Source organism: Acanthochromis polyacanthus, chromosome 8 (genome assembly GCF_021347895.1).
Source record: "Acanthochromis polyacanthus isolate Apoly-LR-REF ecotype Palm Island chromosome 8, KAUST_Apoly_ChrSc, whole genome shotgun sequence".
Taxonomy (NCBI): Eukaryota; Metazoa; Chordata; class Actinopteri; family Pomacentridae; genus Acanthochromis; species Acanthochromis polyacanthus.
Window position 1 is genome coordinate 8209510 of NC_067120.1, and position 121896 is coordinate 8331405.

Sequence of the window (121896 nt, forward strand, 5' to 3'; positions counted from 1 at the left end):
CTGTTTTAGTTTCTTAGAAATCCCTTGAAGATGTTAATGAAGCATTCTCTTTTTGATCTGCATAATGCAATTTAATGTGCAGGCTGTATTTATATTATAGATTGTTTCGTGTAAGAGGTGTATGCACTTAAAACTGATCTTTCTCTCACCGTGTTTTTCCACAATAATTTCAGGAAAATAACCCGAGATGCGCTGCAATTTTTTTTCTCTACAATACACGGACATCTGTTGTCCATGCAGCACCTTTTTAGAGCAAAAAAAAAAGCACAGATGAAATATTGTACTGATGTTGACCACACAAAGGACTCCCCTTTTTTAAAATCATGATGCCTCTGGCAAGGTTGTGTTTTTGACCAAGCAGTCATTTGAGTATGAGGTTCAGACACAGGTAGGGTTTTTAATGACACATCCTGTTTACCCTGCTTCTGTTGGGTGTGATCTGGCTCGCAGACTGTTTCCCCAGCTGTGGAGGCCAAATCAGGAATATTCCCTTTGGTCATCAAGAGGCCCAATTTAAAAGAAAAAGGGGGACTGGATTTAGTTGTAGCTTGATGAGGAGATGTTGGTGTTTTTGCAAATTTATATATATGCAAATGTGTATGCAGATTGAGTTTTTTTTTTCTGCGGTAATTGCATACAGTAGAAGATTTCTTCTTCGGGAATCACGTGCAGGATTCTCGGTTTAAAACGAAGCATCAGTGCTTTAAGCAGGAGAAATAACGCATAGGACAGAAGGAAGGAGACGGAGACAGTGAAAGCCTGTGCTTCAGAAGCAGCCACAGTCCCTTCCTGCTTAATCACCCCCTGTCCCTGCCCTCTCTGTTGTTCCTGATTGTCAGAGCAGCACTGCAGTATTTCTATCAGATGATCTCTCCCTCCTCGTCTGCGGCCCTTATGTTTATGAAAATGATACTCCACAGGAATGCCTCCTGCATGCCAAGATGTCACTGTCTTTCCTCATCGCTCGCATCTACGTGCGTGTACGAATGTATTTGTGTGCGGGGAGGGTGTCATAACTGACTGACTAGCTTTATTTATATTTATAATTGTGTGGGGGTATATTTGAGGTTGTGTACGTAGAGGTGATATGTGCGCGTGTGTTTTTGCACGTGAGACTTATATTCTCCACAGCTCGTGTGTTTTGTGTGAATTTGTTATTGCTATTTCTGTGTGAGCTGTGACTGAGATGTTGATTGTGTGAAAGTACATCTCCTACCCTCCTTATCCAAGCCCCCCCCCTCCTTTCTTCCCAAAAGGAATCATTCATGGAACCTAATGATTCTTGTCTTTCCTCCACATGGCATCAGCTCAGTTTATCATTACAAGAACACACACACACACACACTTGCTTTTTTTCTCCTCGTTCTCACACCCACACACTAGGAAAATTCATACATTGGCCCTACACCATATGCTTAGATATTAGTTAAGACTGCATCCAAGAGTACTGTTGTATTCATAATATTCATAATTTATTCTAAGGGAGCCTCTATACTCCCATCACCTTTTATTAGCTTGATAAATCACCTCTGTTGTCAGTCAAGGCAGGGAGAATAATTGGATGTGGTTGTCGCCCTGTGTGATGGATTATCAGTCATTGGGGATTAAATTAACAGATAGTGCTCAGACATAATGGTTTTTGTTTTGCATTTTAAATTGCCTGGGAGCACGGTTTGACTCTATAGGTTGTTATAGTCGGTCCTATTGGACTTTTCTCCCCCTTTCTGCTATCTAAATGAGGAATATTTTCTTCTGGAGGAAGCAAAAGGTGATCTGAGAACTTGGTCAAGTGGTGCGGCAAATTTTCGCCTGATGCAAGCTGAGCGTGGAAGTCAAGTAACAAACACGTTAACTGTCTTGTTCTGTCTGAGACGTTCTCTTTTAAATCTGAATCTGATACAAATGCCACACAAAAAAGAAGTGGAAAGAGAAAGGACAGTGAAAGGAAAGAGGGTGAAGGAAGTCACTTGGTAGCAGTGAGATAGCTCCCTCGTATGTTTGCCCGAGCGTGAGCGATTTACCTCCTCGCCCCCTTCTCCTTCCTCCCACACCCCTCCCTCCCCTCCACATCCACATTATCATAATTGTGTCCAGAACATGAGGGGCCGGGGAAGTGATCATGTCATTTTATTTACACCCTGCTTGGCCCTTTTTACAAACGACATGCCACTGACTGCCAAGCGGACTGGGGCCCGACGACATCTTTTGATCAGGGCTGTCGGGGCCTATCAGTGGAGAATGGCAGGTAATGGATACCCAGTGACAAACCAAATCTCCGGGAGGACGGAGAGTGGGCCGCACCTGCCAGGTCTCCATTAGGCTGGCCTCTCAGTGGGGCTGCCTGCTGACTGTGCCCCCAGGGCCCAAATCAGACCAGCGCCAGCCGCATGGCTGCCTAGAGATTGGCTGTTAGCACTGGAAATGAGAGTTATTTCAGCTATGACATTTTTGTTTAGACTGGATGTGTGTGCAGGGGGCAGTGGAGGGGGGATGAAGGATTTAGTCACAGCGTGTGTGTGTGTGCGCCAGTTTGTGTCCGCTCACACAGTCTCGACTGTGTGAGCGCCCAAACCATTAAAGCCTATACCTACAGGTTCTTTCTGTGGCATTTGTCTTAGTTTACAATATTGTCCAAATGGCCTCAGACCTGTCCACAGGCCATCCACTATTTTCAGAGATTATTTGTTTTTCCCTAAGTTGAGCGGTTTCGTGAGTGAGGTGGTCAGGAAATGAGGGGAGCAGGGGCCTGGTGACACGACGGAAGAAGGGGGTGAGTCGGTGGGTGAGTTGACGTTTGGTGGGTGAACTCGTCGCCACAGGAGACACAGGCGTTTGTGTGTGTTGGCGTGTGGGAGGGGGGAAGGTTAGTGGTGCACGTACACACAAACACATGCGCACACCCACACTTATCATCTCCCTCCATGAGAGCAGTGGGCGCCAACATGCAAAGTGACAGGCCACTTATGTATTGCCATCATGTCGGCGATCCTCGCTCTCACCTCGTCCTCTTTATCCCGCTCTTCTCTTCATCTCATTTTATTCTTCCCTTTATTTTGTTCATTACTTTCTCCTTTTCTGTTTTTTATGATGTATTACGTTTGACATTTAGGACCTGTTTGGACTGAGATCTGCTTTTAAGATTACAGTTTGAACCAGCAGTATTGACTGCCTCCTACATATTAAGAAACTAATGAACTCACTTCAGTCCGGATGACACCGTGGGATGTCTATTCAACATATCAAAATGTCATCAACAGAATTCTGACATCCCTTTCTTGAAATTCGTCAAGATATGCTCTTTGCCTGCGTGTGTGCGAGTGTGTCAGTATGTATGTGTGTGTAATCAGAGAAGAGGCAGATGAAGAGGCGTCAGACATATTAACTGACAGATGGAGGTTGATCCAACTCATTTATTACCCCAGAGGAGAATGCCACAGTGAGATTGGGCTTCATTAATTTCAGATTTAGTTTTCATTTCAAGCTGTTGCGCCCTGAGATAAATAAAATGGTGCATTATGTTTTTGCCAAGATATTTCTTTTTTGTTTTCCTCCAATAGAAGGAGTGAAAAGAGGGGAGGCATAAGTTCCGTGTGGCTGGGGTAGTATATAAATACAGGCTCGCCTAGAGGAAAATAACACCTCAACGGTTGATGAGGTGAAATGGGATGACTGTAATTTCTCAGCTCAGCTTTAAAGGCTCCCACACAGATGGCTCATTTATCCCTGGGAGTCCTCGGGCACACATAGCAGGGAAACTTTTTCTCCAGTTATTCTAACATAGCGTGTTCACTCCCTGCAATTTAACTCATCTCTTTCCTCCTCTCTTTGTCTCCATTCTCCTTGCAGCCTATTCTCCCGAGGAGCTGACAGAGCGCACTGTGGAGGATGAGGAAGCTGAAGCAGACGACCTGCCCTCAGCCCCGCAGGATGACCTTCCCATGAAAGATGAGTTTGTGGAGCAAAGTGTAGGGACTGCCAAGGAGCAGGCATGTGACCAGGAATCAGCCGAGGCCACAGAGCTTTCGGGACAAGAGATGGACAGTGAGTCACACGTGAGTGAGACCAGTGATCGCCTCTCAGACTTCGAGAGTCCCTCCAGAAAAGTTGAGGGAAACTTGGTCACAGCATCTTTAAATGCTGGCACTAAGACACCTCCTATAGCCATGGACACTTTAGAGCAAATGAAGGCTATCTACTCTAGCTTTCTGACCAGCCCCTTGTGGTCACCACTGAATTTTAATTCCACACCACCGCCAACACAGTCTTCAGCTTCTACAGAGAAGCCAACTCGCAGCAACAGCACTAGTAGCAGCAGTAGCTGCAGCAGCGGTAGCTATGACTGGCACCAGTCTGCAGTGGCAAAGACTCTACAACAACATCCTCCTCAGAGCCGTCACCCTCCTCAGTCTGAGCCCAGCCTCTTTAGTACAGTCCAACTCCACAGGCAAAACCCAAAGCTGTTTGGCTCAATCTTCACTGGGGCCAGTAAATTCCGCTGTAAGGGCTGCAGCGCTGCTTATGACACTCTGGTGGAGCTGACTGTTCACATGAATGATACAGGCCACTACCGCGATGACAACCAGGACAAGACAGGCAGTGGCGCAAAGCGCTGGTCTAAACCGCGAAAGCGGTCCCTGTTGGAGATGGAGGGGAAGGAAGATGCCCAGAAGGTTTTAAAGTGCATGTATTGTGGCCACTCTTTTGAATCCCTTCAGGACCTCAGTGTTCACATGATCAAGACCAAACACTACCAGAAAGTGCCTCTGAAGGAGCCCATGGCCCCTGTGGCAGCCAAAATCTTGTCTTCTAAGAAAAGGGGACTTGTGGGGTTGGACCTCACTGCCACACCACGCTCTAGAGAAGGAACCCCCAAAATTAAGCACTCACAGCCAGACCTGAGCGAACCCTCACAGAAATCTTCCTCCAGCCCCTATACTACCCCTAATAACCGCTACGGACACCAGAATGGTGCGAGCTACGCCTGGCAGTTTGAATCCAACAAATTCCAGATCCTTAAGTGTATGGAGTGTGGGAGCTCCCATAATACACTGCAAGAGCTGAGGACCCACATGATGGTGACAGGACACTTCCTGAGGGTGACCAGCTCTGTAGGAAAGAGAATTAAAACACTTCCAGAGGCCACCTCCCCCAATCCCGGGAGAGTTACCACACCTACTGAACAGAGGGTCCAGTCTGTCCCGCTCGCACCCTCCACCTTCTCTCCCTCACCTCTTCAAACTACCACAACTCCTCCTGCCACCTCTCCTCCTCTCAAGGAGATCAAGAAAGAGGAGGTTGAAGAGGAGTGCACTAAGGAAGAGGCTGAACATGAGAAGCAAGTTGCAGTTACTGTTGGTAAGGAGGAGGATGCTGAGAGGGAGGAAAAATACGACATTTCAAAGTATAGCTATCTTACTGAAGAAGACCTGAAGGAGAGCCCTAAAGGGGGATTTGATATTCTCAAATCACTGGAAAACACTGTGACATCAGCCATCAATAAGGCACAGAGCGGGAATCCAAGCTGGGGGGGCTACCCCAGCATCCATGCAGCGTATCAGTTCCCCAGCGCCCTCAAGCTCCAACAGGGCAGCATGGAAAAGAACTCACAGATGAAGTTCTTGTTTAACGGCGGTGACGGATCGCTGTCCTCCCTCGCCAAGAACCAGCCCCTCATTTCCCCACCACTTAGTCAGTCCTCCCCCTTTCCCAGCAACAACTTCCAGGCAATGGAGGATCTCGTGAAAAAAGTGACTGAGAAAGTAGCAAAAGTAGAGCAAAGGGTTAAGCAGTTGTCTCCAAAGAGGGAGAACCAACTCTCCCCCTGCAGTAGCGATGCTGGAGAATCACACAAGGGAGGAGAGGCTGACTCACCTCGGGAATGGAGGGAAGTTACTCCAGCCAATAGCGACAGGGGAAGCCATAGCGACAGAGCATCCCCAGCTACAGAACCCAAGAGAGAATCAGCAGTCAAATCCCCACTTGCCTCTACGCTGAGATGCAGCACTGCTATTATCACTGGTCATACTCCTCCTGAGCAGCCCTTTGTCAACCCTCTAAGTGCTCTTCAGTCGGTAATGAACATTCATTTGGGGAAAGCAGCCAAGCCGTCTTTGCCAAACCAAGATCCCCTGAGCCTGCTCTCTAGGCTTAGCCAGAGCATGGCTGAGAAGGCCGCTGTGGCCACTCCGCCATCACAGACCAAAAAGACAGAAAGCGTAGTCAATAATAGTTTTTGCCAGCCCAGTGATGACCAGCCTATGGACCTCACAAAAGGGAAAAGTGACAGAGGAGGCTCTGTAGGCTCAGCCCCTCTCACGCCCTCATCCACAGCCTCCTCCATCTCCCCCATCTCTATTGTTACTCCTGCTAAACTAACTGTAGTCTCCCCCTACACGTCCACCAGCCCTCTACATGAAAACGCATTGTCTGATATATCAGACATGCTGAGAAACCTGACGCAGTCCCACCATGTCACAAAACCTCCAACACGGTCCCGGGTTACAGATAAAACTGAAGTTGTGGGCTCTACCCATGACGACGATGACGCATCCCTGCACGGTCACAAGCGCAAAGGCCGCCACTCCAACTGGAACCCACAGCACCTCCTTCTTCTGCAGGCTCAGTTTGCCTCGAGCCTCAGGCAGACGTCGGAGGGGAAGTATATCATTAATGACCTCAGCCCACAGGAAAGAATGCACGTATCACGTTTCACAGGTCTCTCCATGACCACCATCAGCCACTGGCTGGCTAACGTCAAGTATCAGCTGAGGAGAACGGGCAGGACCAAGTTCCTCAAGAATCTGGACTCTGGTCAGCCTATATTCTTCTGTAGCGACTGTGCCTCACAGATCCGAACCCCGGCAGCTTACGTATGCCACCTGGAAGCCCACCTGGGGTTCAGAGTCAGGGACCTAGCCAAGCTGTCCCCCAAACAGACTGTCAGGGACTCCCACTCTCTCACTGAGAAACTGGTGCCCCTGGAGTCCTTCCTTTCTCCACAATCACAAGATGACTGCAGTAGTAACGGGGCAGTGTACCGCTGCCAGCTCTGTGTCCGTAAGTTTGCCACTAAGCACGCCATCAAGCTTCACCTCAGCAAGAGCCATGGGAAGTCTCCAGAGGACCATCTGCTCTATGTGTGTGAACTAGAGAAACATTAATTTACTCGTAGCAGAAGACGTACTGGAAAAGATATGTAGAATGACTGTTAAACAAAAAAAAAAAAAAACAGAATATTTGAAATGTGTGGTAATGCACAAAGATGCCATGAACTACTATTAAAATGTCAGCACAAGGTGTTTACATCTATTCGGCCTATACACATTTCTGATTTCTCTGTATTTCAAAAGACATTTACTTCACATCAGAAAAAACTGTAGGTCAAAGATATTCAGCTCTCTCAGTTCATGTGAGACGACTGAGAACAGATTATTTCATGATCACGGTGAAACTTTTGACTAGAAGGTCAGCTATTAACTTGAAATGTATTAACTTTATTGTATTTATTTTGTATTTTTGTGAGTTTGGTTTTGATTTGCTGGTAGACTGCATGTTTTACTGTTACATTTGTACAGTCCTGTCCTGTTCTGTCCAGATTTTAAAAATGCCCTTTTAAACTGGTCATTTTTTAACACCTTAAAAACAGCCAAATACCTGGGAACGCTCCTGAAAAGAATCTGCCAAACAGCAGAAGTTCATTGCTTGTTTTTATAGTTTTCTCTGTACAGCCTATTGATTTTCTTGCTGATTGTAAAAGCTGCCTTGTTCTTTATCATTGAGTAAGGGGCACTTAAAATCCAGGTCTGTGTAAAAATGTACATAGTGTGTGTAAGCTTACAATTTGCTGTTTAAATTATGCATACTTGTTATATTTCCTAATTTAAGAGGACTATGACTATCCACTGGTGCAGAGCCTTTGAAGAAGATTAAAAGGACACTGTTTTGCACAATAGTTTTATAAATGTTATTTGATAAAAAAAAAAAAACAATACAGATATGTTAATGCCTTGTGCTTCTATGATTAAATTGAATTAACTGCTGCATAAAAAGCATTGTTTTCTTTCATATTTATGCATCAGATGTGTTTGTAGATCAAGGTGCATTTTGAATTTAAAAAGCAACATTTCAACAAAGCAGTTTTATTTATGAAGAGAGATAACAGACATTATTGTCCAAAATGTAATTTTTAAAATGATTTTCATCTGGATTGTTAGAATATTGCAGTATAGCAAAAAAAAGTCACTCCTCCCAACTGTTGTGCCACAATGTCATGACTAAGCATTTACAAATCAGCTGACAGATTGCTTCCAAGGCTGCATCTGCAGACACACTAAGCAGAACTTAAAAAAACCCTTAACATTTTCCTGTGCAGTTGTCTTCACAAGCACATTTTGTCAAGTATTGCGAGTGATTTCTGTGCCGTCGCGTTGTTGTGGGGCGGACTCGAGAGGTGCGAGTGGTGCCACTGCCTGCAAGGCGTCTGGCAGGTGGTGTGTGCTGCATGTAAACCACCAGATGTTTCTGAAACGAGCCACTGGAGGAGGAGGAGGCAGGCGGGCTACAACAGCAGGCAGAGTGGGCTGATTACCACGGGGGCTTGGATGCCATCAGGAGCCCTGGGCACAGACAGCAGATCTGGCACACACCTGGACTCCAAGACTGTCCCTTGGAAAAAATAAAGCGGATCCTATATACGCGCGCTGAGACAAGCTGACAGTGGTGCAGAATGCACAGACAGGTGCTATTCCCTCAAAGCAGGCTTTTGGATCTAACAATATTACTGGCAGGTGTTGATGCTATCAGAGTAGTCACAATTCAGGCTCAGTGCCATGTAATGAGAAAGTTTTTTTTTTTTTAAATGTTTGTCAGTATGCGTGTGAAGGCGCACCCACACACATGCAAACACACACTTTGTTCTCCGATTTTTCAACCATTTACCTTAGTCTTATTTGAAGATGCCTGGGGACATCGTGTTCTTTCTGTTTGATGTTCCCAGGCTTTGCTTGTCATGACTGACTGACTGAGTGACTTGGGGCCGGGGAAGTTATCTGGTTACTATGGTGACGGCCATTTGCCCAGCCTCTAACCCTGCTCGCTCACTCAACAGAGGACAGCTCGAGTGCAGCACACCCATTTACTCTCTTAAATCTCATCATCTCGCTTCAGTTCCTCCCACCCGGGAACAGATTAATTAACACACACACACTGTGTCCTGACCCCGTCTTCTCACACAAACTCATTACCGCCTCAGACTTGCTCCCGGCCCTCCGACGTTTAGGATACATTTGTGAAACGTTGTGGGAGAACCCAGTGATGACTCACATCTGACAAGCAGAATAAAGCCCTTAACAAAGGATGATAATTGAAAGATGGGATTCAGGCCGGTAGCCATTGATAATGCAAATGAAAAAGGCAGAGCGGCCTTATTGAATATCTTGTGAGTTTCCAGAGCTTACAGAGTCCTTGCAGATAGAAAATTATCTCTTGCACATGATCAATTATTTTTTCCAACACTGTATGTGTTGATAATGCTTTAGGCTTAGTGATGGACTTGGGGTGAGGATGGTTGGGGGCGTTAATGAGATAGTTGACACTTTGGGGGTTAATGAGGGGCTGGAGGGAGAAGGCTAAATGATTGGACTTCTGCTTGAATGAGCATTATAGCTGCTGCTGCTGGAGAGCAATGTAGAAGCTGCAGATCTGCTGTAGCCAATTATTTAGTATGAAAAACACAAACCTCCTCTCGATTGTATTTTTCTGTGATAATAAAGAGGAGATTAGATGTGTTATCCATTGTTCTTTTGTCTTGACTATCCTTGAGGGTTGGGTAGTTATAGACGCCGATGCGCCTCAATGCTCCTAAAACAAAGTCAGCAGTGAAGGGGGAAGAAAGGAGGCGGACAGGACAGGGATAGGATAGGAGGACAATGAGTCCCCCCACTCCACCACTCCACAGATCTCCCATCAGCTCTTGTCATCCCTCTAATGAATATCAGTTAAATTGCTCTGTGGATCTGAGGAGTTTGGATGTCAATGTGATTTGTGTGAGTGTGGCGGATGGAGGGGCCCAGACTAATGAAAGGCGAGCCTAGCCTGACAGAGTGATGAGCATCAAGCCCATCAGACCAATCACACAAGAGTGGCTGACAGCGCCAACAGACAGACAGCTGAGGAGGAGAGACTATGTATTTAGGAAAACAAAATGGCTGCCAAAATAGTAGTGTATGTCCTTAGAGCACAATGATATATATCACTCCTGTCTCCATGTATTTGCACAGTTGTGTAAATACGGCGCTGATACAGTCCACTAAGTTACGCACGACTACGTGTCTCTGAAAATCCATAAATTGTGATTTCAGCGAAGATTTATAGAAGACGGCCCTGTCCTGTGGTTTAATGCTTCGCGTTAATCAGGGAGAGTCTTATAATATCAACAGGTTAGGAGGATAAAAAAAATGAGTTAACTGCTATTAAAAAGGAGTGACAAATCAAATGTTTCTCTACGTGTCTCGGGCCTGACATATTTGACAAACAACTACGTTGTTAGGCAACAAATAAGCTCTACCAAAACCCTGGCCAACATGGAAAACAATATAAGAAGTGTGACCAACTGGCCTCGATAGCCAAAGGGGATATGATGTCTTCTGACAGCAGTGCAGGAGTCATGGGTGGAGCCAAGTTAGCTTCACCTTGGACCTCTGACCCATCACATGCCTATATGACAACCACTATAAAGAACCACTAACCTTTTGGTGTCGAAGAAATAAAAAAATGCCATAAAGTAAGCAAAGGTTCGTAAAGAAGCATGTTAGAGACATTGGAAAAACAGACTCCAGGAGAAAGAGATAAAAAAAGGTGAGTTTAAGGTGATTTGATTTCCGAATGTGCCTCCTCTAGTGGGTGCAGGTTTTCATGCTGCTGTGTTGCAGTGCTCTCTGCCGCTGCCTGAGATAGCTGTCAGAGGTATTTTGGTGTGATATCTGACAGATTTGCTAAAGACACTCGTCTCAGGGCAGTACTCTATATATCGTTAGTTTAATGCACAATGACATGACCAATTATAGCGAGCTCCATGCTCAAATAGCATGTCAAAACCTGTGTATCAATCCATTAGATCCTGTCTCCCATCACATTAAGTGGTACCTTTAGCTATCTGGTCAGGACGCAACGAAAAATGCTGACAGAATGGAAAATCTGCCAGTGCTGTTCACAGAACTGATGTCTTTTGGAGAAGAAGCCCCCCTCTCCCTCTCTTTTCTCTCTCTTTTTTCCTCTGCTTCTTTGTCTTTCCGTCTCTCTCCCTTTTCGCTGCTCTCTCTCTCGCTTGCTCATCCAAGCCACGGAGCGCAAAATGCATAAACAATACATCTAGATAATGGCCGGCATTGTTTACTTAGCTCTGAAAATGTATTTGTGCAAAACTCTAAAATGCATTTAGGGGGAAATCAGTCACTCCGTGTAAAGCTTTGTTGACATTGGGGTGCTCTCAAAAGCAGGGGAAGTGTCATAACAACATCATACATCACTGTATCAATTGGAATAAGAGGATATTGTGGATATAATGTGCATCGCTTGAAACACACCAGTGGATTCCACCAGTGGCCTCTCTGCCTCTCCCAGTATTCCTGCATCGACCTGCTTTGTTGGCCACGACGGCAGGCGGGAGGAGGTATGTGATTTAGTGCAGTTGGTCCTAACGACCTCTCTGTCCTTGTGACGAGGACACACAGCCTCAGGGCTCTGGCATGGAGGATGTGCCTTGGACCGCCTGGCACCTCGCCTGGCACCACGCGTGGCAACACGTCCACACTCTGCCACCCTTCTGATGGATTGGCCTGTCTCTGGTGCCACCTTCATGAAATCACTTTTTGATTTGTTGTCATGTTTTTCTCCTTTTTTTCCCCCGCTACTTGGGTTTTTCACGGGTAAGAACACCCTCTGGTCAGGTATTACAAGAGTGATTAAATTAACCTTCAATAAATCAGCATAATAGAGCATTACCTGCGAGTGTGCGTGCGTGCCTGCCCGCCTGATGATATGAAGGTGTGCGATCGAGAGGTCAACATCAAATGTCCATCCACAACTCCTATATGAAACACAAGTTGCCCCGTGGCTGAAACTGCTCTTTCCAATGTGCCATTTCACAGGAAACACATCAATAAGGCGCGATTACAAGGCTGACAAAATTAATCTCGACTGTCATTTCACAGAGCTCGGGTTTGAGAGTGCTCTGATCAAGTTACATTAGTGGGAAGCTACTGAATGATTTGGAGTGGAATCAAAATCCGTTTGACTTCCCTTCTGTTTCGCAAAGGCAAAGAACCATTTCTTATCAAACACAAATGACATTTATGAGTGCATTTTAACCTACGTTGCTGAATTTAATACATATAATGCTGCAACTATGAAGCTTTGTTGCATCAGCAGCTCATGTAGGAAGTAACTACTGAAGCAGAGAATCAAAACTATGACTTCTACAGTGTGAAGTTACAAATATCTGCAATGCAAAGCAGCCAATGGAAGAACAACTGGGATCTTTGAAATCTGTCAAAGTAACCACACTGTAAATATACTGCGTTACAGGGATAGGTCTGTTATTCAGAAAAATACCTGTCACATTCCAACTCTGCCTTTTGCTGTTATAATTTCTACTTTTCATAACACAATTAACATCTCAGGATTATTTATTAGCTAAATTTCATTCTCCTAATTCATAGATAAAAGTAACTAATTTTATTAAGGAGGTGATGCAACAGCTTTCAAGCCAATTCCACAGACTTTGTTTCGTGCTAAAACAGGAATTTTTAAGCCTCAGTACTCAGCTGCATGTTGCATCTAAGCCGCACAAAAATCTGTAACAGAAAGTCAGACAACATTTTCAACACAGAGCTTACTGTTTCTCATCATAAGACTCATCCCTGACAGTGAAAAAGCTAAACCTCAGACAACTCATTCTTTCCATCTGTGCTGTCTTCGGTGTCCTTCACATGCAAATCTTGACAGCTCTGTCCAGAGGAGGAAGGCAAACTCAGGACATCTGCTTCTCTGCTTCACGAAGACATGGCAGAGATTTTGACACAGGGTGTCAGGGTAATCTGACAAGACAAGCTTCATGTTTTATCGGAGCGTTCAAAAACTGTGCCGCCGTCGCTCTGGCTTGTGTCTTCCGTACATCATTCTGTCTTCTTCCTTGACTGTTACACGTTGCGTAGGTGGCATTGAAATGGAATGTCCTGTAAAACAGATGAAAGAGGGGAGAAAAGGGAAGAGTGGGAAAGAGAGGGAGAGAGAGAGAAAAGAGGAGTCAGACCCATGACCTCTTCGGCCGCGCGATGTGTCTGGAGCTGGCAGGGGACGCAATTGAGAGTGACACTCCTGGTTGGAGCTGCCAAACTGCCACTTCCTGTCCTCTTTATTCACACATAGCAGGAGTTTAAGCTGGACGTTTGAAGAGCATAGAACAGACATGTGTCTCCTTGTACAGCCATTGCTCTGACTGTCATTATTGTGGTTCACGACCACTCCGTCAAAACCGCGGCCCGACACCCATCTACCAAACAAGGATGGAAAAATAGGGAAAATGGTAGGAGGCAGTTTGCAGGGTCAAGATGTGAGATTCCATGGGTTTTTTCTTCTTTTAATTGACTGAAATATGAAACTTTATTTGTCATCATTGTTCCTTTTGTTCAAGTCTTTACGCCTCCTGTGCTGTATCATTGGATTTGGGAATCCTCAGTGGCTCGGCACGATCAAATTGCTGTAGAATTGGAGAAATTGGACTCATAATTTTGATGTTTTGTGTTGAATAGCCCTTTAACTTTGTTAGCATCAAGTTTGTCACTCTTCCTCTCCTGCTCTCTCCTTTAATGGCTTTGTTTTTCTCCTTTCTAGCATCACTAATAATGCTCGCGCCTGAGATGGGTCACTTTCACCAATACAAATAAGATTCAAAGTCATGTGTCCAGCTGCAGGTTTTCATTGAATTCTGTCCCCTTAGGTCAAGTTTGTTTTATTTCTCTGATATTCTTTCCTGCCTTTGTCTTACCACTGTATCCATCTCCTGTTTCTGCTCTTTTCTCTTTTTGCTTTTTCTCTCTGCACACACACACACACACTCTCTCTCTCTCGCATACACGCACACATTATCCTTGGGCTATTACCAGGATAAGTCAATTTGATCCATCCAAGGCAGTGGATGTCATTTTATTCATATATTTTCAAGCCTAGTGACTTTATTAAAGGCTACTGCTTCAATCTATCCTGAATGGATGAATGCACCCACTGATGAAACACAGGAAAAAATGAGGCCCACACAGCCTGAAATGACCACAGCCAATCAGCCTGTCATTTTCAAACATGTTCTCAAATTCTGTGTTTTATATGCAATCGAAAACAGCTTGGTGATTTTGAAGCTTTTGGCACAATGTTTTCTATTCATCTGTGAGTGAAGAGACAGAGAACTGCCTGCCCGCCTTCCAATGACAAGAGAATGGCTGTTGAGACTTTCGGCTTGGGGGAAAAAATGAGATGTTACAGTCAGTGGAGGCATAGAACGGAGAAAGTTGGAGACGAGACAAAAATGTGTCTATTCATGCCAACTGGTGTCCTGACCCTCCTCCAGGCTGCCATTGCCTTCTGTCAGGAGAGAGAATTAAAGGGCCATTCACCAGACGCGTAGGCTTCCACGTCTTTTCGTCCATGCCTCATAACTTCAGGCTTGCCGTACTTTAGCTCCTTTTAGGCCAGCTCTGATATCCTAGTAGGTGCTGAAAGAGGAACCCTCCCATTAAGGCCCGCTGAGGAAAAAGTCGGTCCTGTCTCTTTAAGGTGAATATGGAGATGCCAGAGTCCACACAGCCAACTAGTCTTCCAGAGTAGAGGGGAAGGTCATATAGAGTTCAGAGCGAGAACGCTGAGTGATAGCTGTAGAGGGACTCTGGTGTCTGCTGCTGCACCTCAAAGACTAGGGTTCAGTGGCTGTGAAGAGGCCAGGTCAGGTTGGGAACAGACCAAGACTGAGTTTAAGTCACAGTGTATTGAGTCTGCCATTAAGTGGATCAACATCTCATGGAAAGTTTCCTCTGTCTTTGCTGCGACATCAGCCTGAAAAAACTCACTTCTCACTCTTCTCAGCTGTGAAAATGTGACCAAAGGTGAAGTCCAAGCCACAAGAACCTACCAGTTTGAACCTAGTCAAGGCGATGATGTAGATTAAACTCACTAAAATTACTACAATACTATATTTTTACTTTGTTGTCTCAGGTCTTTCTGACCAGAACACTGTATTCAGCAACTCTGCTGCAGAGATTTGGAAAACATGAATTCAGACAAAATCACAAGGAGCCGAAACCCCCTACAGTTTTCCAAAAAAGCCCTCAGTGCAACAGAAATCTTTCTCTATAGCTCAAGGAAAACAAAGAAAAATATGTATTTGAAATCCCTGTACCTGTTGTAGTGAACCGCATCATGAAGCGAGTCTATTTTTATTTAAACTAACCATTTATGTTATGAAGGATTTTTTGTGAGAAATCTCATTTGCAACAAGGGTATCACTTAACACATGAATCATAGCCATATACATGCATTATCGCTAGATCTTCACAGAGGAGGTCAGAGGCATGAAGGGATTTCCATGAACGGATCATCAGAGTAACAGTGAGAAGAGTGAAACCATGTATAATCTCTGCCCAGTGCAGCCATGTGAAACTGATTGGATGCTAGCAGTGAGCTGGTGGTCAAACAGAAGATGTATAATGAGCATGGATGAGGAAGCTAACACCATTGGGCTAATGTGAGTGGAACGCAAAGGTCCGTTTCCTGATCAACTGTTTGGGTAACTTACTCTCTCTTGCTGCATTCACGCTTATATGTCTGTGGGGCTGTGACTGATTTCAATGTGACATATCTCAATCATTTTTTTCTCGTAAAAGCACTAATATTAGAGGAGTAGTTACATAAAATGGTACATAAGTCAAAGTAGAAGAAGTATAATCAGCAAAAACACTAAAAAAATTTAAATTTTAACAAAACAAAAACATTTGCTATGCACAGACATTTCCTCTTTCAGTGTATTATTATAATGTAATCTCCGGTTATTTCATTAGCTGATTGCTAATACTGATGCATGACTGTCTAAGCAACAATTAAGATCATTTCTAGGGGTATGCTTGGGTCTTTATTTGAAATGGTAGTGGAAGGAGACAGAAAATAAGAGAAACAGAGTAGAGGATCAACAGGCAGCATAATATCTCCAGACAGGAATTAAACCAGCAACTCTTTGGTCAGGTAATTTTGCCATCAGGTCATTCCTGTTGAAAAATTTAGTCCAGGGGCGCTCAGATAGCTCAACAGGTTGAGCAGGCAATCCATTAACAGGGGCTATAGTCCCCGCCGCAGTGGCCTGGGTTTGATTCCTGTTCACGGCCCTTTACTGCAGGTCTTCTCCCCATTGTTCTCCCTGCTTTCCTGTCTGCATCTCTACTTACCTATCAAAAAAAAACTTTAAATAGAAAAATCTAGTCCAGTGGTCCCCAACAGAGATTAGGCCCCAAGATAAACTGATGGATCAGAATATACTAAATATGAGAGGAAAGGAAGAAATAACAAAGTTCTGATGGACAGTTTTTTTTACACCTTTTTCTAGTCTTTCATCATTTTGTAAAACATTAAATAATTTTGAGAATAATCTTTGAAGATTTGATCTTTGGTGTAAATGTTACATGAAATGTGATGAGACCTGAACTAGATACTGGCCACAAACTCACAAGATCCAGTGCAGTACTTGAGTAAATATACATAATTTCAAGCACTGGTATGAGAGAAGCAGTAAACATGAGAGGAATAACAATTGGGTATGAGTTTCCGAATAGCTAAGATACACGAGCACTACGTGCACCAACTTGGGTGGAAAACTAAAACCTCAAACTTAGACCATTTTGTGACATCAGGGATTTTCTGGGAACTTTTTGTGAGAAAATGCCAGAATTTTCCATTACGATGACAGAAATAAATATTTAAAACTGTGATAGGATGCACTATTAGCAGATTAGAGCCAAAGTATTACAAGATAGTGAGTCGGGGAAACTATCCACAGAACACGAGCACCTGAACAAGAAGTTGGCGTCGAGGGAGATTTTTCCATCCACAAGGTGACCCAAATTACATCAAGCTTTGACAACATCCCATGGTCTCCTCCATGGTTTCAGTTTGACTTAACCACACCGAGCAATAAACCAGAAGCTCCCGCAGCTGTAGAGAAGAGAGATATGTGTGAGTGCATGTGTGTGACAGTTACAGAATCTAAATTCATCCCCTATTGCCTCCGAAAAAGCCTCCTGCATCCCTCCACCCTCCTCAACTATCAGAGCTGTATCGTTTTGCAAACCTCTGCGGTGATGTTGTCAGGCTTCTTTCTGTGAAGTGGCCCCAGCCATAAAACAACAGTGACGTGAGTGATTGATCCAGCAATGAGGATGGCAATACTCCTCTGCATCAATATGAAGGCAGCCTGCGGGACTGGAGCCCTTTCAGACAGCTCTCTGTTTCTCCTCAGAGGAAAAATCCATACACAATTGATGGCAGTTCAAAGAGAGGCTTTATTGTGGGATATCAAATAAAACATCAGAGAACACAGAGAACGAGAGGGAGAGAGAGAATGAAAGAGTGCATGTGAGTGAGTGAGAGAGTACGGGAGTGAAGGGGGGGGGGACAGAAAGAGCGATCTGCATTTTGCTTTATCTCCTTTTTGCACCTGAATGGTAATGAACTGGCTTAGATGAAAACCGAGAGACTTCATCGTTTCCAGAGGACTTTCAAACAGCATGTGGATGTCAACAGTATCTATGGCACAATTACACTATACGATCCTACACAAAAGTGGTATGCAGATACAGCGTCCAGGTGAATGTGCGCGAATGAAGACAACCTAGATAGGCCGCTAAAGGTGTTAAGTATTTATAGGGTTATTTCAGGGTAGAACAGAGAAGTCTAAGTAAGAGGGAGAGATATCAGTAGTTTCCTGTCTGTTCTCTGCAGCCTGGCCTCCAGCAAAACCCTGTTATGATTTCATCAGCACTGCTTCTAATCCACTTACTTAATGAAATACATAATTAACACAGCTTAATTGTGGTAGAGACAGCTTTGACTGAAATCATTTCCTGTGGCCACTGTTGCTGTAATTGAATGTGTTCTTCACACCCGATCGAGACCTTTGGATTGAAGCAGAAAAAGGGGTTTGTTGGTTTTCCTTTAATTAGTTCTTTTGTTTGGTGGAATAAGAGTCCTTTTAGTTTCATTTTGGCAGTCGCTGTCTGATTGTCTGTATATTTGCCGCACAGACGTACAGCAACGAGACTTTATAATAAGATTTTAGTGAATATTTAAGTTATCTGTAAAACTGCACCAGTTAATCAAAGCTGGAACAGTTTGTCCTCAATTGTCTAAAAAAACAGATTGGATTCTGATGAGAATTAACAAAATTATTCTGTTAATTCCTGCAGGTACGGCATGTTTTTATTATGCTAAACAGCCCAGACGAGATGCCAAAATTATGAGTCAAAACAAGGTAATATATTTAATCATAATTGGATTGACTTCATTCATAGGACACTGCCGCAATTTCTTTCCATTCTCAGCCTTCCTCTCTCGCTCTCGCCGTCTTCTCTCTCTCCCTGTTGCTCTTTGGTCGTGATTGATCGATGTGTCAGGTATGATGGGGCATCATGGTGTTCGAGCGGGTTTTGCAGCTCAGTCATGTGACCGCAGCAGATGGCACAACTGAGTATTAGAGTGGGTTCACCTGCTGTTTGCTCTCCTGCTTCCTGCTTTACTGCTATCAAATACCACCAAGGGAGAGCGAAGGAGTGAGGGAAGGAGTCGGGAGGGAGGGGGAAGCCAGAGAAGGAGTGCAGGTTTCAGTGAAAAGAAAGAGACGACAAATGGATAAGGAGAGATGAAAACAAGGAGATGAGATGAAGAGATCCTGAGTCAGGATGAGGGAGGTATGTGTGATTACGCACACAAAACTGAATGCTCTGTATTCATGCAGTTATGTTTTTCTTATAATTTCCCTTCTGTGTTGCCCTCCCTCTCCCTCTCTATCAGTCATAAGGCTCAAATCATGAGCTCATAATGATGGGATGTGGTCTAGGATCCATTTAACACCCGTTCCAGACCAGCGGATGAGTACAGATAGAGGGACTTAGGAGACACACAAAGTAACTATGACTGATTGCTGAGCCTGATGACTCCAAGGGACATCCTCTATGTAATTCTCTTAGTGTAGCATAATATCATTTATCCCACAAATAGACATATGACCCTGCAGTACCCGTGTCACTCAGAGTTCAAGACTCTGGGAGTGCACTCGAAGGACAGAACACACACTCGTAATTACACACAATCCGGTTAGCGCGCACACATAAACATACGTTGTGTATTTCACACGCATGATCTGCACTAATGTTGGTGAATAAACACAAGCACGCACGACAGCGATAAGGAAACATCATTCACACGTACACACATGCTCATTACATATGCATAACCAGCATACAGCGTCGAGGGCATTGCTGACTAATAGAAGCTCTCTATGTGGCCTGCAAACATAAGCGCGTTATCAGTGATGAATTCCACCACACCTACCCACCTTGACAGCAGTCCAACCGACAGCCTCCTCGGCTGCTATCTGCCCTCTACAGCCCCGCTCCTGGGCTGTTTGGGAATGAGTGGCAGGTGTGTGTAAATGCTGGTGCCGATATGTTACAGGCACCAATCTGCAGTCCCCAGGGATTCTACTGGGAGTTCAGCCCGAGTATCACACCGCGGAGAAAACAATTTCTGCTGCCAATACTCCCGCGCAGATGAGAAATGTTTTAATATTTGCTGCTGCTTTATGGCTGCCGCTGTGACAGTGATGGAGAAAATGTCAGCTTTTTCCACCCTTAAATGCCACTCTTTGTCTCAGTCTGTTTCTTTTCATTGATCTCTGCCTCTGCCTCGGAATCAATAAGGTCCACCAAACAGTCGCTTGTCTGAGAATGCATTGCCGTTTCCCCCCCTTCTCAATCCTTTCAGCAATACAGAATTCCGCACTTTACTTTCTTTGCCTAATTAGTTATCCGATACTAGCCCGGCTTGTATAAAAGCAACAAAAAGGAGAAATTGCATAGCAGTTCTACAGCTGATTTAGTTGTCAGTCACTGTATACCACCAGAAAATAGAGACAGTGAGGTTTAGGGGGAAATTTCACCTTACTTTCGTTGAGTTGTTGTGTGGTTTGTCTAACTGCAGTAACATTTAGACCAATAATAGCAGCACACACACACACACACGCACACACACAAAAAAGAAGACAACAATACTTTTCTTCTTGTTCTCCTCCAGCTCCTCCAGGGCTCAGCAGAGGTTTTGTCGATAGTAACTGACCCAAACTTGCACCCTCACGGGGTGAAGGGTAATTCAGTCAGCGTTGTCACTCAGCTGCAGTCCCTCTTCTTCCCCCCCTCTGGTGCTGCCGCAAAGAGGGAAGAACAAAAGAGAAGGAGCAGTAACAGTTTAAGGCTCCACCAAGATGGTGAATGTTCCCCATCGACCGGGGGCCCTTAGGAGTAAACGGTCACTGGGGCCGGTGTCAATCCCAATCAGATATCTATGATGCCAGTTAAATCGACTCAGGAAGTGATTTAAAGACACAGTTTTTTGGGGGTTTTTTTCCACTCGCACACATATTTCCATCAGATGACTGAAAGGTTACGATTAAAATGTGAGCAACAATAGGTCTATTTAGCTGAATCGTTGATTCTGGGGTCAGTCAGGGGACGTCACGGAGAGTGATGATATAATATAACGCATCACTTCCCTTACATGTCGACAGGGCAGACAATTAAAGGTTTGTTCTTACAAGAAATGTCTTCCATTCCTGAGGGCTGGAGGAGGAGGAAGAGGAGGGGACATGAAACTGATCCCTTCTGAGACTTACTGGACAATGTATTGTTTCTAGACACATATCCAAACATACACACACACACACATGTACAGTGATCATGCCTATAATGGCATGCATGCTCATTAAATGTAACAATAGATACACAGTAAATCTTGCAAATCATGCCACGTGAAGAAAGGAAACAGACGTACAATACCTGGAAGGAGCAAACTCCGTGCACGCTGCAGGCAATCACAGGTTAATGTTTAAAGCAAACACACTTACAGGGGTTTACAGCTCGCTTTAACAATTCGCATGTTTTCCCTGTGGTCCACTACAGTTCAATCAATATTTACAACATGAGCAGCTGTCTCCCAAATCCTGTTTCTGACCTTTTATGTTAGTCTGACTGTCAGCGTACAAGCAAACAAGTTATTCACCTGCTGTGAAAAGAAGAGCAAAGAGCTTTTAAAAACAATAAATGGCTGACTTGTTTGAGGGACCCCAAAAAGTTGCAGAGAGCGCTTAGATCTAATGACATTTGTTTTAACCCTTTAAAGGAAGTTATGGGAAAGACATTTAATCTGTTTCTCTGTCTTTAAACACAATGGCTCAACAGGAAGAAGGTTAGTTTAGTGCAAGGGTTGGAAACAGGCGAAAACCACAATTATCTCAGCTAATTCTCAACAAAGGAACATATTGTCTTTCTCAAGTTATCCAATTATACCTTCAGGACTTTACCTGTGGACACTATATTTCTGTTTTGCCGCACATATAACTACATTATTCTTGCAAATGAGTGTTTTTTTTCCCCAGAAAATAACTGCAGAGGACTTAAAGAATCTAACATACTATGAACATATTAGACTCTTTGCGCAGGATTGTATATTCATTTGTATTGTGTGTTGATGGTAATGTAGCTTTTCTAGCTAGAAAGCAGCAGCAGCAAAAGTTCTATACACAATTCAGAAAACTGTGTTTTATGTTTAAGAGTGCAAACTTTTGGACTCAACATACATTTAAAAAAAATGAAAATTTAAAAATGTTTTAAAAAAATAACAGTGAAATTTTTCCAAAAACATTAAAACAAAACACGACATACTCATAGATAATTTGTATTTCTTTTTACATATGTAGCAGACGAAACATAATACTAAAAGATTGTGTTTTGAGATATTATTGCACTGACATTCCTAACCCCCCCCCCCCCCCCCCCCAGACTACCTCAAAACCGTCTACTGTGAAATACGGACTATTCTAATGTGCAATATCACACTGACCATGCACTTTTATTCTTTTTAACTGTTTTAACTTATCCTTTTTTGTGATTTTTATTACATGTATCTTGCACTGATGGAGATGCTCTAAATCTCATTGTACTTGTGTATAGTGACAATAAAAGGCATTCTATTCTATTCTATTATATGCCAATTAAAACACATTTATTAAACATTCTTACAGTGGAATCTTTTGTAATTATATAACATATATCTCACCTCACAAACAAATAAATGTAAAATTCCAGAGCTAAATTGTTTTCTGTCAGTTGTCACTAATTGTATTAAATATTAAAAATATATTTGCAATATTAGAATTTAATGTGACAGATTTCATTAAATCATTCTGTTCATTAAATAAAAAGGAAATATCTTAAAAATGTGATGATACATTTGCAAAGATATTATAACAGACGGACGTTCGTGTCAAACAATGAAATTTTCTTTAAAGATAAAATTGTAGTCCTGCAGCTTCAGGTTTTATTCTTATTTGACATTAGAAATGTCATTTTTGGGGGGTTATTCTCATTTTTATGTCTTTCAAAAATATTGAAAAATTCCCTAAATTTACAAATATATTTTTTACAGTGTATCCAGACATTCTTAGTGATTCTCAAACTCACTAAGATGACCAAATTACAGAAGCAACTTGGAATTTTTGCTTAAAATAATACAACATCACCACAAATCCGTGGTTCACAGAACATTTCTGTAAGGAACAATCAAAAAGGCAACATTTATTTTCTGTGAACTGTGTAATACTGTATCATGCTACATCAACATGAGTAATTTAAAATGCAAATCAGATTCACGTGTTTGTGATCATTCAAAAATGACTGTCAACGTTTTCATGATTGAGATGATTAAGATATCACATTCTAATCCTAAACGTCACTGATGTTCCCTGTTGTGACTCAACAACATAAAGAAAGTGTAAATTTCCATGACACACACACGCAAACACCCACCCACAGAGACAAGTCCTTGAGAAGCATGAGTAAGAGAAGCTGATGTTGTGTGTACACGGAGGTCTTCAGAAGGCTTCAGCTAAGGTGCTGCAGCTTGTCAAAACAGCCCAGTGTCAGGTGACAAAGCATCACGACGCCTCAGACAGAAATGTCCCAGTAACGTCCCAGCCAATGAACCACGGGCCACAGCTTTGTCCCTCCTCCATCACAGCTGAGTCCAAACAGCAGCCTGCCGCTGTCACTGTTAATGTGTCTCCACATAAACACTTGCCTTAATCTCATCAGCGCTTCACTTTCATGTGACCCGTTATCATTATCACTTTGTTTCTGCTCGCTTTGGGTTCGGATTTTTGATGTGCTCTGGTCAACGTTAATGAGAGCAGCTGACACTACTTGGGTTCTAATTTTCGAGCTGACAAATCATCTTCTGATGGAAGTCCACATTTTCTCGCTGTATTGATATGAATAGTCAATTTAAAGGATAATTCCAGTTTAACACGGCTTATTTTGATTGTCATTTTATTGTGTCTGTCTTATTTTGGCTGGTCGGACTCTAATTTCTGTGAGTGATGATCTTTTACTCACAAGCCACACCATCATGTCCACACAACCTGACGTTTTATAGAATAGAGTGCAACAGCATAGAGCAGAAGTATTTTTTTGATCCTCATTGGGAAAATTCTGTCAAAATCAGCACTTTCACTTCAACTTAACCTTTCTCTCATTTAGGTTTACTTTCATAAAAATAACTAGGTATTGCACGGCCTTCTACTCATGTCAACAGCACATCTGTAAAGTCTGGTGACTGCATCTTGTGACACTGTCATGTTGGCAGAATTTGTCCAGACAGACACACAGACATATAAACACTTGCCAAAGTAGTCAAAATCATCTCTGTCTCCAGGAACACCTATTGTACATTTTGCCTTAATAATACACACACACAAGAATAATACCAGTTACACTAGCATCGACAATAATTAGAATGTTTATAAACCAGATAAAGATATTTCACGTGAGGTGCTAAACAAAAATAAATGTAGGACAGAGGTCCTTTGTTTTGGTCTCAGTGTAGCTCACCTATGCCTATTTTATATAGGAAAAGGCCCTGAGTCCTTTTACAGTTATACTCTCATATGAAAAGTCTTACTTGACTCTCTATAGTTCTTGGATCTATGTAGCAATTTCAACACTTCAATTCCTGAGCTTAATTATTCAGAGCAACGTGCAGAATAAACTAGTTTATGGACCATTTAATTCAATAACTGCACCAGAAATAGTCAAACTAAACAAATCCCACTTAAACTCCAAATTTGTGGGAAATGTGCATAAACAACAAACACAGTCACAAGTCAGTCTCACAGTAACCCAATTTCATAAAATAATAATAACAATAAATAAAACTGAAAGAATCCGATTAAGTCTTTACATTTTTTTGAAATGTCCCTTTACCTATGATGTACACACCATTGATTAGCCTCTTAGCCGGCAATTTAACCAAAAACAAAACCCAAGGCAAAAGCCTGCTTCGTTGCCTGGGATTCCACACAGCAAACTCGACAGTCCTTCAGCCAATAATAAGCAAAACAAAAACAATAAAAGTGATACCTTTGTCCAACGAACTGTCAATGTCCAGTGACTCCTACCTGTCCTTTAGCTTCAGTCCTTTAGCAGATGGATCGATGACACAGGGCAAATCCCAGCAAAGCTCCCCTCTTATTTTCCCACGTTGCCAGAGGAACTCTGAGCTTTTCCGGTCACTCAGAGCGCTATCTGGTATCCCTCTCGCTGTCTCCAGGTCTGAAACAATCCAGGATCGGCTACGTGGCTAGCTGCGTTAGCTAACTGAAGCCATAGTCCGATTGCAATACTAATAATTAGCTTAGCCACTCACTTAGCTAATGAATGAAGGGATAAGTAACAGAACCTAACTTGCAGTACAAATTATCTGTCGCTTACCCAGCGGCCTCATTGCATGTCCTTTCACAGACTATTTCACTGGCAATCTATAGTACAGACACATGCAAATAAACTCAGCAATATGAGCATAAAGCTCCAGCATTAGAGCTTGCTGTCAGAAAACGTGTGTCTCTCTGCAGTTCGCGGTCATTTTTTTTTTTTTTTTTTTTCCATGTACTTCACTTCCCCATTCACAGGTCAAAGTTCACAGGTCAAAGAACAAACAGGATACAATTGAACTTTTTAACCATGAAATAAAATATTCACAATTCACAATGAAATGTATGGACTTTAGCAGCCGTTTATTAAACTGTTTATTGTAGGCTATTTATTATTCATGAATTATTTATTCAAATGTACTTTGTATCCCTAATTTTATCAAACCTTTTGCCAGCACCATTGTACTATAATGTAAGGAATTTTTAACCTGGCTACACCATTGACACTTTTTCTGGCTGAATCTTGCATGGTTGTGGTGCCATTGTGTTTTGTAAATCTGTTCACAGACAAGCTGCCTATGTGATGGTATTTACAACAGTAGGTGTCTCCAGCACCACATTTTGCCATCATCCCACACTCAGACAGACTCAAAGGGTGAATACGTAAACAGTGACACTGTAAAAACTAGTACAAATTCAATAGTTTGATTTTACATTTCACTGTTTTTACATCTTTTGTGGGGCTCATTTGGTTGTTTTGTCATGTCTTCACTAGGTCCTTTTGAATTAACGTAAAGATTAATTGATTTAGTTTTCTCTGTTTGGAGATGTTGCACATCTTGGGATCTTTGTTCGGGATGTTTGTAGCTCATAAAATTAGCAACTCTACCAATCGCCAGAAGGAAATATAGTGTAATATTTTTTGGGTACGATGTGCTAAAAGTAAAAGATGATATAATTATGGCAAATGCGATGAAACTGAAAACCGGAGTTAAAATATAGGACTCAGAGTATAATGGTGTAAACGTAAAGTAATATAACTTTTAAAAGAGGTGTATCAGAAACATAACAATAATACTATGCATGATATCTGTCTCAGAATAATAGGGCATGATAACCTGATGTCTTCTGTAAAGTGTGATCTAATGGTGAAATATGATAACCTGACGTCTTGATCTGACCAACAGATTTAAAAAAAAGCATAAAGGTGTCAAAACTGCCACTCCTATCATACGCTCTATAGGCGTGGAAAAATGTCAAACTTTCACAGCATAAAGCTCAGTATATTCAGTTCTTCTTCTGGTGTTATCACTGCTTAGAACTATTCCTGTGTTTTTGTCAGCAGTGAATCCTGCTGACTCTGACTTCTCCTGGTGATTTTTTGAAGATCTCTAAAGAAGCTTATTGGACATTTGAACACAATCAAGTCATAGACGCTGGCCTTTGATTTGTGACTTCGAATACACTTCATCGGAAACAAGGCAGAGTCGCACATTTTCATGTTATTTAGTTCAATATTAATAGGTTCAAGGGCCTGTTTGTCTCTCTATGTAGCCCTGTGATAAACTGTTACCTGTCTATAGTGTTCCCTGCCTTCACCCTAAGTCAGCTGGGATAGACTCCAGCCCCTCGAGACCCTAATGAGGATTAAGTGGTGTATAGATAATAGGTGGATGGATAGATTAATAGGTTCAATTGTGCTATTTGTTGTTAAATGTAAATTCTGACCCTAACATGGGTCAAGAAACAAGACCAATCAAGCAATCTGATATATTTAAAGAAACCTCGCAGGTTACTAAAACACATTTGAATTATAATCTTTCCAACCAAACTGTCCACTGCAAACATTCATCTCAAAAATAAGGTCTAAGAAACATTCCTAAACTGTAGTCTTGTTTACAAGTTGTCTGATTTTTACATTTCTTGTCCTATCTGATTGTCACCTTTCTTGCATTGTTCCCATAGCTTTACAATTATTGCAGTGAATACAAATGTGCTTTAATTGTATTTGAATGTCCACCTAAACATTGCTGGCTTTTACAGCAATATTTTTCTTTTCATTTTCACAGCTATGACAAAAGAAAACAATAGCTAACTACAGTTGAGTCTGATTGAGCAAACAAATCACCTTTTTCTCCAAAAGATGATTTGTTTGACTCAATAGCATTTGAATGCTGGTATTGTACAACATGTTTCCCTCTGCCACATATCTCATAGTATTCTGCCTAATCCTCTTTTCCACAGTCGAGTCTGAGAAAGGCCTTTCACTCTGTGGCCTAAGGGACATGAATAATGTTGATACAGAGGCTGTTTCATAAACTCCTAACACAGTAATCACACTCTGACAGATGTAGGCCCACTACACACACACACACACACACACACACACACACACACACACACACACACAACACACAGGATTTAACCCCCTCTTTCTTTTTTCCCGGTGACTCACTGCTCATATCAGCATAATGACCGCAGACTGATCCAGCCCACAGGGTCTGAGAGTTGGAGCAAATGCAGGATTCTGAATAAACAATGAATGACGTGTGAGGAGGGGGTGCGAGTGGTCGTAAAACGAGTGTGCATTTCACAATATAAAGGGACACTCATAGTCTGTAGACACTGACCATGCGGCTCTGATGTGAAAAACAGGCCTGCTGTTGATTACCAGACGATTGTTCACCCGACACATGTCTTTTCAGTTCTTGTCGGACCTTCACACCCCTCCACCCCCCTAAAAAAAAACTTCATATTTTCTGTTATTTCTGTGTCGAATAATAAAGTGAATGACATTTGACCAAACGCAGAACAATAGCTCGCAATCTAACCTTTTGTCCCTTTGCTAAGTGGCAGCATCCTGGTATAGATTCTGCGACGATGAAGCATGAATAGTAATTGTTTACCTGCAGTTGGTACAATGTCAACAGACTAATCCATCACATGGACACTGTCAACTTATTTATAGACAAGGGGAATAAATCAGGCAAGTGGATGAAAGTTGAAAAGACAAACACAAGGACACAAATGGGAACCCCGTAGATAATCCTTTAAACATTTTTAATCAAGATGTCAGCAACAGGAAAGATGAATGAAGCATCCATCCATCTGTAATTAAACTTGTGCATCATCATAATGTAGATATAATGTGATAAACAGCCCAGCTGTGATATACTGATACTAATAGTGTGGTGAATCACTTGAACTTCATCATCACTTGGAGTTTGCTTTGTAATACTGAAGGTAAATGATTTGAGCTATATTGCTATTATGGGTTTACATTGTAAAACTTGGTGCTGAGTGATATGAACTACTGTATATCTTCACTGGGGCATGATTCAGTGTTGTGGGGTGAAATATTTTAATTATTACGGAAAGAACTTTCTGAGGAAGCAGACGGAAAAAGCTCCCATAAACAGGAATCCAAATTCATCTTGAGTTCTTTGGAAGGATGTGAGTGACGTTTTAAAAATGTCAGTGTTGAAATATCAGGTTTCTCTTTTTGTTTTTAATGAAGACAGTAATCGTCCTGTGCAATCTGACCAGCGACAGCCAACACTTCAGTGGAAGACATAAAAACCTTCCCAGGATTCAGAAGAAATGATAATCTTTTGGAAAATCTGTTTGCAATGCGTTGATCCCTCCTTCAACAGAATCCCTTTCACAGACGGCTCTCCATGATTTACTGCAAAAAACAAAAATCCCCTCATTTGTTTATACACAAGAGATAAGGAAGCACTGCCTGTACTTAAGAGGAAATTGAGCATGCATCAATATTTTCCACATGAGCCTCATTTTGAGATTTCAGAGAAATGTTCTGTGTCACTCTTTTTTTTTTTTGTTTCTCCCACACACTTTGGGATGCGCTGTCAGGAGGTGTTCTCTCTCCAATGTCTTTTTCATCAATTTCAGGGGGGAGAGGAGATGGCAGAACACCTTCAGACAGTCAGACATACAGTATGATGGCTGGAGAAGAAATGCAAAGAGACAGGAACAAAACAAAACAAGGAAGAGAAAAGACACACACACACACTCTTAATCTCTGCCAAGTGTTTCCTTCACTGCCAGATAGCGCAGATTTAAGCTGATGGGGCCCGATTCTATCTGCTCCAAAAAACTCCTGATACAATTCTAACTTTCAATGTCATTGGATTTGTCTGTGTGTTAGGAGAAGGGCGGGGTAAAGGGTGGTGGTGGTGGAGGAGGGGAGCTGAGATTACAGTGAATGTCACCCTACCTCCTCTCTCAATCATCCACTTTCAATCCATCGCCGTCCCGGGGTTTGTGAGACAGCTTGGCGATGATGCCAGTAAAATGGGATCAATAGCATAGGGAAAAACGGACCAGACAATCTCTTACCCCCTTGAACTTCTGTACCCGGTGATTGATTTGTCCCCTGCCACAGCAGAGGAGACATTAGAGACAAGAAACATGTGTGTGACCCGCACATATGTGTGCGCTCCGTGCACCTGTGTGTTGAAAGCATGATATTTTTTTGTATAAGTGTGGCGTCTGCTGGTGTGTATGTGTGTGTGTATGTGTGTGTGTGTGCCCGGTGATTGATGATCTGAAGCACACACACATCATCAGCAAGGCATTTGCGAGGTGTGTGAGTCAGGAGCTGTCATCCCCCTCAGTCTCCCCAAGCAGAGGCCTCGGCTGCTGATTTATAGTAAATCATTAAAATCTGCTTATTATTGCAGCAGCTCATCACCCTCCCTCCCATCTCCCTCCCCTCCCCTCCTCTCCTCTCCCTCCCTCGGTCCCCATAACCGCCCCCCCACCCCCCACCCTCATCCACCCACCCCCCCAAAAAACTTGCCACACCACTGCAGAGACACACGGAGATAAAGACTATATACACAGAGTGACGGTCAGCAGGTTCTGGCACATTAAATCCATTTCTGACGCGCGTTTGAAAATAAATATCCCAGATGTCTTGTTTCATAAACATCGGCTGAAGAAGCCAATGAAAGAATCTGGCTGTGTTCCTGTACAACAGCTGGAGCCGAGTGGACAGATCTATCCACATTTTTTAAAAAAAGAAAAAAGAAAAAAAAGGGAGGGGAAAAAAAGAAGAAACTTTCTTATGGGTGCTCTCATGCTCACATGTGCATAAACACACACACACACACACACACACACACACACCTGCACACCTCTACTGTCTTCTGTCTTTGAAACTGAAAATGTGATGTGACTTGAACAATGACAGGTGTGTTTGTCAAGGATGTGGCTGTCACTTCAAATCAATGGATGGGAGCATCTTCCCAGGGAGACTTTCCACTTCTTAGGGTTTGACTGGCTACACTGCGCTTCATCGCCACTTGGAGAACAGTAAGTTGTCAAAGTGGCATTCACGGGGAGGCCTGCTTAGGTGTCGTCAAATCAAAGAGAAAGAGATCCAAAACAGCTTTTATTTCATCAGTAAATTGCATATAGGTTCCAGCGTCCATTATATACTGACTCATGTAGTGAAAAAGAAAATCATTATCCGGGCGTCTATCCATCTGAAGATCGTTAGCATGAACGGAGCCGAGAATCACTGTTTTAGAGACGTACTATTCGAGCAAGTTGTGTAGGGCAGCGAATAAAATGATGATAATCATTTCCACTGAATACCTCAAGTGAGAATCACAGCTTGTCTATTGTCGCTTTGCGGTGCGTGGTTTGTCAAATGCGTTTCAATTACAGCCTTTAACTTGAGGCAGTATCACATCCCCATGAAGTGATTTTAATGGAGTTTGGTGCAATTGTTTGTTATGCGAGACAGGTCTTTTTCAGCAGAAAGTGAAGAGACGGAAAGGAGGAGAGAGGAGCCTTGAACCTCGAATGAACTTTGGGTGATAACGTGACGCGAGCCGCTGAGCAGGGGAGTATCCGGCACTGGTATTTAACCGAACATGTGTCTTGTATGATATGATATGAGGGAGGCTACTCTATTGCAAATATGTCCAAAAACTCAAAACATGGATGCCGGTTTCTGATTTGCCAGATATAGTATTCTGGTGCCTGATTGCTGTCTCCAACAGCCCCAATCGGTCTGTCCAGTCCCACTTTTCTCCTCCAACTCCCCCCTCCTTTCCCTCCCTGTCTTTTATTCCCCCTCCCTCCGCGGCACATACAGTATAACAGCCTCCTCTCCATTCTGTCTCTAAAGCTCCTGGATCCTCAGAGCACAGGTGCAGGACTGCAGGGCTACAGCCCACAGGCCCTGGATGCTGAAACAGGAGAGGCGAGCCGGCACACATGCAGAATTACAACGCCTCCATTTCTCACACTGACATAATCCCCATGTTTTATTTGTCCCCTTGTAATTCTTTTTATATCTTGGGCTTATGTTCTTTGGCATCCATTCAATCCCAGCCTCGGGACACAGGGCTCTACCAGGCCCATATGTGTGCCTTGCTCCACTTAACGCATATTAGTTCCTTTGTAACTGTGACTAAACTGGCACGTCTCAGCTGGGAGATGTGCCGGCTTTGACTGACAGCCCATGTCTGGATCCTGTACTTTGAGTCTCATGCAGACTTGTCAAACACGGGCTCTGTCAAAGCATCCCTCACTCTGCTGTCAAGCACAGAAACCATGAAGATCTGCAGGAAGGTTGGCGGCTCTGACCACGTCTCCGAATTACCTTACACTCTATGTATGTGTGTGTGAAGTACAGAATGAATATTATCTCACACTTCACTGTGTTACTCTCACCAGAACTAAGTCTCAGAAGCATGTTCCTGGCATGTTCCTTCTTTCCCTCAGTAGAAAAAAAAATCCTAGGGGAAAAACTAAGTGAAACATTTTTCATGCTTGCATTTTGGCAAGATTGCCTGAGAGAGAGAGGGAGAGGGGGAAAAAAAGCCAGACTTGTATACCACGATCAGATCAGTCACTAAAATTACATCGAGAAAGCTTTTCCAATAACAGCTTGATATTAGGACTTCAGCGTGGTGTTGATGTATGTTATCGGCGGAGAAAATCTGTTAAGTCTGTGCCATGTGATGCCAACAGTCTTAAATATTGTTTTCACAACTGTGCAAGCTAATTACCTTTAATTTTTCATCTGTGCTCCAAGGGTTGTAAGAGACTGTGATTAGTGATTCATTACTTCTCATTACCTGGCCTGTCAAACTGTTTCCTTTACTTATTCAAGCTGATTAGCTGTACATGGCCCGCCTCTCTCAATGAAGCTGAGAAAGAGACCTCAAACATGATCTGCAGATAAGCAACGGAAAATAGTGGTAATGATGGGAAGGATAATAATGAGGAGATGAGCAAGAAGTCGAGGTAAAAAAAAAAAGGAAGAAAAAGAGATGTTGGTGATCATTTTTATACAGGGGAAGAAGTAAAAGAAAATAATCATAATTAGAAAGACTGGTGGAAAATGTTTAGCCAAATTTAGCATGTCTCAAAAGTTAACTTTCACATCAACATGTCGCTTGACAATTAAAAAAGACAGGATTCTGATCTCGGGTCGTTAGATAAGCCCCACGTAGACAGTCTGAGAGATGGCATGTCTGCCTTTTCTCCAGAGAAGGGTTATTTATAGGTGTCAGAGAATGAGGATTGATTTACTGCAGGTAAACAGGATGTCATTCTCAGCAAAAGGTCAAGGTGAGCCAAAGCTTAGGTGGATAAAATACAAGAATTTGGCATCTCTGTATTTCACTTGTCTGTCAAGCGAAGTGAAATGCGTGATGGAGCTCGGTAGCATGCAAACTGCCTTTTTAGATAAAGTGATCAGCCCTTGAGTTCAAATGTAAAATAGTGCTGGTAACGATGACAAAAACGCGGCTGTGCACTCGAAAGATGAGCACAAAAAGCCCGAGTGTGACATTGACTATGGTAGCGAGACGTTAACTAAAACGTTCATCATCATTAAGAGTAATTTACAAACTTCCCCGGCATTAATTAAAGGGCCCTGCTTTAAGGGAACTGTGCTTAATTAGAGGGTTTGACAGGATGAGACTTAAGGGATGATCCATATCCACAGGGCTGCTGGTGGCTTGTGCGACTTACAGAATTTCCAGAAAGCTGTGTTTTTTGCTCAGAATCGTCACAAAACTCAGTGCCCTTGGTCAACTTAAAAGATGGTCTGGTCTGGCCTGATCTGGCCTGGCACGGCTCTGAAAAAGTATTGACAGGTATGACAGGACTCCGATTAGCCAGTCAGCTGGAGGCCCAGACCTTGTCACCTGTCAGGTAGAGAGATGAAGGGTGAATGAGCAGAGGAGGAGGAGGAGGAGGAAGAAGACGGTGGAAATTTAAGGCAAAACTAGAGGAAAAAAGCACCTGTGTTGGTGGCGTTCAGCGCCGACTGAAACGCAAGAGGTGGCTATAAAAACCACATGTATATCAGGTGTGAATCACCTGCAGAAGTGTTTGTGAAGCACTCCATTACAAAAAGCAGAGGGTTTGAGGATGACAAATGTGTACCCAAAGAATCTGTGATTGGATCAGGGATTAAGGGGCTGCCGTGTCTCTGATGGGAAACAGGCAGGAGATAGACAGACAGAGACTGGAAGAAAGAGGAGTGGATGGAAGGGAAAGAAGGGTGGAAGGAGGACAGTAAACAAATGTTAGACTGCCCAGGCAGGGAGACAGAGTGGCAGAGTGGGTGGGCTTTGACAGACACATCTCACACAGGCTGACAGCTCCGTCAATAGCCCCAGGATGGCCGCCCTGATTGACAGCTAGCAGGTGGCGCATGAATGGAGTTGTCAGGCCGACTGTCAGTCAAAGTCACATCGCTGTGGCTACAAGGCCCCGGCTGAACAGGCACACAGCTGCCCAAGGTGATCTCTGGGTGTACAGGCACAGTATTGGCACGAGAGGCTGAGGCAGCTCAGATCATGCTAAAATTACCATACGTGGCAGCGGCAGCATACAATAGCTGTGTTGATTGGGTCTTTGCTCCACTAGTGGGCATATCTGGTATATACACACATGGGTGGTTCCACTCAATGTAAAAAAAAAAAAAAAAGAAAAGAAAAATCATTTGAATGTACTATCAATGAATCTCTGCAGTTTTTCCATTTCCTTGGTTCCCCTTAATTGAGCATTGTTCCAGCACGAGGGCATGAAGCATAGGAGTTAATGGGCAATAATTATATGTGAGAGAGGCTTTCTCCCTGGAGTGGAATCCAGAACAAATGGAAGCTCCGATGTGCAACATTCTACTTCATTACATCTGCTGCGATTAAAGCCCGAACATCTGGCACCATATCCTGACAGATAGACAAGACTTCTGGACTGGAAGGGAAATCGAGCGATATTTACAAAAATGTAACACAGGGTATTTACTGGATGAAAGAACAAGTGCTTTGGGCAGGCACGGTACATTCTCCCTATCAGACAAGTGTTGGACTGATAGATGCATGTAAACACAAGTAAATCGTTTGGATACTTTTGACAAAATGAACGGCACTAAGTATCTCCGCTACACTTTCACATCACAATGGACTTTATTATTATAGGCAGCTTCTTTTTGCTACAGATAAATACGTACTGTGGCTCTTCAAGTAAACACTGGAATGTACATCAAGGTTGGTTGGTAACTCTTTTTTTTTCTTTTTTGAACAATCTCAATCATCCTAACCCCTTCGAGGTGATGGTAAAACAATAATCATAACTGTCTGTATGTGCTGTTGCCATGACAGCATCAAGTTCCACACAGCGATGTCATGCCGATCTGGTCTCTCCCCGGCGCACCGTTGTCTCCCGTGATACTCAGAGACAATCTGGAGGGCATCTGGGGCGTGTGCGAGCGTCGGAGGCGGCGGTCCGGGTAGAGGCTGTTGTCGAAGGGTTTGCGGTGGACACAGAGGACGTGGGTCTTCAGGTTGCCCTTCTGGGAGGCGCTGTAGGGGCAATACCTGCACTGGAACGGCTTGCGACCTGGAAAAAAACAGAAGAACATGGAGAAAGCAGGCTTAATAATGATACTGTTGTAGGAGGTAACTGAATCTCTACAACAGGGGTGTCAAACTCATTTTAGTTTAGGGGCCACATTCAGCCCAATTTGATCTCCAGTAGGCTGGACCAGTAAAAAATTAGCATATAAACCTATAGATAACCACAACTCCAAATTTTTTGTTTGTTTTAGTGGCAAAAAAAATCATATTGAAGGAATTACCTTGTTACAAAACATGTTGAACAACCTGAAATTTCTTAAGAAAAAGAAATTCAATTTCAACAGCATTACGCCTCAGTTTATCATTTACACATAATAACTTACAGACCACAGAGTGTCTACAAAGGAACAAAACATTCAGTCACAGGTATCTGGAACTGAACTATCTGATATGTTACTTTATGATCAAAATGACAATAAAATACAAAAAATACAAAAAACAACAAAAACAACACAAAATATTACAAAAATGAGACACAAAATGACAAAAAATGAGACAAACAACACAAAATAAAACAAAAAAGAGACAAAAACTTGACCAAAAAGTTACAAAGGGAGAAAAAAATGGACACAAATGAGACAAAAAATATATAATTGACACAAAAGAGAAAAAAATGACAAAAGCAAGAAACAAAATGACAAAAAACAGACAAATAACCCAAGCGAAACAAGAAGGAAACACAAAACGACAAAAATGAGAAAGAAAACAAACACATGAGACAAACGACACAAGTCAGACAAAAAGATAAAAAACAACAAAAACAAGACAACATATTACAAAAATGAGACACAAAACAACAAAAGAACAATGAGCAATCTAGTATTTTACTTTATGATCAAAACAACTTGTCATGATCTCAAAATTATTTAAAATTTACTGTTTTGAAACTTTAAAATTTGCAGTTAGTGTCTTCTCTGTAATTTTTACACTTTACAAAGTCCCGCGGGCCGGACTGGACCCTCTGATGGGCCAGTTTGGCCCACGGTCCGTATGTTTGACACCCCTGCTCTACAATGGGAAACAACAGCAGGGTGAATTTGTCTTTTAAATTTAACTCAATCTCAATGCCACTGGGTGATGTTTGAGATTGTAGCTCTCAAAGTTTGCCCCTGCTGACCACTGCATACTCAGCCAATCAAATTAACTGCTCTGGCTTTGGATAAAACCACACTGACTGCATAACACAGAACATGGTGGCAGTGATTTCTGTGAAAAGTGTATGTTTTTTATTTCTGGATATTAAATTTAATTCTTGGCAGTTCATTTTCAGGTAGACCAGATGTTGCCAGGTGGGATGTTAAATTTTGACACTGCACCTCTGAAATGTCAGAAAGAAGAAAAAAAACACTCAAACATTCAGACTTCACAAGTTTGAATGAGGTTCAAACAAGGTTCCCTGTTAGTTATTGTGTGCTAAAGGAAAAATGAAGCAAAGTACATTGATTTGGCATCTTAATCATCATTCGCACTTTAGCACACGACCAAAACACTATGACACTTCTGGGGCTGACAGGTTTTTATAAAAAGGCCGGCAAGTTCTTGCTCATTATAACACATTTCCTGCTCGCTACACAAATACACACGCACATACACACACACAGGGAGATAAATAAACACGCGCACAAGTGTTGAGTTGAGGAATGACAGGCGTCTGCAGCTGGGAGGCAAGGCATGCCAAAACTTCCTGTCTGTCCACCTCTTTAGTGCCCGCTACATAGTTCCACCACAAATAATGTGAACTTAGATGACACAGCACACCGTGTACCCCCAAGATACAAACAACAAAGCATACTGTTAATGGCTTCCAGAAGTTTATCTGACCTCAATAAAAATCTGTATGACACCAAAGCCTGAAGGTGTTGCTGAGATCAAAACAAAAACTCCGTCGGATGACTCATTTACTTTTCTACCTAGACAGCCATGTGTCCTTGTTCACTGCCATGCTATTTTTGAGATGTTACCTCATATAATGACTTTCTCTTTTCCCCTCTGTCTAACACTTCAATGTGTTTTTCTGTGATTCATGGTTACAGTAAACCATTATGTGCTGATGTCATTTGACATCACTTCCCAAAAACTGAGGGCTGTCTCAGCCTTTTCACCCCACCCTCGCCTCTTCCTCTCTATCATGCTCCTCATCAGAGCTGAGACAGCTGTACGCAGCTGAACACTCGCTTTCGCATCTACATAAAAAAGGTGTTTTTGGAGGGAAAAGTGGGAAAACTCACAGAAGGTGTGAGCAATAAAAGGTAATGCTCCATCTGTTGGTGTATAATAACCTGATGGCCGTAAAGGACACACGCACACACATTCACACACCAGTCAGAGAGAGGATAAGGCCTGACACATCTGAATATCATCAGGATGGCACAGAGGGGGTTTGTGTGTGTGTGTGTGTGAGAGAGAGAGAGAGACAGAGAGAGAGAGAAGCATATGAAACGAGGGAGTTGAAGCTGTCTGGAAGTAACAATAGTAAAAGAAAAGCTTTGTCAAAATCCAGGTACCGAGCAGCTTGTGGTGTGTGTGCTAAACTAAACCTGTCTCACTTCAACTTCCCCTTGCTTCGATCAACAAAACTAGAAAAACAGGAAATGAGGTGGATACCAAAAAAATTAGCAATGCTGATTCTGTGCCTTTATTAAATAGACCCACAGGAAATGTGGCGAAAGAGAGCATGGGAATGAAGCGCAGTGATGGTCGAGGCAGCTGGGAATTGAACCGGGGACTCGCTGTTCGGGAAATTTGCGCCATTTCTCATTTTTTACATTTCCTAAATTCAATCAAAGCTCTTTCTTTTATAGATCACTTTCATCCCACTTTCTCAAATTTCACACGTCCACTGTAACTCGATAAACTGTAGGGGTTTTCCTCCGTCTTGTTAAAATCTTGTAAATGCACTCAGACAATGAGAACAATTCCGTAGCCTATTACACTTGCATAAAGTCGGTTAATAATAAGCCAAAAGGTCTCACGTCTACATTAGTCGCTTGTTGCCCTGCTTGTCTCCCCCTCCTGCCTCTGCCTCTATCGCCTTTTCTTTCTGTCCCTTCCCGTCTTCCTGAGTCTGCTGTTCTTTCTTTCCTCCCACCAGAGGAGAGGGGAGGTCCAAGAGAGGGCAACCTCCAAATAAGTTCCATTAATCACAGACCAGAGTCTAATGTAACTAATATTTTACAATTAGAGGAGACAGCAGTGGGCTCGGAGCCATCCATCTCTTCACCGCATGATCCTCCATTCACAGGCTGCTCTCAAGCCACAGCTTCAGACCAGACGCTCACACACACATACATGTGCTCCTATACATGTAGACATGCACAAACGCAAGAAGAGACTCAACAGGAAATGAGAGGGGTGGGATTGTGTGGTGTTGAGAGAAGGAGTGAAGGTCTGCCAAGAGTTTAAAAAAAAAACAACAGAATGAATGATTATTGACTTTGACTTTGTATGATGCTGACATTGAAACCGAAGGATAATTCCAGTTTATTGCAGTTTTCGGAGTTCCTGGCCGTCATTTCCATCATTTACGATAGCATTGTACTCATCAAAGCGATTTCTTGAGAACTGCCAGCAATCACACACAGTCAGACAGGAAGAGAAACATGAGCAGTCAGACTTCAGACAGAGAGTAAACAACTGCGAGGTCAAAAGATGAACCAGGAAGTTGGTCAATAAATTGTGATGCACGTTTGCAATAGACAGTGTGTGACTAATGGGGGAAAAAATTTAACAAACTCTAACATGGAGGTTTGGTTAAAAGTTGATCACTTGACCATCTCCTCAAATTTATTTTTGAAGACTTTGTAAAACCATAACTTGTCACTTATACACTTTGATTTTTAGATGTTTAACAAAGAAGACACAGAACATGATAGTAAGTGAGCTGAAGGGATGCTGGTACTTGGGTATTCTTACCTGAAAAGAGCCACACTAGGTGTTCCTTGTTTCCAGTCTTTATGCTAAGCTAATTAGCCTGTAGTTTAATTTAAAGAGAGACAAGCAAGTAGAAAGGATTTTTCTATCGATTTCTTATTGAAGCAAAAGTTTGTTTGCGTTTAGTGGTTCTAGAAGTTCTATATTTTTTGGTACTGACACAAAAAGGTGTCCATAGCATCAAGTAATAACAACTATGCAAAGTTGGCATTAGCTGTACATTTAAAATTATAGTCTTTTTTTCCTCTTCATTTTCTTAAGTTAGAAAATAATTACATTAAATCTTGCAGCATTTGTGTATGGCTCATTTATTCATTTTAGAACGCAAAAACTTTGATCTCACACCACTATATAGATAATCTATTTTGTATTGTATCCACATCTGTACATCAATGTGTCCATATCACTCTGTTCACACTGTAACATACTGTATATACCAGACATTACTGCCTCTTTTGCATTTCTGGTTAGATGCAAAACTGCATTTCGTCTTTGTACTTGTACTCCGTGCAGTGACAACAAAGTTGAATCTGCTCTCCTATGTTTATGATCGAGGGAAAGAATTATATTTTTTACAAGAAACTCAATTGTGTCTTGGTGGTTATATGAAAGCTCAAATACTAGACATGGGACGAAAATCAAAACAAAAATGTCAGAGGATATCCTGCCTTGCCATTCCGTTTATTTGTGTGAGATGTACACATGTATATGTTTGCACCTGCATGCATGAATTCACATGCGTGTGTGTGTGTGTGTGTGTGTGTGTGTGTGTGTGTGTGTGTGTGTGTGTGTGCGGTGAGAGTGTGTGTCCCAGGCTGAGATAATGACCATGATGACAGTGGCGGGGCCGACGGGGGCCAGAGGAGCTGAATGGTGACGGATGACACAGGGCTGAGCTCTGATGGCACACAGACAGTGAGTGATGACTGCACATCCTTCCCAGTGCTCCACCCTTCATTATCTCTATGGGGAGAAGCGCGGCACAAAGGCAGGCCGCGCTGCCCTCTCGCTGCCCTCAAACGACATCTGCTCATAGAGACAGCCGCACTACCGCTCCTCTTTCACCTCGCTGTCGCTCCATCTATCTCCATCTATGGTGATCTTTCTCGCTCCTTTTCTCTCTCCTTTTTCTCTCGCTCCCTGTCACCCTTCTCCGCGGAGGGTACACAGAGGTCAGACAATGAGATAATGACTCACCCCTTTCAACCTTTCAAATCAGGGCCCTTTTCTCTCCCTCTCTCCTCCGTGTTCTTTCATTCTTCATCCTTTCTTTATCGATCTTCTCATATTCACTTGTTCTCATGCGTCTGAAGGGAGCCTGATCTGATGTCACTGAGGAGACAGCAGATCTTTTGGTTAACCTGGTTAACTCCTTTAAAGTTGCATCACACTCCAAACCTCAAGGCGTCCATTGTATAACATTATCAAAAATAGTTGTCCTAATTGCAGATATGAAATATGACTGCACACAACAGTACCTGATGGGGGGATATTTTTGAAGCACCTCAGCTGTTAGGGTGGTAAATGTTGCCATCTAGTGGTTCAGACTGCACAGTGCAGAGGTTGGAGAGTGTTTAAAACACAAGGGAGGGCTCAGCGAGACTAATGAGCATGCAGACAGGTTCAACCAGAGGTCACCATCTGGCCAATTACCACTGCTGGCACATTGGAGCCGACCTGAACTGTCATCACAAACACATCACTCCATGTCCAAACTGCCCAGCAATATGTCACCATGCCACTCGACGTGCCATACAGTATGGAGAGGATGGGGGCAACAGGAGACAGCCCCATGACAAAGCCACCTGGTCAGCACTGCAGACAGGACAGACTGCCGGGCCACCTGCTTAGTTTCGGTTTTAGAGGACACTCAATGGACTCTCAATGTCAGCTACCCATCTCAGCGTCCAGTTTGACTGACAGGTGTTTATTGTGTGTTTGACATCTACTTCCTAAGGGAGGGCAAAAAATATGAAGGATCAATCTGCAGCGAACAAAAAGGCAGGCAAGGATTCTTGAAATAACTCCATTGATCAGCTGCTAAAAAAACACAGGCAACCGCTGCAGAGTGATGCGCTGTAAATAAGGAAGAGAAATGGTGCTGATGTTGTCAATTAGAAAATCAAAACATGCCTCAAATACAGGTCGAAATTTGCCAGCTTACCTAAATCCTATCTATTTTTTTTTAAAAATTCAGTCGGCATTATGCACAATAAAAGCAAGAAAGAAACATGAACAGTGTGACGGCTATGACAGGAGGTGAAGGGGAGGGGTGCTTTTCGGCATATTATAATAACCATCTGTACAATCAAATAGAAAACTACATCTTGCTGTTAGAATCATAAAGAAAGGGAACAGATGTTAATCCCTAATGGAGTTGACAGGCACTTTCCTGTCTTTCACATGAACATATTGAGTTTCTGAATAAGAGGGGGATCAGAGGGAAGGTGTATCATGTTGCACTCATAATACATGCATATCAAAGACCCCAGCTGTTGGATTCCCTCTCCTGAGAGACAGCATTATTAAATCTGCACTCAGCAAGCATATCACACCAGCACAAGAGCTTAAGCCTCTCCATCAGTGGGCTCCATTGGCTTGGCGATTTGTAACCTATCACACAAGGAGATTATATCATCCTTTAAAGTGTAGGGGTAATCAGTGCCACACACCTGTGCCTTCTTTAGCCCCTTATTTGAGATCTGAGATAAAAAATCTGGCAAGGGAAAAAAAGAAAAACTCGAGTGCTATAAGTATAAGGGAAGTGTGTTGTTCATAATTGCCATGATTCAGTCACACACTCACAGCCAGTCTTCACACTTCCGCTGTCAGGTGATGAGGGATAAGAAAGTGCCAAAAACTTTTTTTGGATTCCTATAAAAGAATTCTCATCACTGACAAAGTCACGAGTTGGTACTAAATCTAAAGTTTGAACGCAAGTCAGCCACTTATCTTGTTATCTACTTACAGATGCTTTGTACCATCAGAATCTGAATATGTGAGGCCCAGCCGGCGTTTGTCCACTAGGTGGCAATGTATACCTTCAAATCTGGAGACAGTATTGGCTACATTTTGATAACTGACAGCTGCATTCAGTGTATATGATATATAGGCTTATGCTCACCTGATGCAACATCTTTCTCCATGTTCTCCCCACCGTTCAGACTGGCTTTGTGTGTGCCGGCAGGTGTGCTGCTCAGGTTCCCCTGGGACCTGAGGAAGGAAAGCAGGCCGCCCTGGTGCTGGAGTGGATCAGCCTGTCCAGGAGTCAAGCTCTCCAGAGAAGAGATGGGGGATTCGGCCACAGCCCGGCCCCACTGTCCTGGTTTGTCTTGTTTCTTCTCGCCAGAACCCTCAAAATCAGGCTTTTCCAGCTCCGTTGACTCGAGGATATTATTTTTCAGCATCTTCCAGTTGGCAGCATTGTCATTTTTGTCCTCCCCCCCTTCCTCGGATTTCTCAAATTCACCTTCACCATCGTGACCTGTGGAGCCTGCATTCTGTGCGTTCATCTCTTCTTTTGTTCCCTGCACCAAAAGGTCACACTGATATGCGGGTTTCACACTGAGTTCAGCGGTGGCATTAGAGTAACTCTGTAGCCGGCGGGCGAGGGAGGACGAGAGTCCATTACAAAAAACGCCAGACATCTGTACCAGTACAGCAGGAGACATGGCTGAATGAGACGGAACAGACTCTGGCCTGACAGACAAATCCAAAGGCTCATACTGGGATTTCCTGGTTTGACCAGATAAAGAGCCGTCTCCATCTGCATCTTTGTCAGCGAGGTCAGGCTGCTTGTTGATGAGCAAGGCATTTTCACTGTGGCTCTCCAAACCGAGGTACTGGCCTGCAGCTGGGCTCCAGTCTTCCCTGGATCTGGGTCTGAGTTTGGGGTTGGGGTTGGGGTTGGGGCTGGAGCTGCTGCTGCTGGGCTGCAGCGGAGAAGAAAGATCCCTGTTGTTCTGCCAGTGGGGGAAGTGGTAGCGATCCAGATGGAAGCCGAGGGAGGCTGTCTGTGCAGCGGTGTAGTCGCTGGAGAGTGGACACCTGTAGACTTTCTCACCTAGCACACACAATAACAGCAAAAACACAATACAAACCGAATCAAATTAGGAAACCACGTGTATATGAGGCATACTGAACATTTTGTTCTGAGAAAAGTATGAACCAACAACAGTTGTCTAAACATGAAAAATGTTGCAATCCCACACCAGGCTGAGTTGAATGATTTAAGTGCTGCCCTGCAGTAAATCAAGCTTGTAATCAGCTTTCAGCTCCAGTGATCCATCATTTTACAGTATGGACGCCACCACCATGTGCAATAAATACACCCAAAGATGTTAACACCAAACAAGATTCTTCCAGAAATAATAAACAGTGAAATTGTAAAGCAACCAGAACAAGGCAGATGTTGCAGACAAGAACCTCATTCCATCAAAACCAGTAAGTGGGTTTCCCAGTCAAAAATAACGAAGTCCAACATGTGAGCAGTTCTGATTAACCACACCATGTACTGTAGCTGAGTTTATTTGTGCTTCATACTTGAAAAATGGTATGTTGGGAACATAATTCATAAAGTACAAAGTGTATTATTGTGGAGACTGACAAAGGGTAATTTTTCTCCCTTTAGCCGATGAAAAATATCCATCTGGATACAAGATTTGATCCCGCACACCATAACTTTTAATTAAAGGTAATTTAAATGTCTTCTTCCCTCTGTTTACCTACAGTTTAATCCTTATAGCATATCACAGAACACCCTCCAGGGTTAAACACACTCCCTGTGACCATTTTGAGTTAGTGATTGTCTGAGACCTCAGCCTTGCACTGTCTTTAAACAGCCCAGCTGTCTCGCTGCCATTCCAATTACAGTAAAAGTCATCCGACGCCATTAAGCCACAAATATTGGCAGTTTATTGCCCAACACTCTCCTGGCATTTGAAGGTCAGGTCATACATTATACTGTGTCTTTTAGGGATGCGTCTGGGATAGGGAGATAAACCCACCACCATTAATTTAATTCTATGCATATTGATGCCTTATTGTTCTTCTTTAATGGACTAATATCTGAGTTACAACAGTGATTCATCCCCGCCAGAGAAATATCAATTTCATACACCTCAAGATCTGACCCTGAGGTAATTCTCGGAGGTAAATCTAAATCTAATGATCTGTAGTAGGTGCTTTACTTTGTTTCCAACTTTAATAGAAAAACCACCATTGTGAGCTGAATGGTAGTAAAAGGCGGGCTGTTTTTTACTATTACAATTTACAAAACCGTAAAATAACACCCACGTATTAATTAAATAGAGCTCTACCTAATGAAATTGAAAAGTCACAGCTGAAATGGAAAATTCATGCCCTTGAACTAAAGTGAGAACCCCCTGTTCTAGCTGTATATGTGTCTTTGCATGCGTGTGTGTGTGTGTGTGTGTGTATGTGTACAGTATGTTTGATTTAATATCTGCGTACATTACATGTGCGTGGTGACGTGCGTGGGTGTGCAAGAGCGGGAAAGAGACTTCAGCGTTGCCACACCCTTGTCTCCAGTAACAGACAAAAAAATCCAAACAGCTTAATGGAACTCTTTCAGACACACTATACATCTCAATTATTCTGTGGCTTAAATTACGATGACATTACCGGCCGGCTCCAAACGCAGAAAACACATATATCTGACCTCATCTTTCAGCGTGGACCTTCCTAAACCCATTTGCCAGCCTTACATGAGAGCGGTAAAAACAACACAAAGACTGAAGACTCTGCCTTTTTTCCCCTTCCTTTGGATGGGTGCCATCTTTGTGATTGCCTGGTTCATGCTAACTTAATCAGTTTAAGATTTACTTACAGTGCCGAGGCTCACATTATGTGAGGGGAGTAATTTTAGAGCTTAGATTTATCAACCAAAACTCCAATTACTGCATCATTACAAACCCCAGCCTCTCTCACCTAACACAGAGCATCTAATGAAGTGATGCGTATGAGTTATCCGCCCTTACTGGATGTGCAAGGCGGAGAAAAAAGGTAAATAAATAAATATGTGCCTCAAGTGAGCCGTGTATGGAAAAAGGCATGCAGCTGGGCTTGGACAAGTGATTCATTTCATATGGAAATAGGCTTTAAGATTTACAACCATATATCACCGTCAATGCAATCACAGACTCACATACTATATGCTTACATAGGCATTTGGCAGTTACATTGTAGATATCCAACTCTATATACAGTGGAGCTTTGGCTCTTTCTATATATGTAATCAAGCACCTGAAATGCAAAGCAGAAATACATAGTGGCTGGTTTGGTTTAAGATGAAACAGAGTGAGAGTGAGAGTCACACACAAGACTGGTGAGAAAAACAGGGGCACCAGATGTTCTTTGATGTTTATAATAGCATATATTATTAATATTAATTAGACCACATAGTCAATGACGCATTTGGGACGTTTCCAAGTCAATTAAGCCAAATGGCATTCAGGAGACGGTGGAACAATATTTCAAGGCAGGTGTTCAGAACTCCCTGGGTAAATCTTTTTATCTGCATGCTAGGAAAACAAGCATTTTGAGCTTAATTTGAGCCTCATATCTGCAATAATAATTAAAAAGAGGATTAAAAGACAGAAGTGAGAGGGAGATGGAAAAGCCAACAGGTAATCAGTTTAGACAAACCAGTCAGACTGACTGTGATCTCTGAATAAGAGCTGAATTTGTTAAGCCAGGACCGAGTTAGATAAGGACCTATTTAGTTAAAAGATGCTTTTACTGTCAGCAATCACAAAGAATAGACTGATGTAACTGGAACAGGCAAATGAAAAGTGATATTCTGTACAGCAGCCTGCTTTATCTGTGTTTCTGGGTAAACCGCTGCTCATGTTACCATTCACAGTTTTACAGACGCTTATCACTTCAGGCTCTCTCGGCTGTAAAGCTTACAGTAAAAGTAGCATAAAAGCAGGGAATAAGGGACAAAACACATGTGGGGACAGCATCATTACATGGTGTCTGCTCATTGACCTTGAGGTTAAGAGTATTGAATGGGACTAATTAATAACTGTCAGAGCATTTTATGTTTGTTAGGCATGTTTTTATTCAGATCTGGGATCTAACTGGCCCAATGTAGGTCAGAGGCCTGCAGCATGTACCCTTTATGAGTTTATCATTTTAAGAAGAGGCGTTATTCTTAATCTCAAATTATAATTAAACTCAAAGTGCATTTTCAAATCTGTCCTGATTAGATATTGAGAGAAGTAATTCATAGCACGCTTCCTATTGAAATCAAAGTGGGATTTCTAATTTAAGATGCTGGGTATTTGTAGTTAAAAATCTAAATCTAGCACTGTATCTGGATGTATCAAGCAAAGAATCTGTCTCTCACTCTGACAGCCATGACTGTACTATATTTGCTATCCATATTGAGAACATCAATAACTTCATGACCACCATAGGCTGACTATGAATAATGCAGCCAGTAATTCTGGACTAATCAATGTTCCTCAAGCTGAACATCTGGCAGTGGTAATTCTTCCTCAGCATCTCCGCTCTCCTGAATTAGAAAACACTCACTCTCTCCCCTCTCTCTTCCTCCATGTCCAACCATCGAGACAGACAGACTTGATCAGTTACAACCCCCCACCTCCGAAAAAACTTATCCCTGTTATTAAACCCTCATCAAGTGGTGCGTGTTCTCCATATGTGTAGGATTTACCTATCTGTCCCGCAGCAGACCTGTGCGTTGAGCCAGGGCCAGCAGCGTGTGATTGTGTTAATTAATCTGTCATTGTGAGCGCAGGGAGCAGCTGCAGAGGTCTCTGGGATATATTGTCAGAGCTAAACAATGCGGTGCTAAGCCCCCAGAGTGAGTCTACCATTACACAGGACTAAGAACAGAGAGGAGAGGAGGAGAGGGGAAGAGAGAGAGCCTGCCGGATCCATCATTGACTAAAGCAATGACGCCTGACCTTTACAATGAATTAGTTTCCATGCTTAATATTGACTGAAATTAGAGTCTGATACTGAATGTGCCATCCCAGAACTGTGCACACTCAAATCCTCAGCTAGCCAACTATCATAAATGTTTCTGGAAGTGACACCGTATGGTCTTGGAGATAGGGGAGAAAAGGGAAACTACAAACAACAGAGCTTGAATATGTTTCTTAAAGAGCAACCAGAGAGGGATTTGGCCAAAAACTGCCAGCATTTACATGTAAATATGCAGATACCAGTATGTGTGTACAATATGGAAACAAAACATCTAATGAGATTAGACCTGATCCATTTATCTCTGCTATACGGCCATCATTTAAGAGGATACTGGATCAAATCCCACAAGAGCGCATCCGACTTAGATGTACATAACAGTAGTACTCGAGCACCGAGGGAAAATAACCAAAGTCAGAAGCTTTGCAGAAGCCAAATAAAGTTTGGATTTATATTTTTCTTCTCTTCTCTTAACAACGCTGTTATAGCAGTAATTTAGGCTCATGATAACATGTTAGCAGGATGCCATGACAAGAAAGGCATTTACCCATAGAGCCGAATCATCCAAATCACCAGGTGGAACAGAAGACTATCAATAAAAATACCAGGTGGTAGATCAAATCATAAAAATCACTGGGTGGTATATATCAAATCATTAAAAACACCAGATGGCATGCATTAACATCTTGTGCCCCCGTAGGCAAGGGGTGGGGATGTGACGGATATAAAATAGAGGGTACTAATTATCCCTACAATTCAACATGATGCCATTATCTTTAAAAGGAAGACAAAGTCCTTGTGGATGATAATATCTGTGCTGGTGTTGCTGACCCTGCGCTTCATGTCCACCTACTCTAAGTGGGGAAAAAGATAATGGCACAGCTGTCACTTAGATATTGTAATTTCTGAAAAAGAAAACATATACAAAACGTCATGAGATGCTTTAATTTCACATATCCTGATTTTTAGTTCCTAGAATTAAAAAAATAAACTGAATGGTGACAGCAGGGTTTAATTTCTGTCATCAGGTTAACAGTTTGGAAAGTTATACTTTAGAAAAAGACTCCCACAGAGCTGCAAAAACATTATCCAGAATAGCACTCCTCGTTGAGTTGGAGTGCCCCCAAAACAATATTTTAAGATTCAGAAAATCAGCTTTTCTTCACTGAATTACCTGTAGCTGGTGAAGAAGATTGTGGTCGATGATCGAGGGCGCTGCCAGCGTGGGAGTTCCCCGTCTCTGTGATGATATCCGCTGGCCCGTGATGACTCATGCTGCCCGGGCTCCCAGGTTGGCTGATGGCCTTGGCGTCTGGGTCGACGAGACACAGTTTCCCATCATCTACAGGGAGGCAACGCTCAGGCAGGTAGGAGCACTGCTGCTCTTTAGGACTGAACATCTGCTGTTCAATAGGCAGCCCTGGTGTTACGATCTGCCAACCTGCATAGCTGCTGCTGTTGTTGAGAGCTTCTCGGTTAGAGATGACTTTCTGCAGATATTCCATGCTAGCGGAGCCCAGCGGAGGGTGGAGATGGTTTAAGCCCAACAAAGATGAGCTCTCTGCATCCGCCAGAGGGCTTGGACCAGAGGAAATCATCCTCCCTAACATCTCTCTGACCTTCATGTCGACGCCTGCTGTGGCCATCATCTGGTTATAATCTGGCTGCTCGGCTCTGTCAGCCGTGAGGAACCTGTTGTGAATGCGGGAGATGTACTGGGAGTAGAGGTTGCTGTGGTGGTCCTGTGTCAGGCTACTCAGGTCGACAGAGGAGTCACGCTCCGTGGGGTGGCTACTCTTAGCAGCTAGCTTATTGAGGTGGACCTTCATGTGGTTCTTGAGAAACCAGGGCTCCTTGAAGCGACGGCCACAGATTTGACAGCAGTGCTCAAAAGAGTCCTTGTGTTTCCTCATGTGGCCCTTCAGGAACCAGGCCTGGCTGAAAGTTTGGCCGCACACCTCGCAGGGGAATTCACCAGCGGGCTTCCCTTTGTCGCTAGCCCCCATCGCAGCCTTCTGTCCTGAGCCTGAATCTGCAGTTATGTGTGTCATTTCAACGTGGCCAATGAGCTCCTCCTCCTGTGAAGCGGCAAAGTCACACAAAGTACACTTGTAGGGTTTGTGCAGGATCCTGATGTGGCGCTCGAGCTCCTGTTGCTTCCTGAACTTTCCCTTACAGAATGAGCAGCGGAAGCCGGTGGTTTGAGGCTGGATGGGGTCATCGTGAATGGAGGTGGCCTTAGGAGAGGTGGATGCATGTGGCTGGCTCTCTGCTGCACCAGAGTTGCTTAAGAACGGCGGTTGTGTCGAGACGGTCTGCGGCAGGGCCTTCTGAAGCTGATTTATATTAGATGTTTGAGGTTGTTGTTGGCTAACATGACCAGCTCGCATCTGCCTGTCTCTTAGTATCGCCCTTTCCTCCAGCTCGTGAAGCAACCTGTTTTCCTCTCTGATCCTCCCGCGGCCTTTTCCCAGAATACCTTGCTTGTGTGTGCGCAGGTGTATCTTCAGGTTGCCCTTCTGTGCAGCCCTGTGGTCGCAGTACGGGCACTTGAAAGGCTTCTCACCGGTGTGAGTACGCATGTGAAGAGAAAGGATGCTGTTGAAGCGGAAACGTTTTCCACACAGCGGGCAGGGATACTTCCGGTTCTTGCGGTTGTCATCCTGGCCAGAATTTGCAGGGGAGACAATGCTTTGATTGGTGACTCTCAGGAACTGGGAAAGCTCCACTCTTCCGTTCATGCTGCTGAGAATCCTTGCATCCATGATTTGATTGGCCAGAAGCGCCATCTGGCTCCTAATTGGGTGGGTGGACGGGGTAATGAAGCTGTCCTTTCAGGAACTGGGTGACGTTACAGTATGGTGGTCACGAGCGTCTATCTGGGACAATCCGAACGTTAGCAGTGAAATGAAGTCTGAGTGTTTGCACTTATTCAGCTGAAACAGGATGTGGATTCATGCTGTTCAGATGAAATGCGTCTTTGCTGTTTCTCAGACCTACAGAGACAACAAAAGTAAACATTGAATGAGTTCAAATTTTGCCACAAAAAATATATTACTCAAAAACATTAATTTCCACAAAGAACAACATGAAGAGGAATACAGGACACATGTGAGTAAAACGTCAGTACAGTTATGTGCTGTCAATATAGTGTGTAAATCTGTACTTCTGCAACTGCTGTATGATGCCAAAGATGCACCACAAATAGGTCAGGAAATAGAGCAAAGTAGGTTCTGACTTTCTTCATCCTGTGTTAAGTATACCTGTGGTTTTAGATTATTGTTGGAGACAGTGAAAATGCTGATTATGTTTAACCACAAAGGCTTCCTCAACAAATATCTCATCTTTACTAAAGGGTAAGCTAAAGATCTTTGTCTCGATCTCATTTTTAGTGACACACAACACTGAGGCAGCACAAACATCAAAGACTGCCTGCTTCCCCTTGCTTTAAAGAAAAGATTAAAGTAAATAGTTAAGCCCTTTCAGCAGGTCTACTGCATATTTGAATAAAACTTTTAGCAAGATAATTATGTCACAGGAGTACTAAGGAAAATAAACAACTTAATGATGGATGCAAAAATTTCAAACTAAAGTTAAAGGAAAAATATCCAAATGGAAAACCCTCCCCTCCCCCAGCCCCTCCCGGCTCCTATTTTTATTCAACTGTAGCAGCAAAACAAAGCTTCAAATTCACATCGCACTACAATGGTAGAGGTCACATAGGCGAGCCCTGCGCAGCTCTAGTGCAGCACCAAAGGGCACAGAACAAAGCCCGCACTGTCCACACTGAATTAACACAGGCTTACATCATCCTGGACTGCAACCTCAGTCAGTCACGAAAATGATGTACACAAAACCACACAGATAAAGAGTTGGCAGGCCTGGAGCGATGGTTCGTGTGAGCGGCATGTCTCCTCTAAGCTAGATCAGAAATCAATGTAGCCATATGGTACTGACCTAATCGCATCTGACAGGAAAAGGTCTGAAAATTATATTATGATATGGTGGACCCATTTTATATTTCTTAACCTGGAGAGCAGGAGACGTTCCCTCCCACTTCCCACCCACTTTCAAGGATTACGGTCATTTGAACTATTACTGCATTTGCCTCTATTAATGTCATTACAGTACTGTAGCCTTGAATGTGTAACATTATACAGTGTATTCAACCTGAAGTCAGTCGATAATGATTGATCAACTTCAAATGGCTTTGCATCTGCAGCATATTATGAAACTACTTTGACTACTGTGGGCTTTTTTTAATAAGCAACGAACCTGTGCATTTTCTTATCTTGCAGTTGCATCAAACCAGCTGAAAGCACAAATGAAACAAAAATAACACAAGTGTAAATCAAACTCAACAATCAACTTATTCAGAATAAGCGGCGCCTTGCTGGCCTAATGGCACAAAACCAGCCAGAACTTGTTGCCGTGGCCTCTCTCTCTCTTCCCGCATTTCCTGTGGGTCTAAATTAACAAAAGCACCCCCTCAACACACACTACACACACAATACTGTCAGCTATCTCAAATCAAGACACTAGATTTAATGTAACTAAAGTCTTCCCAAATGAAACGTATGACAATGAGTCCGAGCCACCTGCTGCTGCTGCTGCTACAGTCTACAGCAACCTCAGTCAGTCGTGAAAATGTTGCACATAAAACCATGCAGATAAAGAGCTGCCTGCAGCCATGGCTGGCGTGAGCTGCGTGTCTGCGCCCAGCCGAGATCAATGTAAGGATATGGGCCTGACCTAATCATATCTGACAGGGAGAAGGTGAGCGAACGATATTAGCATACACTAGATCCACTTCATATTTGCTAAAGTGGTATCCCTCTGATTAACTAAGCCTAGCAAGGAGGCACAAAACCTTCGTGTGTTTGTGTGTGTGGACTAATTTTCGGAGGAAATGGTTGAGATTTGGAGGAGCGGGGCCATCAGGTGTTTTCTCTGTCAGAGTGGATTAGGCTCTTTTGGTGTAGATTGAGAGAGCTCTCGATTGCTATGAAGCATCCTGTCACAGTAGCACCTCTTTAGGTGTGGCCGCACATAGATGAACAAGGAGCAGGTGTGATTTAGCACAGGCAATAAAAGAGAAACAAAAACGTGATACATGCATACACATTTAAACCAGCTATGGGAGCTGTGCATTCAGGATGATTCTCGATCTGGCAATCTCAAACATTGTTTATTTTCATTACTGTCACGGAAAAGGATTCTATAAAGCATTTAACCTACAAGAGAGTGGAAATCTGATCTTTTTACTTTGTAGTATATTGTCAGCTAGGATGGATGGAGTGCATTGTAAATGCATAGAGAGGTGACTCCAGAATGAAACACATGAATGAAATTTATAGATCAGAGGTTCATATTTCATTTTTCTTTTTAACAGCAGTTAAAAACCATTAATAATTTATGTGGGTTGTTGAGCTCAAAACTACTTTGAATGCACCACAAACAGCTACATAAGTCTTCAACCGACAGCTACAGTAAGTCCTCAAATGCAATTTAAAATGAAAATTATCTATAAGGACGCAGAGATGAAAAATGTAGCAGGCATTGTAATAATATAAGGTATCTAATGATAATCTGATTGCTGACATAACTGATTACACAGTCTTGCATTTCTTTTTTCTTTTGCATTGCTATAATTGTCAGTATCCTATCAAACGACTTGACAAAACCATGAAATAATCCGGTGTACAGATGAAGAAATGATTAATGATGAGAGTGCTGTTTTTTCAGGGCCGATACTGATAATTAATCAAAGAGGCCGATATTTTAAATCAATCTGCATTTGCAGGAAAAATGACAACACTGGTGTCTAAAATTTTGAGTAACTTTACTCAAACGTCTGGATTTAAGTTTATTTATGTTAAATTAAAGGGGATTTTTAAAACATTTATCCTTCGTTATTAACAGACTACTGCAAGACGTATAACCGGTCAGGTAATGCTGTGGATGAGACGTTACTCTGCACCACAGAGAGGCAGATAGAAGCCAAAGTAACACAGTTTTAAATTAATTTATCTCATCAGGTATTAGTTAAAAAATACAGATACAGATAATTGGAAAAAATTATGAGTACTGGATCCCACATTCCACCAATCCGACGCCAAACTGATTATTAAACTAGTATATACTCTGATTTCTCTGTGTTTTTACTTGGATTTTGTACTCTGTTATTTTGTGTGAAAGTGTGCACACTGCACTATTGTTTAGGCTCATGAATCTGTGGTGTCTGCCGATGCAGGCTGAGCATATTTGTATGCATGACAGAATAATAAAGACTTCACACGTTCATCATTCATACAGTTACAGATGTGATAATAGTATATACTGATGAAAAACACATCTAATGACAGAGATTAATACAGACGCTCACACAACAAACAAAGATACTGTTTGATGTTAAACATACAGTGTGTGTTGACGTCTCGGATTCTTTGCAAAAGTGCTTCTGCCCACTTCAAAATCACACATAACAAGTGACGATGACTATCAAAATTCCTGGAATTCTCTGAATTCCCGGCTTGCAGAAGACAACTGTTTTATTCATTACTACAGAGCAGGCTTATGTGCAGACAGTAACAGCCCAGTGCCATACTTTATGCCCCCTGTATCTCTCCTCACCCACGCGCCCACCCGGCAAATCAGCCAGCCAACCATCCTGTGCACTGCCCTGTCAGAGGATGAAGAGCCTGTACAAGGAAGAGGGCAGTGGTAACACAGCTGCCCACCATGACCCGTACAAAAGATAGCACCCATATACTTTCTGACAGCCAGATTAATGAAACCCTATAGGAGCTCCTCTGTAGGCCCCCCAAAAGCCTGACGGAGACAGAATAGTCTAACCAGCACCATTCATTACTGCGGGAGTACAGAGCACAGAAAGAGCACACACAGCACTGACAAACTAGCTCCTTGTGAGTAATAGCTAAAGAACTCATAAAGGAATACATACACATTTGTTGTGGATGCAGTAAATCTATGCCACTCCTTTTTCCAACTATCAAAAATCTGGCCTGTGCCCTCTAAAAAAATAAATCTGGCATCCGTGTGGCACGGTGGTTATTCAGGAGTCAGCTATTTCACATGTTCAGTGAAAGAAGGCTTTCGATTAAATTTGTTTGTCTCAGTCAGTAATGCCGATTAGTGGCCTTGAGTGAAAGGGAAAATAAGTTCCTCTGGCGACATGCTAAAAGCTACAGGGTACGGTGAGTGCAAGTCAGACTGGAAACAGCAGGTTTGCTTAGAGGCAGCCAGCTGTGTTTGTTACCTGTATGAGCTGGAGAAAGAAGCTCGCTCATACATGTCAATATGCATAATTCCCTGTATGAGTATTTCAAATGGCAAACAGTACACAAATCCCATTTTTGAGTCAAGGCAAAGATGTGGAAATGGCATCTAGCATGGCACAGGTGCACTGTAGGAAACATGCAGCATCCTAATCACATTAGAGTGTGTTATAGATAAACTTTACATCCATAAGGAACAGAACAGAGTACAGCAAAATAAATTCTTCCTCGTTGTACACATGCAAAGACACCCACTCTTACATGCCGTCACACACACGCACACACACACTCAGGCACGTGCATATAGAATGTATTTTAAATCACTAGTGTGTAAACAGTTGCTCTTGTTTGCACAGACCACCTGTTCTTTCTGGACACAAACAAAGCTTTGGCGTACGACGGGGTGTGTTAACAGTGTGGGGTGCGTAGGGGATGCCTTGCACAAGAGAAGCCTATCCACATGGTGTAGGCTGCATCAGATGGTTGGGCCCTGCGTGACGGCAGTCAGCTCCAACATAACTCACACAGATCTCAAAGAATAGAGCTTCTTTCAGTCTGCAACATACTGACATGCTTTGCTTTCTTGACAAGTACAACTTTTCCCCCCGGTGAAAGCGACGCCGGATTGCCAGTGCAAACTCTAGATGGTTTAAGTTGAACAGCACTCCTGACTGGGAGAGGGATAATTTCGTTCGCATTTGTCTTTCACGTCAGCCAATATTTGCAAAAGTAAAAGAAAATGGCAGAGGAAAAAAAAAACTAGATGCGTCTACTTTCGGTTGCGAAAGCACTTGAAGGCACTAAAACAAAAGTCATTAAACGAGTCATCACAAAATCACAGCAGGAGTCTGGTAATGCCACTTACAGTATCTCATTAAGCTATGGCATCCACAGGAAAAAACTGACAAACAAAGAGCATAATCCAAGGCACATTAACTGGGCTGATAATTCAATGAACTCTCATTTGGCAGCCATCTTGCCCTTGTGATGGTCTTTTTTCAGCCGCAGCAGCAGAGCACAGACCCCTCATGAAGTTCCTCTCCCTCTCTATCAATCTATCTATCTCACACACATACTGTATATTCCTCCTCTCTCTCTCTCTCTCTCTCTCTCTCTCTCTCTCTCTCTCTCTCACTTTCACTCTCTCTCACGCTCTCTAAAACAACAAAACATCCACCATTAGACAACGGGGTACCAGCGTAATTAGAAAATGACTTCCTTTGCAATCCTAGCTAAGTAGTTTACACACTGTAATTACAGGGACAAAATCATCTTTTCATCATTTCACTGATTGAGCTCATCAACCCAGTGGGATCCCAGGACTGTGCTCAGGCAACATCTGGGCTAAGAGAATTAGCCCTTAGTTTAGCAGGCCTTACACAGTGGCAAGCAACGCAGCATGTACACCGGACATGGCCGTGGTGCACGTCTCTAGCTGAGACTGCTTTTTTTTTTCTTTTCTTTCTTTTTATGTCACATTGGGTGTTAGATAAGGAGCCTCATCAAACTGTCGTTAGAACGTTCAAAAATGTACTTAATTTAAAACAGTAGCAGCCAGATCAGGAGGTGAGCACAGATAATGTGGCTATCTCAATTCCCACACTTCCAAAAAAAAAAAAAATGCAATATCATAGCTTTCCTCTCCTTCAGCACACTCCTGTATTTGTGAAGTGAAGCATTGAAGATCGACCTTGGTACACAACAACGTGTCTTTTCATGGGGAGCTCTGTTTACTCTAATTCTCTGTGTGCCCTGAGCCTTGACTTTCTAACAAACACATGTGGTCCTGGAGTTGAAGGTGAAGTGCTTTGCGTTCGTCTCTGTCCTGTGGAAAGGGCTCTGCCTCTGTGTGTTGGCAACAGAGGCAAGTGTTTAATGTGGCAGCTGTTAGCCTCGTGGATTTTCACTAATCACTCTCTCCTGATTACTCTGATGAGTGTATGATGCTCTTAAATAATCAACCCGCAATGAAAAAAAAAAAAAAAGAAAAATAATTATCATCATCTCCCTAAGTAGTGCAGCTGCACCCGCCTGCAATAATTACAACTAGAACAGGGCGCCTTCTCTCGTCACTTACAACCACTTATTATTAGAGATAACGCTAATTGGTGCAGTGGTGGGCGACAATTCTTCATGGGGTTCATCATAAAAAGCCAAACCTTGAAAGTTATGGCACATTAGAGGTCTTAAAGCCAAGGTACGGTATTAAACAATGCATGCTGAGACACGTCGATAATCTGAGCCAGGGGAGTAGTAGACGTCCTATCAGTAGCCCCTTGGTTGCCTCGCCGCCTGGCCCTCGCTCCACCCTTCCCCCACTCCTGGTATCAGCCTGGCAGACACAATTAACATTTTCATAAAAACAATTCCCTGCCTCCAATAGTCCAATGTAATTTGTTTTCCATCTCTGTTCATTAATCATTGTTTAAATCGGTGAGCCATCCCCTCCACTCTGCCATCTGCACTCAGCTGTGTTACAGATATGACACCTTCCCCCTTAATGGGAGCTGACAGCCAAGAGAGGAGGCCTGTGGAAAATAGCTTCCTGCATGTGCACTTCCACCTCACATACTGCCAGCAGGTGAGAGAGGGGTTTTTAATGGCTTCTGATTAATCTCAAAGGCAAACAACATTACACTACAACATTATACAGCATTCAACACTGCGAAAAGCAGCGCACGCTCTCGCTTACGTGCAACACAGCAGTATAGAAAATGTGCAACAGTGGCGACAATAAGTAGACCAAAACTCATGCAGACATGCTTTATAACAATGGCAGTGCATTCCACATTTTGTCGAAGTTGTCGACTGTTTTTTTTCCCTCCTCTAGTTAAATTAGTGCAGTGTTCCTACAATATGCTATTGTTTTCCTGGAATTGGGAGCAAGGTTATTAATTATTCACTGTTGTGTTCTCATATGAGGGGGCTATGCTTTTCACTGTATTGCCTCATAGCTCAAATACTTAGGGCCATGGTACTCGGGCAAATTTCATGAGGCAACATCACAGAGATATTATTATCACAAGGCAGACACTTAGGAGATTAAAAGTTTCCTGAAGAGTTTGAGTGATTGGAAATGTTCTGATTTTCACCCCGATTTGATTTTAAAAAGTTCCAGGATTTCTGCACATTGGGAAACACAAATGAAATAACTTTCGCCTTGTTTTTTTTCCCCCTTTCAAGTGATTTTTAAGCCTCAGTCTAAATAGCTTAGGCATTTTTGGTGGGGGAGAAAATCCTACTCAGTGTGGTGGTAAGAGGGTGCCAAAAAGTTCATCTGGCCTGTTGATTTCAGCGTGGATTACAGATATTCAAATCATGTGCCTCATGTTCAAACAAGTGCTTCTATCAGGGGAGAAAGTTGCCAAGCAGAGCTTTGTCATGTAAGCTGCACGAATTTACTGCAGCATAATGAGAGAACGGCTGTGGCGCTACATTTAAAACAGTTTCATCCAGCCGCCCTCCCTCTCGCTAATTTCTTCTCAGTTAGGATGACAATAATTTCAGATGCCCCTCTGGTGTCATTTCAGAATAAACCAGGTGTCACCTGAACGTACACTGGCTCAGTCTTTTTACATCAGGAACTGTGTCACAGCTTATACATGGTCACGCGTGCCTCACACAAACGTCCCCAAAATCTTTTTATTTTTTTGGGAGGGTGTTCCTAACAAGGACAGCAGCAGCAGTAGTAAATGATGTGTATATTCAAAGCTGAATATTTCATGTTGATTGATCGTACTGACTGCCACCCACCTGCTCCTCCTCCTGTCCCACCGGAGCTGGCATGAGGAGAATTCAGTAATTGAGAAGAGCAGAGCATGGTCTCTCTTTGCTCACATATGACAGATGGGGCATCATCGCTTCAAAGGAGAGCATTTGGAAACAGGAGGATGGGAGGGGGCAGAGGGTGAGGATGGCTTTGAAAGTAGCTGTGCCACTCTGTACAGGTGACAGCTAAAGGAAAAAAAAAGGTTACAATATCTGAAGGAGGCTAGCTGCAACTTTAAAAAAACAACAACATACAAATAGTGTGTTTTTTTTTAAATAACTGGCCCTTGCTTTTAACACACATCAGGCAAACTGGACACCTTGCATCATTATTCCCAGTCACCTCCACACAACTTCATCAGCCCATATAATGCCATTTTTACATTATTATTTTGATTTTCTTGAATTGTAATTAATTTGATTTTTTTTAATGTGTGGAATCATATGATAATATAATACAGGGCGTAATTAATATATCATAATCACAAACCACATGCAGAATAAACACCCCAAGAAATGCACACATTTGCTGTTTTCCTCTTGGAAATCTCTCGACCCATTTTTACGCAAAAGTGCACTCCCTTCGTCACCTTTCAACCCACGCCATTACTTACTTCATGAACCAGATAAAAAAAAAAAGGAAAGACAACAGTGGCATCTCTGGGAAACGCGTGTCCATCAGAATTTCGACTCGTCACAAACTTTTCGCAAATAACTTGAGCAAAAATCTCCGAGAGCCGCAGTGATTTCTCTTACCTGGCCGGTGCGAGGAGGCGCGGAGGACGCGGTGTGACAGCTGGAGTTCAGTGGAGAGTGATGTTGAACTGGATGACTGACTGCTGACTGACGGACTGTACGCTTCACACGCTTTATCATAAACGCCCAGCACACACAGTAGGACCCAGATTTCCGCTTGAACTGCCGTTTCCTCCGCTCTGACAGGAGAAGAAGAAGAAAAAAAAAATCAAGAAACCCTTTAAGCGTCTTGTGGAGCCAGACGAAGCCAGCAGCGCGCTTTGCTCTGTAGTATTTCCAGTTGAAGAAAGAGGTAATGAAATCTTATAAAAAATTACTCGGGATACTTCGACATGTCCCGAAGCCGTATGTCTCCCTCATCTGGCCGCTGGTATGTAAGTGTAGCAGACTGGCACCGTGCGTAATGTGCACCGCCGTCTCCAAGAGGCAGACTTCATCAATCAGTTTCTTTTTTCTGACATGCATGCATTTGAATGCATAATGCGGTATAACGCTTATAACGTTTGTTGAAGGGATTCCCTGTGGGAGTGGCACTTTAATGTTTGAAAAGTTTTGTGAAAGCGTGAAGGATTGCATTTGTTAGATTTTTAAAGATGGTACAGGCTGATTCTTGGCGGTTGTGTGGAAGCTTATGGCTTTATGTGTCAGAATACAGGAGACGAATATATTATACTTCAGTGATTTAGCATTTTAGTTAGCCAGTGGCTCCATTAAGGAAGCTTAATTGGATGCTTGCACCATCTATCACACTACCATCCACCTGACCTTCACCGTGGATTATTATTACAAAAAAAAAGAAGCAATGAAGATAAGCATCATACCGCACATAAGTGAATGCCTTCCAAACATGTTCCTCTCAGAAGAAAATAAATAAATAAACAATTAGAGTGATGTAAATAAAGCAAAACCTCTATAAGAAAACACAGCAACAGGTCTGCAATGTGAATGTGCCGTTTGGCATCATTTGTATTTCAGGTTAAAGCACCTGTTTTTGTGAAAGGTGTCCACAGAGTCCATCTAAGTGTTAAGGATGCAACTAATATTTGTTTCATCATTTATTAATTTGTATAGGAATAATCAATTATTTCTTTAGATAGATAGATAGATAGATAGATAGATAGATAGATAGATAGATAGAAAATAACCAGAGCCCCAGAAAAAGTCCTTAAATTTGTTGCTCTGAAAGTTCAAACGATAAGACTTTACTAACGTAGAAGAAATAAAGGCAGAAATCCTGATATTTTCACAGCTGGAGCCTGATAATATTAAATATCTGACATAACTTCAAACTGTTAACAGTTAATTTTTACAATAGAGATTTTCTAACTGATTGACTGGTTCTGCTTTTATAGTGATTATTAATTGATAATCATGATTATTTAATGTGCTGTTTAATAAATGTTATCCAAATATCTAAGTGACTTTAAAAAAAAAAAGTATTAGCTAGCTTTTATATTTTTTACCAAAGTTAAAAAACAGATGGCAAAAATCAAGTGATATTTGAGTTGAATTCGAGGACAGAAACGACGCTTCAGAAATCACATCACGAAGCTGCTTCTGAACACCTGTTTCTTTCCCACCTGAGGTTCATTAGTGGAGAAAGTGAGGAACAGAGACCAGTTGCTCTTATCGGCCCTGGGTGTAAACGATGTAGCTACAAGACACTTGGATCTTTAATTTCATATGTTCAAATAGCAGCGAGGCAGACATACTGGCTGCTGTTTAATCCATTTCTTCTGTCATTCGGAGCTAAATGCAACTCTTCCTCTCAGCCTCTCGGGCCCGAGCACCTGTCCGGACAACAATACCTGCTCGAGTCCTTCATCACACAACCCCTTAAAATCCCTCTTAATCCCTGAAATGTAGATCTGGAGTGTGTGTGTGTGTGTTCCAGCTCATTACATAGTTTGTATGCTAGATTTCTTGGTAATGTACTTCTGCTATGTTCCAGCATATACCTTCACAGCTTAACCTACATAAGTCCATTGATCTGTGTCTCACCAACACAACGCTAGCATGTTAAGCGTTGCCTAATCTGTCTCATGCTACCTGGATTTTCATATTGGAGAAATAATCCTGATGAAAGGGCGGGGAGGGGGTAGAGTCACCTCAGGACCCGTTAGAAAGCTTCTTATCAGAGACCTGCACTCCCACCATTTAACTAAAACGGGAGTGATAGTTCTTTAACTCACATTGTAAGTCATAGCTCTAATTAAAGCTGCTTTTGGAGGCAGATGAAGTACAGCGGCGTGCATCAGCTGCCCTGCTAATATAATAATAATAATCAGTACAACAGAAACAATGCTGTTCAGTCCACCACGATGGTATTTTTATGTCCACTGAAGATATGATGGCTTTAAGTAAAGTCATTTGGAAATTATTCATTCTAAGCAGCTACAAACGTTCACAGATAACAACACAGTGTCAGGAAAAGTTGGATCTTCTACTGGAATGAAAGAATGTTTTTTTTGTTTGTTTGTTTACATGCAAACAAAATCATCAGAACAGTTACAACAATGCCAGTCCTATTTATTGCATGTATTAGTACAGCTATACCATGTGGAGTTGAGACCTGTCCACCAAGTGCACTCTGTCAGGAAAAGTAACATAAGTAGATAAACTTACTAGAGTATTTCCATATCTTTGTTGGTATCACCATGCACGACAATTAGCACGATCAATCTATGTAAATGCCACAAGTTTGTTTTATCCTATTTGGCAGAAATCTTTGCGTTTTCCTGTTATTTCTGAGCATCTGATGAACAAAAATGTTGATGATTCTTGATCGAGTGAAACTCCGAGGAACAAAACGGGTTAAATTGCATTTGAGACGGCAATTGGTTTGCTATTGTTGTTGTCGTTTCTTTTCATTTTGGTGCCTTTGCAGCTGGCTTTAACCTCTGCAGCAGGTGCCAAAAATTCTTTTATGCAATACAAACCCTGACTACGTTTACTTAATAGCTACAGGTGCATTTCAGATCAAGACTTTAGATCAAAAATGCTTACAGATTACAAAAATTTATATACGTTTTCAACCATTTACAAAGAACCGTTCTCTGCAAATTTTTTAAATATTTCCCCTCAATCGGTGGACACAAACCCAGCATCACACATATGGAGTTCTGCAGTGGTTTTACATTCTACGCTTTTCTACGCTCATTGACTGCAACTATGAAGTGCAGACTGTGATCTCTAAATAAGATTTTCGTTTGGTCTGTAGCAGTGAAGTTTTGGTGTTGCGCCAGAAACACCCAGGATTTGTCTGGCTTCTTTCTCTTCCATTAAGGCTGCGGTTTGACTGAGCTCTTACAAACCAGAGAAAGCGTTCTGTGCTCAATTGGCTTCCAACTTTGATGAAATGTTATTGCTCCCTTAGAAATTTTGGCTGCAATTTGGGCTGGTGCTTTACTTAGCTCTTCAAATTTTAATGCACAACAGGAAATTCACGAGGAGTAACAATAATTCATAAAAGCTCATATCAGCTCAGTCAGTGTCTGGTAATAGCCGTTTAAAGACCAAACTATTTACACTAAGTATCAGGAGCAGAAAGAAATGTTTTACTGCCACCCATTATTACGATGCAGCGTGTACCGCCGATTGGAGGAAAAATTTCAGTTTGTTTTCGAAGATACTGATAAAAAAACAATAAAACTTTGACATCTATCTCTTCGGGGGAACTTTAACATTATCTTTTCTTTCATGGAACATGGAAGGAATCAACAGTAGTAGTCAAAATCATTTATTTTCCTTTCAGCTTCCATCAGTATTCTTTTGCCGTCTTTACATAAAGCTTGTCACAAAGGGATTCGTACATTCATTAGGCAGGTCAAGAGAAGACAATGTAAGAGCTAGTGGCCACCTGATTGTGTTAAATTACAAATTTGTGAAAAAGAAATAAAACTAGGGAACTCGTTCAACGGGGCAACGCCTACAGTCCTGCCTAATCTGGCAAAAACACGGATCAGCTGAAAAGCAGTAGTCAGGTAACCTTACGACAGATAGCAAAAGTGTTCAAACAAGGCCAACAAAAAGATGAGCAACTGTGAAGTGCTTTTTGTACTGTAGGACTAAATAAGCAAAAGAGACATCGTTAAAGAGCGACTGGAGCATGTTAAAAAGCAGTGTTGCACTCAGGCTGTACTATTTCTCATATTTACTGACAGAAACCCTGTAAGAGTAGAAGTGCGAGTGGATGAAGGTGAAACTGAGTGGTTTGCTTTTTGCTCAGTTCATCAGTTGTAAAAAACAAACGAAGGCTTGAGAAAAGAAGTTAACGTGAAGGATATTCGCTCGGAAAGAGTCACTTCTGCTGCAGCCTGGCAGCTTTGAACTTCGATACTCTTTTGGGGAGCTGCTGGGGCGGAGAGACATCGGGAGCCACCTCCTCCTGTTTCCTCTCCAGGATGGTCGGCAGAGCTGGTGGAGAGATGGTGAGGTGGGGGACAGCTGAAGGCATCGGGTCCTTTTCTATCACTGTACCCGAAAAGGCCTGGAGAAGAGAGAAGAGATGGATGGAAGTAAAGAAGCTGATGTTGGGATTTGATCGCTTTTACATCAACTGGAACAAAAAAGACTTTCTGCTATTTTCACGCTCTCTTTTCTTGTTTTCATGCTGAATCACGTCCAGATTACATTTACATTTTTATATCCACTTAGACTAGGGGTGTCAAACATGCAGCCCGCGGGCCAAAACCGGCCCTCAAAGTGTAAAAAGTTACAGAGAAGACATTCATTGAAAACTGTAAATTAGTAAAACTATAAATCTAAAAGAACTTCTAGACCATGACAAGTTGTTTTGATCATACCTCATTGTTCTTTTGTCTTTTTTTGTCCGATTTTTGACGTTTGTCTCTTGTCGTTTTCTTTTTCATTTTGCATTTCCTTTTTGTCTCGCTTTTTTTTTTTCAATTTTTTTTCGCTTTGTTTCTTGCTTTTGTCATTTTTTGTCATCTGTCCATTTTTTGTCACTAACTTTTTTCCGCTAATCTTTGTCTCTTTTTATTTTGTTTCATGTCGTTTGTCTCATTTTTTTTGCCTTTTTGTTTCACGCTTTTGTCGTTTTGTTTCTCACTTGTGTCATTTTGCATCTCATTTTTGTAATATTTTGTCTTGTTTGTGACTTTTGTCGTTTTGATCATAATTTAAAATACTACATGATTCCGTTCCAGATATTTGTGACTAAATGTTGTGTTCCTTTGTCGACACTCTGATCTGGAAGTTGTAATGTGGAAATGATAAACTCAGGCAAAATATTGTTGAAACTGCATGTATTTTTCTTAAGATACCTCAGGTTGTTCATAATGTTTTCTAAAAAGACAATCCCTTACACGTGAGCATTTCCAACATTTTATACTTCTTTGCACTAAAACAAAGAGTCCGAGTTGTGATTATTTAAAGGTTCTTATGCTGTCTGCATTACTTGGATCAAAATGGGCTGAATGTGGCCCCTGAACTAAAATGAATTCAACACCCCTGGCTTAGAGTTCTTCACACTGAAACTACATTAGAGGTTGCGTACACCATTCCAGTTCAAAGCACGTTCTGTCAAATTGAGTAAATTTCTCTCCACAGTCTGCTAGCTTTCTGTTCTGTGTGCGTTCTGCAACAAAATCTGTCGTTTGTACACAATCCAGACTCTGAAAATGGGAACCAAAGCGGCTCGGGCTGATCCACACAGCACAGTTCCAGTGTGTCTTGTGCACGTTTGTTTTTGTGGCACATTTGGCACATGCTAAGTAAATATGCTAACTCGCTAAATATCAACAAATATCTTTCTCCACAATCCCAGACTCCACCGTTAAGAATTACAAACTAATTCTTCAGGCAACAAGTCAAAAAACAAAAAGCAAAAAAAAAAAAAATCATGTTGTCTTTTATACCTCGTATCTGCTGGGGAGCTGCAGCGGCACCGTTGTCGGACTGTCTTCCTCCGTGATGCCGTCGCTGGTGTCGCTGTGCTCGTCGTGGCTGAAGCTGCGTCCGATCATCCGGCGCTCTTCGAAGTCTGCCGCGCTGCTCTCGCTCGTATCGCTGCACACGCTGTTCTCTCGACTGCGTGACTTCAGGATGGACTTCCTGGGGATGGGCTCCCCGTTCTTCACGTCCACAAATAACCTTCACAAAAACAACAGTCCACTTTACCAACCAGAGAGGAAAATGGGAACAGACCTCAAGCCTGAATCTGTGCATTTAAAAGAATCATTTCACACCCAAATTGAGTTCACATAAAAATCATGACGTCAGACTGAATAAATTTGGTTTAATTTGTAGTTTTTACCTGTAAATGTCTGCTGGTGTTGTGATCTTGTGTAGCTCGTGATGACAGTGTCCGTTATTGTGTCCATTTTTCTTTTTCCTTTTTGAGTGTTCTTTCTGCTCTTTTCTTTCGCTGAACTTCAACATGGTGTTTTTTCCTGTGTTTATCCTCACCTAAAGCAGAAGAAAGGCCCAGTTAAAGGGTGACGAGGAAGCTGCCAAAACACAACCGCGCAGCACAATTAAAAAGAAAAGGACAAAAGCTCCAATATCTTTAGCATCCAATCGGTGAAATGTTCCGAGTTATTTATCGCTCTGACCTTCTTGGGTTCGACTGTGTGAGAGAAGAAGATGGTGGGCAAACAATTATCCTCCTCTTCTTCGTCGTCGTCTTCATCCTTTTTCCTGTCTGTGCTGAGCGGTGCTTTGCTGTCAGAAACGGAGCTCCAGCTCGGCTTCAAACTCAGGCCGTTTACTGGAGGTGCCGCCTCGGCCTCCTTCTCCTCCTCTGAGGAAGACGATGACGTGTCTTCACCGTTCATGTCTGCGTTATCAGATAATCTGAAGAGAAACATTTCCAGGAGACATCTTCATTTTGTCCTGAGGTTAGAAAATGGAACTTTATTGAGGCTAGCATGAGTTTGTCAGCGTACCTGTCCTGCTCGTCCTGCAGCTCCTCCAGTTTCTCCAGTTCATCCAAACGAGCCCACAGCTCCTCTTCAGTCATGACCCCTTTTCTACTGCCTCCATCTCCGCTCTCACCTTCATCCTCCTCATCCTCCTCTTTCAGATCCCACACCACGTCCAGCTTGGGCTTAGAATTTGGTTTGTGAGCTATTCTTTGCTTTCCTGTGAAATCACACAGCATAGAACAGAAACAGAAATCTGTCATGGCTACATTCAGTCTGATTTAGGTTCAGCAATAAGTTAAGCAAGGGCCATAAACCGTGATGTACGAGTGAAATGAGGTCAGACAAAAGGCTGACAAAGATACCTTTGGTGAGAGCAGCGTCGTCGTTTCCGACCTCCTCTCTGATGTCAACATAGTCTCCTTTATTCTAAAGAACAAGAGCACTTAACTCAATACATTTGTCCCCGTTTATGTGTTACACAACACCTCATGTGTGAAACAGTTTGAAGCAATGCAACATACGGCTGAGATGGTTTCCAAATCCTTCGCAAATCCGACTCTGGCTTCAAAGTTTTTCATCGTCTTGGACAGATCGTCTAATTCATTCTTCACATCTGTAGAAAACACATTAAAATGTGCATTCAGGGAGACGGGGAAAAAAAAACAAAAAAAACTGGCTGCAGGCAAATAAGAGATTTCAATAAAACATTTAACATAAGAATGACGACCAGCTGCTGAAGAGTTAAAATCCTAAACAAGTTGCGGAGGGGGAGAGAAAAAAAAGGGAAGATGAAAAATGATGACACAAACAGTTCATAATATCTTCTGCCCTGAATACTACTCCGGATCATTAAATCTTCACAACAATTAAGCCCTTTCACTAATAGCAGCAGAGGGCCCTTGTTTCCATGGCGATCGGGAGCCCCTCCAGTCAGTGCATCAACTGGAAGTGAGGAAAGGTCAAACACAGAAGGCCTGACAACTCAGCCGCTGTCTGACACATTTCAGCTAGCTCTGTTTGTATTACAGCACTTAGCTCTGTAATAGCAGGGTGGGCAGGGTCAGGAGACGGGGGAGGAGGGGGGCGGCGGATGGGCTGTGGCAGCACATTTCTGCTTCACTAAACATTCTAATAATGTTCACATCAGAGATCGTTACTTGGGCCCATTTGACTTGATATGAGATTTTTCAGACCTAGAATGAGCAGCGGGGTTAACACACAGCGAAGTACAGCAACACACAGGGAAGTACAGCAGCACACAACCCTCACCGGATCGAACAAACCTGCTGGATCTGACCGCACGACAGGAATGCGTTGTTGGTATGGATTGTTTCTACAGGATTTACAACCAGAGGCAGCGACAGTGGTGCCCTGTAATGTATGAATGCGAGTGCAGCACAGCAGCAGATATGCTTTGCAGCTTGCAACGCACTTTAACCACATGTGAAAAAACCCACATGCATGTGTCAAAAAGCTGCGGCACAAAAAGCATTACAGTGTCTGCTTATCATGATGAGAAATAAACGGTTTGTCCCAAACTCCTGCTGTGAGTCACTTTAAAGCAAGTTTTCTCACTTCAGTGCTCAGAGAAGCAAACCAGACGCGATACACCGACGCCCTCTGCTGGTCCAACAGCAGCATTGAGGCTCTGCATTAAAATCACTGACTGATGGGAGGCGATCAAAAACACTCACATTTCATCCTGTGATCCACGATCTTCTGAGCTTGCTTGGCAGAGCACTTGGCGAACCAGTTGTCACCCAGCAGCACCGTGATCTCGTTGGTGTGCACCAGCTTCCCAGGCATGAAGGCCAACGGGCCAAATGGAACCTGTTCATAGAGGATGGAGGAAAAGCAGGAGAGCAGAGCAGAAGAGAAACACGTCACATGAAGCAGGCGGTGGAATGTGGACATGAAAGTAGGACAAAAAGAAGAAATAAAACTGTCAGTGACGGGAGTGAAATATAAAAAACATATAAACACTACGGTTCAAAAGTTTGGGGTCACAAAGAAATGTCCTTATTTTTGATAGAAAAGCTGTTTTTTTTTATGAAGATAACATTAAATGAATCAGAAATGATCAGTAAATGACTATTCTAGCTGGAAATGGCTGATTTTTAATGGAATATCTCCATAGGGCTACAGAGGAACATTTCCAGCAACCATCACTCCTGTGTTCTAATGCTACATTGTGTAGCTAAAGGTGTTGATTAGAAAACTCTTGTGCGAAGTTTTGTGCAAGTTTTCATGGGAAACATGAAACTGCCTGGGTGACCCCAAATTTTTGAACGGTAGTGTAGATATATATATGTATATACAGAGTCAGCCGCAATAATATATATAGTAGAAGTACTTCTATACATATCGATACCGCCTTCAAAGTTTGATCAAATTACGATAACACTGTGTCCTGTTGTACAATGTTTCCCAGCAGATGGCATTACCCTCATGAATGCAGCATGAACAACTGACGTCTACAACATGCGTGTCTGGAAGGCAACGGCCATCACTTTGAACACCTCTTGTAACTGTAGAGGCCAAAGGTAACGCGTATCAATCTTGTGATGTCTGAATAAAATTGGTATTAAAATATTTACGCAAGATTTCCTTTTCCTGATGTGTGTAATATTATTGTGGCTGACTCTGTATATGTGTGTGTTTACAGACAGCTTCTAGGAACTTAACACTGTTTTGTTCTTGTGTATTTTAAACAATATGAGCGCTCACCATGATGTCATAGGACAGCTGATCAGGCAGAGTTTGGAGACGATCAGTAAGAGCTTCATAGTCGCCTGAAACCTTCCTCCTGCAAACAGATTCAGCAATTATTCAAATAAATGTTTACTTCCACTTGAAGCCACAGCACTCCTGTCCATTTTGGGGTATTTGACTTATCTGAGATAAATCAAAATGGGAACAATGAGAGGCTGTTTCCCTTTCACAGACTTGGTGTAACTCAAGTGGCCTCAAGGTGTCGCTGTTGTAAATTACATTTATTTACAGCTAAACACTGAACAGCATGAAGAGGAAATCAGCACAACAGAGCAGCTAAAAAATAAAATCTAAAAAATTATGATGACTTTTTCCATGATGAAAAAGAAAACAAAAATGCGTTGAGTTTACCTACAACTTCAGATATTCCTTCTTGCCTTTATCAAAAAACTAAACAAAACAAAAACTCACAACAATGCTTGATCAACATAACTCTACTAGCAAAGCTTAATGTCAGCTTCGTCCATCACACAAAACACTCCGGCCGGCTTCACTTCCACAGCAGCCAAAAGAGCTTCATACTGAGTAATAAATCTCTCACTGGACGGCCTCAGTTGGAAGAGTATCCTCCCCTTTACACACTCCTGCTGCACCCTAATGTTCCAAACAGACTATTTTAACGGCCACTTTAAAATCCAATTACTAAACGGCTACAGCAGCACAGAGAGCGATACTTTTATGTAAGGGCTGTCATGGATATAGTACTTTAATAAGATCTGTTTGGTATAAAAGCAGGAGAATGGCACAAACTATTTTTAATCACTGAAGACTTTCTGTCCCAGTTTTTAAAAATTACGGGTGTAAATAATAAAATTGATGCCATTTTATCCTGATCTTCTTCATGGTGGCTCACTGTCATATTTTGGGGATAAGACAAAGCAACTGTTTCAAAATCAAGTCAAACGTAGTCAAAAATCTGCTCTGAAAGGGGCTTATCTAACTTTTGAGGTGGCTGTTCTTGTAAATCCAGACTGAAATGACTTACAAAGTGAGTGCAGAGCTCAGACACAAAAGGGGAAATACTGGACTTCTGACCTTATAATGCCATAATTCACAAACCGGCAAAAACTCTTTCATGGACTTTTGCTGCTCCCTTTTAATTGGAAAAAAAATCCACACTGGTTTCTTGCATTAGGACTTTGCTCACACACACACACTGGCATTCTTTCAAACAGCTTTTGATAATGTTTTTTTGGCCTTTTATCCACATGCAAGAGCAGTTTTAGGCCACTGATTTTTCTGTAAAACTCCATTTGAAAGGCCGACTTACAGACAGCAGGCCTGAACAATTCTAATTAAAATCACATTTTAAACAACGCAGTTAAACAAATCCCAAAGGCTGCATGTTAGGATAGATGTTATCCTGCACATCTACTGCCGCATCAGTGGGTTTACAAGTTCATACCAACCTACCGGTGTGACAGTCACACTTTTGATGGTATCTTATGTAATAATGCTCCATCACATGAATAATTTAACTGAAGCTTGACTTTTAAACACTGGACTGCAAGTCAAATCGTAGCTGCAATGTCTGTCAGTGCGAACTATGCCGTTAATTAATAGCTATTAGATATTTTCCCCAAATTGTTTGGCCCTAGCAGACAGGGACACACTTAGACTTTTGGAAAAAAATAATGCAGATATCAATGTTCATTTCCTGACTGGGTTTTATCAGATTCATTGTGTGACTCTACAACTAAGCAACCAACCCTCTGGTTCCTGCTACAGCCCCAGTGTACATAAATGCTCACATGGCAGGTGTTTTCAGGTGACCATAAATGAGCATGAAGCATCTGTTGCCTGAAGACTTATTGTTTGGATCTACACACCCACAGAGGTGCTAACAGGTGTTCCACCAAATGAGACCACTGTGTGGATTAAAGCTGGGCGGAAACGATGTAAAGCGGCTGGATTAATGTGGAAAAAAAAGAAGAGAGATGCCAATGACAGTCTCTGTGCACAAACAGTGTTTATAGAAGCTCTAATCAGCAGGAAGTGAATCACCGGTATGGGTCTAACACGGCTGGAATTAAATACACACTCCTGACTGATTTGCTTAGCACTAAGATCCCAGTTTTTTGCTCATCAGTTAAGTTTTGTTGCCATTTAACTGACAAATAACTGCAGTCATTTCCACATAAGACAGAACAAAGCTGTAACTTTGGCTCTGTGTAGAAGTATTTCCTCCCCTCACATGACATCAGAGCTCATCTTCCACCTACCAGAGCGACTCCCAGCCGCGTAATCAATACGAAAAATACGAAAAATCCACACCCCGCCTCTGGCAGTCAATGACAACACACCTACGGTCTCAAAGTAAGTACAGCCCCACAGCAGTCATGGTCCACTCACAGCTGTTTCCACTTAATCTGCCTGATCAGAGATCTCCGTACACAAAGTGGCTACATGTCAATCCCTTTAAACGCAGCCGCATTTCCATCATCTGTGGCTTCGTCTCTCCGTTGAAGAAGAAAAAAGAGAAGCAAGGAACTGCTGTGAGGAGAAATGAATGAGATGTTTCCTCTGAATGGATCAGCTGTTGTGTTTGCAGCCTATTGTGGTTTTATTTGCAAAGAAAATCAGATGTACTTTCTAAAATGCAATAATAAAAAGGCACACTGTTGCTTTAACCAGTGTAGCAGAAGAAGTGATGTCCTCAAGCACAACAAAAGTCAGTGAGGAATATCTCTACATGTTTTTATTTAAGTAAATACTTTGAGAAGCATTTGCACATTCAATAAAAAGATGGGAATACGTACTACTACAGAATCAAATAAACACGCTCCGCTTAAAACAACCCCCGTCTTATATATAGTGCCTCTAAGTGCAAGAAATAATAATATATACTGGACGATACACCTACAAAATGACACATCTTCACTACAAATCAGGTCAAGGCCATACACCCAAAAAGGCAGATCTACATTATGCACAGGTGATGCAGGTGCAATATGCATGAAATACTTCAGGTAGTTTCTGACATATGCTCCAGAAACAGAATCAAAAAATATTTGAAGTGCCTCACAATGACCTTGAAAATCAGGTCAAGGTCATGCACCCCAAAAGGCACATCTATACTACATAGAGATGGCCTGGGTGCAATATGAATGAAAACCCTCAAGTACTTTCTGAGATATGCTCCGGAAACGAAATGTGGACGTACGTACGTACGGACAGACGGACGTGCCCACGCCAATATCCCCCTTCGTGCCTACGGCCGGCGGGGGATAAAAATGGTGAATCAAAAAATCTAAATTTGATTTTGATTCTCCACCTGAATCTGTTATTTGTACAAAAACTACGCTGACCTCGCCTCAATAAAGTCCAGTCAGCTGCAGCGTGAGATCAGTAACTGCTCTTTAGCAAACAGTTTCTCATCACACACGACCATGAAGGAAGGTTTCATATCAGCAGTAAATGGTTTGGAAGTGCCTGTAAGATGAGCAGAACAAGTTCTGGTGCAAGCAAAGATTACTAAGTGAGGGAGGATCATCTAAGAGAAGTGGGACGTTTGTCGCTGACTGACGTCTCCCTCCGTCTCCTGCTGTCTCTGTTAAAACTATCATCTTAATTTAATTCTGATACGTCACAGCAGGGAAAGCACAAGTGAAAACAAAACGAATAAATAAACGTAATCATGGCTGCATTATGTGTGGCTGCTTCCGTTTCCCCCTATTTCGCTCACTCTCGCTGTTTCCTGTGACATATTTTCAGGGCTGATAATGTTAAAAGCAGCACCTGTTTATTTTGGGGTTTTTTTTACCAACAATAAAACGGCAGAACAGCTTTCTGGAACGAGCCACAGCGCTGCATTCAGCCTGAGCAGATGATAATGAAGTGGAACAGAATATAGCTGTACTGTATTAGAAAAAACTGAGATTGTGATATTTTGTTTTTTGGTAATACTGCATGAAAAAAATACTAAAATTTTCACCAGATGACTTGAATAACTTTAAGTGGAAAGAATGAACCATTCTGGAATAATTGGGGTGATTTTGTAAGAAAGTTAATCTGTCTTTAAAATAAAAAAAAGCTGAAAAATGCTGGCAAAAGGCATCCAAAATGTGGTCAGATCTGACTTTTGGCTTTAAACTATCTTAAATCTAAATAACTTCTATCAGACAGACTTTCGTTTAGTCGTGGAAAACAAGAATTATGAAAGCTTTCTTTGTCTATTAAGCCACAAAAAAAGTTGCAACATGATGTATGTGAGTTAATTTTTCTTATTTTACACTTCACTTTAGGCAACGTGACTACTGCATCGACACACGGGTGCCTTTAGCCCATTCAACAGTTAAACAGAACAGCTGAATACCAGTGTGAGGCTGAGCAGAGCTGTTTAAGTTACTGAAAAATCTATTTATCTTACATGGATTCACCTTGATAAGCAAGACCAGAAGAAAAACTAAAAATCCTGACCCACTTTTATGACGCTTTCTGAGCAAAATAGGACAAAAGAAATCTGATGTCTCAGCCCAGTTAAGTTCATTATAAAACAGTAATACTGAACTTTTGAATAACTTCAAAAGACAATAGGGTCCATATATAAATGAGGGACTTTTGAAGTCCATGGGATATATCTTGCATACATTTTTAGTAAAAATAAAAAAAAGAATGTTTTTATGTTCATTATGATCATGTCTTTAAAAATTTCAGAATTTTTTATTATGAAAAGAATTGCTTTTTAATAAAAAAATGACTGGATATCAATAAGATGTCAACTAAATAACCGTCCAAATTTAATAACAACCACCTTCTAATTAGCTAAACAATAATAATATGAGCTGGTTCAAGAAATAGTTTGATTGTGTTCTTTTTATTAAGTTGAGATAATCATGACAGATGTTTCTTTTTTGGAAATATATCAAATTTTATATGGAAAACAGCAAACTGTATCTGTGTCTGAGAAATCACTTTCAACTAAGTTCCCCATTACAAAAACACCTCTCAATGAGTGTATTAATTCCAGATCACATGACCTGCTCCACATGATGTCATTTCCTCCTGAAGAAAAGACTGATAAGACTCCAAGACTTTCTGAGTTATTTAATATAAAGTAGTCAACATGTTTACTACAATATCTTTACAAATAACTTCCAGTTTTACTCAGTCGTGTATATAATATTTAGAAGACTCTTTCTCTAAAAATGTCATGTGGTGTTTAGTTAGAATAAAAGAAATGTTGATTTTAGGTCTGAAAACAGCAAAAATGTCAACTGCGTTAGAAAAAGTCCCACAATTATATATCGACCCTATACATGATTTCGCAATCCCTGCCTGTATCTCTGCATGAAGATTTCTGTAGAATTTTCTGCAAAAATGCAAACATTTTTTTAAGAGCACACACTGAGAGGACTTTTCATGCTTACCAGTGCTGCATCCGACTTTCACAGTCTTTCACCACCTGTTTTAGGACAAATAATTTCAAGATGAATGGAGCAGAAAGTCCACACAACTTTTACACTCTTGTGTCCAGAATATAAAATAACAAATGATCGATGGTGCTATCAGACGGACTCTAAATTCAGAAGTATCTTATTATCCAAATATGACAAGACAAACACACAAATAATAAACATTACTACACAGTTACAGGGAAATTCACATTTATACCCGACCGATTCAGGGAAGCAGAAGAGGATGGCAGCTGTGAAAACGACATCCAAATGGTCAGGACATCTGCACAAACATCCCTTTACTGCAGTTTCCTGCAGTTTGACTGAAGCCCAACCACAGAAATATGAAGCTCAAGTGTCATTGGATTATTAGACAGTTAAAGTCAAGTCGGTGTAATTCATAGAGAACATTTAAAGCACATGAGCCAAAATAGCTTCCAATGGAGGGAATAATACAAGATCAAATGTTAATATTAAGACCCTAAAATGTGATGTGATCTACTGTAGGAATAATCCCAGGGAAGAAGTGCTTACGTGTTAAACTCCTGATCAGAAATGGGGAATATTCATCTGTATGGGGTTGAAGATTGACAGATTACACCAGCTAGTTAATGTACTGCTTATAAAAGACATGCAAAGTCTGGTTTTAAAAGTGTGAAGTGGATTAATTCCTGCAAAAGTGGAAAAGAAACGAAACTAACTTTAACTCCCTCCACCTCCTCCTCCTGGTGCTGCGTTTAAATAACGTGCAAATACAGGAAGCTTCTAGAAAACTGAGCCAAAGCACCAAAATATCAGCTCGCAAATGTGATTGATGATACAATTCGGTGCTCATACGTCCTTATAAATATCATTCCATGCTTTAAAAAGCCCTTCAGCACACCCACTCGTGGCTCAGAGACACACCGCGTGGTCTGGAGCTCAGCTAACGTTCCTCACTAGCCTGCAAAGAAGAAGGGAAACTGTTTGGTGACAACTGCTAAAATTACCTTTTCGTGTTGCTCTCGGAGCCTGACTACTCCGCCTACATGCTCCACGTTCGTTTGACCTTTTTCAGCCATTTGCCGAGGGAAGAGCACAACGTGGAATAGGGTGGGTGTTTGTCAGTGACCCCAAAACAAAAAGCTTCAGGGGTTGTTGTGAGTCCTAAAGAAGTGTTTATGAAGGCAGCAGCCGCTTCCCCTCGGCGCCGTTCTGCTCGTATTCATCAATGGGGCAGTGATAGTTATCCACACTCTCGGAAGTAAAAGCATCTCACACTCTCATTTCAGGGTTTCTGCATGGTTTTCCAGAAATATCCGCCGCGGTTAATATCCAGAGATTAGCAGATATTTTCCTCGTCACTCTCGCTGCGCCGTCCACCTCGGTCTCGTCGTCAAGACAACGGTGATGGAAGCAGAACATCCGGTTAGGGTATTCAAAATAAAAGACGTCGTTTGCATAGTCAAGTACACACAACATGCCAGGAATTTGGTTTCGGCTGTTGGTGTCACCCTAGGAATATGGAAAGAGAATAAGAAGAAGAAGAAGAAGAAACTATAGAAAGCAGAACAGGACAAAAAATAGTAGTAATAATAATGAATATAACAGTATATACAGATATTTATAAGCTATTTTGTTATTATATTAGATTATTTCTAAAAACAGTAATTAAAAATAATATTAAGATTTTTAGTGAATAAAAGTGAACCACTGTGTAAATTTAATGCATTACAATTTAACCAACCAGTAACACTTTTGGCCCACTCTAAACTTCTTTAAGTCACATCTACTTAGTTTGGAAAAATTGTTTTGGACTGCCATTTGTTTAAAAAAAATGTTATTTCACAGATTTTCCACGTTTTTAAAATTAAAGATAATTAAGTATTCATTCATGTGTTTTATTCATTTTTATTTAACCTTTATTTAACCAGATAAAAGACCCATTGAGATTGAGACCTCTTTCACAAGAGAGGAAGCAGCAAAACGTCAAAGTAAACAAAAAACAGACAGATAACAATAACAACAAACATTAAAATATTAAATGCAAACAATTAGATACACAAAATACAGTTCACTGTAACACAAAGGTCCAAAATGATACATATGTCTACATCTAAAGTCTGTTAAATCTGTTAAAATCACAGAAAGTATTAATCTAGATGTTGACTGTTAAAGAATAAACTAACACACACAGATTAAAAACAGTAAATAATGTCCACATACAAAATATGTATTTTACAAATGGTAATATATTCTTTGAAGAGTGCAAAATAAAACTATTTTGACTGTATTTGAATAATCCAGAAATACAATTAGTTTTACAGATATTTGTCATTTCACAGGAAAAAAGTATTTAAATTAAGGATTAAGCATGGTAAAGTCAAACAAAATCACACAAACCGTATAGATTTATATGCTTACTGTAAACTCAAAAACAAACACAAAACAATTCAAAAGCTTTAAATAATGTCAGCATCACTATATTTCATAATTCCTTCTTTTGAAAAAACTATAGGTTGCTAAATTGAAAATAACCTGGCCAGTTATCACACAAAGGTAGTGAAGTGAAAGCGTGAATGTGGTGGAAACAACCACGTAAAATGCACATCAAAATTGTAATTTAAAAATGTGTCGCTTCAAAAAAAAGCTTATTTTTTGGAGTCCTTGTTTGTAATTTATTTTGAAGACTACAAGTTGTTTTCCGTTTTTAAACTGCTAAATGCCGCCAGCTTGACCATCTTGACGCAGCTGCTCCACTGTTTCTCCCGGTGTACTCTGGGTAAATGTGGATGTAAACAGTGGACATAATGAATAAAACCGATGCACCGTTTAGCACTTAACAACACAGCCACAAATACAACCATTCCTCAGACATTTGGCCGTTAGAAAAGCAGAAATGACCTTAATCCTGTCCACGTTGATCTGCGTGTTTCTGCAGGATTTTGCACATTTGGAGCTCATAATCAAACAAACATTCATATAAAAGAGCATTTATGTGTCAGAGGAGGTGAATTAGATCAAACCTCACAACTGCAGTGAACTAGTTTGGTTTTAAAAAGTCGTATAATAGATCCAGGTACCAGCCCCCTCGGTGTCGGATGCTCACTGGCTGCTTGTGCTGCTTTTATGGCGATCGGAAATATCAGCAGCAGCGACTCAACACAGACTCAGGAGAGTACAAGTAACACATGAACTGTAATTTAAAATGAAACGAAAAATTACATGGAAATTCAAAAGCGCATTATTTCATTATAGTGCAAAAATCTTTCTGACCAATTTGATAGGAATTGAGTGGCAAATATTGATTAAAATGTTTTGCAACTTTGCATAATGTCTGTGCACGTAGACTTTATCACTAAAAATGCTGTGCAAGTAAATGCACCATACCTCATCAGTTGGAGAAGCTATGAATATTCTACTAATAATAATAAGAAAAAAAATCAAAATAATAACAGCAACAACAACTACAACTACAACAACAATAATAATATAATAATATATGATAATAATAATAATAGAAAGATAAATAAATATCTCCTTATAATATCTTTGATTCATAGAATATCAAAATGGAAATTTATCCTCTAAGAGCATTTTTTGATGATACTAAATAAATTAATAATTTAAATTTAATTAAATGTAATTATATGAATGTCACATGATTGACATAGAATCGCGCTGATCAAAAAACTGTTCGTAAAGATGAAAAAAAATAAAAAAAACACTTCTTGTTATTAGTCAGCAGCCCAAAGAGAATCCGAGGCTTTGTGATTTCAGATTTAAAAGGTAAAAATCCTTTACACCAGAACAATGTTGGTTTTCGTCTGTGCTTCTGTCTGTTTTCATTGTTTTACCACAAAAAGCAGACAGTTCTGGATTAGTCGGGTGTCCTTGAATGCAGCATCTTCTTTTTCCCATCAGACACCGCGACTGGTCAGAGTCAGACAGCAGACAGGAATCATGAGAAGCTAATAAGCTTCTGACACTGTTACAAAAAGAAGCTCAGTGAATATTAATGAAGATCTAATAACACAACAGTAAGGTATGTAAATATTAATTATTGTGGTTATTTAACTGATTATGAGGTGATATTATTTAATACAAAAAAGAACACAAAAAGAACCAATGTTAAAAATGTTAGCTGCTGATGCTTTCTGATGCAACCAACTGTGATCTCAGTAGATAGTCACCTCTATATTTTTAAACTGTGTGACAAAATATTCTGTGTATTTAAATAAGTAGCTAACTCTACTATACCGAGAACTGCAGTTTCTGTCATGTGTAACACTTGACCTGTAGCTGTATGTAATTAATGGAAGAAATAAGGCAGAAAACAGTATTAAAGAAAATACTAAAAACCCAGCTCTTCACTGACTGCCTTTGCACTTGACAGAATGCAAAAGAATTAAAATAAAAATAAAATCCTATTACGTCTGCTCTGCCTGTAGGCACCAAGGTCCTATTATCACACTTGAACTTGTTTTATGACCCTCATCAAGGGTGGTTTTCTGTATATATTCTGTATATTTAACATATCCTGCCCTCTGTATGTTAAACTGCTTAGTGTGAGTGATTTTTTTTAACACGACTGTACTGAGAATTGCAATTTTTCAGCCATATGTAACGCTGAACCTGTGATCCACAGCATGTGCCATCGGATCGATGATGTTATGAAGCTGTGCTGTGAATTATCGGCCAACCAGCAAATCCAGACCACGGTGAAGGGCTCGGGGAAAGGAGCAGCAGCAGCCGGAGGACTGGCCTTCGCTGGAGGGCTGGTCGGGGGTCCTCTTGGTATTGCAGTAGGTGAGTAAGTGAAAAAAAAAGGCAACAAATTCACTTTAGACCGTTAAACCTGACACCACAGGTCAAGCATTAAACAAATCAGAGAACAGGGAGTCTAGGTGATTAATATCAATATTTACTGTTCCCAATACAAAGATTATCTCTGCCTCTCTTCAAATCCAGACTCAAAACTCATCTGTTCAAGATTATTTATTGTCTCTAACTGCCTCTTTCTTTATGTATGTTTTTTTTTATCTCTATATATGTTTTTAAAAATCTTTTTGTATGTTTTTTACCTGTTCTGTTGTATTTGTTTTTCCTGTAAAGTAACCTTGGCTGTCAAGAAAAGATTAGTGTTCTGGCTGTATTCTGGACTGATCACTGCTGTTGCTTCCTTTGTGTCGAACCCCTGTAGGTGGCGCTGTCGGAGGCCTGCTGGGCTGCTGGCTGACCAGCGGACAGTTCAAACCGCTGCCTCAGATCATCATGGAGCTGAGCCCTCAGCAGCAGCAGAAGCTGTACGACGACCTCATGGCCGTCCTGGGGAACATCCAGTGGACAGACGTGGCTCAGCTGACGGCTCTAGTGATGGGAAACGCCGCCCTGAAGCAGCAGCTCACGGCCGCTCTTCTCGGCTACATCACCAAGGAGCTGCAGGCGGAGGTGCACTATGTGGACTAATGGAAAACTACTGGACAGCATAGTCCATCCTGTATCGGGGTTTCTGCAGATGTGACCTTCTATCTACACACCTCAAGGACAGAACCATAGTTACCATGTCTTGCTGGTCTGAGGGACTGATGGTTTTGAGGAGATAGGGATGATAATGAACGCCTGATAGTCCTAAGCCCACCCCTCAGCTTTTCTTTTGTCCTCCTTAAAAGTTCGGTGCACTTTCTTAATTTTGTCACTTACCTCCTGCAGACCTACTTGACCTTTCTTGTAAGAAAGAACCCACTAATGGACAAACTCTAAGACAATCTTTATTGTTTCAGACATTAGCGCTCTGCTGGATCAAAGCATATTTAATTTCCAACACATGGATTAGAGCCTGTTTAAACACTGGACTCACCGGCCGACATGCTCAGGAGGACAGAGTCTATGAGAGGAAGGTGAACTGTTTTTTTTTGTTTTTTTTTAATGAAGCTGAAGATCATTAAATGTGCAACCACATTTTATAAAAACAGGTACACTGGTTAAAAGCAGATCAACACAATAATGGTGTCTATTAAAGCAGTAACTTATTAAGGGAAGTGCAATTATCAGTTGAAGGAATTATTTATTAATTATGATGATCAGTCTGGCTTTTAAAGTTGTTAATTGAAGACCTGGCTGAGTTCTGCAGCTTTACAGTGGCACAGTTTCCATCTTGTTCTGCTGCGGTCATATTTACATTCACAAGATTATGGTTGTTGTGTAACATCTTGTTTTGATATAAATTAACAGAATATTCAGTATTGTATTATGAATTTACCAGCGTCTGTACAGAAGATTGAACTCTTTCAATAAAAACAGAACAAATGTGGACTTCACTGATTGAGTTTACATTGTATGCTTTGTTGTTTTTGTTTTGGAATGAATGCATGTGAGATTGGTCTGGTAGCAAATTTAGGGGGTACTAGCATAACCCAGAATTCTAGCTTCAGGTTTACATACTATCTATGTTACCTTTATGTACGTATGGTCCTGAACAATCAAGAATTGTGCCTTTAGATATCTCTATTAATACTATCCAAAATGTATTTTGCAGTTTCTTTTGCGTATCATGTTAAACTGGGATTTTAAAGGCACTTGCAATAACACAATAGCAAATCTCTTCGCTGGAAGAGCCACACACTAGTTCTCCTCCTTCCTCTCAGTTTCATGACAAACACATTCAGCTCTGTCCAGCTTTGGGACAGCTGCTTCACCTCAACACTCCATCTAAAAACTGGAAAACTCTTCAACATCTGACATGTATCTCTTTGTCTAAGTCCACTATATCCAGTCAGAGGCTGCAGTGGCAGCTGCTCCAATCATCCAGAGTCAATCATGTTACCTTGCTGCTGCTGAATTCACATCAGCTCCAGAGACGTTCTACCTTCGTCTGTGGAGGAAACAGTCAGAGCAGAGCAGAAACATGACAACTTTTCTCCACAGAGCAGTAAAGTCTGATCTGACCTTTAATGTTCACACTTTGCTGTGATTCTTCCTCATGTTCACATGAATCACATCAACTACATCCTTTAGAAAACTGCTTTCTGTTCACAACAGCCTCTGAAACACGATGACTGTGGAGAGTGTGAAGAGAAAAGACCGAAATGAGAAATGAATGTGACCGCAGATGTAGAAACATGTCAGTCTGAACTTCTGATAGAAATGTTTCATTGACAGGTAGAAAGTGAGTCAGACAGGTCCTTCAGGCTCAGCAGGAGTCAGAGAGACAGTCAGTCTGTTGAAGGAAAAACCTGCCGGCAACCAGGTGATGTTCACACAGTCTGTTACCATGGTAATTGGACTTTCCTTTATCTCAGAGCAACAAACTCAGAGTTTTCACTATAAACCTGCTTTCTGGATCAGAGTCCTGCTGTAGATCCTGTGTTTGCAGAAAGTCATGAAAGCATGGTTCTATTCTTTCACCTTTGATTTGAACATTTTTACATTTCATTTCTGCTGAATGTCTGTCCTCAGTTCTACTGCTGACACCAAAGAAGAATTAAACAAGGAGTCTGCTCATATTTAACATCTCTCATGGTTGGATCTGTTGGGGTGCGGCCAGTAGGGTTTGACCTATTGAGCAGTGGCTGGCAGGTTCGGCCTATTGGAGTTGTTATAGAGCTAATGTATAACATCTATTGTAGTACAGCTAATGTATTAGATCTAATGTGTTACAGCTAATGTTACATATATTGAACTGCAGCTAATGTATAGCAGTGTTCCAGCGTAAGTGTTCCAGCCATTGCTCGACAGCCATTGCTCTGTCAACACCTTGGATCAGATAGCTTTAGCCGGATCCTCTCCCTACACACCTGGTTTCAGTCTACATGCATAGCATTCAACATGGTTTTTGTTGAGAACTTCAACCTGTTCTGGGACTGTCCCTCACATTTTAAAAGCAAAGGGATTCACCCCAACAAGCATAATAACCAAATGCAGAGGAGGAAGGTGGACATACTGTGTCCAGGAGACCAGGTGGAAAGGTAGTAAAGCTAGAAGTTTAGGAGCAGGGTTCAAGTTGTTCTATCATGGTGTAGATAGGAAGAGAAATGGAGTAGGAGTTATCTTGAAGGAGGAGTTTGTTAGGAATGTCCTGGAGGTAAAAAGAGTGTAAGATCGAGTGATGAGCCTGAAGCTAGAAATCAAAGGTGTGATGTTCAATGTTGTTAGTGGGTATGCTCCACAGGTAGGATGTGAGCTGGAGGAGAAGGACAAATTCTGGTTGGACCTTGATGAAGTGATGCAGAGCATCCCTAGAAGTGAGAGAGTTGTCATTGGTGCAGACTTCAATGGACATGTTGGTGCAGGAAACAGAGATGATGAGGGGGTCATGGGCAGGTTTGGTATCCAGGAGAGGAACGCAGAAGGACAGATGGTGGTTGACTTTGCAAAAAGGATGGAAATGGCTGTAGTGAATACTTTCTTCCAGAAGAGGCAGGAACATAGGGTGACCTATAAGAGTGGAAGTAGGAGCACACAGGTAGACTACATCTTGTGTAGATGGTGTAATCTGAAGGAGATCAGTGACTGCAAAGTAGTGGTAGATGAGAGTGTAGCCAGACAGCATAGGATGGTGGTGTGTAGGATGACCCTGGTGGTGAAGAAGATGACAAGGGCAAAGGCAGAGCAGAGGGCCAAATGGTGGAAGCTGAAAAAGGAAGAGTGTTGTATGACTTTCAGGAAAGAGTTGAGACAGGCTTTGGGTGGTCAGGAGGTGCTTCCAGATGACTGGACAATTATAGCAAATGTGATCAGGGAGACAAGTTGGAGAGTACTTGGTGTGTCATCTGGAAGAAAAGGAGATAAGGAGACTTGGTGGTGGAATGAGGAGGTCCAGGAGTGGATCCAGAGAAAGAGGTTAGCTAAGAAGAAGTGGGACACTGAGAGGACTGAAGAGAGTAGACAGGAGTACAGGGAGATGCAGCGTAAGGTGAAAGTAGAGGTGGCAAAGGCCAAACAAGGGGCTTACGATGACTTGTATTCTAGGTTGGACAGTAAGGAGGGAGAGACTGACCTGTATAGGTTGGCAAGGCAGAGAGACAGAGATGGGAAGGACGTGCAGCAGGTTAGGGTGATAAAAGATAAGGATGGCAGTGTGTTGACAGGTGCCAATAGTGTGATGGGAAGATGGAAAGAGTACTTTGAAGAGTTGATGAACGGGGAAAATGAGAGAGAACGGAGAGTAGAAGAGGTGACTGTTGTGGACCAGGAAGTAGCAAAGATTAGCAAGGATGAAGTGAGGAGGGCATTGAAGAGGATGAAGAGTGGAAAGGCACTTGGTCCTGATGATATACCTGTGGAGGTATAGAAGTGTCTTGGAGAGGTAGCAGTAGAGTTTTTGACTGGGTTGTTCAACAGGATCTTAGATAGTGAGAAGATGCCCGAGGAATGGAGGAGAAGTGTGCTGGTGCCCATCTTTAAGAACAAGGGAGATGTGCAGAGTTGTGGCAACTACAGAGGAATAAAGCTGATGAGCCACACGATGAAGCTATGGGAAAGAGTAGTTGAAGCTAGACTAAGGGCTGAGGTGAACATCTGTGAGCAGCAGTATGGTTTCATGCCAAGAAAGAGTACAACAGATGCAATATTTGCTTTGAGGATGTTGATAGAGAAGTACAGAGAACTGCTGTTGTTCTAAAAATGTCCTGAAAAAGTTCTGCGAACACAATTCAAGTATTCCTTTCAGCTGTTCAGCATTTTTTGTAGTGGTTTTAACCTCTGCTTGCTGGGACAGCCCACGTGATATTTGCAATAAATATAATTTCTTTAGGGTATTTAAAATATAAAACTCACATGTGAATTACTGTAATTACAGTCCAAACAAGAATACCAGACATACCAAACACACACCCACAGAAATATCCTACTTGCCATAATAACCATAAATGTCATGACTGAATACACCATTAACTGGAAAAATGTGCAATGTTAATGTTTCACAAAGACACGGTTTCACTATTATGCACAGACATGAATTTGCACATTTTGACTGGTCGAAAAAGAAACTGCTTTTGGCACAACACATGTTGCAGATATAAACCTCTACACTAGACTGATCAGAAGTGGACTGGATTACACCAGAGAGGTCTAAAAGTCATTGAAACACATGCTGTGATCTCTGATACCTTTGCTATATTTAGATCTAAAAGAGCAAATAAATTCAGTTCAACATTCATTGAGATTTTACTGCTTTTTTTTTTTGCTTTATTTTGTATGTAGACGACACTAGATGTAGTGATAACAAGACGACATGGTCATCAGTATCCCCCGCCACATGTGATGTCTATGAGTCTATATCCAAAATAGTGATCAAGGGCCATAACTCTGTTAAATATTATCACACGGGTCTCATTTTCGAACTTGATCAAGGTGTCCATGGTGTGAAGCTACACACTAAATTTCATAATCCCAGCTGTAATAGTTTCTGAGAAAAGCTGTCCCCTTCATATGAGTCTATATCCAAAATAGTGATCAAGGGCCATAACTCTGTTAAATATTGTCGCACAGGTGTCACTTTCGAACTTGATCAAGGTGTCCATGGTATGAAGCTACACACTAAATTTCATAATCCTAGCTGTAATAGTTTCCAAGAAAAGCTGTCCCCTTCATCTTGGACAGACGGACGGAGGCCAAACCTATATCCCCCTTTTCCACTTTGTGGAGGCGGGAGATAATAAAACAAAACACGATGTATATATTGGTCAAATTAGTCCAGGCCAAAGAGGCAAAATAGTCTTTAAAACCAGTCGATGTTGTGAAATCTTTACTTGTGAAAATGCAATAACAACAATAACAAGAAGTTATAAAATACAGCTTTAAAATATGGACTGTTGACTACTTTTGTTGCATGCAGAATACATTAGGACAGGTCCAGGTCCAAAACTCTGATATACATAGGCCAGAAAAGAGGTCAAAACCTTTTTAAAAACACATTTTATGATTTGTGAAAGATTTATTCTGTCAATAACAAACAACAGGAGACGTTTTGAGAGTTTAGGTGCAAAAGTTTACACATTGGTAATGTAATTTGGAGTTAAACCATTTAGGGGATTATCCAAAAATAATAAGAGCTTTAAACTTCCTTGCGTGGCAGCAGAGCAAATAAAGACATTTATTATTTTGTTACACTGGAATAAAACAGGGAAGGGTAAAGAGTGTAAAAACCCAAAACAATCCAGAGAAAATCCATTTTCATTTTTGTAAATCTTCCCTTAAGTGCCCTCATTTCATAAAAGACTGCAGTCAGGATATGCACTCCTTTCTTAACACCTGTAGATTCCCATGTCAAACCACTGAAAACACACCTTCAAAGCAGGTGGAGTCAAAACAGTGGCATGTGACTTAGTGCAGCTTTTAAAGACGTGTGCTGATAAGAAAGCAAATACAAGAGCCTGCTGTGGAGACAGGATATTCAGCTGGGCACAAATCCAATGTGACTTTTGGATGGACTGATTGTCGTCATGGCGCTCAATGGGACACTGAATGCACATCAGGTAGGCAAACTCAGCTTAGTTCTAGAAATTCATTAATTCAATTGAAAAAGCTTATTTGGATGAAAACTTTTAGGTGGGAAATAGCAGCCATGCATTTCTGAAAATATGTTTACATTCTGTTTTTCAGATTGATGTTCTCTCTAATGTGTACATAGCGTTTCTTTCTCCAAGGTAATGATCTTCCTGATACTTTTCTTTATTAGGTCAGATATGATTATTTTATACACATGCTCACAAGTTCTGACTAAGGCTAACACATATATAGCTGATAATATTTTGTTGTTTATTCAAATCTCATATATTTCTGATTTCCTGCAGCTTAATCGGGAGCTTTTCTGTCGTGGCGGTTTCCATATTTAGATGGAGGCGTCTACAAGAGCAGGTGAGTGAAGTTGTGTGTATTAGTGAATAGTTTTTGATGTTGGTTAACGCTTAATTCCATATGTAAGTGTTCGTTAACAGGATGGTTTAGCGGCACGAAACGTTGCATAACACTGTTTGACTTTTGTTTTCTGTTGCATAGCTCACTTTACAACAAAGGAACATTCCTCATGTTTATCTGTGCTTGCAGGTACATGTCCTCGTGCAGCTGGCGTTGGCGGACTTCCTGGCTGCTCTGATCCTGATGGGCACCAGCGTCATGAATAAAGTCACTAATGACAGGAGCGTAGAAATTTGTGAATACAGCTTGCCTCTGTCTCTGGTAAGGAAAAGTTACCATTGTGAGTTCTTGCTCCTGTCAGTAAATCACTAATAGCATTTTGAGTGGACCAAAGTTTAACCTCAAGTGGATCAAGGAGAAGAACAGAGGCTGTGATAAAAGCCTGCACTTAGGTTTTGGTACTTTCCAGTTGACATATTCTCAGTTTTCAGATATGAAAATCAGATTACTGTGTAATCACATAAAAGCAGGATATTCTGTCGTGTGCATGCCGATCCATTTTAGCAGTAAAATGAGTCAAAATGATATGTTCCCTATATGACATTTATAGAACGATAAGTATAAAGGGCAGAGTGGATGTTGATTTTACAGAAAACAAACAAAACAGAGAAGAATGTAATGTGGGAACAAAAATAGTGTTACCCAATTTCTTTCGCTGCTGTTTGAGAATTTCTTTCAAAATGCAGATATGGAAAATATTTAGCCTTTCAAAAGCTCAGGAGTTAAGACTGGAGGATCATTTATAAGTTTACCGTGTATCATATATACATGGCAGCAGATATTCACATTCAGCCTAATCACCTAAATGCTACAGATATAGGGAGGTTTTGCTGATTCATTCAGTTGTGATGATATAGTCAACTCAAGACATGATAAGTTCTACTAATTCTGTGAAAGTTGGAATGCATAGAAACAGTGATGATACTGTCAGTGATAAACTGTAAGAATGTGCTTGTAGTTTATCTACAAAAGGCGTAATCCAAATAATAAAAAATGTCCTCATAAAAACCCAATAAAAACTGTCCCCATAAAGATAAAGAGCAAATGTCTGGAAATGATCTGAACACCTCACTTGGTCACTCGCCCTAAATTAATCTTTTTAAAATGAAACCATTTTTAGAACTAATGAACAAGTCCAGGACTTTGTCGTTGTAGAGCCAGTCTTTTTGCTTTTGCAGCATTTGATGATCTTTAACTGACTCCTATGACATTTAATATAAGTTTGCAAATAACAGCACCTCGAAAAAAATATTTTTTATGTACTCAGTCCATCTTAATGCTGCATATTGTCACATTTTGCATCATTCTGTGTGACTGTGTGTCTTGTTCCAGACATTTTATTTCGTATCCTTCCTGCTGGCGGTCGTTTACGCCTGGAAGTCGAAGAATGCAATTCAAGGATGGAGAGAATGTGGCGCAGATGATGAGGTTGTACAGGTGAGAAGAAGCTGCATTTGCACATCAGAATTTGTCTAGAAACTGTCTAGATTCAGTGACATTAAGACTGTCCTTATCTGTCTTTGTTTACAGAATCGTTGCAGACGAACAATAGCAGCTTTCCCTGTATATGTTTTTGTGTGGTGAGTCTGTCATCTTATTTTTAAGCGTTGTACCTTTAATTAATCCACAGAATTCAGGATGTCGTCCCTGTTGGGCACAGTTTAAGTTTGCCTCTCTGTCTGCCCATTATTACAGGTTGATCCCAATTGCAATGTACTTAGTATATATGTTCACTGATTTCATAACAACTGCCACGGTGATTCCACCCAGTGATAGATCACTGACCGCCTCAGACAAAGACGACAGCACGTACTGCACCAGGTGAGCACAGAACCCCTGTCAAAGTCTTTTCTATCAAAGAAGTTGCAGCCTTAAAACAGCTCTGTTCCCTTGTGATTCTGACCTTTTTGATTCTTCTTTTGCACAGCTGTATTCTCTTCTTGCACGTCTGGAAGGATTCCTGCTCAGGTCCTGTGAGTATCAAAATCTATTGTGATACTCTTTCATACACTTGCTTTGATCTCGTCTTCTGTCATGAGTGTTCATTAACCACACCTGACGAACGTCAGCGGGGTTACTGCATTCGGTGCGGTATCTGGCTGGCTGGGTAAGTACTGTATGTATGTATGTATGTATGTATGTATGTGGCTATGTCCGTTCCGATATCTCTGCAAGTGCTGAAGTCAGGATAATCAAACTTGGCACTGAAGATCAGTCTAAGGTCCCCTGCTCAGTTGTGGAGTTACAGGTTAGCAGATCAAGTAGGAAGGGAGATACTTACGATGATCAAAATTGATACATATTGCATCATTTGCATAGGGAGGACAGGGTTTTCGCGAGTAGAGGCCGTGGTTCTGCCCTCTACTGAGGGCTCGTGTAGTTGTAATTTGCAATGCTTCTTTTTCCCCAGATTCATGTTTTTGTTTTGTTTTTTTCAGTTACTGCAGTGATTTAGTATCATCTATGCATTTCATTGTATTTTAATGCTTTTAAAAGAAATGCAAGACAACTTACAATGAACAGGCAATGCGCTTTTGTGCTAACACAATACTTTTTTTGTTCTCAGGAGAGAATCCATGATGATTTCATCAAAGCTTTTCTTTTCATCGCGGTGATACCTGTGATGGTACTTTGCGCTGTGAGTTATAAACAATCACATTACTCTTTGAGGAAGTTAGACAATTTCCATTTACAATTCGGTAGCAATGCAGCTGTAATTTCACATTGCTCTATGAAGACATTGATTGCATATTTTCACGTGTGTAGGCAGACTGTAATATTTTATTTTTGTTTCAGGTCATTTACTATAAGGTTGGTAAATGGTATAAAAGAAAGACGACTGCGCAGCTGGAGCTTTATGCCCCGGAAGGAGATGGGCTTTCAACACGGAGATTTAATATTATGTTTTCTACAGCGAGGAACATGGTGATGGTCATCATATTCTGTTGGGCACCAGGTACACACACACACACACACACACACACACACACACACACACACACACACACACACACACACATGTCTGGTTCTTAAATCCCCGTGGGGACTTACCATTGACTCCCATTCATATCTAACCCCTAACCCTTACCCTAACCCTAACCCAGACCAAAACAATTTTTAACCCTAAAGAAACGTTTTTGCACTTTTATTTTTTTCAGTAACAACAACATTGCCAAGAAAACACTGTTTAAACTTGTGGGGACCGAAATGAGGTCCCCACAAGTGACATTGTTTTCGGTTTTCCTAGCCAGCACCTGACCACACGCACACGCACACGCACACGCACACGCACACGCACACGCACACGCACACGCACACGCACACGCACACGCACATTTAAAGCTAATTTATTCACCAGACTTACATCAACATGAGACTGATGTGTTGTGTTTCTTCCTCTTATAGTTCTTGTCCTCATTGTGATGACCTGGACAAGCATTGAACAGCACAGCTATTTTGGCCTTTACATACTACAGGTAGGTTTCACAAGAGCATTGGAGGAGAAAATGAAAATTTAATCTGATGCCTGTGTTGATCACGATTGCTTTTTTAGGCTATCTGCGTGTCCATACAAGGATTTCTGAACAGTATGGTTTACGCCTGGAGACGGCCAAACTTCACAGATGCTGTTCTCGGGGAGACCAGACGCCTGTTGCAACATAATCAACCCTACTTTGAAGAGTCACTAAGGCCCTCCTTGACTAGTGACTCGGAGCACACAGCAGGATGTTGTTGCTTCAGAACATACTGGCCTCAGGAAGACTGATCCAATGCTTGCACACTTTAAAACTTAATGACATTTAAGATTGAAACACAAAATGCCTTCATTTGTGGATTGAAAATGAAAAGAAAGAAAAAAATTAAGAAACACAACAAAGACTATCTGAACAAACAACTGAGTGTTTAGATTGCAGCTGCTGATTTGTCATGTATTAAACAAAGTCATATTAGCATATTGTAGCATATATATGGTGTCAAAAGTCCTCTGGATCAACTGTAGAATTTTGTTTTATTTCTACATTTGCTGTTAGAGTACTGTTTTAGGAAAGATTTAAATTATGTTATGCATGTAAGACTTTTGGATGTCTGTGTGTCTATATTTTATCACAGTTTTTTTGCTTGTTTTATTTAAAGTAGTGTGCTTTAAAACCACTCATTTTATTAGTGTTTTGATATTTCACCATCCTTCAGAACTCAAAATTTGTCAAACCTGCTGGGCTTGAGTTCTTTGCAGTCACTTTTATGTCATCTCAGAGGTACATTTCCCCAACAATATAGAGTTCAGTCTCTGAAGTCTACAGGTGTTCAAGCACTGAGGAATGCTGAGTTGGTGTATGCAACAAAGAGAACAGAATGTCTCTTAGGTAATGCTTGTGTCCTACCACAACTGTTAAAGTGAAATCAAAGTCATCAAAAAATCGATTCTGTTTGAACGACTGAGGTCACATACAAGGCATATCTGATATAAGTCGTGAGGAAAAGGTTTACATACACTTGTAAAAACCTGGGCATATCAGGGCAGTCTTGTATCCACTGATTCCTACAGCTTTTAATTTTCTATGATGTAATGACTGAAACCTGTACATCTTTGTCACAATAAACAATCATGCATTTAAAGCTGCTGTCCGGAGTTTCCGTTTGTTTTCAATTTATGTATCATTTTTTAACAAAGCTTAAATGTGTTAGTCTAGTTCGATACTATAATATAAAGTTAGTATAACGCGATATGAAAATTTATTCCTGAGCTCCGCCTTCCTCTCATAGACCCCCATGTTATTCCAAAAAGTGCCGGTCGCTGCCGACCAATCAAGTTCGAGCTTCAGCTTTGTCATGCTGTCAATCAACGGTTACGCGCACAGCAAGCAAGCCCATGCAGAGGTGGGCGAGCTACGCACTACGCAACCGCGCGCACATTTGTTTTGCTTGTGGAGGAGAGAGCATCAGGGATCAGCAACTTCCAGAAAAGTTACCAATCCCACGGCTTGTCAGGCCAAGAGACTGCAGGACGTTTTTTGGCTCGGGGTGCTCGCGTCGCTCCCCGACCACGGCCTCCATAGCCCGCCTGACGGCTTCGTTTAGATGCCCGACCTCTGGAGGAAGATGTTGGGGCGTCTGGGACATACTCTTTGTCAGAGGAGTCATGCAATTCTGAACTCTAGATAGAAATAAATAAACAATGTAACACATATACACACGTAAATGCACTAAGTTTGATAAACAACGTCATCGAGAGGGATACACGAGTGTAATCACATATTGAAACTTTACTCGTTCGTCCTAGCAGATTCATGTTATTTTGGTATTAGGACAAGTTAGACTCAACACAGCATTCTAACGTAATTCCTTTATTATTTACTAAATGTACTAAATGCAGAAGAGGGGAAAACAGCAAAACAGGCAAGATGCTGCAGCACTCCGGGCACTTCTCTCATGTACTCTGCGCGTGCACAAATAAAGGGGCGAAATCAGAGGGAGGGTGGGACCACCAGTGTTTTGGGAGACGCTGCGATTCAAACTCCGGACAGCAGCTTTAAGTCCCATGCATTATTATCTGCTGATCTTACAATGTTCTAATATTCACTGAGTGTTCATCTAATTACCTTACAATAGTGTTACTTATTTAAAACCGACAGTTCAGAAAGAGTTGTGTTACCTTGCTGACATGTTTCGAGAGTCTCTGCTGTCTTCTTCAGAGCGTCATCTGACGTTTGCTGACGTGTCCTTTTTATCACGTGGTCGGTTTGACAGATCTGTCAGAATCTGTCAAACCGACCACGCCTCCCGCCGTCCGGTGGTCTCTGGAGGATGGTGTCCCAGGTATGCGAGAGGATGTAGGACTTGTACCATGCTCTCCAGTAATTTAAAAAAAAAGGCTGTCACACAAGCAGCTAACACAGAGTATCAGATTTTTTAAGTGCACTGCTCAAAAGCTCCTCAGTTGGAACAACTTAAAACTCTGGTTATGTTATCTGACCAGTAATACTGTGGTAGGGATCTTATTCTTGCAAACATTTTGGCCAGGAATGTGACTGCTTGGATCTGTGGCAGACTGCTGACCTCAGTAAACCAACAGCACCATCTACTGCTGCATTTATGTTACTATTTTTGTGGCAGAAACAGCCATAAACAAGCCTGCTCCATTGTCTTCTTCTTCACCTACTTAGTTTGTTGAAACGTTAGCCAATCTTTTTTACTTGTAACTCTGCACAATTGAGCAATATAAACTCATGACCCCTCATCTTGGCTGCGAGTTCTTACTACTTTCAACAAACATTTTTTCCTTCTCATGTTTCCCTTGAAGGATTTTTGGATGCTATGGTTGGAAAAAATACTGACTATTTCACAAGGAAAAAAGAATGGAGAAAACCCTTTTTAAAAATTTTAAACTCATGTAACTAAAATACTTATTTTTCCTTTTTTCTTCTTCATTTTTTTCCCCACACAGGTTTGTCTTTTGAACTTATGCGTTAAAGGGGAACTTCGTTTTTTTTCAACCTGGGGTCTGTTTTCATGTCATTTCATACATGTGAGTGATGGAGAAATGAATTTTCGACATAACTCCAGTATTTAGCCAGGCAGGCAGCTTAGCAGCTCAGCTAACAGCTCAGCTAGCAGCTCAACTAGCGAAAAGTGGGGCAACTTGCCCCCCCCCCGCGTCAAAGTCCGCTCTAACGTGCTTTTTTTCCCACACTGACCGGCTCGGATAGTCTCAACGAGTGTCCCACAACATACGAGAGATGAGAAGTGAACGAAAACCTCCACATTACCTGGCGATCTCTTTTTGTTGTGTTCTGTATCCAAATCTCAGGATGCTAAAAAGCAAATCTTGTTCCGAAATCGCGCGATAGCTCGCGCCAAAACACCGGTTTTGGCGCGAGCTATCGCGCGATTTCGGAACTCATGATTGTGACAACAGAAGTATTTTCATTGTGATTTAAGGGTTTGTTTCATTTTTGAGGTTGAGGTTAAAATCTTGACAAAAAAGATTAAAGAAAAACTACATTAAAAGTAATTCAATAAAATGAAAAACATTTAATACAATAAAATATTTTAAAATAAACTAAACATTAAATACAATTAAAGTATATTAAACAGACAAAATATTTTAGATAATTAAAAAGAAGATACAAAATGTGTAATTATGAAATTAAACATTTTTAGACAAAAATATTGAACATTAAAAATTAAATGTTTTAGATAAACATTGAAAAAATACAGTTAAGAAGAATATTAAACATTGAAAAAATACAATACATTAATTTAGATTATTAAACCTTTTAAAAAACAAAACATTTAATTAAAAAATTTAATGTTTTATTAGAAAATTAAATCTTAAGACAAAACTTTAAATAGGAATTAAACAGAAAATATAATGAAGGGCATTTAAAAAGCAAATTAAACATCATAAGGTGGTACAACATTTAAAAAGAAAAACCTAAAAGATTTAACTGAAAATTATACACTGGGAGAAAAAAAAGGAAATTTTTCAAGCAGGCCGATGAAACATTTGAAAAAAACAACAAACATTAAAAAGACAAAACATTTTAATATTGAATCAAACATTAGAAAATAATAAAAGGTGAGAAAAGAGCAAAAGTAAACATTTAAGAAGAATTAAACTAAAGACAAAACATTTGAAAAGACACCAGTTAGACTTTAGAAGATCAAATTAAACAGAAAAGACAATAAAACGATCAAAAAGAGCAAAAACAGTTAAAGGTCTTAAAGCGTTTTCTAGTCTGAAATGAAAACATCAAGATGTTTCTTCAAACATTTCTTCTTTCTATGTTCTTGGTTTGATTGTGAACAGATTTACTAAGAGCTCATTTCAGAAAACTGCTTTCCAGATAAAGTCTACTAGTAGTTGAAGTCATTGATCAAACTAATGTTACCTTCTGATCCCCACAAACTTTACTGTTCAGGGAAGAGAATCAAAGTTTGTTCAGGATTTCTAAAAAACCCACAGGTGAAGGTCTGAGAAGAACTGAGATGGATTGTCTAAATGTGAAATCAAGACTCATGGTCACAAGTTTTAAGGCTTCTGTTAACCACAAAGTTCAAACTAATAGAAAGGCACTGAGAAACTTTTAAAACTTCAGTCCTCAGACTGTCTGAAGGTTCAAACTAAAACAGAACTAAAAAAGAACTACTCAGGAACTTAGAAGATTTCAGTCCTCAGACTGTCTGAAGGTTCATACTAACAGGGATCTACTGTGGGACTTAGAAAATTTTAGCCCTGTGTGAAAGCTCAGGTCCTGAGGACTCAGGAGGTCTGGAGGCTTTGGAAAGTCTTGGAACTGAGGGTTCAACCCTCCAGCACAAAGGCTGAAGTCCAACCTCCTGAGGAAAAACGGTAGAGACAAGACTCAAGTTTGAAAAAAACTTGAAAACGACAAAAAATAGATGATAAATCTGCAAAAAAACAGAGACTTAGTAACTGAGTGAGTAGCTTAGGGGGTAAGAAGAGAGACTACCAAGTGGAAAGTAGCAGGTTCAAGACTCATCATTGGTGTTTTTCTTTCTTGGTCTAAGTTTTTCAAAAAATTTAGGTAAACCCATAGGTAAACCCTTAACTCACTGAGCTACAGATCAGTTAAAAAGAAATAAATTCGTCATCCCTTTGACATCGTAGTTTCTGTTCCTAATAAAGTGACCACATGGGTGGAACCAAGGCGGAGTCAGGGTGGAGTCAGGGCAGAGAGTAGGAGGGGAGGTGGGTGGCGACCTCCCTCCTCTATTTATAAAGCTTGCGTAAGCACAAAACAGGGCTAGAAAGTGGCGTAAATCACAACCTTTGGCTGACAGCCCCACAATGGAGCACTGAGACCTCCCGTTTAGAGCCCAGAAATACGTGGAGACACTCACCCACTGGCAGTTGGAGATCCGGGCTCGGTTCTGTGTGTGTTCGGTGGAGCTGCAGAACAGCGGCAGCAACATCAAAGGGGCTCCAGCCGACTGTGCCCACGTGGGGGGTGAGTTCTTGCTGTCGCAGACAGCCAATCATAGGGAGATTGTGGCGAGCACTGGTATCTGCCCACAAAGGGTCAAAAGTCTTCTCCCTGCGCGTGTAAATCAGAGCTCCACGGATAATTATGGCACCATACACGGATGAGTAGCAATATCTCCACGCGCGTAAGGGGCTCCTCGCGCGCAGAGACATTGCCACGCGCGCGCAGAGTGTTTTTTGCGTCCGTGGAGACTTTTTTCCGCTCGCACGGGGTACGTGTTTCACGTGTGCGAGAGAGTGTCGCGTGCGCGTGACTTTTGACCCAAATTTGACGCCATATTTAAGGCTGATAATGATCATTAGTGAGACATTTGGATGAGATATTCATTTGCAGTAAATGAAAGTATTTAAAATCTTAAACTTAGAAGAACACAAACTCTAACAGAAAACGTTGATACGTTTTTGTTTTGTTTACAGATGTTAAGTTAATGGAGTTTTATTCATGACGTATATATACAGTCTATGATCCAGCACCAGAGCCAGAAATGACTGCAGAGAGGACAAAGGGAGAGAGAGGACAAAGCACAAACTATGAGGGAAATAAAGTTTATGCAATGCAATACTGTACACTCTCATAATTTGTTGGACTGCCTTTAGCTTTGAGTATGGCACACATTCACTGTGGCATCATTTCTACAAGCTTCTGCAAAGTCAGAGCTTTTCTTTCTGTCCAGAGTTGCATTAATTTTCTGCCAAGATCTTATATTGATGATGGGAGAGTCTTACCGCTTCACAAAGTCTTCTCCAGAACATCAAAGGATTCTCCGTGGGGCTGAGATCTGGACTTTGGGGAGGTCAATCCATGTGTCAAAATGACGTCTCATGCTCCCTGATCCACTCATTCACAATGTGAGCCCCATGAATCCTGGCATTGTCATCTTGGAGCATGCCTGTGTCATCAGGGAAGAAAAACTCCACTGATGGAAAGACCTGGTCATTCAGTATATTCGAGTAGTCAGCTGACCTCATTCTTTGGAAACATAACATTGCTGAACTTGACCAACCCCAGATCATAACCCTAACCCCCACAGGCTGGTAGGCACTAGTCATGATGAGTTCATCACTTCATCCACCTCTCTTCTTACCCTGATGCCCCCATCACTTTGGAACAGGGTCATGACTGACCACATTTCTTTCTCGAAGACGGTGGTTCTCCACTCTCCTTCAGGTTTTAATAATGTGTTGGACGGTTCTTAACGCCATTTTGAAGTTGAACAATCTCTTTAGTTGTTTTCTTTGCTTGATGCAGGCTAATAATTTCACCCTTCTAAAACAGATTAACATCCTTTCCATGACCACAGGATATGTCTTCCAACATGGTTGTTTAAGAAATGAGAAGCTCCTCACTGCATCAGCTAGGGTTAAATAAGTTGTTGCAGTAATTATCCAGTGGAAGGCTTTTAATTATTTGCTTACCTCAATCCAGGTGGGAATTTCTATTTTGGACAAGCAATGCACATGCACGGTGGAAATGACAAAGATGAATATGTGTGACGACAGCTATCTGAACAGAACAGCTAAGGTGAAGCTTCTAGGATAAATTAGGAAAGCAGTGGAACTATAATAAGAGAAAACTGAATTAAATCAGGTAACCGATCAATACAAAACAGCAGACCAACAATAAAAAATTTAGAAATAACAAGAGGGAACATCCATCCATCCATTCTCTATACACCGCTTTATCCTCACTAGGGTCGCGGGGGGTGCCGGAGCCTATCCCAGCTGACTCGGGTGAAGGCAGGGGACACCCTGGACAGGTCACCAGTCTGTCAAGAGGGAACATTGGTGGGACAGGATTTAATGTGGAACAGGAAGCGTTTTGAGAGTGTAGGTGCAATAACCCCCAAAAAACAAAAACAATCTTGTTGCCATTGATTTTGAATGGAGGCGTGCAAAAGTTAACACATTGGTTATGTAATGTGGAGTTAAACCATTTAGAGGTTTATTAGACCCTCCAGAAAAACGCGATTATGCGATCGCATGAATTCCCGCATTAATCACCAAAATGCCACTGATTATGCGGGGGTCAATTATTTCCCAAAAGGCCGCATAATCCCCCCAAACAGCGCATAATTCCCGCAAGAATCTCACATTTTCACGAAAAAAAGACAAATATGCGGGTCCCGCTTGATTTCACAATTTCCGCATAAAATGAGAAAACTATAACCAATATGGGAAAAGCCAGCGTGTCGTCATTTGTTATGGTCACGTGGTACAAGACCGCTGCTGGTTGGCAAGAACCGGCAGTAACATAACGGCTTACTACGAGAACGATATCGGGTTTGAAACAAATACGTAAAGTTATCGCTTTTCTGTTACTGAGAAGCCATACTACAGACAAAAAATACAGCAACTTCTTGACGTTTCTTTGACATCTTGTTGAAGATTAACAGAAGATATATTATTTTTAATTCATAATTATATATTTTTGGCTGGGTGAACTGCCCAGGGGTGTCAATCAAGTAAAAATAAATGTCGGTGAAGGAAATGTCCGGCCACAATGAAGGGTCGTCAACCCACCCAGTCTTCAAATTGTAGGGATCTGGCAAGGTTTTACTGTTTCCGTGTTTCAGCTTACTCACGTATCTTTGTCGGGCCTCAGGTGATAAGGATTGAGCAAAATCGGACAATTTCAAGGAAGGATAGTTCGCATTGTTATCGCCAGCCATTGTTCCTCTGGTTCCTCTTGCCAACCAGCGCGGTAATCACGTGACTTCGTGACGTCACTGTTTGTAAACACTGGCGTCTCCCATAAATGGAGTTGTGAGTTTTTATGTGACGCCCGGCCTGACGTCATCAGTTCGCGCATTCACACACACACTGGAAGCACGAGCTGATGCGGAGCGCGGCGCCGGTGTTGCCAACTTAGCGACTTTCTCTCTAAATCTAGCGACTTTCCAAAGCGTCCTAGCGACTTTTTTTGTCAAAAGCGACTAGCCACAAATCTAGTGACTTTTTCTGCCGTTTTGGAGACTGACAGGAAAACTCGGATCATTCTGCAGTTACTGTCCTCAACAAACAGCAGGTGCTGCTGTGAGCTTCTCCCCGTCCCAAAGCACAGCCTGTCAGTCCAGTAACCCCGCAGCAGTCCCAGTGTCTGATTAGAGGACACATCCCTCCGCGGCCAGACGGCAGGTGAATCACGCATATTTTTGCATATTTCACAACTATTCGCATACTTTGCAACTTTCTGCAATTTCCCCGCATAAAATGGCGTAAAAACCCCGCATATTTATTCGCATAATCAAGGATTTTAGCCCGCATATTCAAGGATTTTTGTCCGCGTTTTTCTGGAGGGTCTAGTTTATACACAAATAGTAAGATCTTTAAACTTCCTTGTGGGGCAGCAGAACAAATAAAGACATTTATTATTTTGTTACTCTGGAATAAAACAGGGAAGGGTAAAGAGGGTAAAAACCCAAAACAATCCAGAGAAAATCCATTTTCATTTTCGTAAATTTTCCCTTAAGTGCCCTCATTTCATGAAAGACTGCAGTCAGGATATGCACTCCTTTCTTAACACCTGTGGATTCCCATGTCAAACCACTGAAAACACACCTTCAAAGCAGGTGGAGTCAAAACAGTGGCATGTGACTTGGTGCAGCTTTTAAAGATGTGTGCTGATAAGAAAGCAAATACAACAGCCTGCTGTGGAGACAGGATATTCAGCTAGGCACAAATCCAATGTGACTTTTGGATAGACTGATTGTCGTCATGGCGCTCAATGGGACACTGAATGCACATCAGGTAGGCAAACTCAGCTTAGTTCTAGACATTAATTCATTCAATTGAAAAAGCTTATTTGGATGAAAACTTTTAGGTGGGAAATAGCAGCTATGCATTTCTGAAAATATGTTTCCATTCTGTTTTTCAGACTGATGTTCTCTCTAATGTCTACATAGCGTTTCTGACTCTCAGGTAATGATCTTCCTGATACTTTTCTTTATTATGTCACATGTAATTATGAGCATTCACACCGGCTATTTTCTGTCAGTTTGCCAGTTGTTGAAAGTTGGTTTGTCAAACCAGCACAGCAACATATGGCAAGAAGCAGACTTGTACGTTCCTCCTGAATGAGTCTAGTGATTTCATACAGAGACAGTCATTGTCTGGGGTTCATTGATAGCTCACTTCATGCAGGTGTGAGTCCAGGAAAAGTTAAAACTTCCTTGAGTGCTTGGCCACTTGTGATCTAATTGTTAAAATTCTAACTATAAAGGAAGTCGAACAATGAGAGAGAGGACAAAAAGGAGCGGGGAAAAAACGTGACAAGAAAAGTCATATACTTTGCACTGCTTCTAAGTTTCTCTGGTGACTGAGCAGAGTTCTGATTTAACGTGAGCTGCACTTTTTACAGCCTTTACACAAGTGTCACATGCGAAATAAGCCAGACAAAGATGCTCTCTGTCATAATAAACCTCTCCCGGCTCAGTGTTGATGCCAATTTACACTCAGTTCAACTCATTTTCCTCATTTAATTCAAATTTCATAAACATGGTCACAGCTTTTAACTAAAACTAACACATACATAGCCCATAATATTTTGCTGTGTATTTTTGATTTCCTGCAGCTTAATCGGGAGCTTTTCTGTCGTGGCGGTTTCCATATTTAGATGGAGGCGTCTACAAGAGCAGGTGAGTGAAGTTGTGTGTATTAGTGAATAGTTTTTGATGTTGGTTAACGCTTAATTCCACGTGTAAGTGTTCGTTAACAGGATGGTTTAATGACACGAAACGTTGCATAACACTGTTTGGCTTTTGTTTTCTGTTGCATAGCACAGTTTACAACAAAGGAGCATTCCTCATGTTTATCTGTGCTTGCAGGTACATCTCCTCGTGCAGCTGGCGTTGGCGGACTTCCTGGCTGCTCTGATCCTGATGGGCACCAGCGTCATGAATAAAGTCACTATAGACAGGAGCGTAGAAATCTGCCAATACAGCTTGCCTCTGTCTCTGGTAAGGAAAAGTTACCATTGTGAGCTCTTGCTCCTGGCAGTAAATCATTAATAGCATTTTGAGTGGACCAAAGTTTAACCTCAAGTGGATCAAGGAGAAGAACAGAGGCTGTGATAAAAGCCTGCACTTAGGTTTTGGTACTTTCCGGTTGACGTATTCTCAGTTTTCAGATATGAAAATCAGATTACTGTGTAATCACATAAAAGCAGGATATTCTGTTGTGCAAATGCCGATTTATTTTGGCAGTAAAAAGAGTCAAAATGGTGTGTTCCCCATATTGCATCAATAAAACTAATTACCGAGCGGTTTAATTTTGTCATATCTTCAGTTATGTAAATGTGTCTGCAGTGTTTCATCATACTGAGAGGACGACGTGCAGCTTCTCCTCTCAGTCATGTATTTATATTTAAAACTCTTAAAGTGTTAAAATGTTTCAGTCAGTTGTGAAATGGGTCAACTTCATACTTAAGTTGTCATTTTACAGTGATAAGTGTGAAGGGCAGAGTGGATGTTGATTTTACAGAAAACAAACAGAATAGAAAAGAATGTAATGTGGGAACAAAAACAGTGTTACCCAATTTCTTTCACTTCTGTTTGAGAAATTCTTTCAAAATGCAGATATGGAAAATATTTAGCCTTTCAAAAGCTCAGGAGTTACATCTCTGAATTTACTGGACATGAAGTCACCGTGGACTTGAGATTAATCATTTCCCTCCTTTTATGACATTGTTTTGGTCCTTTCTAGGTTAAGAATCTTTCTGTTACAGTAGACGTTGCAATGGAGTTATTTTTAGAAATAACAGAATCAATCAAATTGTAAGGGATAGATGAGAATTATTATAACAGTGGAATACTGGAGAATCATTTATAAATTAACCTTGTATCATATCTGAACAGCAGCAGATATTCACCTCCACCCAAGTGTAAATAAGCGCCTAAATGCTACAGATATAGGGAGGTTTTGCTGATTCATTCAGTTGTGATGATATAGTCAACTCAAGACTTGATATGTTCTACTAATTCTGTGAAAGTTGGAATGCATAGAAACAGTGATGATACTGTCAGTGATAAACTGTAAGAATGTGCTTGTAGTTTATCGACAAAAGGCGTAATCCAAATAATAAAAAATGTCCTCATAAAAACCCAATAAAAACTGTCCCCATAAAGATAAAGAGCAAATGTCTGGACATGATCTGAACACCTCACTTGGTCACTCGCCCTAAATTAATCTTTTTAAAATGAAACCATTTTTAGAACTAATGAACAAGTCAAGGACTTTTCTGTTGTAGAGCCAGTCTTTTTGCTTTTGCAGCATTTGATGATCTTTAACTGACTCCTATGACATTTAATATAAGTTTGCAAATAACAGCACCTCGAAAAAAATATTTTTTATGTACTCAGTCCATCTTAATGCTGCATATTGTCACATTTTGCATCATTGTGTGTGACTGTGTGTCTTGTTCCAGACATTTTTTTTCATATCTTTTCTGCTGGCGGTCGTTTACGCCTGGAAGTCGAAGAATGCAATTCAAGGATGGAGAGAATGTGGCGCAGATGATGAGGTTGTACAGGTGAGAAGAAGCTGCATTTGCACATCAGAATTTGTCTAGATTCAGTGACATTAAGACTGTCCTTATCTGTCTTTGTTTACAGAGTCGTTGCAGACGAACAATAGTAGCTTTCCCTGTATATGTTTTTGTGTGGTGAGTCTGTCATCTTATTTTTAAGCGTCGTACCTTTAATTAACCCACAGAATTCAGGATGTCGTCCCTGGTGGGCACAGTTTAAGTTTGCCTCTCTGTCTGCCCATTATTACAGGTTGATCCCAATTGCAATGTACTTAGTATATGTGTTCACTGATTTCATAACAATTGCCACGGTGATTCCACCCAGTGATAGATCACTGACCGCCTCAGACAAAGACGACAGCACGTACTGCACCAGGTGAGCACAGAAGCTCTTTCGAAGTCTTTTCTATCAAAGAAGTTGCAGCCTTAAAACAGCTCTGTTCCCTTGTGATTCTGACCTTTTTGATTCCTCTTTTGCACAGTTGTATTCTCTTCTTGCACGTCTGGAAGGATTCCTGCTCAGGTCCTGTGAGTATCAAAATCTATTGTGATACTCTTTCATACACTTGCTTTAATCTTGTCTTCTGTCACGTGTGTTCATTGTAATTTGCAATGCTTCTTTTTCCCTAGATTCATGTTTTGTTTTGTTTTTTCAGTTACTGCAGTGATTTAGTATCATCTATGCATGTCATTGCATTTTAGTGCTTTTAAAAGAAATGCAGCACAACTTACAATGAACAGGCAATGCGCTTTTGTGCTAACATAATGCTTTTTTTCTTCTCAGGAGAGAATCCATGATGATTTCATCAAAGCTTTTCTTTTCATCATGGTGATACTTGTGATGGTACTTTGCGCTGTGAGTTATAAACAATCACATTACTCTATGAGGAAGTTAGACAATTTCCATTTACAATTCGGTAGCAATACAGCTGTAATTTCACATTGCTCTTTAAAGACATTAATTGCATATTTTCACGTGTATAGGCAGACTGTAATATTTTATTTTTTGTTTCAGGTCATTTACTATAAGGTTGGTAAATGGTATAAAAGACATGAGCAGGGGGAGTATTATGCCCCGGAAGGAGATGGGCGTTCAACACGGAGATTCAAAAAAATGTTTTCGACAGCAAGGAACATGGTGATGGTCATCATATTCTGTTGGGCACCAGGTACACACACACACACACACACACACACACACACACACACACACACACACACACACACACACACACACACACACACACACACACACACACACACACACACACACACACACACGTGTGTGTGTGTCTTGCTATCATTGTGGGGACATACCATTGACTCCCATTCATATCTAGCCCCTAACCCTAACCCTAACCTTAACCAAACCCTAACCAAAGCAGTGGCTAACCCTAAAGAAACGTTTTTGCACTTTTACTTTTTTCAGTAACAACAACATGGCCAAGAAAACACTGTTTAAACTTGTGGGGACCAAATGAGGTCCCCACAAGTGACATAGTTTTTGGTTTTCCTACAGTTGTGGGGACATTTGGTCCCCACAATATAGCAAAAACATGGGCACACACACACATATTTAAAACTAATTTAAACACCAGGTTTAGATCAACGTGAGACTGATGTGGTGTGTTTCTTCCTCTTATAGTTCTTGCCCTCATTGTGATGTCTATCCTGATGACCTGGACAAGCATTGAACAGCACAGCTTTTTTGGGCTTTACATACTACAGGTAGGTTTCACAAGAGCATTGCCTGATTTCAGTGGAGAAAATGAAAATTTAATCTGACGCTTGTGTTGAAGGTTAAACTATCACAATGGCTTTTTCAGGCTATCTGTGTGTCCATACAAGGCTTTCTGAACAGTATGGTTTACGCCTGGAGACGGCCAAACTTCACAGATGCTGTTCTTGGGGAGACCACACCCCTCATGGCACATAATCAGCTCGCCTTCTTTGAAGAGTCACTGAAGGCCTCGTCTTGACTGGTGACTCGGAGCACTTTGGGATATTGTTGCGTCACAACATACTGGCCTCAGGAAGACTGAGTCCCTGCCTGCACACTTTACGATTTCATGACAGTCGAGACTGAAACACAAAATGTCCTCATTTGTGGATTGAAAATGATAAGAAAGAAAGAACAAGAATGACGAAAGAAACACAACAAAGACTATCTGAACAAACAACTGAGTATTTATATTGTAGCTGCTGATTTAGTCATGTATTAAACAAAGTCATATTAGCTTATTGTAGCATATATATGGTGTCAAAAAGACCTCTGGGTCAATTGAAGAATTTTGTTTTATTTATACATTTGCTGTTAGTGTACTGTTGTATTAAAGGTTTAAATAATGTCATACAAAATGTAAGACTTTTGGATGTCTGTGTGTCTATTTTCTTATATTCTATAACATCGTGTTTTTTTTGTTTGGTTTTTAAAAAAAAACTAAAGTCTTCATTAGAAGACTTTAGTTTCTTCACTCCTGGATCAGTTTTGGTGTTTTGACCGACAGTGTGAGGTAGAGGAACCGATAAAACCTGAAGAAAGCAGATCAAACCAGGTAAAAGTCAAAGAGTTCAGGTAAGAAATGTCGTCAGAGTTCCATTAGTACCAGAGACCTCCATGGTTCTCGGTGTTTCCTGTCTTAAAGCATCCAACCAAAACATTTCACCCAGAGCTTCGTCTCGTTTGTCGCCACATTCATTGGGTTAGAAGACTGAACGATGCGTTTTAAGCCCTTCGGGCGTCATGAGGTCTACCATCACTCAAAATATGTCATAACCTACTAGGCTTGCGTTCTTTGCAGTCACTTCTATGTCATCTCAAAGGCACGTTTCCCCAACAATATAGAGTTCAGTCTCTGAAGTCTACAGGTGTTGGAGCACTGAGGAATGCCGAGTTGGTGTATACAACAAAGAGGACAGAATGTCTCTTAGGTCATTCCTGTGTGCTACCACAACTGTTAACATATAAAAAAATCCCTTCTGTTTGAACAACTGAGGTCACATACAAGGCATACCTGATATAAGTCATGAGAAAATTTTACATACACTTGTAAAAAACCTGGGTATATCAGGCCAGTCTCCATTCACTCACACAATTTTAAATTTTCTATGATGGAATGATTGAAACCTGTGCATCTTTGTCACAATAAACCATCATGCATTTTGGTTTTTTCATAGATTTATTACAGGTCTAATATAAATATGACCAAATCTGCTGGGTCAAAAATATACATACAGCAGCTTGGATGATCAATTTTGGTGATGCAGAAAGCTGTGTTAATTTTAAAAAATCTTACTTTTACTTTCTTGTGATTGATTACAATTGAATACAGCTGTTGATTTAAATAGAACTCATTAGACTCAGCCACAAACACTAAAATGAGAAAGTCTAAAGAACTGAGTACAGATCTGTAGCACCAATCACTGACTTGAACAAGTCAGGAACGTCCATGGAAGCATTTGGCTTGTAATTACAAAGTGCATGGTACAATTGTGTCACTGCCACAAACAGAAAGAAAATGCAAGCTATCACCTGTTGCTGAAGACAGTTGGTTAAGAGTCGGCAGAGGAATAACCAAAAAGTAGGTCTGCTACGAATTAGAAGTTGCTGGAACACTGGTGTCAAGTGTCCACAAGGTTTTACATCAATATGAGCTGAAAGACTGCCACGCACAAGGGAAGCCCTTCCTCTGGAGGTGGTACCTTAAAGCTCAGCTGAAGTTTGCTGCTGATCACGTGGACAATGAAAAGGCTTTGTGAAATCTGGACTCTGTGGACTGTGCTAAAGAAACAAGTCTGAAGTTGGGGGCGGCATGGCTCAGTGGGTAGAGTGGCCGTCTTGTAACTGGAAGGTTGCTGGTTCAATCCTCGGCCTGTCGAGGTGTCCCTGAGCAAGACACCTAACCCCTAATTGCTCCTGATGGGTTGTGGTTAGCACCTTGCATGGCAGCTCCCACCATCTGTGTGTGAATGGGTAAATGTGACATATCATCATGTAAAGCGCTTTGGATAAAAGCGTTATATAAATACAACCATTTACCATTTTAAGTCTATGTCAGAAAACCAACAAATTTAGTTGAACCGAATCAATTTTGACAAGAGCATTGGTCGAAGATACAACCAGATGCTTGTGAATGGCTACCAAAGCACCTGATTGAGATGAAGATGGACAAAGGATGTTTAACCAAATCATTAGAATTGCTGTGTGTAGTTTTATGACCCAACAGGTTTTCTCTTGCTTTCAGAAGACCTGTAATAAATGTATGAAAGAACCAAAACAAATTATTACTTTTTTGTGACAAAGATGCAATAGTATCTTTAAATTCAAGATCATTTTTAAGTCTGTTGGCTTTCTGAGGTGAACTGTCAGTGGTTGACCGACCGTAAAACCAAACTGTCGCTGTGTATGTAAATGATCACCAGAGTGTAGTTAGTTAAAATTCAACTTTACATTCAGTTGTGGCCATGTGCTTTACTTTTTCTAAAAGCAAGACTGTCACGTGCAGAAAACGTGTGCATACCAGCACTAAGATGTTAAACAGTCACTTTAGAACTTTTTACTTTCATTTTAAGGTAGATTTAACTCTTTCTGGAGTTCCCTTTTGCAGTTGTTACAGCTTGAAGTCTTTGGGGGTAAGTCTGTAGAAGCATTGCACACCTTGATTGTGTGCCTAACATATCCCTTTAGATCAGATGATGAGTGTCTGTAAATTACCATTTTGCCTGGAACACTCAGTCTGATGTTTTGCCCTGAAGCCCCAGCAGCATTGTGTCATGCCGAATGGTGAACCATCGGCATAAATCACTGCACTCTGCAGCAGGTTTTCTTCAGTAACTTCTGTATTTGGTTCATTTATTCTTCTCTCACTTCTAACCATTTGTCCAATCCTTGCTGCTGAGAAGCACCCAAATGGCATGATGCTGCCTTCACCATGCCTTACCAAAGAGATTGTTTTACCAAATGATGAGCAGTGCCTGGTGTTTATCAGCCATAGTTACTTCAATTTTTGTTTCATCAGCTCAAAGAATATTTTCCCTTATATTTTAAGAGTTCTTTAAATGGAATCTAGTCTCTGCGCTCACGAGAACTCTTAAAGCTTTAGAAATGTTTTCATTACCCTTGCCCTCATCTTTGCTTCACCACAATTTTATCACAGTGGTATAAAGAGAGTACCTTGGATGTTATGGCTCTGTTTTTATCCTGATATAAAGCGCAAATTGTAGGACATTTATATACACAAGTGTCTCTCCAAATCATGTCCCATCAGTTCAAATTACCGCACACAGGTGATAAGTCCAGACACATCACACACAACCTGATCATTATACGAAGTGATTCACTATACGATCTAAATACTTAACCTTCAGTTTTATAGGTTAGTAAGTGTTTTTTAAGTGTTAACATGAATGTCATCTAATAAAATGAATGAAAATTTAATGTTTTCTACATAGAGTATACAACAGAAATGCTCACATCCTGGTGCGATATCGCTGATAAAGACTTAAATTAACTATCAAAAGTTACATTATGTCCAAGTTGACAAGCAGAGTATTTCCTATTTTGAACAATCAGAAACAAATTCTTTGTAAAGACTACACTGAAAATCAAGTCCTAAAAGTACAAACTCAACACAACGAAAATGAGTGTGATTACAGACACACAAGTCATAGAATCTCTGATCACTGTAACAAAATTGAGGACACTGGTGATTTCCAGTTATCATAACTGTATAAATATGGTTATAACATGAGCTGTGAAAATTAGACCTTTCTCAGTTTTGGACCTATAAGCTGTGTGCAAAAGAACTGCCAAAGGATCTAAAAAAAATGGTTATATGGCTTCGCAAAGATGGATATGGACACAGGGAGAACTTTGGCCAACTACAAATCTGACAAAACACAGTTGCAGCAGTAATCAAGGGGTACTGAGAGTAACAGTGGTACTAATCAGTCTCAGTGATGTCCTCCTATGATAACGTACACTGTACTACTTGCACAATGTAGTTTCTCTGACAGCTCAGACAGTGTGAAATACAGTGCACAATGTCAACCTCTATGGGTGACTTCTAGGAAACAACTCAGCACATAATTGCATGATAAAACCTTCTGCTACAACATCATGAAACAAAGCCAGATGAATACTGGGAGCACATTTGTTGCTCCAATAAGATCAAGACTTATTTGTTCCGTTCAGGTATCCAACATGTTTGGCATGAACCTGGTCAGGACTACCATAGCGGATGCATAATCCCAGCAGTTGAGAAGAGAAATGAGAAAGTGATTAAATGCATGAGGGCAAAAGTGAGCTGACATTTAAAGTATAGACGGCACCATGAATGTCTGTCGAGCTGTCAAAATGACTCTCAGTCTGCAGAGGGGTTGGCTGAAGAAGAATATTCATGCATGACAATCATCAAAAACACACTCCCAAAGTCCAACAGCAGTTTCTAAAGACTTTTAAGACATATGACCTGCCATGTGTGTCGCCCAACTGGATTCCAGTAGAAGCCCTTTGGGATATCATATAAAAGAAAGACAAAGAAACATGAACCGACCAGCAAAAGGCAGCTGCAAAAATGTTGTCTCTCCGGAAATTTGTACAAAGCTGGCACCCTCTATGCTTTAGAAGGTTTGTCATCAGAAATTGTGAAAAGATTAAAAATATCACTCTTGCTGCCCTGAATTCTCAATTTTAACATCGTTAATCTAAACTAGAATGCAGTTACCGAGGGGTTATATAGTTTTGAATCATTCAACATTTCGGTGATATTGCACAGGGGTGTGCTAACATCTGTTGTACTCTGTAAATACTGTTCAGGAAAAACATAACAAATACAATGGATGCTAACCTCAGCTATTATCACAGGTCTAAATTGCCATCATTTAACAGAGATAAAAAGCCCTACAGCCAGTGCCCTGTCCTATATATTTAATTTCCTTGTTGCCCTCCACTATCTGATGAGACCCAGATACCTTGCTTAACCCTACAAAAGAAATCACAATGCACTACAGTATGTCATGAACCTTCTATTTCAAGGCCAGCTTACAGAGGGAGCACAGTCCACAGCACTATGACTGACTCATTTGCACCATTTGTCATATTTTTATTATATTATATTGTGCTGAAAGTAGCCGGTCAAAGCAAACACAGTATCACTGCATTGTGTATTCTAGAGCAAATCAAACAATCCTTAAAGGTCAAATACCAAGTGCATGATGGGAGTCACTGGCATAAACACCAGCACCAAGAGTGTCTGTTCACGTGTTTGTCTGTGCTCTACAGTTGACTCCATTAATTATCTGCCTGGTGAGTTTTCTGAATATGATAAATGAAGCGCACGGATCTGCTGACTAAACCGCAAGGCTTTCTAAATGTGGTATGTGCACCAGCTGCACGGTTATGTAAGTAGTCTGATCGTGCCTGTGTGGGAATTCCAGAGACACTTTGGTGTTTCCGGGGCACACTGTGCACATTAAAACAACTTTCAGTAACCTAACCCTCTCAGTTCAGTAAGTTAGCATTAGATAACCAATCAGTACAATTAGTGTCAGCAGTCAAAAACAAAACCAAAAGTTTCTAGTGTTTGATTAGAGCAGGTGGGTTGATACTTTTATAGTTTCAATGGTTATATAAGTTCAATTTACAGTGCCACACTTTCATTAGGTAATAGCTTTGCAAGGGAATTTCCAACCAGTAAATCAGTGACACACCTATAAGCGGAATCCATATCAACACGATTTCTTTCTAAAGAGTTCAAACTAAATCAAAGGCAAGATGAGACTTTTCCTTGACCAGTGGTGCAGAAATTAGCTATTTATTTTTAATACATGTAATAATGAATCCAACAAATCTGTAATTTTTTTGCACTGATGGTTTCAAATGTAATCACACTTCTTCTTGAAGCATACTTTTAGAAACCTCAATTCTTCAAAACACACATCAACAAAATCTATTTCCTTGACAGTAAAATGTATTTAACAAAATACATCAATAACAACAATAAATAACCAGCATCTGTCTTCACTTTTACACATTTATCACAACTATAAACTGTCCTCACCCTGCTGGCTGTTTCAGAGTCCAAGCAGATTTTGCAATGCTTGAGTATCTTGAGTTCCTTATAGTTTCTGGAGCACTTGGTGCTCTTTGACACCAATCATCCGAACGTTTTTCAAACTTACTGAGAAGAAAACAAGTGGAAAAAGTGTTGAGTGAAAGTGATCTCCTTTCATTTCACTCTTTCCTGTAAATCTGCTCCAAATTCGCTGCAGTATTTATGTCGCCTCGCCTTTTCTTTTCAGAAGTCCATGGACAAGGATCTTTGCTGAGCCATTTCATAGTTGCCTCTTCGGTTTCCTGCTCTTCGCACATAAACATCATACCTTCCATCCTCCTCCTCATCTTCGTCCTCTTCCATAACTCTATCCTGCCTCCCCAGTGATCTCTCCCCAATACCGTGAGCGCTCTGAATTCGGCCTGGTTTCATACTGGGCCAGCTCTTCTTTCGCAGACTGCTGTTCAAGTCTCTGAAGGGAGGTAAAGCACTCTGGAAGTCCCCTCTGAGAGGGGGAAGCTCCATGGATCCCCTACCCACACCATGCGCACCTTGAGTGCCTTTGATGGAGTTGATGGAGGCCTGAGAGCCACAGTGGTGTTCGTGAATGCAGCGTGATCCGGATGAAGATCTCCTGAGGGCCTGTAGCGACTGAAGTTCTTCTGATAACTCCCCAAGGTCCCCAGACATCTCCTAAAAAGATAATATTCTTATATGTGTCATTAAAAAAAAAAAACAAGCATGCACAGATATTAATGTTACAAAGTAATAACATTAACCTTATCTCTGAGCGTAAAGAGCTCATAGTGCGGCGGATCAAACACCTCCTGGAAGTCAGCGCGGGGGAACAGGTTGTTTTTACGCACCAGCACCTTCAAAAAATGATTCTATGTAAATTAGCAATTGGGACAGCAATATCCTGTGGCCTGATATTTCATAATTTGATATCAGCTTATCTTAATTACCTTTTTACGTGGCTGTTTGACTTGCACCAGAATGGAAACAATGAGGAGCAAAAGCACCACTCCCGTAGACACACAGATTATTGTCCCATGAGTCTTTGTGATGTGCTGAAAAACACCTTTGTTCTTTTTCTCTGGACGATGGCAATGAAGAGAGTGACAAGGAGAGATAAAATATGAGGGACTTTCAGAGGTACTCAGGGTACATCAGTCATTTACTCATTACCGACCCTGTAAGGACGGCCTGTATCTTCGGTTGCCAGGAATAATTCAGGGCCTTCACTAAAAGCTGAGGCACTGATAAACAGTCATCCCAACATCTGAGGTGCTTAAGTTTCACTTATCAGCCGAATAGCCTCGAAGGTCTTTTACTTGGAAAAGTGTCAAAGATGATGAGATCGGGATTTTCCTGCCAAGAGGAAAGTCTGGACCAATATTTACTGCTTTTAGCATCAGGGTAAAAAATGACAAAGAAGACCTGCTGAGGCCTTTGTCAGTGTCTCGGTACAAATATTTTGCAGAATTATTGCCACAGATCCTCAAGGAGGCTCAATGTGACACAGCAGAGGCAGACGAGACATGCATTACGCTACATAGCACGACACAACTCATTGAAATACAGGCAGAGCACAGCGAATCGCACAAAGTGTTTCTGCCAAAGTGCTTTGGCAGAACTGGGGTACCTTTGCAGTTGCTTTCATCCCAAGGAAAGACACAGTTTTGTACGCCGTTGCACACTAGAGAGGTGTTGATGCACATGTTACTGTGGCAAAAGAACGCACTGCTTGAACAGGGAGCTAAAACACAAAGACAGGTGTTTCAGTATGTGATGTATGCAGAGAAGCTGACAAAGCAACCAGGGCAAGTAGGAGGATTTGTGTATCTTTTGCTTAACATCATATTTAAATATTATAGCACATTATAAATCTGAACTGCAACCAATGCAACCAACTCCTATAAGCTGCAGTGATTGGTAGCAGCCACATGAGTGTGCTATTACAAAATCTGTCTGGCATCATACATCTAAGGCACATACTGTCACAGCTGCAGAAACTAAACACAAGCGACATCAGTAAAAATGCAAAGCGACGCGGTTTAAGAATAATCTGGAGGAGAAACTCACGGTCAGCGAAAGAAGTGAACAGCATCCGGAAACGGCTGAGACGGCTCGTCTCATCTGCCCACATCCTCACTACTCCCACACCAGTGTCCAGCATAATGTCATTAGCTACTGTACTACAGAACTTGGCCTGCAAGAAACCACACACCATTTTCTTTGACAGTTGTGGATGTGTAGTCTCATTGAAGGCAAGGTCTGTAGATCAGTTGCGACATATTTGGGATTCAAATATGACATTAGAAAGTTGCATGTATGACAAGGAAAGATAAGAGATGAATCCTGTTATGTAACAGAAGGAGACAGAAGCTCAGAACTGGGAACATAATGCACAGTAACAGCAGGCAAAGGGACTCATTTTACCATCTGGCGTGACATATATTGCATATGTTTTACGGTATATTACCTTTAGGTCCTCGATGGCATTGCTGCCATCATAAACCGCCACAAAGTTCTTCTTACATTCATTTGAGTTTTCCATCTGGTATTCCAAGAATCGCAGGTAAATCTGGAAAAAGTAATGAGGAGGGATATATTGTTTATTATGTTCATACTTCTGTGTGTTTTCATAGCTCAGTGAAGACAAATTCCAGTTTTGGATGGACTGCATGCTCACACTATGCTGGCTATTGTTGGTGTACCATTAGTGAATGTTTGATAACAAAAGGAATAAAGCATATTTACGTAGGATTTTTGCGATATGAAATTGAAATCCACATGCTTTGTCTTCATGATTATGAAAAGAATATTGAACAAATACATCACAGTGGATGTGAAATAGGTGAAGAGAATGAGGGATGCAAAATGAGCTGCAGGCTGGAGACTCATCTTTCATACCACTGTACTGTTTGTCATTTTGTTCCCAATGAATCACGTCCCCTCTCCTTAGTTTAACTTTGTAGAGAAGTGATTTTAAATTTTTCCTTAACTCTTACCTCCTACATTTTTTCCTTTATAAGCATCCACTAAAACCGATAAGGTAGGAAATGAAGCTGCTTGTGTCATTGTGCATTAAATAAGTGGTAAAAATGTAAATTTAACCTGACACACCTTGTTCTTTGCTGGTGCTCGTATGGTCCAGATGCAGTCCACTGCCTGGTCTGGCCTCACTTTATACTCCTCCTCCACCTGACTGGAGCGAATCAACCCGTCAGCCCCAGACAGCTCAAACTGACAGTCTGATAATAAAGATAATAATAAAGAGGCCGAGAGAGTGGAAACAATACAAGAGAGAGAAAAAAGGAGATCAGTTGGTGGTTGTGGGTAGAAAGTATTATGACTTTGCTTCATATATTCATTTAAAGACGCACACACAAGGTTGCACTACCTGGAATGGGGTTTAAAAGTCCTCCCACATGCAGATGAAATTCAGGATCTTTGGAAAAACAGAGTGACATATCACAGAAACAGGGACATCATCAGCCAGAATGGAGATATTTGATTGGTTATTAACAACAAAGACATATGATTGAACGTGGTAGTCAGGATGGTACAGTGGGAATGCTTCCAAACAGCTTACAGCATCTTATTCACCTGCAGTGAAGCTGTACTGGACCTGGAAACCGGTTCCCTCCAGCTCCTCATCGCTGAAGAAGCGGATCCACATGAAGCGTCCGCTGGAGAGGACGAGTCCGGGACTGGCCGTGCCACAGAAGCGATTGATGAGCGGAGAGAAACTGAAGGGACCATCCCGAACCTCGATGTGGTCGAAACGACACTCGAATGACGCCTCAATGTGGAAGACCTCATCAAAAAGCAGCTCTATCCTCTGGCGAGGCAGGGCTGTGGAGAGACTGGCGGTGTGTCATTTCTGCTGCCACAGAGGGGATTCAGAAGACTACCAGAGAATGAGCAATGCTATGAATAGGGACATTTGCTCCTTTGTGTAGAATTACTGTAGGTCAGGCTGTTCCAGCTGAAAGGAAATTGATGCAATGAATGAAAAGGCACGACAACTGAGTCAAAAAGAACCACAGAATAGACTGAATATTACCCTGGCTTTGTCATCCAAAAACCATGAATAAAAATCCAAACATCATGTGTTTCTGTTACTTCCCAAGCAGGGAAGGCTGGCCAGAGTTCACACAAGGGACCCTGCTGTCCGCCTGTATTCACTGTTTTGGGGGTAACTGTGGGTCAGATGGTAAAAGGAGTGCCCTCTAATCATAAGGTCACAAGTTTGATACCAGCTTCCTCCTATAAATGGATTGAACTATACAAGATGCAGTTGCAATAACACCTGCAATTTCTCCAGAAATTGCACAGTCTAGTTGTCAAGAATTAGCTTCAGGATTAATAAAACTTTTAAAGAAGAAGCAACAAAATATGGCTTTAAAACTGGGTAAAATATAGAAGAAACAAATAAAGCCATAAAACAAAGTATTCAATCACTAATTTATGGTAAACAATGTTGGACTGGACAAATGAAGGACCTTAGCAACACTCAGCATCACTGATCCCGTTCACTGCAAAACACTGGACCAGACAATTAGACTTTTTTCCACATAGATGAAATAAACAGCCTCAGGTGTCTGCTGTTCTTTACCTTCCAGCACGTAGAGGCACTCCTTGTTTGGAGGGTACGTATTCGGATAGTTTGGGGAGCTGAAGGTGCCCCCGTCTGTGTTTCGTACCCAGTTTCCACAGTGACGAGAACGTGGTGGTTTTGGAGATGGTTGAACTCCTTTTGCTGCTGCACCTCCATCTGGCACAATATAGCCAAGAGGCACATGACAGACAGACAGACGGGTAATGATGCAAAAAACAATTTACAGAATTGTGAACGAATCAGAATATGCTGTCCTTTTATGAAATGAGTTCGGTAGAGATAGAAATCTCACCTTTAATCTTTTGTGCCAATGCAAATCCCTCCTCAATGAACAGGAGAAATATCCAGACTGTAAGACGTCAATAGTATGTGAGGAAGGATACAATCAAGAAGTACAGCAAAGAACAAAAGGCTTAGCCGGATGTTTGTCTGCTCTTTCCATCTCAGTGCACTCAGCAAAATCACTGAATGTATACAACAGGCCAAAGGGTGCAGAGTTGAAAGTTCAGCTGCGACAGAATAAGGACATACTGCTTCCACCATCTGCTTGCTTAACTCTTTCGCCTATCTTGTTTGCCTCCTCTCCATTTTTTTGCAAGGGTGTATGGTGGAACTGCTGGCGATCTGCTGTCTGCTATGATGTTCTGCAACAACGTCTAATGGTAACTAAAAAAAAAGTCGTGTCACAGAATCAGATCTTGACATTTGTACCTATTACATAAAATGTGACCCAAATAGAGCATTTAGCCAGAGGCAGCTGAAATCTGTTTTGACTTTTCACCAAAGTGGCATGTTGCCGTGAATGTCCAAAGACAAATGACACGACACAAAACGGCTGCGGACGTTTGTACAGCATGTACGAGGCTGTGATGGCTCGTGGCCTGGGAGAAGACCAATTCAAACTTTTAAGGCCCAGTCTTTATTAACATGGTGCCTTCAAGCCCAAAATTGATTTTTTTAAATCATTTATTAGCTGTATATGCCTTTTTGTGTTTATATTGATCTTTATAAGCTATTTTGATGACAGAATTGGATTGAAAACTGAATAGTTTTCAATGAAATGGTGGTAAAACTGAAGAAATTAAGCTGCACTGGCAGTTTTCAGCGACTGCACTTGACTGCTTAGATTATAAATGGCAGAATGAAGGTTCTCTTTTCAATACTAAATATCCATAGAGGCCATATTCAGTGTGTGTGTGTCTGTCTGTGTGTGTGTGTGGAGGAGGGTTTGAAGCAGCAGCAGCCCAAATCCTCCTCCTGTCCAGGCACTGAGCCACCACATGCTGATGCAAAAGAAAAAAAAATCAGGGAAAACTGATTTCTCGCTTCAGGATTTAAAAACTGGGAAAAAAAAAAAACTCTTTCTTGCTAAATATCTCTGTACTTTCACAGCCATGAAAGGAAAATTCACATAAAGGGAACTGTCACTTCAGCAGTATGAAATTTTGCACCAGAAAAAAAACCCTTTCAAATCAAAGAGATCACTTTTTCTGCCTTTAATAAAATGCCTCAAGGAAGCAGATATAAGAAACTCCTGCACCTCTTTGGGCTTTTGCTATTCACTTGCAGATTGCAGTCTGGGAATATGGGGAGTTCCACAGCTGCAATAACATGCAAGAAGTGTGCCAAGAGAAGGAAATCTCGAAAAATAAGATTTGCAAAGACTATAAACCTCATCTCATCTCATCCCCTCTCTGTCTTCCTCAGAAAACGGACAATTTCCCCCTAAATATGATTCAGAAATGGACGATTTCACTCACCTGCGCGCATCTTTAGAGCTGCACTCCTCGTTTTCTGAGCTTTGATTTCCAACTTCAACCAACTGTGCGTCCCCTCACATCCCCGTTGATAAGTCGGTGGTTGGGATTAGCGCGTTACTGATTTACAAAATCCAACTTTCACCTTTTCATCCTGATCTCACTGAGGAGACGGGCTTCTGGTGCAAAAAGGCGCGGATGAACTTCAGATTCATCCTCGGTCTCCTCTTCTGGAACGTTTTTTTTTTTTTTTTTTTTTTTTTGCGGGGCAGCAGCAGATGCTCGTCCTGCAGAGCTCAGTGCGCATCAGACTCTCCAACAAACAGATGATCTGTCTGCAGCTGCTCGCGGTTTTAAGATTGAGCTCAGTTGGCGCGTGATGAGGGAAAGGAGCTGATTGCGCATGTACGTTATCATATATGAGTGGTAAGATAATCCTCATGCAGCCTGTTTGACACAGTGTAGGAAATGTACTGGGAATCCCCATATCTTGAAATTAAATTAGCTGATTCAGGAGAAGAGTCCAGGAGATAATGTATGTGCCAAAATCTCTCTGGGCATTGGTCTGTCTGGGCATTTCTGGGCTTCCAAAGCAGAGAGCTGGGCATACTCCCTGTACACTTTTCTTATTTTTCTCCTCCAAGGACACTCATCACCTGCAGCCTAAAAAATCTGGCTACAGATGGAGACATGTGGAAATGGAAGCCAAGTGTTAGTGGAATGGAGATTTTTTTTTCCCCTTTGATGTGTTGCCTTTTAACAAAAAAAAAAAAAAAAAAAAAACCTGTCATGTCTGCTGGCAGATTTGTGCCTTTTCTGGATGACTGTAAATGCTTTAAATCAGCCGAAGATGGACAGTGGAACCAGACTCCTGGCAGCCACTCTGCCTCTCTGACAGACACCTGGCTGCAGCTGAGCGACATGTTCTCAAATCTTCCTATCCTTTGCCTTTCACACTCACACGGTGCATGCATAATACAAACTGCACTGGCAAAATATCTGAGAACAGCAAGTTGAGAAGTACTCAACTTTTGATTTGTTAGCGGAAGATTGTAAGTTACAAAGTACCGCAGCGAGTAAAATGAGTATCTCAGACAAATACAGGGTGCCTGAAGAAATAAAGGCTATAAAGCAGAACGGCCCTCGTGAGTGTTTTATTATTGTATATTTTATCACAGCATTGAAATTACTGATGTATAAACATTCATGCTGAAGTTTGATGCCACAGCTGGTGGAGGAAACTTTACATACTTTTAGGTAGTTTAGTTTTGAGTTTGAATTTTCAATGCAACTACTATCATCAGATGAACAATGTTTACCTCTAAAATGCAGTACAACAAGTAAAGTACAGCCATACCTACCTATTTTAAGTACACTAGTACTTGTTTTTAGTACTCTGGGTGCTGTTGTATTGTATTTTAGCATTTTATCCCATTTTCTGTATCATTTCTATTTTTACACAGTGTACTCGATGAATGCTGGACGCTATTTCATTGGGAGATCCCTTAGTAATGCAGTTTTGTTCTGCCTACGCTAAGCCTGTATGCCTGGCAAAATGACAATATAGTGCAATTTGATTTGATTTGAAGTCTTATTCCATCACTGCTTTTTAGTCACAGACACAAATATACAAAGATTTATTAGTTGTTCTAAAGTCTAAAGTCAACAGATGAATATTTTTTTAAAAAGTACAATGTTTCCCTCTAAAATGTTTCCGAGTGAAAGTATAAGGCAGAAATATAAATAAATTACAGTCACATAACTATCTAATTTAAGCACACTATTTAAGTAATATTATATACTATCACTGTTTTCTAGTCATCGACACAAGTGCTACATGTAGTGGGATTATACCGTCTTCTCAATGCATGTAATTAATGTTGACACTATCTACCGTATCATTTGTGATATGTTTTCTGCTGATAGTGAGCTTATTTACTCCCTCGCTGAGCTGAACTTTGTGTTTGTCACAAAAAACAAACCAAAGTCAGAAAAAAGCAAAAAATAAAAACTAAAAATCAGCAGGCACCCACTTTCACAGTCAACCCACAAATCACAAAGCAGCACACACCAAAGCCCGAGGGCATATTTTCAAAACCTCCGTGGCCATCATTATTCAGCAAGGTGGGACCAAGTTTCTGCAGCAACAACCTCGGGGTGAATTAATTCACCAGGAGACAGACAGAATACGCGCACGGTCATAAAGTTGCATCATTTGTGTTTAAAAATGACTCGCTTCCCTTGTGATTGATCGTAAAGCGAGGGGGGTGTTGTCTCAGAGATGCATGAATCTTTTATTTTCAGGAGTGGGTTTTGGGAGTGCAGCAGCTCCATCTCATCATGAGCTGTGTGACACTTGAGCTGCAGCGAGAAAAGTGTCCGTTCATCACCGAGCAGCTATAAATCTCACGACCAGTTGGCTACCCTCGATGTTTGTCACTCACCCAGTTAAAGACATGCAAACTTACACACATGCACCTTTAGAGCACATCAAGAGTATTCAAATCTGCATCTGTTGCCATAGCAACCGGGCGTCTTGCCTTGCCTCTTCTGAGGTAATCAGAGACCTAGAAAGCAGAGGTTTTAGGGGGTTTTGACAGAGACGGGGATCAAAGTGGAACAAAAATCTGCTGCTGCTACAGCCGGAGGGAAAAGCTTTGTGTATTCGTAACCCAAAGTCAGTGGAAGCACTGCGCCGTCTTTTAATCCCCTGCGAGTTACTGTAATCTTAGGAAAGATTTTGTAACATTAAGGTGTCCTTGAGGTTTCTAATCTGCTCTGATATTACTGTGGTGCTGTAACTTTTCTGATCTTTAACAGCTTTTGTGCTCCATAACATTAGTCCTCGACGTGATGCAAATGTGTGGGTTCTTTCTGCTATTAGGCAATCAAAAGCTGATGAAAAAGGTTCTTGTGTGACATGAATTTAAACTTTGGAAAGAGGCTGATTTGCCTAATTGTACATGTACTGAATGGAAATAAGGTTGCTGTGCTGTTCTCTGTACATTTTCTACTTGGTGAAATTTAGTAGTAAGTGGTTAGATTTTCTTTTGGCCAAACAATCACAACTTGATCTCAATCGATCTCAATCAAAAGCTCCAGAACAGAACCATGTGGTGAAGTCTTTGCTACCTTCTGCCTTCAAGAACAGCAACAACAACATTTCAGCTTCAAGCATTCAAACGGAAATGGAGATGAAGCATTCAAAATGTTAAAAAAAATTGCACAAACAATTATATTTCAAGTTTCCAACTGGGCAAACTGGGTAAACTAATGTGTCAAAAGCTCAAATACATGTAAACATCCCTATTCTTAAATGCATGTATTGTAGTTTCAATGGTACTCGTATGACACATAGCCAGTGAAATTTATCTCATTGCCACTTTCCAAACTGTTCGCATCATATTTAATCCTCTGAAGCGTTAACATCTTTAACAGCTGTAGATTAGACTCATGAATTACGTCTAAGAAAATAAGTCAACTGTAAATGTGAGACTAATCGGACATCTTTTTGTGTTGTCACAACCTCTTTGGCAAACAGATGCAAAACCACCAAAAGGAGAGCAGAGACGGTAAAATCGAACTGAAAGGGAACAATGAATCCTAAACTGTTCATTTGCATGGCTGGGATTGTAATTAGCATTTTGATTGGAGTCTTAATCAGGCAAGTGATTGCGCTTATTAACGTGTCCTTAAGGAGGAAATTTACATCTTCAATTTGGCAGCGTCTACGACTGAGTGAGCCAGGCGACACTGCTTAGTGAAATCAACTTCTACTCCCCCTATTCTGTCGTCTTTTCATTAGTGTGGAAAGACATACGCCTGTACTGTCTGAGTGCACATTCATCTGAGAATAAATTTGTTAATCTGAAAAGAACAACAGGCTTTCGAGGAATGGATCATTCTTCAAGGTCAAGGATTAAATAGCAGGGCAGTTCAACAACACGTAACAGTAGTGTTAAGCTCTCCTAAGGTTTTTGGGTTTTTTTTGACCATTTTCAAGCACATCACTCTCACAGTAAAACATTATCTGAACTTGCTTTGAATCTGTGTCGCTGTCTGTTGATTTGCTTGTGACAGCCAAACGGCTATACAGATGAATGTCGAGAAAGAAAAAAAAGACAGCACTTTTATCAGCTTCCGAGGAAAAGTCATTAAGATACCACCATGACCTGTGATTGGCAGGAAATCCCTGTGGACTTGGCCTATTACGGCTGATGAGGAAGCACAGTAGCCTACGAGACTCGACTTTAACAGGGTGGAACAGATTACTGAATCCCACTGACTCCTCATTTATCACCACATTGATTTTCTTTTTTTTTTGTCCTCAGACACACTTTAGCTGAAAACATTTTATTGCCTTCGGACATCAGATGTTACAGTTGTAGATTATGTCAGAACTAATCACCCTCATGCACTGTATTAAAGGCATTAGAGGAGATTTAATTTCCTACGACTTTGAACATAGCATGCGCACATACAACCTCTCCCTCACCCCCCTCTAACCTCCCCCCTCTTAACATTTACGAAGAAACGCCCCCCCTCCAGAAACTTGCGTAGGATTCGTGAAGTTGCCTCCAGCCGCAGTATAATACAATAATACATTTTACCTGTCCAGAAGGAATTTAGCAACCAAGGCATCTGTCTTTAGGTCCATTTGTTGCTTGAGCTGACGCCATCGCCCAAATGACTCGCCAATAATCACTTTTGTTTTTGCATTCTCGCGATCCAGTTGTCTTTTATTTTCTCTGACATAAAAAAAAATGCCTTTCTTTTACGGCTGGGTCCCCCTGGATCTTTATCTGCCATTATGTAAAAAAAGATGAGCAAAACAAGTCGCCAGCTACACAAAACACGTAAGTCCAAGGCGTACGTAATCTACGTAACTAGGCCTGAGCTGGAAGATTTTTGATTGACAGGACAGGGAGCAAACCAAACGCCTCGGTCCGAGCGCAATGATTGGCTGATGTTTTTCAGGTCCTGCCATGTCCACAGTTATTTATTTTATTTATTTATTTTTTTTAGAAACCATACATACAAGTCCACTAAAGGTCAGTATATTTATTTTATGTGAATCAGACAAATTAAACAAAAAAAAAAAACATCCTCCATAATGCCTTTGAATCCTAGACTGAGCCGAGGACACCGACAGGGGTCATCTGGTGTAGCAAGAAAGGTCTTTCATCACTGTAATTTAATTCTTCCTGGCCTCTTTCTTTGTGGTGCCTAAAGTCTGTTTGCGAAAAACATTTCAAAATTTAACTAAAGATGTAATCAACCCCATTGTTGACTCCTTACATAATAGGCAGCTTAAAGTTTAAAGCCAGTCTGCTCCAGGAGACCCAATCAGAGAGAGTAAACACACACGTTCTATTCCTGGACAGATTCCGACATATATGACCTGACGTAGCAGGAAGACCTGAAACTAAATTCCCTGTTGAAGCTCATGTAACAACAGATTAGAAGAAGGAAGGAAGGAAGAAAATTAAACTGACCCTCTTTATAAAAATGTCAGGGGGCCGCTATAGCCATCAAAACATCCCAAAGTAAAATCCATTGTAAGATTTGTCTGCCTGCTAAAGATTTGAGATTACTTCCTCCTCACTGTTTCTCTTTAATCCCAAGTGTCTTTACATTGTTAGTCTCTCTTCTTCTCTGCTTCACAGAATCTCTAATCTGTTTATGCTTCATATCCAGCTCCCATATGGTGTTGCAGCCTTTCTATATTTATGCACGCGCACATGTTGTTTCGTTGTGCGTGATGATATCTTGTAAGACTCAATAAATCATTTGAAAATAACCACTCGCGCAGATTTTTCTCATAAAACTCTCAAATAGTTGCAAATCTTCAGTGTCGTGCAACAGCTTCGCATGCAGTCAGTTGCGTTTGTGTGCAAGCCAAATGTCGCCAAAATGCAAAAATCTGAGATATCTCAGATTAAAGTCTGAGTTATGTGATGAATTCTAAACAGCTATGCAGCACAAGAACAAACGAGTGCACAAAAACACGAAAAATTCAGGTTGAAATGTTGTGCTTTTGAACACGGTTTAAGTAAAAAATTGGTTTCAATGCATCTGGCAGCAATCAAAGCAGAGAGGAAGCTAAAAGAGCCCTGAAAGGTAAAAAAAAAACAAACACCAAAAAAAAAAAAAATTCCTTTGGTGTCAGATGTGTGTCTAACTCAGACATTTGAAAATATTTGAAGAGGTTTGTGTGTTGCTACGTGAGAGAGAAAAACACGGAACATCTGCACCAACAAGATTCTGGGCGC

General features: G+C 41.3%; 6 protein-coding genes and 2 long non-coding RNA genes across 8 annotated transcripts in view; 5 read left to right on the forward strand and 3 right to left on the reverse strand.

The window, feature by feature from the left end:
- tshz3a (teashirt zinc finger homeobox 3a) overlaps positions 1–8003 on the forward strand; it is a 16531-nt gene extending 8528 nt beyond the window's left edge. The window contains exon 2 of the mRNA XM_022189632.2: positions 3847–8003. Coding sequence (XP_022045324.1) covers positions 3847–7160 — 3314 coding nt within the window. The 3' untranslated portion in view covers positions 7161–8003. The remainder of the gene's footprint in view (positions 1–3846) is intronic.
- Positions 8004–34503: 26500 nt separating this feature from the next.
- LOC110948146 (zinc finger protein 536-like) lies at positions 34504–57965 on the reverse strand. Its single transcript, XM_051952066.1, has 4 exons — positions 57933–57965; positions 48056–49712; positions 42032–42970; positions 34504–34960 (listed from the first exon to the last, which is right to left on the reverse strand). Exons 1-4 carry the CDS (start codon positions 57963–57965, stop codon positions 34725–34727), a joined length of 2865 nt encoding a protein of 954 aa, XP_051808026.1. The 3' UTR covers positions 34504–34724.
- A 4461-nt stretch (positions 57966–62426) lies between these two features.
- uri1 (URI1 prefoldin like chaperone) lies at positions 62427–75157 on the reverse strand. Its single transcript, XM_022189634.2, has 11 exons — positions 74748–75157; positions 73732–73766; positions 68318–68396; positions 67285–67420; positions 66112–66203; positions 65953–66016; positions 65612–65807; positions 65279–65519; positions 64981–65132; positions 64583–64817; positions 62427–63192 (listed from the first exon to the last, which is right to left on the reverse strand). Exons 1-11 carry the CDS (start codon positions 74817–74819, stop codon positions 63004–63006), a joined length of 1491 nt encoding a protein of 496 aa, XP_022045326.1. The 5' UTR covers positions 74820–75157; the 3' UTR covers positions 62427–63003.
- Positions 75158–77646: 2489 nt separating this feature from the next.
- On the forward strand, positions 77647–80057 carry LOC110948149 (protein C19orf12 homolog). The gene is made up of 3 exons (XM_022189555.2): positions 77647–77782; positions 78386–78546; positions 78941–80057. The coding sequence occupies exons 2-3, from the start codon at positions 78387–78389 to the stop codon at positions 79204–79206; spliced, it is 426 nt and encodes a 141-aa protein (XP_022045247.1). The 5' UTR covers positions 77647–77782; position 78386; the 3' UTR covers positions 79207–80057.
- Positions 80058–85113: 5056 nt separating this feature from the next.
- On the forward strand, positions 85114–90273 carry si:dkey-30c15.2 (uncharacterized protein LOC558938 homolog). Its single transcript, XM_051952643.1, has 12 exons — positions 85114–85214; positions 85342–85385; positions 85533–85596; positions 85786–85917; positions 86989–87093; positions 87187–87236; positions 87352–87477; positions 87584–87629; positions 88223–88294; positions 88453–88612; positions 89062–89132; positions 89210–90273. The coding sequence occupies exons 1-12, from the start codon at positions 85182–85184 to the stop codon at positions 89420–89422; spliced, it is 1116 nt and encodes a 371-aa protein (XP_051808603.1). The 5' UTR covers positions 85114–85181; the 3' UTR covers positions 89423–90273.
- An 8274-nt stretch (positions 90274–98547) lies between these two features.
- On the forward strand, positions 98548–99697 carry LOC127535243 (uncharacterized). Its single transcript, XR_007944062.1, has 3 exons — positions 98548–98581; positions 99234–99297; positions 99487–99697. It is a non-coding gene; the product is annotated as an uncharacterized LOC127535243 (long non-coding RNA).
- A 2279-nt stretch (positions 99698–101976) lies between these two features.
- LOC110964871 (uncharacterized) lies at positions 101977–103516 on the forward strand. The gene is made up of 4 exons (XR_007944061.1): positions 101977–102042; positions 102202–102355; positions 102832–102914; positions 103013–103516. It is a non-coding gene; the product is annotated as an uncharacterized LOC110964871 (long non-coding RNA).
- A 5468-nt stretch (positions 103517–108984) lies between these two features.
- neto2b (neuropilin (NRP) and tolloid (TLL)-like 2b) lies at positions 108985–116211 on the reverse strand. Its single transcript, XM_022213717.2, has 12 exons — positions 115628–116211; positions 114160–114216; positions 113865–114023; positions 112853–113101; positions 112647–112694; positions 112370–112497; positions 111726–111827; positions 111326–111452; positions 110886–110999; positions 110206–110336; positions 110020–110112; positions 108985–109933 (listed from the first exon to the last, which is right to left on the reverse strand). Exons 1-12 carry the CDS (start codon positions 115635–115637, stop codon positions 109484–109486), a joined length of 1668 nt encoding a protein of 555 aa, XP_022069409.1. The 5' UTR covers positions 115638–116211; the 3' UTR covers positions 108985–109483.
- Positions 116212–121896: the final 5685 nt, after the last annotated feature.

What these genes read in the sequence shown, in the direction of transcription:
- LOC110948146 (XM_051952066.1), bottom strand. Translation starts at nt 57,965, where the DNA reads ATGCCAGCTCCGGTGGGACAGGAGGAGGAGCAG. An exon ending in TGGGACAGGAGGAGGAGCAG is followed by an intron (nt 49,713 to 57,932) that starts GTGGGTGGCAGT and finishes AGTTCCTGAAAG; the next exon opens with GACAGCTTCATTACCCCGTC. An exon ending in ATCTTCTTCACCAGCTACAG is followed by an intron (nt 42,971 to 48,055) that starts GTAATTCAGTGA and finishes TGTGTGTGCTAG; the next exon opens with GTGAGAAAGTCTACAGGTGT.
- neto2b (XM_022213717.2), bottom strand. An exon ending in GTGCCTCTACGTGCTGGAAG is followed by an intron (nt 113,102 to 113,864) that starts GTAAAGAACAGC and finishes GTCTCTCCACAG; the next exon opens with CCCTGCCTCGCCAGAGGATA. An exon ending in TCTTTACGCTCAGAGATAAG is followed by an intron (nt 109,934 to 110,019) that starts GTTAATGTTATT and finishes TTATCTTTTTAG; the next exon opens with GAGATGTCTGGGGACCTTGG.
- si:dkey-30c15.2 (XM_051952643.1), top strand. Translation starts at nt 85,182, where the DNA reads ATGGCGCTCAATGGGACACTGAATGCACATCAG. An exon ending in ACAGCTTGCCTCTGTCTCTG is followed by an intron (nt 85,918 to 86,988) that starts GTAAGGAAAAGT and finishes GTCTTGTTCCAG; the next exon opens with ACATTTTATTTCGTATCCTT. An exon ending in CTGTGATGGTACTTTGCGCT is followed by an intron (nt 88,295 to 88,452) that starts GTGAGTTATAAA and finishes TTTTTGTTTCAG; the next exon opens with GTCATTTACTATAAGGTTGG.
- uri1 (XM_022189634.2), bottom strand. Translation starts at nt 74,819, where the DNA reads ATGGCTGAAAAAGGTCAAACGAACGTGGAGCATGTAGGCGGAGTAGTC. An exon ending in AGCTGTCCTATGACATCATG is followed by an intron (nt 67,421 to 68,317) that starts GTGAGCGCTCAT and finishes CTCTATGAACAG; the next exon opens with GTTCCATTTGGCCCGTTGGC. An exon ending in ACACCAGCAGACATTTACAG is followed by an intron (nt 64,818 to 64,980) that starts GTAAAAACTACA and finishes GTTTTTGTGAAG; the next exon opens with GTTATTTGTGGACGTGAAGA.
- LOC110948149 (XM_022189555.2), top strand. Translation starts at nt 78,387, where the DNA reads ATGTGCCATCGGATCGATGATGTTATGAAGCTGTGCTGTGAATTATCG. An exon ending in TCCTCTTGGTATTGCAGTAG is followed by an intron (nt 78,547 to 78,940) that starts GTGAGTAAGTGA and finishes GAACCCCTGTAG; the next exon opens with GTGGCGCTGTCGGAGGCCTG.